This window comes from Pyrus communis, chromosome 1 (genome assembly GCF_963583255.1).
Source record: "Pyrus communis chromosome 1, drPyrComm1.1, whole genome shotgun sequence".
NCBI lineage: Eukaryota > Viridiplantae > Streptophyta > Magnoliopsida > Rosales > Rosaceae > Pyrus > Pyrus communis.
The window spans coordinates 14,705,428-14,839,639 of NC_084803.1; the positions used below are offsets into that span (position 1 = coordinate 14,705,428).

Sequence of the window (134,212 nt, forward strand, 5' to 3'; positions counted from 1 at the left end):
TGGCCAATTTCCTAGAGTTTGAACCGGGCGCGTCTCTGCTTGCACCCTTTACACCCAGCAGGTTCAAGCAGGCTGCTTGGGATGCAAGCTGGGTTCCTCCTCCAACTGTTCCCACCTGAAGAAGTTAAAGTAAAATAAATTAAATTGGGATAAGTTAGGTGTCAACTCAGTTGAAGATCTCAAAGAGACTCGGAAATATATTTTCTCAAAGCCATAAAATAAAAAAAAAACAAAAATGTCTGCAAATTCTGCATTGGTGTTACGTTCTTCTATATATGTTGGAACTCACAACAATGGTTTCTGTTCCACATTAACCCTTCAAACCCGGGAGTTTTTAAACACTAGGAGGTTGATATAAGACAAATTGTCTGGAAATAGCAGCATATGACACTAGGCGTTTTATATCTAATAATTTTTTCTACGGAAGCAGCACTGTTTAATACTTGTGCAGAAACATTTAGTATTACTTTGGAATTTGCAGTTAAAAGAATATCATTACGAACACCAAGTTGTGATGTGAGGAGCCATTTTACAAACAAATCACAGTTTAACACTTGCGCCGAAAAATTTTATGATGTTGTTTTTATAAGTCAATATACTTGTCGGTTTGTGATTTGTAGTTAAAGAAAGAATTACTCCATAAAGTATGGAGCCAAGCAGTACTTGTGGATCTAACATTGCCTTTTAAACTCATTTTAAAATTGAGCATGAATCGGGGATTGATTACCGTAAATCAAGCACTAATTATAGTTGTACTGTACCTCAATGGAAGGCATGGTGACTGAGACATGAAGATCCTTGCCGTCGTTTATGGCTTCCATCATGGTGATGCAGTGAGAGCTCTCTACATTCTGAGCCGGATCCTGACCGGTGGCGATGTAGATCGCAGAAACAATGTTGCTGGCGTGGGCGTTGAACCCGCCAAGAGCACCAGCCATGGCAGAACCAGTAAGGTTTTTGAGCATGTTGAGCTCCACCAAGGCAGCCACATTGGTCTTCAGTACCTTCCTCACCACCTCTTCCTTGATCACTGCTTCACACACTACTGACTTGCCTCTCCCTTCTATCCAATTCACCGCGGCCGGTTTCTTGTCGGAGCAAAAGTTTCCTGCACATTCCGGAGTAAGGAAAAACTAAATCAACCCAATCAATTACAGTAAATATTCTGTTTTTCTTATGCTATCACTTGTCAGACATCTAATCACAAGTTCAGATCTGACAATGTAACATACAATGCTTTTGTCATATACGTTAAAGTTGGGAGTGCAAAATACATATTCCAACGTGACTAACAATGAATTTTGTATCCTTGGTATTTTTAAACTAACACTATCTTGTGAGTATATAACACTCGTCACGTAAAACTTCGTCATCACCGTTGTATATCCGCTACGAGTACAACAGTCATCACGAAATACCCTCTCAGTTGCACGCAATTTCCGACGACATGTGAGAATCTCCCGAAATTAACACTCACATGCAAATTATGGACAAAAAGAAGAGGAAGAAAGAGATTAATTAAGTTACCAGAGATGCCAATAACATCCATGTCAGGGAAGTCGATTTGGAGGAAATCTAGAACGTTTTGGACGCCTTTGGAGACCATGTTCATCCCCATGGCATCTCCAGTGCTGCAAGTAAACCTCGTGTACAAATTCTTCCCTGCTATCGAGCATTGAATCCTCTGAAGCTTTGCAAATCTACTGGATCTGAACGTGCATATGCAGTCAAGTCAACAAACGAAATTCCAAATTATTAATTCTTATTGTGTCATAAACTAATAGATAAATAATAATTAACTCTTCAACTTAAAAACAAAACGGTATTTGTGTGATCACTTAAAACAGGGATTTATACCACCCTCCTCTTGTTTATGTCATTTAATTCTTCTTCACTTTATTCATCCTAAGATTGGAAAAATGCAAGAGCGTGAAAATCATTTTCCTTAATTTAAACGATTCACGCAGAAAAAGAAGGAAATGAACACAATCCCATCAACATCATCGAGATATAGCAGATCAAAGATAAAGTTAACCAATTGATTAGTAATAAAATAATTTTTTAATCATTTCTCCTCTTCCTCGCCAGAAAATAATACCAACTCACACTACATGCAGATGAAACTCCCGAAATAAAAGGTATTCACTTTAGCCCCGCAAATAAACAAAAAAACATCAAAAATAAAAAATAAAAAACAAAAAAATTACAAGTTAGGTGAGGTTGGTGAGGGCATGCGTGAACCCGTTCTTTGTAATCAAGTTTGAATATTTTTTTCGTAGGTGAGACTAATTTATAATATCATTTTTCAACACAACACAAAACAAAAATAAAAGGAAAATAAGACTCACCAACGTGAGTTAAAGTGAGAAAATTAGGGGTAGTCACATAAAGATTTTAAAGGATTTTAAAAGTGATAGATTTGATAGGATTTAAAAGGATCAAAGACTCTTACAAAATTTATATGAATTTTAAAGAATTTGAATGAATTGTGGTGGAAAGATTTGAAATCCTAGGAGGTGGGGTTGGATCCTTTTTACTCTTGGTTATATATATTTTTTACTCTCAAATCCTACAAAACCCACAATTTATTAAATCCTTCAAAATTTTAATTTTTTTTAATACATTTAGATTTGGATCAATTTTAAAATACTTTAAAATCTTTTAATTGATTACACTTAGATGGATTTTAAAGTCTTTTCTCAAATTCGAGTTTGACTACACCCCTATATTGTTAAAATTAAAATGCAAAATATTGCAGGTGAAATTCGAACTATTTTTTGAGAAAACTAAAAGAACAAAACAAAAGAAATAGGGTTGAAGTTGAACGGTCCGAACCTGTTGAACACGACGGCGAGGGAATCGAAGTTGAGCGGGTCCTCGACGAAGAACTTGAGTTTGGCAGCTCTGGCGGCTGAGCTGAACCGGACAACGGGAGCTCGGGTCATCCCGTCCTTGAGAACCACGCTGCCGGCCCCGCCTGACATGTGGATGGCCTTGCAGCCCCTATTGGTGCTGGCCACCAAGCATCCCTCCGTCGTCGCCATTGGCACCGTGTACTCCTCGCCGTCGATCAGCAGCGGCCCCGCCACTCCCACCGGGATCTGGACGTACCCGACCGGCATCTCGCAGCACTGCCCCAGTATCGCCTCGTAGTCGAAGCCTTCCAGCGGGAGCCCCATCAGCGAACTACCGGTTGTCCGCTGCAGAGCCTCGCGCCGTATCGCAGCCGCTCGCCGGCAGTCCCCGAGAGTGGACTCGAGAGAGTATGACGGCGTGGTTCCGACGACGACAGACTTGATAATTTCCTCGTCATCGGTCGACAACGCCGTCGAATTGTCGTCGATGGCGGTTGCGGTGGTTGTGGCGGCGGAGATGGAGGAGGGGAGTGCGGTGGCATTGACTGAATTTTTTCGTTGGACGACAACGTCGTCTTTCCAGGGGTCGTGGGCGGCGCGGGAGCTGGGGGAGACGAAGGACTGGACGAACTCAATGCCGAAGAAGCCGAGTAGGTAGATGACGGAGGCGAAGAGGGAGAAGAGGGCGGCTAGCTCGGAGAGCGTGACGACGTGAAGCGGCGTGGAGCTGCGGATCTTCTCTCGCCAGCGGTGGAGGAGGAAGTAGGCGACGGTGAAGAAGAGCGTGAAGAAGAGGCCATTGGTGAGGTAGAGCGGGAGGGGAAGGGCGTCGGAGGCCTTGAGCAGCTGCTTGTCGGATTTAATGGGTTCGCCGGCGGCGGAGGCGGTTGAGGGTCGCCGGCGAACAGCCATTATTAGAGAGAGAGAAAAAGCGGGGAATTAGGTAATTAAGGAACTAATAAGGCAAATAAAACAAAAGGAAGGGATACATTAGTGGTGGGGGTTTATTTAATTAATTTGGGGTTTTGTTAGGGAGTTTGTTGTAAAAATGAGCTGGAATGGGGAAAAGGCGGAGGATTTGGACCGTTTTTTATAGAAAGAGGGGAGGGAGGGAGGGAGGGAGGGAGGGAGTGAAGTGGGAGTGCGGGCTGAGTTGGTTGGCGCGCTGGCTGCCTGGACCAGGAGTCCCACTCCCACACGTACAGTGTGCTTACGCGTGTGTGGTTTTATCTCTCGGATCGGATCTGTGGATCCAGTGGATCCCTTCGCGAACTTTTGGAGTGTTGACCGTCCTTTGCGAGAGATTTTTCAATGATGAAATTGTACACCATATGTCACTATATAAATGATGGGATATTTGTATGAAAAAATTAATAAATTAAAAAATAAAATTTTCTACCACTTATATAGAAACACGCAGTGTACCACCCATGCTCTAGTCATAATGAAAAATTTCTCCAAATTTGGAGGAACTGTTGTTATAATCACGTAGATACAAATTCCACCAATAACATCAAGAGAAAATTATAGCAATAGTCTCGCAACTTTAATCTAATTGGAGCAATGATCCCTTAACTAAAAATTCATGATCATTTGTCTCTTAACTTATCAAAACATGCAGCTATAATCTTTTTCCGTCAACTCCGTCAGAATTTTGCAAAATGAGTCATATTTGAAGGACTATTGCTACAATCGGGTTAAAATTGGTGGGCCATTGCTCCAATTGAGTAAAGTTGAGAAACCATGTCTCTATTTGAGTTAAAATTAAGAGACCATTGCTATAACTTGTTTCATTTGGTTTTTTATATTTGCTTCTTAATTCAGCCTCACATGCGTGACATGTGACATATTTTAACAGAAGTTGTAACGAAGTTAACTAAAATGATCATAATTATGTATTTTGATGACTTATGGGATCAATGATCATGTAATTTAAGTGCTTTTCAAAAAAATAAAAATAAATAAATACTATTACGTTTATTTTATTTAGAATTTCTTTTTCAATGCAAACGCTTAATAGCACTTTTAATTGTCATAAAACACGTTTATTATTATTTGTTAAAAAAATACACTTTTAATATCTAAAAAGAGTCCCAAACAAATGATAAAACAAATTAGTAACTTCATTAACAGTGTATATATATGCGACTCCCAAAAATTACTACAAATCCATTGATCATCATCATCATCATCATCGTCATCGTAGTCGTGCGCTCATGACGGGCTTGTTTTATTTAATTTTTGAATTTTGGAAGTCTCTCGCCATGGACTTCAGTTCCTTCTTCTCTCATTTCCTATTAATTTACTTGCCATTTTTGTTTCCATTTTACTCATCTCTGCCTCTCGTCTGCCTTTTTCACGTGTCGTCTTTTTTGTTAAATTTTCGTACAAGACTTCGACAAGTGAACAAAATAATTACGTTCCAAATCGTATTATCATATTATATTTACAAGAAACTTTGTTTTTTATTCTGAAAGATTGATCTGTACAAGCAATTGAATATAAGATGTTTGTGTAATTGTTCGGGCAAAGATTTCTCTGGAAAAGATCTCTGAACTTCAGCACAGCTCTCCAATGGATTGAGACTTTGATGTTTGGTAGTCGGGCTCTTACTTGTTGGTGTGCTGCAATAAGAGCTTGAAGTTAGTTCTGAAAGGTGTTTTTGTGGGGCCTTAGGTGTAGGCCTTAAGGCTCACAATCAAAACTAACTAAATGCTTAGGCATGCCACTGTTATCTCAATATAGCAGATGTAGAACAAGTGTGTTTTAAGTCGATTACTTGTGCCCCAAGTTACTCGAACTTCTTGTTTATCAAAGGATTGTCACAGATGAGTTAAGTTTGCAATAAGTTCTTTTTCTTGCCTTGTAAACAAGGACTTTTAGTTCATGATATTGTATGTTCGAATGGAGGGAGTCTAGAGCTTTTTAAATCATTTGCTTGATTCCATGTTGTTCTTAATGAAAACAGGTTCATTATGTTAACCAGATTCGGAAGCACATAGGACTCTTAGGTAGGTAATAACTGGAAATAACTTGAATACATGCTGAAAAGTACATTTAGATGACAAATCTACTAATTTAAAAGATGAACAAAGAGATTCGAGCAAGATTTCACCTTGTCTGGCAAGGTTGAACTTCTTGCAGCCACTTATCTTTGAGTTGACAAGGGTTGTATGCTAAAAGGGATGGATGGTAAACAGGTTTTACACGAGGGAATCAATACGACAACACTAGGGAAGGTAACATAACTTGTACACTAGACAAAAGATAGCTTTTCTAAGGAAACTATTGCTAAAATGATTGAATCTGAGTTGATTTTAGCTTTCTGGATGCAAATCTGGATTGAGAGCAGAGTTTGTATGCTTGTTTGTTTGATTGGTTGAGTGTCCTTGTCTCAGATGCTTGCTTCCCCTTTTATAGGCAATTTTGGCTCGACTGCTTTAGCTCTACTCTTGCCCGAAAGCTTTTAGAGGGTAGTGAATCATCATCTTTTTACTTGTAGTGCCACTAGAAAGTGTTTTTTGGCTGATAATAGGTTGGTTTCCATCGCTTGTCACTTCAGTTATAGACATGTGACTTATGTCTTGGTTGAGAAGGCTTTTAATCTGCATTAGGCTTCAAGGTTAGGCTTCGGGCAAATGCAACCTGCTTTAGCGCCTTTGAGCTTCCTTTCTCCTAAACCCAATATTCAAATATTAACCCAAACAGTAATATTGTATTTAATCCACATGACCAACACTTACACAATCTGATTTGTTCAATACAATTCAATATTTGTACTCTACTTAATTTAATCATGTAAATTTAACTTTACACATCAATACATGCCTATTGCAGGTATTGATATATGAGATTTTATTCCAAAAGATCTCGGTGCTAATATGATAAACACTAACTTTTAGCTTGTAGATTATTGTTGTACTTACTTAGTATTCGAGGCAAGTAGAAACTCTCATTCATATCATTGACTATATTGAGTCATACATAAACTCAACAAAAACATATCCAAAACAAAGTCACACCACAATGGAGGAGTCAAAAGTTTGAGAGTGTGAACAAATGTCTTACGTGAGAAAGTTAACTAAACTTTGCATGCGGGTTCTTTATAAGAAGTTGGGTTAGTCCCTTAACATCAATTGGTTTTATAGTATAACTCGACTTTCTTCAAAAATTTAGTCAAACATTAAACATTGACTAACCAAAGATACGTATTGATAATCTTGTATTCAGTGAGTTGAATCTAAAACATTCTCAATTAAATGGAGAACTATGTATCACTAAACTTCATATATTTTGGTATCTACCGCATAGAATGAGTTCTAGAATGCTGATTTTGGGTCTTTATTTACTAAATGGGTGTAAAGATAAATTTATAGAAAACTATATTTTAATCCCTAAATAAGATGAAGTTTAAAAAAATGTCTTATGCAAAATTAAAAATTGATTTTAGTCCTTAAATTTTATTTAATGTCAGCATATGTATTCAATGTCTCTTTTTTAATTTATATTTTTGTGAATTTTTTATGAAAATATTATAAATTTAATTCTCGTTATGGTAAGCATCTTATACAAGAAAATATTTTCGTAGAGATTTTTCGGTATACTTATATTTTTGCATATTTTCTTATCTGCCACTAATTAATTACAATATTTTTAGGTATGAACATTTTGGTACACTGGGTTAATATAATATGTTTAGGTACGAACATTTCGGTACACTAGTTTAATATAATATATTTAGGTACCGATATTTCGGTACACTAGTTTAGTATAATATAGTTAGGTACGGAATTTTTGGTACACTTATGTTTCTACATATTTTCTTATATGTCACTAATTCACTAAAATATATTTAGGTATGGGTAATTCGGTACATTAATTTTGTAAAATATATTATGATACAGACGTTTATGTACACTAATTAGAGAAAATTAAATACAATTAATGAATTAAAATGTGTATAATTATAAATTATAAATTTAATGTAATAACATTAAATAAGTTTTCTATTAAATATAAAAACTAAAATATAATAGGAATTTGAATTAAGTACACATTTAGGGACTAAAATCAATATTCAATCTAACACCAGGTTTTTATTAAATTTAAATTTTATTGAAGGATTAAAGTTCAAAAACCCCATAAATTTATATATTGAATTTGGTTTGTGATAGGGGTGCAACTTAACCCAAACCCAGCTCGACTTTAAACCCGAACAAGCGGGTTTTTTTTTTAGTTATAACCCCCCTGAACCCAAGCCGATTTCAACCCGTTCATTGATTGGGTTGGGTTAGGTTGATCATTTGCCCGCTCGAATAAACCCGAACCCATTCATTGATGTTGCACATAGAGCTGTTAGGATCACCCATAACTCTTACTGCTTCCAAGTTGATATGGAATTATATGGACCATAAGGATGTACCAAAGATCTAAATTGTGCCCGAAATCTGCCAACAATTTGACTTTGAATTCATAAATGTTTAGTGGCACAATCATCCATTTGATCGAAATTTAACCCTGGTTCATACCAGTGGGATTATTATTTTAATTACCTGACTATTGTACGTCTGATCCAGGAGGATGAATGTGGTAGTTTGGTGGACTTCGGTGCTCCAACCGTTGACGTGCAATACACTTTTAGTAATTTTTCATTCAAGGCAAGGCATATAAACCCTAAGCTGTTATTTTTCTTCCTGGATGAAAATGAGTGATGGTGGTTTTCTCTACATAGCTTTTTTGGCATTGGGGTCTCATGCTCTACAAAGACTTGATTCTAGTTTTGGACAATGAAGTGTTCCTCTCTTTCTTTCTTTTTTTTCTTTTCTTTTGGTACTAGTTTTGGTATTTCTTGTATTTTAATTCAAAGTTTGCATGGTTGAACATTCATATTTAGTTCAACTTTATAATGGATACAATTTGCGGGATTGAATTTTAATTTTGAAAAAGTTGAGCAACCCGAACCCGTTCATGTCCAACCCGAACCCGATTAAAACCCAACCCTTGGATTAGATCAACATGTCATAAAAACTTGGTATAAGATTAAAAATTTAAATTAATCCTTTGACTGGCTGTCCACCTCAGAATTAACATTAAAACTCATATTTTATTTGTTTTAAAGTTTTTATGTGAATTTTAGTTCCTAAAATACCCCACAATTAAATATTTGACTTTCTTGCCAATTTTTAGGGGTTGATTTGAATGCCTCATTTCCTCCAATGAAGATAATTACACCTAAAAATAACAGAGATACCACCAAATAAGAAATTCAGTTACATATCAAATAAATAAAAAACGAATGTAATTATCGATTAGAATTATAAAAAAAAAATCATATCACCATGAAACAAAACTCAAGGAAATCATTTTAATGAATACATAATACCAAATAAATAATCTAATGTACCTAAACCATGGTACCTATATCACAATATCTATATCATGGTACGTACCGAATACATAGTACCTCCAAATTAAAAGGACCTAATTAGAATTTTAATGCACCTAGAACATGGTACCTATGTTGGATTAGTGTACATCACTTTTATAGTGTGCCAAAATATGGATTAGTGTACCAAGTGCAATACAAATATGCAGATCATATACAAATATCAAACTAATATATAAAGTATTCAACATAATAAAAAAAACTCCATTGCAACACCCACCACAAAGCTAAACCCTAAAAAACACCCACACGATTTTAGTGGAAATGCCACATAAAGGGGCAATGAAAGATTCATACAACTGAATCTTCGGGTTTAAAATGGAAAATGCAGCACTCATAAATCGGCATTTAAAAGTGGTGATTTCCTTCCCAACGTGACATATGGGCAATGTAGGAAAAATAGAATCAATGAAACCACCCAAACAATTAAAAGCTGATGTGGATAATGTATGTTGACATGGATGTACAGTCAAATGACTATAATCAATATTTAATCTTGCATAGGACATTTTTCTAACTATAAACTTATTCAAGGATTAAAATCACATTTTCTAAGTAATTAATGTGGGTGCAGAAAATACGTTGGGTGTAGAAAAAAATTATATGAGTTCACATAAAATTTCCCTTTCATAATTCTGATTCAAACTGCATATGTTTCTCTGCTGCCGACAAACGTATGGAGACAATAACCTACTTATATATATATATAACTTGTAACAGAGAGTATTTGAATTCAAATATCTATTCACGTGAACTCAAGAAATTTAAATGGGTAGGCGCTTGACCGACCAAGTCATTTTCGGGTGTATGTTCAATCTTTTAGGAAACAAAAAATAGATCGATCGATCGATCTAGCTTATGGATCACTAGCTTATTTCAAGATACAACGTCGATTGTGGTGGTGATCAATTTCTGTAACTCAGGTTCATTTACAAGCTGTTGCCTCGATTTTATGATTCATATACTGTAATTTGTAAAATTTTAAAGATCGTTTTATTTATTACTATCGTTGCCATTTAGTATGCCTGAGCAAATATTATATAATTATTATTGTCGCCACTGCATATGTTTAGGGAAAATGTTCTGTTTATTATTACTGCAGCCATGAGTATGTATGGAGCATATACATTAGTTTTTACAAATGTATTGACCATTCAAAACCCTATTTCAAGTTTTTAATTAAAGTCCAGTCAAGCTTAGTTACATTAAGTCAATCTTGCACTTGAATAAGATATGGCGAATTCTTAGTTAATAATTAAAAAAACACACAAAGTCAAGCTTAATTACCTAACTAGCTACTTAATTGCCTGCTTCAGAAACATATATATTATATACGTATAATTCGCCATATTTTCTTTTTGTTTATAATATATGAATGAATTAATCCAACTGAAAATTCAAACCCTAGTATGCAGGGAGACGGCCTGGGGATCACAGAAGGGACAACAAGTTTAAGAACAAATCAACAAAAATTGAAAAATAATAAAATAATAAGATGACTGATGTCGTCTTACTCTTTCAAATGTGGCCAGCAACACGATTTCACTTTGGTTTCATGCTGGACAATATTGACTAATGGTTTTGTTAGTATTTTTCTTGTTGCTTAAATTTGTTTTTTTTCTTTTTGCCTTTAACTCTTTTGTAGCTGATTCCAAATAAAGAAACGATGCACTTTCTTCGGTTAACAGTTTTGCATATTATTTTTGTTAAAAATTCTTGAAATTCTGTGAAGTATACATCATATAACTATGTATGAGCTGTATCCAAAGATTATATCCATGCATATGTGAAGTAATTTTTTTTAAATAAACAATATTATCTACGTTAAAAGGCTGGGGGAGTGAGCTAAGCAGCTAAATCTCACAATAGGCTAGTAATAATGTGATGTAAATATTAGAAACGGGTAAAAATATCAAGAGAGCAAGAGCTTAAGTAAAGTGAATTTAATATATATGCATTTTTAAAAAAAAAATTATTTATTATTATGGTGGAGGGGAGGGTTTGAAACTATTATTTATGAGAGGGAGAAATTTTGAATCAGAGACGCATAAGTGAAAATTCAACACCCTATCCACTAAAATATTCGACCACATGTGAATTCTTTATTGTCTTAGCGCATAAAAAAAATATAATCGAATACTACAATTTTATATGTATACTCCCAAAAATACTAGTATGATCTAAATTAATTTTATAACAGTTGTTTTTTCTTTTGTTGTGAATAATGTTTTCTTACATCTCTTGGCGCAAAATAGAGTAAAAAAAACCTTTTTTATATACAAGAGTCAAGCCAACCATTGGTAAAAGAATTTAATGGTTGTTGGGGGATCATAGATACAAGAGTTAAGCCGCTACCGACCCATGTCCAAACAAACAGTTAAATAAAATGCAATTTCCTTCTAGGAAAACAAAAGTAATCTTTCTAATACAAACGATGTTACCATTTTAATTCACACTAAAGTGAGATGTATATTTTGAACTCGGAGCAATAAATTGAAAATAATAACACAAACTATCAGGGTAATCTACCACTTGTACTAATTAGGCTTTTTAGCTAAAATGGTCATTGAGATTTTCATAACACATAACTTTGGTCCCTAAAATTTAAAATCAATAGAAGTGGTCCCTGAGATTGTCCACCATCTATTATTTTGGTCATTTTATTAAAAAACTCCGTTAAGTGGTCCCTGAGCTTTTTAATATAAAGATCAAAATGATGGATGATGGACAATCTCAGAGACCAAAGTTATGTGTTATGCAAATCTCAATGACCAAAATTATGTGTTATGCAAATCTCAGGGACCAAAGTTTTGTGTTATGCAAATCTCAGGGACCAAAATTATGTGTTATGTAAATCTCAAGGACCAAAGTTTTGTGTTATACCCTCAACTTAACGGAGTTTTTTAACGGAATGACCAAAATAATTGATGGTGGACAATCTCAGGAACCACTTTTATTGATTTTAAATCTCAAAGATCAAAGTTATATGTTATGTAAATCTCAGAAACCATTTTAATTAAAAAACCTACTAATTAAGCTGAATACCATTTGCGTTAGATGGTAATGTACACTACTCTACTCTTGTAGATTGAACTTAATACCTTTTGCTTAGGAGGAATGGTTGGGTTTAATAACTATGATTGAAATAGTTATTGGGAACGGTCAATTAAAGATGGATCGGGTAGTTAGTTGAACTTGAAAAGCGACAAAATTAACTTTTATTCATAGGTCGAATTGGTTGTAAGGAATGCTCTAATGTATTCGTACTGACGATCTAGGGTTAAGCGTGAATTGGACCACCCGTGACCATGCTTGGTATTCTTTGGCAAAGAAAATGAACAATACTTAGCTATTCAAAGATGAATAAAAATTCCTAATTAAAATTCTTAGTGTTTTAATACATATGGTCGCGAGTTTGCTCCCAATTCAATGTTTCTTTACTGTCTCTAACTTTTTGCAAATGTCCATGAACTTAACTTTTAATTTAAAGGTGTAATCTTTTTTAAAAACTAATACAACAAATGAAAAGAAATTAAAAACTGTTGCAATTCTATTAGATTAGGAATATGATTGTGTAAATTCTATCATATCTAGGATATTCTTATGAGATTCTACCATATCACTTAGACTAGATATTATCCTATTAGAGTCGTAATCATATTGGGTAAGGAATTTACTTTCCCTACTACTATAAATAAAGACACAATGGGGTGAGATAACACACACCTCACAATTACATATCTCTCTCTTCTCTCTCTATGTGCCGCACCCCCTTTCTCTGGCCTCCTTTATACGATTCAGTAAATTATGCCTACAACACGTTATCAGCACACTCTTGATGCTACGCTAAAGATAGTTTATTCTTCAATCAGTGGAGTATTACATTTTAATAATTCTTTTTATGATTAATTTATTATTTTATTGGATTGATTTATATGCTATTGATTCAATTTCATTTTTCTTTGTTGAACATGATACAATGCATTAGAGATGCAATTCCGACTTTCAGAGAATAATCTTCTACAAATTCAAAGGCTCAGTTGTTTTCTGCCAATTAGGTATTTTTAAAAATAAATTAAGATATTTGAAACAACCATGAAGCATGAAAACATTCATCATGATGCATGAACCCCCTAATTTATATTTTCCTTTTGTTATATATATTGCATATGTTTTCATATAATTGTCAACATACATATATATATATATGTGTGTGTGTGTGTGTGTGTTCAAGCATTATGCAACTATTAATCGCTATGTGGAATTTGTGAGTCAAATAATCAAAAGAAATTAGAAGCAATTTAGAGTTTTTCCAAACCCTAGATTTTGAGAAAAAAAAAATATTCCCCGGCCTAAAAACTCGAACTATTGCTTGGTTCCCTCCACAGATGGTCCACCTGCAGTAAGTCCATGCTGATGGGCTTTTGTTTTTCTCCCACCTTGGCCCGTATTGCAGCAGCAAGCCTGCTACTTTTGAAACTTTTTTTCTTTCTCTCGGCCTATGAGTGTAGCAAGCTTGTAAGCTTGCTTTTGCGGGTTGATGAACTGCCTGCATTAGCCTTACACGACCCAACCCGCAGCTTGCAGCTGCTGAGCTATACAAATTGGACAGCAGCTAGCAATCTAATGCTAGGTTGCCTCTTTTTCTCAGTCCAAAGCCATTTTTGGTTTTTTTTTTCTATCCCATGCCCATATTTCTTTTGTGGTGCCCGATTTCACGGCCTTAACCTATTTTTAGGTATTTTCTTTTGCATGGCCTGCAACCGTCTAACCCAAAAATATGGCTTGAAACTTTGTATTATTTTTCTTCTACGATCGACCTCGAATGGTCTCGATCTATTGAATTAATTAGAGTGACCAACAGTCCATTAATCTGACATGATATCCAAAATTGTTGGCCTGAAGCCTACTTTTGGACATTAACGATTCAATATTTTATTTCATTTCTTTGAACCACTAACTCCCTTTCGTAGTCCCGAAGCACTTACACTTACACTTGAGTTCTTGAAGCAACCTAAATCCACTACTGTGATAACCCATCCCTAATCTTACGATTTTATAGATTTTAAAAGAGTGATTTGACGAAAATGCCCTAGAGGTAAGATTGTTGACTTTCGTTGACTGTCTTTTCGTGATGGTACAAGCTACTATTTTACCGTATTCTCGAAGTACTAGACGATACGAACGCGTAAGCGTAAGCGGAATAAAATTCGGAGCTACGGTTAAAATTTTATGGAACTACGAGTGTAAAGGACGTTTTAGTAATTTCACATTTATGGGAGATAATTTGATTTTGTTTTGGCCTTAGGTTGTGTACCACGTGGGGCCTATACCTCATTCTTCTCCCTCACTTTTTTTTTTTTTTTTTTTTTTTTAAATCTCCCCCACCTCAATTCACCACTCTTTGGCTACCACCTCACCTCTTTCCCTCTAACCCTCTCAGCTCTCTTATTCTCATATCTCATCTCTCTCGTCTCTCTGTAAAAAGAAAAAACTCTGGAGCCTAGCAGCACAACCATCACCTGCCACCTCTCCGGGAATTACACCTGAACCACCATGCCATATCCCTTTGTCTCTCTCCTGTTATGCATCCATCTTTTTCAACCTCCATGTCGTTTCTCTCATCTTTACAAACACGAAACAGCCATGAGGCTAAGGCCATCACCATCGCCGTCTTCCATGGCAGATGACCGTTGAACCAACGCTCCCACAATATCCTATCATTTGAAACCTAGCCCTAGAGTTAGTTCCAAACATCCCAACGAGAATGGCTCTCGGATCATGAAGCTTTAACACTGTGGAGACTTACCAGCGTGGATTTCACCATTTTCTGTGAAGGTGAGTGTTGATTATGCTTTGTGTGATATCCCCTCGTGGTTTAAAATGACTTTTAGGCTTAATGGTGAAGTTTGGACTGGATTCATGGCAGAAATGGCAAGAAAGGAAGTTTTCCAGATTTCTGGAAAACTAGGAAGCATGGCCATCCGACCACTTTCAGACCAAATTCCTGGCCAACTCGACCATGATGGGGCTTCTAGTGGGTATAGACCTATTTCCTACACTTCTAGCTTCACTTAGGTTTTTGTATCATGGATTTTGTTGGAGAATCGAGCTCGATAAGAGCTCTGGAAGTTGGACCAAAAACGTGCAAAACGTAGGCCTTCGCGAGGAAGACGAGTACGATGGTACTCGCAAGCGCGTAGGTGCGCATAGACTCTTGTTTGTCATTGGCGCGTGTGGCGCGTGGCTGCCAGTGCACCCACTTGTGGAAGCGCGTGCGGCGGTGTGTGGAGAAACCCAAGGTCCCTTATTAGGTTTCTCGATGTGCCGAATTCAAATTCGCCGTCCGTTTTTCGACATTCGACCATTTTAAAATGGTTCCTTTATTAGCCATACCTTGTACAAAAATGCATAATTACGTTAGTACGTTATATTTACGTTAAAGGTTTCGTTTCTAGGTGAAACGCATCACGAGGATCTTCGAAACTCACTAGGCGAGTTCGACATGACGACATGATCTATGAGTGGGTCTTTTCTTTTATATAGTATATATAATTGTTAGTTTCCATTTATACATATCAAAAATAGTTTTCTACAATACGCCTAGATTAGCGTGATGTTTATAAGATTTTGGCATAATGATAGAAATTATGAAGTTATGCTACGTCATACGGGATGCATAGGTATGTGTATTATTATTGATGCCATAATTACATTTACGGCTACGAATATTATTATGTGGACTAGAGTTATCAAATCATTGCAGTATGACCATATTTATGTTATCTGCTCATCGTTTGCTGCACCGATGTTGGTACTCACCCAGGCCAGGGTCAGTCTTTCACGTGCATATGCACATCACACCGTACACTCACTTTGGATCCATTGTAGGTGCTAATCTTGTCCTAGATTGCCAAAGGCAATTAGGACTCTTATGTGCTGCGCATAATGCCAGTCTTCATGTGATTGCAATACTAGAGCATATATCATTGTTACACCTAATCATGTTCATGTTAGAATATCTCTGCATAAACTCATGTGTCAGCATGTGTCGATGAGCACTCGATATGGTATGTTTACTTGTGCGAGATTATGTGATTACGGACGTCATGTAGTTAATTACGAATTTTGTGACGTATTGTATTCTTGCGATATTGCAGGCTATGGTAAGTATTTTCATACTATACGTAGTATGTAAATTTTAGAAATTATACTTATTTTACGGCGTAGGGTTTTTAAGTTTTCAAAAAAAAAATTACGAAGCTTTATTTTTTGGCCCACTCACCCTTGTTTTTCGTCTCTCCAGGTTTTAATAGCTAAGCTTTTGTATCGACGAAGATTCTTGGCAAATCTTGGTATTGGACATTACCCTCGATGGTATAATTCTCAATCTACTCCACTGTACTTTACTTATGCTCTGACGTCACGTGTGAAATGGATTCATTCCCGCTCACATGTGCACTCTTATATTTAGGCACTTTTAGGTTTAAATTTATTCACATTTTCCACATCACTTCATTTATGGCTTCGTCACCCTCCTGGTGTCAACCAGCACAACTCGATTTGGAGTCTAGATGGACTTTACGGGTCGGGGTGTGTCAACTACACTTAGTTGTATATTATATTCTGTGTTCTTATAGGTACCTCATTTTTATGAACTACAAGTTCATAACTAAACTCGAACATGTAGTTTCGAATTTAATGCCATTGAAACCTGAAGTTTTCATAAAACAATACACCCATGAAAACCCGACGTTTTCATGTAAACTATGTCTTAGATACTGAATGTTCTAACTTTGATGTTTATGGAGATCTTATTTCCATAGCACCAATCACAATCTTGTTTCATCCATTTAATGGATTGTCGAACCGTAACAAGTTTGATTTCACTGATTTGGACGTTTCTTGATATAAACCACTCTATGTGGGTACAAGACGTGAATCTTTATTTGAATATCAAGAAGTTAAGAAACCATTGAAGCCAACAATGGCATGGAAGATCTGAGTAAGCCTCTGCCATTCTCTTCATTCGAAGACTTAGGCCCGAAGCATTACAAAACAAAAGCACATCCCGGATGAGGATTTCATGGCTCTTTGGCTAGCTCATACAGACCGTCTGATCATGCAAGATATTGGTTGAAGCACACCATGATTACATCCATAAATGAGTACGATTCTGAATCTTATAAATCTGATCGAATTTTGACTGGAGAATACTTGCTCGTCCTTCCTTATTTTTAACTCACTTCTGAAGTAGCAGCGTGGAGAGCAGAAGTTTACCAAATTCTTGGATCTTATTACTACCACACTTGTGAGAGAAAGGTACCCCAACAATTTAGCTGAGAGGTACCGAACGGTATACACCTAGTTTCGGATAGAGTCTACCAAATGGTGGTGCTCTGCTTTGGCAAGGATGCACCAAAGGGCATGCTTTGCTTCGGCAGAGGTGCACCGAAGGTATTCCTCTGCTTCGGCAGATGCCTCATAAACAAACCCCTCTAGCTTCAGTTGGAGCCTATCGAACCCAAGTCTGGGTCTGTCTCTTTCATGATCCAATTTTGAGTTTGTTTTTACAACCTATGGTAGAATCAAGGCTTGTCAAGGCATAACACACGCTTGAAGCTTGATCCTTGGCACTTAAGACCTAAAACTTCAAGAATTAAAGATATTGTTCCCAAACCTCAACCTTGTAGAATCTACTTCCATTTTGATGGAAGAGATCATTAGTTATGCACCAGTTTGTGCCCCTACCAATGTCATTGAGAACTATCATTCTCGTAGTCAATATGTGAGACTAATTTTGCTTAACCGAACAACGTTGGAAGAGCAGAATTTTGACATAAAGGCCTTGTTGGCCGAATCCCCTTAGTAAACCATTTACTTTGTGAACATTTTTCTATATTCTTGGATTCAAGTTTGGTGTTTGTTTTAGTTATGGATAATCTTATCAATATTGTCCTCAAATATGAGTTAATTGAATCATGTTTCTTGTATACATGTGACCAAATTTAATTAAACAAGGGATTAGGTACGAATGTGGGAAAGTTAGTTGTCTGGTTGAATGCGATACTACGTACACTAATTTTATACCTAAATCACATCTTTAACAATGACTTCAAGTCTATCAAACCTGATTAAGAGCATTCGCACGCTCCTCGTTGTATGAATAGTACTAAATTACAGTTTAAAAGACCTTATATTATTCTCGTTCTGGAAGAACGTCGTTAAGTTTTAAGGATATTTGAGAGAACAATAATCATGAATGAAACCACTGAAGAGAATAGAGTGTAATATCTTTGTACCACCTTCAAAATACTAAGCCTAAAGCTATATTTTGGGGCCAATAGGCTGTCTCCCAAACTGGGAACATGCCATATGTGGTCGGCTTGCAACCGGGTGATTCAAGTAGTTTACTTGCTTTGGCACGACTGTTTGGAACACTTAGGTAGAACAATGATGCCACGGCGCATCTCCTTACCCGAACTAAGGATCTTGTGCTTACAAGCACACTTTGGTAAGCCCACTCATTTGGGAAATTTGATTTTCTATATCATCTCTTGCAAAGATACGAAACAACCCTCTTTTCACAGTGAATTCAAGGGAATATATGTGGACTAATCCAACCAAAATACGGACCATATAAATACTTATGGTTTTGGTTGATGACTGGACAAACTAGTCATATGGCTGTCCACATATATTTATGATTTTAAGGGGTTCACCACCCTAATTATCACATAAAGTCTGGAAGACTAGATAATGCCAAAGAGTTTATATTGAAGATGCTTCGATAATTATTGCATTTCTTTTAGGTTTGTAATTCACCCAAAATAACCTCGCAGAGTGATCATAAAGCGCAATTTCAATGATTGCCCGGACCTTGGTGAATGCACCAACTTTCGATTTTTGCCTAGGGCTATGCAATCTTGTACTTAGTTATGTTGGTCCACCTTGAGGCCTATTACCACCGAACCATTTTCAACATTACAGTTGGTTACTGGGTATAAACCTGACATTTCATATTTACGCATTTGGGTGTGCATTCCATGTGCCAAGTTGCACCCCGCAACGTACCAATATGGGTCCTCAAAAGAAGGATGTGAATCTTTGTCGATTACGATTCTCCTTCACACTAGCTCTCTTAAAGCCCTTACATGTGATCTCTTTACAGCTCATCTACGGATTGTCACTTCAATGAAACAATATTCCCGCCGTTGGGGAGAGATAAGAAAGTCAACGTTCCTGTAGAACGACACGAATTTACGTGGACGTTGCCCACTATGTCTCATCTCGATCCCGATACCGCACAAGTGTGATAGGCAAGTGCGATGTATTATAGCTTTTAAAGTGACGATATTATATACTAGCTGCAAATAAGCCTGCAATGATAAATGTACTTAACGGATATAGAGTCAAAATCCCTGAATGATGTGCCGCTCTTGTTAGATAGTTTGGCCACCTCTGTTGGATGGTCCAGCACACTAGCAGATAGCCAATGAATCTGTCTTAGCCTGAAGCACGACAGATTACTCAGTTCATAAGATTCACTCCCTAGAAGAGGAAGGTCACGGCACAATAATGAATCTATACTCGATCGTTGTCTCAAATCATTTCTATCTTACAAGATTCATTTGGATTACTCCCGATGAGATAATGGAATTAGAGTAAGATTATCATTGATGATGTTTTCACTTATATGATAGCTACCGACATAAATGAAAAACGACGATATTGAACTGTGTTCCTTTGATTAATGACAACGTAGAACTGATTGGACAACCGAAATTACAATCTAGGTTAAATTCCTTACCAAAGTGTGTTTTGGACCTATCATTCCTGCACTGCCCAAAGTAACCTTGTTGTGTTACAAGTGGGAAATGAAGTATAATGAGATGAATGAAACAGTGCGATATGATGCACACCTTATGGTGTAAGGTTTCTCTCAAACGCCCTGCGATTGATAGCAACATTATGAATGTGGTTAGTGTTTCTCCATAAGGATATTGATATGGAGATTACATGTAAGTTCCCGAAGAATTAAATGGACTGGTTCAAATAGTTCCAAACCACGAAACACCCTCTCAACTCTTTTGAGCCGTTCACTTACAAATTGAAACAATATGACGGATGTGGTATACCCGTCAAAGTGATTATTTGATCAGTCAAGCATATGAAGTATGCCCTTGCATGTTAAACTATAAAGTCTTATTTCGAATTGCAAGAGTTGCAGTTTATGTTGATGATATGCATCTGACTAAGACTTTAGAAGAGCTTGAAAAAACTGCCTCACATCTAAAGACGGAATTTGAGATGAAAAATCTTAGGAAAACTCGTTTATGCCTTGACCTGAAGTTAAAGCATTGTTTTAATGGTACTTTAGTCTACCAATCAAACTATACCCCGAAGGTCTTACCTTTTTAGTATACTTTAGTTTACCAGTCGAACTATATCCCGAAGGTGTTACCAAATAAGACCCTTGAAGAGGTTATGGAATTCAAAATTTCATATCTAAGTTCAACTTTGCGCTTTCTCATTGTGTTAGATAGGACATCTCATTCGATGTTGATATATTGGTAAAGTTACAGCACCACGCTTACACGCAACCATTGAATTGGTATTAAAGACGTTTTCCGCCACCCTGAAGGTACTACGAATTTGGGCAAATCCCAACGCATCCTGAGCAGATCCAACCCCTTTGATCCTCGGAATGATGTTTGCCTTGTTTGTTATGCTAATGCTGGTTACTTATCAAACCCACACAAGGCAAATCCCCGAATGGTTATGTCTTTACTGTTAGGGATATCACAAAATCTTGGAGGTCCACGATATGACCTTAGTTGTGAAACCTTCAAATCGTTCCAAGACTCACCTTACTTCACTACGCCACACATGAGACATGGTTGAGAGTTTTTGTTGAGCATATTCGAAGTACTTATTGTTTTTATCCATCGTTGAATCCCAACAACGATCCATGAAGACTATGCTGTATGTATCAACCCAACCAAGACATGATACATCAACGAAGTCAACGCCAAGACATATTGCGTCTACATCTACATCAGCAAAGTATCAAGAGATTGAAGTCATGCAAGCTGATCCTAGACAACCTTGCTGACCTTTACACGACGACACTGCCAAAGTTAACCTTCCAGAAGCATGTCTGAGGAATTGGTATGCCTAACTATTCATATGCAATGTTTATAGTTCTCATTTGGAAAATCTGTCAAACTAAGGGGGAGTATCCAGAAATATACTCACTTGATCTTACTATACTCTTTTTCCCTACGATTAGGAGCATTTTTCCTATTGGGTTTTGGCTACCTAACTAGGTTTTGACGAGGCACCCATCCTGGACTGGTCATACCCTTGTGAACTTTTCTACTTGTATCTAGAAGACGTATATTTTTTACTTAATGCAACTTCTCACTTTTCTCCTTAGCCTATGAGTTTTTATCCCACCTTGGGTTTTACCATAGTGAGGTTTTGTGAGTTTTACCTTTTATGCATTCTTCCGTTGTTTTGAGACTCGTATTCGCTCATTGTGCTAACGACTTCATCAATTGAACTTACTTCATCGCTGAAGACCTGATGTGCCATTTGTTTGAGTATTTACACACTCAATGGGGAATGCTGCAGTCTTATTAGATTAGGAATGTGATTGTGTAAATCTTATCATATCTAGGATATCCTTATGGGATTCAACCATATGTCTTAGACTAGATATCATCATATTAGAGTTATACTCTTATTGGGGTAAGAAATTTACCTTCCCTACTACTATAAATAAAGGCACAATGGGGTGAGATAACACACACCTCACAATTACGCATCTCTCTCTTCTCTTTCTATGTGTCATACCTCATTTCTCTCTCTGGCCTCCTTTATACGATTCAATAAATTATGCCTACAACAAAAACTAATATAATGGTGTTATCTTTTTAAAAACTAATATAACAAATGAAAAGAAATTAAAGAAAAACAAAAGGAGCCAAACTCTCCACCTACTCGATAACCACCCACCAAACAACACACAACCTAGTCGGCGCCGACACTCCACATCGCCAACGGTAGCTCATTTCCTCTCTTTCAATTTTACTTTCTTCCCTTCTCTCACTGGCAAACCCACCAATAAAATTCTTTTTCTTCTTGGGTTTAACCGCAACCGCAAAACATCCCCGTCTTTCTTTTCAAGACTTTATGATATACATAAGATTTTCACTAGATTTTTTGTATTAAAAAAGCTCTGATTCTATCCCTAATTTGAGGATGATAGTCTAAATCTTGGGCTAAAAGAGAGAGAGGGGAAGACGAAGGGAAGTTTTGGCGGAAGGGAAAATGAGTTACCGCCGATGACGCAGGGGTGGCCCATTTGGGTGGCCGTCAGGGTCTGGGTTGTGTGTAAAGTGTAAACCTAACAGCCGTTAGGTTGTGGCTATCTTGGGCTTTTGTTTCTTTAGTTTTTTAAGGAAAGAGATCCTTTCTGGATCCTTCCCTCTTAATCCACCAAATCAGGGGATCAGTACCGTTGAAATTTGATCCAATGACTACAAATTGGGGCCCACTTTAAAGTTATAATAACTTCAGCCATTAGGTCAAATCTCAACGGCACAGATCTCCTGATTTGGTGGATTAAGATGAAGGGATCCGGAGAGGATCCCTTTCTGTTTTTTAGGATCTATTTTGGGAATTGTTATTGACACTCCCAAAATCTCATTTTGCACTCCAAACTTTCTATAATTAGAAAGAAAATTATACTTGTAAGAAGTGTAGAATGAGATTTTAGATGCTAATAACAATTTCCTTTATTTTTTAATTTATTAATGATGTTAAATTAGAGTTATTTGTTATACACATGTCAATATTAGAGAGAGGAGACAAAAAAGACACTGAATCAGAGATAACAAACCCACTACCATATATATTGTATTCTTTAATATCTTTTGCTCTAACGATTGGTTTGATAATCGTTTTAATATTAGTTTTCAATTTTTATTCTACAATATAGAAGAGGTATGTGTGACAGAGGAATGAAGGTAGAAAGTACTGCAATATAAATATCAACGACACACGAAATGTTGAAAATACAAAAATTCTACATCCAAAAACTGCTAAATTATTTCGCTTCCAATGACACCTATGAATTGCGTAAGTGACAATATATATGCAAGTTAGGGACTAAATTATTGTGTTTGTAGATCACCGTCTCATCTCTCTGAAATCTTAAAACAAAATACAAACCAAAAACTAAAAAATAAAAATAATTTTATTTACATGTAACACAAAATGAAATGGTATAGCTCCCTAAGATCAATATGAAAATAAAGAAATAAATAAAATAGAAACCCAAGAGGGACGACTTACGGGCTCATAGATGCATGCATGCAATACGTATTATTTTATGAAGCCAAACTCACACCTACGAACATTGATAATTATATACCGATTAAAACCACCACATTCCAACCATATTCCAACTCCTCCTCCCATACTCCCCGTAGCCTCTGCCCATTCTTTATCATGCATGCATGCATGCATGCCTGTCTCCTTTGTTTTATATATACATATGATAGCTGGCGTACGTGCATGCATGTTTGTCATGTCATGTGTCCCCCACAAATCATGTTCTACGTGTTTGAGTGGATATTTAATGTTAGGATTAGTGCGATTGAAGGCTCACTAACACAAAAAGTAGAAGGATGATTGGGCTTGGACAGTTAGCAGCCTAGGAAGAATTGAAAATCATTTTTGCCAAGAAATAGGCAACAAGCCTATGTGAGAAGTAACAAGTGACAGAGGGCAGCTCCCCCCCCAGCAAAAAGTATTTTTTCGGGGCATGAATAGGTAAATAACAAAAATAGATGGTGACTCATCATACTCTGGAGGCCATCACCAAAAAGGGAGGCTTGGACAGTCGGGCTAGAGAGTCTATAAAAGCAATGAAGGACACAAGGAAGAAAGACATTCAACCAATCAATCAAAAGACATTCAACTCTGCACTAAGCAAGAAACCAAAAAGTTTTTGTTTGTTCACACTTTACCCTTTTAGTTGTAGGTCCACCATAGAAAGCCATCTTTTGTCAAGTTTTAGACACTACTACGAAACCATTTATTAGTGTCGCTATGATAACCGACAAGAAACGTATATTACTATTGGATTTTAAGCAAAATCCGACAGAAAATAGATGCAGTGGCGGATATAATAAGCGACATAATTGCTAGCGTCAGGAAATGAATTTTCCGACAGAAAATACTCTAAAATCGACAAAAATTGTGTCGGACATAACCAACAGAGAATATATTAATAATGAATAAATAAGAGCATTCTTTGTCGGCTAAAATCGACAGAACTTGTATCGGCTATAACCAATAGAAAATTTATTAATAATGAATAAATAAAAGCATTATTGTCTGATAAAACCGACAAAAAATATATATTAACCACTTTCTGAATCATTTATTTCCCTTTCAAGTTGGCCTCCCTTGCATTCACTGCATTTTCCATATTCAACCTATGTTTCAAATCCTTTCTCTCTGATGACAACATGTTTGACAGGGGAAGAATTTGTATGGGCACACCAAAACTGTCATGGTTACTAGAATTCAAACTAATAGATTTCCTCATCGGAGCACTTGAATCCTCCAAGCCAGTAACTTCTGCGTTGATTCTTCCTGACATATCGGAGCATTCACCAGCCTGCCCAAAAGCACTGCCATAGCACCCTCCCCTGACCGGGTCTTGTTCTTCTTGGCCATGACCAAATATCTCAAAGAATTTCCTTGCACTATTCTTTATACCATATTTATTATACCAAATTCCTCTGTGCAAGAAGAAACCAACAGGCTTATTGAAGTTTTTTATAGGTGATACAAACAAGTGACGCAAAACTATACATAATTAAAGCAAATAGCTTTGCTGCGTGATAAGAAAGAATCAATGGCTAACAAACTAAGATCATTGCCAGAGCATCACTAAACATTGTAGATTCACTTGATTAGAGCACCGTAAAATCTCGCTTCTCAAGCAACCTGTCGGTCCAAAGCTTTGTCAGACTGCTTAAAATACTTTCCAAGATGCTGAAATAGTAATCAATAACACATAAACAGATATCCACGAACAATCAAAACAAAAAGTTATCGAATTTAAAAAATTTACAAAATTTACCCTGAAGCATTGAAGCTTGGTTGCTGCAGACACAACAAGATCAGACATAGCTTCATTAGGAAGCGGCTTAGGACGCGTCATGCTAGCCACTGTTACAGCATTGTTTATTTCTACCTGCACATATTCACATTTCATTAAAATCATTCAATCACAACAAGTATTGCTCCTTCAAATGAATCTCCCCCTGAAATCGAATGAAAATCGAAATACTTACAGTGTTGATGAGATCTATGATAATGGAAAGCTCATGGTGCGCCAGCTGCAAGTTCTCCACCATGCTCTGCCATTGCCACTGCGTCGCCATGCTCTCTTTTGAGCTCTTCTTCTGCTTCTTGTTCTCGTCCTTTTCCACAGCCCAAGTGAAATCAATTCTCCGAATCAAATTCTGTCGTTTCTCATCATAGCCTACATCACTTTAATCGAAGAAATGGATAATTAGGGTTTTCGAGAAATCAAAAGGTGATGCCTGTTTCGTTGCCAAGAAAATAAAATCAAACAAAAAGAGGATAAATCGAGGTAGTGCAAGAGCTTCAGCCTCCCAATTGAATCTAGCAGTGTGACAACTGTGCTTGAACTCATGTCTAGCAGACGTATATACATAAGTGAATGAATTATTTCATCTTGTCCTTTCCCAAAGGCTCTCAGTTGCAAGTGTTGAACCCAACAGAAGGAAGGGAGGGGAGAAAAGGGGGAAGGAAAGGGGAAGGGAGAAGGAAATGAGGAGAGAAGAGAAGAGAAGGAAATGCGGATCGGCGAAAAGGGGGAAGAGAGAAGGCACCGATGCAAGGAAGAGATTGAGGGGTTTTATTTTGGAAAATTTTCATTATTATCAGTTAAAACTGACAGAAACATTTTTTAAAATATAAATCGACAGACAATTTTCATTACTGTCAGTTATAACCGACAGAAAATAAATGGCGGCAAAAATCCCCCCAAAATTCCCTCCCAAAATTTTAAATTCCCTTCCAAAATTTTAAATTCCTCCCCCCCCCGGGCGCCCAAAATTTTGTTACTATTTTAAAAAATAAAATAATAATTGTTTGGTTTAATAAATAAATATATAAAATGTATTTAAATAGAATACGCTTTTAAAAATTAAATAAATAATTGTTTGGTTTAATATATAATAATCCATGTAAAATATGCAATAAAGAAACAAAAAGATAATTGTACAATGAACATGTCATCACACAAACTAAATATTGTCTAATCGATACTTGAAAAACATAAATAAAAATTTAGCACAAATTACATTTCCCACTTCAAAATTTAGGCAAATTTAACAGAGATATAAATTCTACGAAACTAGTTTCAATGATCTAACCGTCAAACTTGTTTGTAGATGCTACAAGATCGCATACATAAAAAATTGCAAAAAAAAAAAAACAAAAAAACATTCAGAGATTAGGTAATGGAACAAAAGTTTTCGACGGTTATAAACGAAAAATCACAATTTAACGGTTATTTTAGCTCCGATTTTGATATTTCTTTACAGCTACGCTCTTCGACCCTATATGTAACATCCCACATCGCCCAGGGGAGTGGATCATGTAAGCCTTATATGTATATTCACATCTCTACCTAGCACGAGGCTTTTTAGGAACTCACTGGTTTCGAGTTTCGTAGGAATTTCGAAGTTAAGCGAGTAGCGCAAGAGCAATCCCATGATGGGTGACCCACTGGGAAATTCTCGTGTGAGTTCCCATAAACAAAACCGTGAGGATGTGGTCGGGGCCCAAAACGAACAATATCATGCTACGAAGGAGTCGAGTCCGGCATGTGGTAGGTGCCCGGGTCGGGATGTGACACTATAAGAATGCAATGAACGAATTCAATCTTCAATTTAAAATATTTACACTAGTGGATACCACAAAATCTTACTTTATACTTAATGGAAGTATAACGTTAACTCTAAGTGTTTATTTAGTCTATCGTTTTACCGCAATATGCATTCTACGAAACTTTTTCAACGATCTAACCGTCAAACTTATTTGTAAACACTCCGAGATTGCATACGTAAAAAATCGTAAAAAAACAAACATTCAGAGATTACGTAATGGAACAAAAGTTTTCAACGGTTATAAACGAAAAATCATAATTTAACAGTTATTTTAGCTCCGATTTTAATGATTTTTTACAGCTACACTCCTCGACCCTATAAGAATGCAATGAATAAATTTGATCTTCAATTTAAAATATTTACACTAGTATCTTATTTTATACTTAATGGAAGTATAACATTAACTCTTAAGTGTTTATTTAATCTACCGTTTTGACGCATTTTAAGAAACTTTTTTCAATGATCTAAACATCAAACTTGTTTGTACACACTCCGAGATCGCATACGTAAAAAATCACAAAAAACAAACGTTCAGAGACTAGGTAACAAAACAAAAATTTTCAACGGTTATAAACGAAAAATCACAATTTAATGGTTATTTTAGCTCTGATTTTGATGATTTTTTACAGTTACAATCCTCGACCCTATCCAAATGCGTTGAATAAATTCAATATTCAATTTAAAATATTTACACTAGTGGATACCACAAAATCTTGTTTTATACTTAATGGGAAAGTTTAACATTAACTCTAAGTGTTTGTTTAATCTACCGTTTTGATGCGATACGCATTCTACAAAACATTCTTCAATGATCCAACCGTCAAATTTGTTTGTACACACTCCGAGATCGCATATGTAAAAAATCGCAAATAACAAACATTCAGAGATTAGGTAACAGAACAAAAGTTTTCGATGGATATAAACAAAAAATCACAATTTAGCGGTTATTTTAGCTCCGATTTTGATGATTTTTTACAGCTACACTCCTCGATCCTATAAGAATGCAATGAATGAATTCGATCTTCAATTTAAAATATTTACACTAGTGGATAAATCTTATTTTATACTTAATGGAAGTATAACATTAATTCTTAAGTTTTTGTTAAATCTATCAATTTGATAGGATATGCATTCTACGAAACTAGTTTCAACGATCCAACCGTCAAATATGTTTGTATATACTCCGAGATAGCATGTGTAAAAAATCGCAAAAAAAAATTCTGAGATTAGGTAACGGGATCATGAGTGAAAAAAAAAAAAAAACATTCAGAGATTATTCTAGCGCCTGCCCAAAATTTTGTTTTGTTTGTGTCGGTTATATTCGATAGGGCCATGAGTGAAAAAATATATATATTTAAACCATATGTTTATTTATTTATTTTTAATCAATATAACATTTTAAAATAATAAAATAGTCAATTTCTGTCGGTTATAACTGCCAGAATACTAAAATAATAACCGTCAGAAACTAAAATAATAAAATAGTCAATTTATGTCAGTTATAACTGCCACCATTAACTTAAAAACCGTCAGAATATGTTAAAAATATTTATAAAAAAAAAATTCAAAAATACTGGCGGTTATAATAATTTTATGGCGGTTGCATCCAACACTAAATATCCACAAGGAATTTATATCGGATATAACTGACAGGATTTCGTTGTTATCTGACATTAACTGAATGATATGTCGGATATCTTTTATTCGACATAATGGCTTATTAAACTGCCACCATCATTCGACACCTAAAACTAATATTGTAGTAGTGAGAAATCTGCTACCTTTCCCCTGTGTTGTAGTATCGAATCTCTTTAGTAAACCGGATTTATATTTCGTTCTCCAAAGATTACCACCCCTGTAAAACACAAAGAGAAGTGGTTGCAAGAAGACGAACTTTGCCTAACAAGGTCATAATCTTGCCCAATTCTCCTTTTGTTTGTACTTACATAAAGTAAATCTGTTGTTTATGCATCTTTCATTGGATCCTATATCATTTTCGAATGCTTTTCATTCAAAGTTTCATCTATGATTAATTTTGCTAAGCTAATTAACCTTGCTTCTTTATTGTTAACCTAAAACTGTAACCAGAGAAATAATTTGAAGGGTCCTGAACTCCCTTTAATTGGACATATGATATTATGAGTAAAAGTACTTGTTTACAAGGCAAGAAAAAGAACTTTATATAGACTTAACCCATTTGTAAACAATCCAACTAAGAAGTCTAAAAAACCTGTGCCGCAAGTAATCAATCCATTTAATAACCAAAAAAGAACAATCTGTTATACAAAGATAACGGTGGCATGCTCATACCCATATTAGTTTTGATTGAGAGCCTCAATGCCTAACAAAGGCCCTACAAAGGCACCATTCAAACTAATAATAAACTCATATTGCAGTACATCAAGCAGCAAACCTTGCCCGACAGGCAAGACCCAAGAGAGTTGTGCAAGGGACAGATCTAACTTGAACACCAACAATTTTCTTAAACATCGATATAAACATAATGTGCTAGGTAAGATATAATTAAGGCGAAAGGCCCTACGTACTTGATATTTGGTATATCTTGTTAAGATTTTAGAGTGGAATCAGTGGTTCACTATTAATTATATCGATAATGTCTCAATCTAATCACATGCACAGTTCTAGCATTCTTCAACATACTGTTCTGCCTAAATTTATTAATTTTTACAGTATCATCTTCGATCCTTTTTAACTTTTTCAATCTACAATAGATGGAGGGGATTCAAAGTTGTGATTTATTATAATATTTGAGACGATTAGGTAAGTATTAAACGAAGAGCTAGTCAGTACGAGTCATATAATTAAAAAGTCACAAAGAAGAAAAGCCATCATCGAGCGATATTATAATCAAGACCTAATTTTTAACTCGTGCCTGTGAATTAATGGCATGCAAACTAATTAGTACGTACGTGTTGTTAATTTCTATTGCTTATGTAAATTAGTTCATTAATTAATTAAGAATAAATTACATTTTACCCCCTTATATTTGAGGTCGATTTCAATTTCTTACAACATCTTTAAAACATTGCAATTTCATACATTTACTTATCATTTTATTTCAATTTCATACATCTGTTAGAAAATTTGTTAAGTAAACCGTTAAGTAATGACGTGGTAAATATGGGGTCCCCATTTGTGCTGACGTTGCCGCCACATTTGTGTCACGTGGCTAAACACTTAATAAATTCCCCCATCACTTCTGCAGCCCTACCCTTCAATGTTCAGGCATTCGCGCACCTCCGCCTCTTCAGCTCAACGGAATTTGCCACAATTCGAAGCTGCAACACCAACCGTAGCCGCCACTCGGAACTGGGAGCACGCCCTCCAATTCTTTAGGTGGGTCAAGCGGTTTGGCGTCTTAAAGGGTGGGTGATGGGGGATGGGAGATGGTTAGGGATTATGGATGAACAAGTGTGGCTGTGAGGATGAAGGAGATGGAGATGGTTGCTCCGGTGGGAGGGGGATTGACATTGTGGTTGCATGAGATGGGTGGTGGTGATGGAGAAAGACGAACATGAAGTTGGGAGGCTCGGGAGGGAGAAGAGGGGTGGGTTGCGGGGGAGGTAGGGGTGGGGTGGGTTTTTGGATGGGAGGGGAGGTGAAGAGAGTGGAGGAGATGGAGGTGGATGGGTTTTTGGGTTTTTTTTTTTTTTTTTTAATAGGATAAATTATTATAATATTTAAATGCATAAAAATTTATTTTGTTTGCCACATGGTACAAATTTGGCAACCATGTCACAACAAATGTGAATCCCATATTTGTTATGTCATCACGTAACGGTTTACTTAACAGATTTTCGAACGAATGTATGAAATTGAAATAAAATAATAAGTAAATGTATGAAATTGAAATGTTTTAAAGATGTTGTAAGAAATTAAAATTGATCCTAAACTTAAGAGGGTAAAATGTAATTTACCCATTAATTAATTATAATGTGATTTTGATGGCTTGAAGTGAACGTACATGTATAAATCTGAATCTGTTCGTCACTACTGCTAGGAGCATAAAGTATTTTTCCTTCAATTTTTGGATGGATTGCGCTTACCCATGGTCGTGCATGGCATTCAAAACGTGTTTAATAATAAGCAAGCACACATGATGATCGGGAAAACGTTTTATGAACATAGATGAATATTAAACGTTAATAAAATGTTTTTCATTTTTTCTTATCTCTTTTTAAAGGGGGAGAAGTAGTGGCAAATCACGGTTATCCATTCTTTCCAGGCCTGGAGAGGCTATAGGTAATTTCATCATACCTGTGACCACAACCAAGCAGACTCAATGACTCGGAGCATCGAACCTGGGATCTCCCACGTTTTTTTGTTTATTGGAGAGCAACAGTCCATGCCCTTAGCACTTAGCCAATTGCTAGGGTTACGTTTTTCTTTTTTCTTATTTTTTATTTTTTAGAACAAATTTTCTCTTTTTTCTTATTAGATTTACATGTCTACAATATAGGTTGATAACATGTTTGCTTACATGAATTAGAATTAAAATCATTTTGATTATTGAGTTATATGCGTTTACTTTCTTACTTTTTTAGTTTTTAACAATACATTTAGAGTATAAAAATGTGAATTTTTTGTTAAAATTTGTAATAAAATAAATACCTGAAAATTAGTAATTGAATCAACTAGTCTCCGTAGTTAATCGATTCCTTTTCCTTACTTCCTCTGTTTCAAAGTTCTCCGATTTAATATTTTTCTCTTTCCTATAAAGTAAATGTGCCATATAAATAACTAACTGCACTTGGGTTATCCACCCAATACGTTCAAAATCCTCCGAGTTTCCTGGGACAAGATGATAATGGGTTTAATATAATCTGATTGGGCCTCGTTAGTTTGGTTGAAGTCGTAACATATCCCAAGCCCACGTATGAGTCCAAGTTGGAGAAGTGATATCCAAGCCCATGTACACTTATAGGCTTAATCTTTAATTGGATCAGGTTTGAAAATCAAGATAGTTGATGAAGATTGAAGACTTTATCATGATTTTCGAAACAAGATGAAAAAAGATTGGAGACTCGATGTGCGATAATTCATCTTCCAAACACATGATGGTGATGTCTTCCAAGTTCCACCCAAACGTGTTTTGTTCTAAGTTCCATCTAAAGTAGACTAAATGTGGTAACTACGTTTTTCCTATCACGTATTACAAGATTCAAGATGTCAACAATATGATGGATCAGCGCATAACTTGCGAGTATTTGTGTTAGATTTTTATTTATTTCAAGAACAATATAATTATTAAGCAAACGCTAAATGAGTATTATGATTTGATACCGCTTACGCTTTCTTTAAGAACGTCAAACGATGGATGCATGTGTTTTTCGGTACTGTTTCCTCACGGGCAGCGTCACCTAGGGGAAGGAAGTTTCTTAACTTCCGCTGTCCTTGTTTTCAACCCTTGTTGGGATCCCCTCCGAAATCCCTATACATCCAAACCACACTGAGGTCGATGTTGATGCTGTTTGGCAAAGTCTGCAATCCATATAATAAATAAATAAACTAATGAAAAAGATTAGAAAACTTTAAGTTTTAACGATAAGGATAAATAAATGGTAAAATGAATAGTACCATGATTGACCTTTTAATGTAAAAATATAATTTTTCATTAAAATGAACAGTATCGGAAGTTTTTCGGTAAAATTTCCTAATAATAAATGGAAACATATAAATAGCAATCTGTACGGCAGTGTTGTAATGGATGTGAGTGACTGTTCTGGATGTGTTCTTCGACAATAAGTCACGGTTAAACAATTGAACCGTGCACAGTAAGCAAGCCTCCATGTATTCCATCATCTTTTTTGTTTTTGTGAGTGTCTCTGTCACCAAAGTAGAGATAGAGAGAGAGAGAGAGAGAGAGCTCTTAATTGTTAATTCTTAATTCCCCGACGGACACGTAGCATGTTTATCCACTACAGAAAACTAAGCCTAATTAATTCAGAGCATATTCACCTGAAGTTTTGACATTTTATATGCTCGACCGGTACCACCCTTGCAAGCTGCTATAACCGAATGAATTTTCCATAGAGGGAATAGTTATTTTCTACTGTTATAGTTGCATTTATAGGCATAATAGCATCAATTCACTCGTGTTTTAACACATGTGTTTTTTTATTAAATATTATATTTTAGGTCAATAAATATTAGTTATGTTGTTTCTCGAATGTCCAAAATAGCAAAAAGCTTTTCTCATGTAATCTATCAATATCATCATTAATTCACGTATATTATAACTTGTGTGTGTTTGTTTATTAATTGTATATTTTTAAAATATTTCGTGCAATAAACACATACTTGATTCTTCTTAAAAGATACACTTAAATTGTTTTTGAAACAAAAAAATACTTTTGCCAAAAATATTTTTAATCATTCTAAAAACATATTCATATATGTCTACAACGGTTTGTTCTCCGCATTAAGAAACTTTTCGAAACGAAAATCTTATTTCATTTTATTGATTGAGCACTTGTTTTTTGGGGTGGGTTCCCCTTCTAAAAGAGGAAAATAAAATAGTATTTGATGAGAATAATAACAATGAGTGATGAAAATGTCGGGAAGATTATTAAAAAAAGAAAAGAAAAAGGAAGTAGATGGAAATTAAAAATAACAGCTAAGCAGCCATATTTCTCAGGGCCTGAGCGCGATCGAATGATTTGCAACAACCTTTGGGTGTCAGTCGTATGCCCGGCAATTCACTGCAGCTATTTACCCTCCAAAAAATCCCAAAATTCCAAATCACCGGCGCCTTTTTTTATGAATCCCCTTCTGGGTCTTGCTTTACAGTCCTCGAATCGAATTGGGTTAATTTCAATTTCAAAATTCTGATTTGATCCGATCTCAATTCTTCATAAACTCTGTCTCTTTCTGTTTACGACTTTTCAGACTTACTTGTGTTTCTGTAGAGTCCACTACTAGGTCAGTAAGTAGGGGTAGGGTTTCTGAAAGCAAAAGGTAGAGAGCAGAAGATCATGGAGCTCAGCGCCTTCCGGGTCCACGTGTCTGTCACGTGACTCTGAAGATTTTCCTTTTGTTTCAGTCGTCGTCTTCCCTGATCCTCTCTCTCTCTCTCTCTTCCCCCCCTTCTCTATGTTAGTGTGTATATGGCTTACCACCAGCAGCAGCAGCAGCAACAGCAAGGAGGTGGGCAGCTGTTCAATTCCCCGTTCGGGGACACGACGTTGACGAAGGTGTTCGTGGGGGGGCTGGCCTGGGAGACCCAGAGCGACACTCTACGACGTCACTTCGAGCAGTTCGGCGACATCCTCGAGGCCGTCGTCATCACCGATAAGAACACCGCCCGATCCAAAGGCTATGGCTTTGTCAGTACCCACTAACCCTTCTCCTTAATTTCCCCAAAAATATCAACATTTGATCAAATTTTGATAAATTTGAAATTAATCAGCTTTTTTGTTTCTGGGTTGTTTTTGTTTGGAGGGTTTAGGTCACATTTCGTGAACCTGAATCTGCAAGAAGGGCTTGTATGGATCCCAATCCTGTGATCGATGGCCGCAGAGCCAACTGCAATCTTGCCTCTCTGGGTCGTCCCCGCCAACCTTTCCCTTTTCATGGTATATTTTTAATCTAATTCTCGTTTTGTATTTGTTTTCCTTGCATTTTTGCTCTATTGGGTGCTTAGGAACTGCTTTTCTAATGCTTGATTTGCTACGAAATTGTTGGTTTGGTTGATTTGATTGCAGGGCAATTGAGATCACCAGCTCCAATCCTCGGTCGTGTGCAACCGCCTCGAGCTGCTTACATGGGAAGCCCCAACCCTGCTTACCACCACCCTATTCCTCATGGTTACCAGCCCGGGTTCGTGTACCCATCTTATGGGTGAGTTCTAATTTAGAAAGCTCTTGACTTTAGATTATCTTCTCAAGCTTACCGGTTGAGGCCAATTGGGTGTTGGAGCTTATGCAATTTGGCTCCTTTTGTCTTGACTGCAAGAGGCAACATTTCATTCCTGAACACACGACAATTATTTGATCGAGTGTTTTTCTCGCCAACCATTTCCTGAGCATTCCCGTTTCTGAATTTGAGCTATCAAGTAATTGTTTTAGGTACCTAAGACTGAAACGTTAGTGAATGTCATCGTTTACCGTATGTTGAATGCTGGGTGGGATATGCTTAACTAGCATTAAGCTGTGCAAATGCATAAAATCACATTATAATGAAAATCTTATGTTGTTTAATTTGCTTTGTAGCTTTTATGCTTGTGCTATAGTATTCATCTCTTCTGCTAAAGGATCTAAGAGTTTTGAGTTGTAGTAGTTACTTGTTGTACTCCAATTGTTTTTCTGACACTTAACCAGTGCCCATCTTGGAAAAGCGTGAGATGAAGCTTGAATTCCATACAATGTGGAAACTCCATTTGGCTATATGATTTCAAGAGATTCATCAATTTCTGTTTTGCAGGTACACAGGATATGGACCTGAATTTGTCTATCCACAGGTCATTATTTTAATATGTTGTTACAAAGCTTTTATTTGCTATTGAAGAGTATAAGAACAATGCTTGATTATTGGAAAGCTAACTTGTCCTGTTACCGTTTTTTGTTCATCAACTTTGGCCAGGGTGCCTACAGTCCTTACATGACTCAGCAGCAGTACCTTCAGATATATGGGGTACCAGGCACTGTTAACCCTGGCGTATATTCATATGGACAATTGAGTCATTCACTCCCCGGGAGTCATGGGTATGCAACGGTTCAAAACTATGGAGTTCCAGGTCATCATGTAATGCAATTTGGCGGCTCCAATGTTGGTGCTGCATCCCCGGCTGCCATTCCAACGATTCAAACACCATATCCTGCAGGCAACATTCTCTTCCCAAAGCCCTTCTTCCCATTTACAAAAGATGATAACACACCTTCATTGCAATTTATAAACTTTATCAGTATTTTCTCTTGAAAATCTTAAATTTTTCCTGATTTATGGTAACTCATATTGTACGCTGTGCCTGCTAACCCTATTTCATTTTTCTGCAAAACATGTATATGATCATACAACATTGCCGCACTGATGGAAATTGGCAGGAAGTGGTATGCAGTTTAAATAGTTCGAGTGTAAAATCAGTGATTCTGGTTTGCTGGTTTTCTCAGGTATAATTGCACCAGCTCCAGGACACACGCAGATTATGCTTCCTACCAATTCTCCTCAATTCACCAGTGGTTCCGATCAAACTGCAGGTTGAGTGGTAAATCAGAAAGGTCACATCTTGAGGTAGAGATTGTCACATTGACAACCTTTTTATTAATCATATCTGTGTAATTATACTGGACATCTGTCTTTGTCGGGGATGCAGGTAATCCTTAGATTGCAGCAGGACTAAGAGAAGTTACTGCTACCTAAGTGGCAGGCTCTAAATCTAGCCTTGCAAGTTATTATCTTTGCTTTCTAGAGGTGACACCTGCTTTTCCCTTATAAAATAAGATTTTACTCTTAGCACAGAATAGTAGCTTATGAACTTATGACAAATTGCAATTTAACATTCTGCAATGCAACAAGGGTTTAGCAGTGTTTGGAATGGATAATGATGCTTTATCATCTTTGACCTGAAATTAGTTTGCTTTTAGCTCTATTATTTGGAGAGGTTCCGTCATAGTGCGTTGGCACCATGTTCGTGATGAGAAAGAGTGACACACATGTGTATGCACCCGTTGACACCCCAGATTTTTTCCTATTAATTCTGACTGAAGCCAGCAAGTTCCCAACTTTGGGGATTTTTAGCCACATCTGAAACAGGGCTTTTTTCTATAACCAGGAAATCAGGGATCAAAGCACATGGGACCTAATATTATATACATACATGAATACATACATATATATGTATATACACACATTTGTCATTGTATCAAGTAATACCCTCATTGTTTTTTTCTTTAAATTTTTTTTCTGGTTTATAAAATCTTCTAAATATATATGATATGTGTAACCATTGCAGGTCATTCATGGTGGTCATCAGAGATACTGCAAAGTCAGCTGTTAGATGTTAGGAGGGTGGAAGAGCATCATGGGTTGTTGCTTTTTCACCTGGTGGTGTCTGTAAAATATGCCGTTGCTGTGCCACGTGGCTGAAAGCCGCTTGGCGCGATATTATGGGTCATTGCTGTTTGCCGGAAATATGGTTTTCCGGCTGCAACAGCGTAATAAGAATGTAAATGTGTAAATAACCCTAAACCCTCCCCTGTATCAAAGAAAGAATCAAATACGATTCGTTTCAGGGACTGGGGACCCAACATATGGGTTCACAGTCAATTGTCTAGTCTCTCTCACACATTGTATTCAGCAGAAAAAGTCATTGTTCAATTTGAATTTGTCTATTCAATCCGCATTTCGTCATTTTCCTTTGGCTAATATTGAAGCTTCAGCTTCTTCTTCCTCTTTATACTATTTGGTTTGATTATTTATTGGTGTGAGATTAATATAAATGACATCCGTGTTTGCGGGAGAAAATCCGTCATCTAAACGATTTTGAGTGCAATTGTCACACCTTTATGTTATATGGCTTGATGGTAGTACTGCGTGGTTTCTTCATGTAAGGTTCTAAAAGGGCTAGTTGGGCGGCCGGCTGAGGCTAGGCTTCTAGGCAGGAGCCTTGGTAAACTAGGCGGATTTAAGTAAATTTATCATATATTGTTTAACTAAGTGCATAAAAAAATACACAATGCATTGAGATACATAAATTGCAATATAAAATGACATATAGGTCTAAAGTATTAGAGCTCGTTTTGATGTGTTTTTAAAATAACTGAAAACGCTTGTGGTAAAAATGTTTTTGGAACCAATCCTTAGTAAAAATGCAAGTAAATCCTGAAAAAACACTTAAAGTGCTTCCTAGAAGAAGCACATAGAAAGCACTTAATGTGCTTTTGGTACAGAAAAATATTTTCTCTAAAAGCGCTTTCAGCCATTTTAAAAGAACATCCAAACGAGCCCTTAGAATATAATAAAAATACGGAGAAAAAACATATAACGTATGATCATCTAAGTATTCAATAAGTCTCTAAGTATAACGTATGATCATCTAAGTATTCAATAAGTCTCTAAGTATATTAAAAAAAAAATATAAAATGAAGGTTATCTATTTTCTACTTAATGAGAATCGTGAACTACACGATGAGTTTTTAGAACAGTGCTCTTATGCAACACATGTTGGCCACCAGATCTCATTTTTGAAAAGAAAAAAAAAAAAAGTTTAGAACATTTCGAAAAACTATAGATTAGAACTCCGAATTTTGAGAATCTCTATATGCTTATCAAAATCTTGGGTGTGAGTGGGTAGAAGCCCAAAACTAAAAGGTAATTGTTGTAAGGCCCAATAACCTCAAATCTCATATGCTTCAACCCCAAGCATCGTCGTCCTCGTTATTCCATTTCTCAGATTTGCATCTGTAAAAACCAACTGAAGAGGAAGCAGAAGAGAAAATCGGAGAAAATGGAAGACTACCCAGAAGAAATGAGGAGTCCGCCGGTGAGCCTGGTGTCAGTGGTGGGATGCCCGGAGCTCCACACCTCAATCTCCGCCCACCTCCACTCTCTCTCCCCACCAATCAACACCCTCGCCTTGCCCGACCTCTCCAAGGCCTCACTCATCCTACCCCCAAAGCCCAACCCTACTTCCACTCCCGCCTCCGATTCCTCCGCCCCTCCACCCGCCGGAATAATAAAGCGAGATTGGCTCCTCAAGCACCGCACCAAAATCCCCGCCGTCGTCGCCGCCCTCCTCTCATCGGATCGGGTCACTGGCGACCCTGCTCAGTGGCTCCAACTCTGCTCCGACCTCGACGGCCTCAAAGCCCTCCTCCGCGGCAGAAACATCAAGCTGGTCGTCGTCGTCGTCTACTCCAATCCCAGCGGTCGGAAACTCCGAGACTCGAAATTTGTAAGGTGGATTTAATTGGGCCTTGAAAAGATTGGATTTTGAATTTTGTTGGGTTCGATTTGGTGCAGATGAAATCTCGGAGGATCAGATGGTGGCTGTGCGGAAGCGCGCGGAGGTGGATGCCAAGTATCTTCTCACGTTTTACCGCAACCCAGATGGCGGCAGCGATGGTTCTCAGTTCAAAGAGTCTCTCCATAGACTGGGAAGCGTGTTTGCAGAGCTGGCCGGATTGTATTACAGAGACGAAGGACGAAGGGTTAGAGCTCGCATTGAGAGGAAGTCTTCCAATCCGGCTGACCTCAACATTCGCTATTCCTTCAAAGTAAGTTCAAGCTGGAAAATTTGTCTTTTGATCACTAGCTGAATCTGTATCGGTTTTCGACTTTCTGATGATAATGTATGTATCAATTCAATTTCATGAATTTTGTAGGTTGCTGTGTATGCTGAGTTCAGAAGAGATTGGGTTGAAGCTTTGAGGTTTTATGAGGATGCTTATCACACCCTTCGGGAGGTATCCTTTATTGTGCTTTTCCACATTTTTTATGCCTTTCGAGTTAGTTAGTAGGTTCCCAAGAATCCAAACCCAGTAGTACAATGCCAATAGTATGGATTTCATCAAAGATATGTCATGGGTGGTAACTTTCGACCTGTTCAATGTTGTTGAGATTATGTTTGAATTTGCTTGCAGTTAATTGCTGGGGCATCAAGTAGTGTGTCGGCGATTCAACGGTTAGTTGAGATAAAAACTATTGCGGAGCAATTGCATTTTAAAATTTCAACCTTGTTATTGCATGGTGGGAAGATTGTCGAAGCAGTTGTGTGGTTCCGCCAGCACAATGCTTCATACAGAAAGCTCATAGGAGCACCAGAAGCTATATTTCTTCACTGGGAGTGGATGGGTAGACAGTTCTTGGTGTTTGCTGAATTGTTGGAGACGAGTTCAACAGCCATTCAAAGCATTTCACCTCTTCCTGTAGGCACAGCAGACAGACCTTTGACTGAGTGGGAACTTCAGCCGGCTCATTACTGTCAGGTGAGCTTACAATCCTAATATTTTACCAAATCAAGGAATGGCGTGATATATCACCTTAAAGTTCCATAATCAGTTTTTTAAGTTCCATCCATACTGTTTCATTTTCATTCTACTCAAAGCAGCTGCTGCCCGGACAGTATTCTTACAGTGTCTACCAAATTAGATTGTCTAATTAACCCATACTATACCAACATTTTATGTAGAATGATTGATTAAAAGTTTGATTAGCTTTAATTAGACAGATTATACTTTCTGCTCTGTTGATTCAAAGAACTTTATTCTTAAAACAGTTAGCTGCTCATTACTTGAAGGAGAAGAGATCTTCTTTGGAATTTGCAGTTTCAATGTCAGAAGGTGATATCGATTGCAGTGCTGAATCTGTGGTACCTTCGTCTTATTTGGGTCAGTTTGCTCGCTTAATTGAGCAAGGAGATACATTTGTCATGCAACCGTAAGTGTTGATCAATGCTGTGAATTTTTTTTTCTTGACTTGTTTGATTCTCTTACTAAAGCTAACAAAGTTTAATTCAACTTGCAGCCTTACTGATGAAGAGTACATGCGTTATGCTATTTCTGAAGGAAAAAGGTTCCAAGATTCCTTTGAAATTATTGCTTTACTAAAAAAATCTTGTGAATCATACAATAATCGCAAAGTCAGGAGAATGGGCTCATTTTGTGGATTCCAGATGGCTAGAGAATATTATGCTCTAGGTGATTTTAGCAATGCGAAACAGCTTTTTGATGACATTGCAAGTCTATACAGACAAGAGGGTTGGGTCATTTTGTTGTGGGAGGTATTGGGTTATCTGCGTGAATGTTCAAAGACAGAGAGTAAAGTTAAAGATTTTATGGAGTACTCCCTTGAAATGGCTGCGCTCCCTATATCAGCTGATACTGGTATCCAGTCTTTCCGATTTGAAGAATCTGGTCCTGCTGGGCCTGCGACTCTCCAACAAAGAGAAACAATACACAAAGAAGTTTTTGGTCTTGTTAGTGGAGAACTGAGATTGGCATCAACTGAAAATGGTAATGATCTGAAAGTATCTGGTGAAAGTCCACTTCACCTTGAAGTTGATCTTGTCAGTCCCCTCAGATTGGTACTTCTAGCTTCAGTTGCTTTTCATGAACAAATAATTAAGCCTGGCTCATCCACATTGGTTACGCTGTCGCTTCTGTCACAGTTACCCCTTAATTTCGAGATTGATCAGTTAGAAGTCCAGTTCAATCAGTCTGACTGTAACTTCATCATCATGAATGGCAAAAGGCCTCATGTAGTTGACGTGAGTGATGGCCAACCGGGTCGCCGGGTAGAGACTGCTCCTTCTTTGGCACTTTCTACAAATAAGTGGCTGCGATTGACATATAACATCAAATCTGGTAAACAAAGTTTCTTTTCTGCACTTGTCAATGTTCAGATTATGCATGTAGTAGAAATAGCCTTATGCATCATTGAATTAGCATATAACATGAGTTTGATGTACTCTATTGTAAGTGATTGAAGCTCAACTCATAAGTTGTGGATGCCCCATCTGGTTCATCCAGCAATTTAACTGGGTTGAGTTAAGCCAGCTTAGAAAACTTAAAAGTTTCCGTCATTGCTTTATGCTTGATTATTAAATTATTGCATTCCTCCTTTGAGTACCAGGAATTCATTTTGTTGATAGTCTTGATAGATCTATCATGCCCTCCTATTATTATCTGATTGTAACACAATTCTCTGACTACTCAGATCAAAGCGGAAAGCTTGAATGCATATCTGTTATTGCAAAAATAGGACCCCACTTCACAATCTGTTGCAGAGCTGAAAGTCCTGCTTCAATGGATGAATTGCCTCTTTGGAAATTTGAAGATCGCGTGGTCACCTATCCAACCAAGGACCCTGCTCTGGCATTCTCTGGTCAGAAGGCTACTCAGGTTGAAGAGTCAGACCCAGAAGTGGATCTTAGTTTAGGGTCTGCCGGCCCTGCACTTACTGGAGAGAGCTTCATAGTACCTGTTACTGTTACATCCAAGGGCCATGATGTTAATTCTGGTGAGTTGAAAATCAATCTGGTGGATGTAAGGGGAGGTGGTTTGTTTAGTCCAAGGGACACGGATCTATCTACTGATAGTCATCATGTTGAACTTCTTGGTATTGCTGGACCAGACGGAGGAGATGAATCCCAACTGAACACTGATGAAATCAAGAAAATTCAACAGTCTTTTGGATTGGTTTCCGTTCCTGCTCTCAAAAGTGGAGACTCGTGGTCTTGCAAATTGGAAATCAAGTGGCACAGACCGAAACCAATTATGCTCTATGTATCTTTGGGTTATTCTCCAGATAACAATGAAAACACTCAAAAGGTAAATGTCCACAAGAGCTTGCAGATTGAAGGAAAGAATGCAATTACAATTAGCCATCGCTTTATGCTTCCCTTCCGGAGGTATCCATTGTTACTTTCTAGGATAAAGCCAGGTCCTGATTCTGACCTGTCAGCATCAATGCCTTTAAACGAAACAAGTGTACTAGTTGTTAGTGCTAAGAACTGCTCCGATGTGCCGCTTCAGTTGCTATCCTTATCTCTTGAAGCAGATGATAATGATGGCACCGAAAGGTCATGTTCTGTGAAACATGGAGGTCAGGACCTCTTAGACCCTGCCCTTCTAGTTCCAGGAGAAGAGTTCAAGAAGGTTTACACTGTCACTTCTGAGATGAATTCTTCAAAGCTCAGGTTAGGTAATGTGTGCCTTAGATGGAGAAGGGATTCCGGGACTGCAGTGGAACATGGTTCTACGGCTTCAGTTTTAACTACACACAGACTTCCAGATGTTAATCTAGAGTTGTCGCCTCTTGTTGTGAGTTTGGAATGTCCTCCTTATGCGATCCTCGGAGATCCTTTCACGTATTTTGTTAAAATACAGAACCAGACTGAATTGCTTCAGGAGGCCAAAATTTCATTAGCAGATGCACAAAGTTTTGTGTTAGCTGGGTCTCACAATGACAGCATCTTTATTCTTCCAAAATCTGAGCACATCGTCCGATACAAGCTTGTTCCACTTGCCTCAGGCGCACAACAGCTACCGAGATTCACGTTAACATCAGTTAGATATTCAACGGGGTTTCAGCCCTCAATTGCTGCATCGACAATTTTTGTATTTCCTTCTAAGCCTCATTTCAAGATGGCTGCTGTGGGAGATGATAGGATGGAATCAGTGGTGGCTGAATGAATCCTGCCTCTCTTGAATAATTTTTTGCAGATACAAAGCGTGTGATGACAGGCTTGCTAGATGCTTGTTGGATTGATTTGCGCTGTATTTTGCTAATGTCGGGCAATGACGAGGTGGTTTGCTCGGAAACATCAAGTTCAGGATCGTAATATTTCGTGGATCAATTGCATTGACACATTTTGATTAGGAAATGGTTTGCACCTTTTCGAAGTACGGTTTTAACAACGGGAGGGGCTGAACTTGGAGAATCCTGACAAGAACGTATGATTACCGGGGTGAAATATTGAGTAAAAATGGCTTGGAAGCCTCAAGTCTGGATGTGAAGAGCACACTGGTTCAACTACTTTCACTGATGGTTGCAGCTGGTGTCGGCGGGGTGACACTGATCGGAATTGACCAACGGTAACTCGTGTTTCAGATTTATGACAGTGGTGTGGGTTGGAAATACTAATAGTGGTGACATTTCTTTGTATCTTTAATGTTAATGATTTGATAAAAAGTTAACAATCAAGGACAAGATGATTTTACAGTTTGCAGTTTGCACCCGTCAATACTTGCAACCAAATGGAATTTTGAATAAGGTTGTGCCCTTTGGAAAACTGATAAACTTAGGCGGGGGTTTTGTAATTAATTATAAAAGTACTCTTCTAAATATGGAGATGATAACAAGATATGTTGTTCAAATTCAAAATTCATGCTGACAGTGGAAACTGTAAACTAATCTGATCTATATAGGAGGAATTCGAACTTGGCGCGGTAAGAAAAGTACACTGTCATGACCAATTGGCCTTAAATCGACATGTACGTAAATTTAAAATTTAAAGTTTCATCAAAAGCCAGATTGCTTGCTTCAAGGGTCATATCATAGGTTCAGAAGCATTTTTCAAAATGATTTAAAATGGACAAACTCAGATCATTCCTATCTTTTATCATTGTTAGTAATAAAACTGAGGAGTTATCCTAATCTCAGAGATCATTTTGGCTGATAAGTCTGGTTTAACAGGGATTTCCACTCAACTGTAAGGGGGGATAGCATGTTGTCCAAATTCAAAATTGTAAATTTGATTAAATTCATGGAGTGCAGGAGAGAACAAGGCTCCTTAAGTATAAACCTTACATAAAACAACCAAAAAATAGCTAGAAGCTGAACTCTACCACTACACATCTCACTCATCATCAGCTCACCACATTCCCCCGGCGACGGGTCACTCTGGCCAGCACAATATCTGTTTGTACAACCAATACAGTTTTCACGCTTCTTTCAGAAAAGAACGCGTTTCGCGCTTTAATTTACAGAGACTCCGGACTTGTGGACGGCCTAATTCTTGAAGGCATTCGCATGGGTTTCTTTACTGCACCACCAAATGTACCATGTAGGGAATTCTTTGGTGTGATGGACATTTTGTTCAACGCAGAGTCAAATTCATCGAGATCATAATGCTGTTCCTCCAAGCTGTGCAAAATCGCATAATCCATTCCGTCCACATTTTCATTCGCAACAGATTCACCTATGTCTTCGTCACAGGAATCTTCGTCAATATCATATGTAGGATGAACCATAGACCAGAAAATGAACTTCGGCCGGATGTATCTTTAGATAAAGGAAAAACCAGTGTCAGACAAGCTTTGAAAAGAATTTTTAAGCATTGGATTCTTACAGCTAACAAAACTTTCCTTTTTGACCTTGAAAGTTCAAAGTTAATACAAACCTGTCACTTTTCTTCAGCAAGCACGGGTCAAATGGGAAGAACATATCGAGCCTTTCCCTCCCACCAAATTCCTTTGAAAGTTCTGATTCCAGAAAGTCATCGAATTCGAATTTCTCAAGTGTCATGAAGGCAGACACACCTTTCAAAATAAAAGAACAAAATTAGGCCAATGATTCGATAGTTTTAAACATAAAAGCATCCTTCTCTAATGGTATAAAAGAGAATCAAAGACCGAGGGAATAGAAGGATAAACGGTATAATTTAATGTAGCCTCTTTTTGTCAGGGTCCTTCTACAATTATATGATTGTGCCCAGAAACAGTCCTCACCTCCAGCGGGCTCAATTTATTATTCAAAACTGACTCTAAAGGCAGACGAAGAAGCCATGACTTCAGCAGAGGAACATCCATCATTGATCTCATTCGAAAGCACAGCAAATACATGATGGCCTGTTGGACCAGTAAATCGGCCATATAAGTATAAATATTTGATATTGCAAAAATTTGATATAACATTTAAGTAACTTAAGCATAGAAGCACATGAATCAAATGATGCAACTAAATCACATAGGGAAAAATTGCAGTGTGAATGTCAAAAAGTTGCACACTTAGTTCCAGAACTAGATATGGAATCTTCCCTTAGATAGTATAGAGATACGATTGAATGTCAACAAAAGTCAAAATTGGCAATTCAATATTCAATAAACCAAAAAACCAAATTTCAAACCACCGTTGTTAAATATTCTAAACTTTTCAAATAACAAACAAAACAAACAAAACAAAACAAAACAAAACTTTTCAAATATTCCAAATTCAAACAAAACAAACCTGACATCCAGAATAAAACACTCGATGAGCTTCCGGATTCACTTTGTCATTCTGCATTTTGACATATTTACAGCCCCAATCCACCAACCTGAAACCAGAGTAACATATGACAACGGCATTAGACAAATTCCTTCTGTCTTTCCCTTCTTATGTCTCATTATTGACTGTAATAACAGAGATTGCATGGGGCTATTGGTTTGTACACAACCTTTCCAGTGTGCTAGCAATCACAGAAACTGGCTGAAACTTTGCACGAGACAAATAACTAGCAAGATAAGAAACGGCACTCATTCTGCACAAACCCAAAACAGAAATCAGTACCATAAAGAATGTGTCAAACATCTAAAACCCGAAATTCTGATCTTCAGAATGTCCTATTTCGTGACCGTTAAACCACATAATAGCCTCCCAGGTTTTCCATCATTTCTCTTAACATGGGCAGTGATTACATGTGGGTTAACTGACACGCCTCATATATATCTAACCTATGTTGTATCATAATGGTCAGTTAATGCAAGTCCAGATATTCATTAGAAAAGTGTCAAATCCTAAAAGCTGCACCCAAAGGTACAAGAGTACAAATGTGATAGAATAGCAATTAGAGAATCACTAACAGAAATGATATAGATGATAAAAAGGATGAAATGTTTATGTCCACTTTAAGTGCTTTAAGGATCACAAACGTAAAAGCAACTCGTGCTACGAATACAATACCCCAGTTTAAGAACTAAGAAGTAAAAACAAAGAATACCTGACCATACACAAGTAATAGCAAGCATATTACCTGAGAAGTGGGGGGTCGGTACTGCAGAAAAAAGTATTTTCAAGCATCAAAGCAAATGTCACCCCACAATTTCCAGGATCTAGAGAACATGCATAGAAGATCACAAACTGCAATAAGAAAGAAGCAATTTAATAAGGGGATAAAATAAACCAGTAGATATACAACAAGGAATAAGGGGGAAAAACAAAATAATGAATTTAAAAAACAGATACGGAAACTTTGTATAAATTACCTGGGCAAACTTGGACTTGTATGCAGTCAAAACAGTCCTCTTAAATGATTCCAGCAGAGTTTCAAAGACCTAAACACACCATATACATGGGAATTAAAATGTAAAGAATGGAGACAATCATATTGAACATGCCAAGCCTCAAAATCAGAGAGTTCAAAGATACCTCGATCAAACGGCCACCAACTTCACAAGACTCAAGATGCTCAAAAGTTAACACCAACAAGCTATCTAATTTTTCGGCAAATGAATTACTTCCTGAAATCTTCGTACTTAATTTTCTTGTAATCTGTATAAATAATTTGCAATCGCTAACAATGAAGGTTCAAAATAATCATAAACAATAGAAAAGAACAAAAATGGTGTGAGAACCAAAATAAACATCAATAAACTCATGGAAAACTGCAAAGTAGCAACTATGCTATCATATTCTGCTTCACTTTCTTCTCTCCCCATCGTCTCTTTATCCTTGAATTTTGAACACCTCTTTCCCCCTTGCATGCCAAGTTCTAGCAACTCGTTGTCAACATTACATAATTAATACTACAATCAAGGGGTTTTAACTCATTGTCTTAAATATACCTGGCTCCTCACAAAACAAGCTTAACTCGTAAAGAAACTCAATGCATGGGATATTAATTTAGATAGAGTAATTAAACTCAATCATACCTCACTACCATCATTCAGATCATCATCCGTAGACTAGTCTACAGCTTCTAGCTCCATGTCAAATATTCCTTTACTTGAGTCATCTTCTATGTCATCCCATCCAATCTCCACCTGTAGGAAGCCAGTTCATAATGTTTGTTACAACAAAAAGCAATTATTCCGTTCAACTATTAATATCAATTTTCAATTGAATATACATACATCCAAATCTAGCAGCAATTCCACCACGCCAGCTAGCATTGGGATCCGAACTACTTCACCAAGAGCGCCACTCTCCAACTTTAACATGTTCTCTACGTACATCAAAACACTAAGAGTCTACAAGAGCAATATGGCATATCATGTAATTATCAATTTAGAGAACACTGGGATGTTAAGTAATGCAGACATTCAAAAGGGAAAAAGACAGAAACGTGTTCAATAATGAATCGCAGTTGGAGGGAAAAGCCATTATTACGAAGTCAAATCGATATTATACAATGCTATAAACAATGAAACATTGGCCTAAACAATCATGGCCACTTTGAAAACCATATGTCGCCTGTATACCATACGAAAGCTAACAAAGATTGCAGATGATATCTTTTTGAGTTAACAACACTATTAATAGATGGGTACGGACGTGCCATGCAGAATTAACTTACATTTATATCATGAAAACGATATTGTGGCGTTGCAGCTAAAACAATTGGCACAAGTCTCACAGGGGAGAGTGGTAGCACATCAGCAATATCATTCAGAGCTGAATGCACGCGAGATAAAACTTGGTCCTTTCTTGTAAGACCACGTGGCAGCTGGAAAATTTTAGGTGGAAAGAATTGTTTTGTGAGCATTGCCAAACATTCATCAACAAACATCCCATTCGAAGAAGCCTGCGGCATTACGAAGCGAAAACAATCTAAAATTTCTGTCAACTCATTCAAGAAGCTTTGGAATTTGACAAATGTAGAAACATATAAAACCCACGTACCAACGAAACAATGAAATGAATCACTGCATCCATCACCTGAGGCCTGTACGTCCACAAGTTCATCCTAAAAATCTGAAACATTTTCGCAATTCATAATTAATAAAAAAAAAAAAAAAAAAGACCAAGGATTGGACACATGCAGGGAGATACAAAAACAAAAATGTATCCTTACAACTTACTGCAGAGAGAAGTAGATTGTGTAGATCATGATCTATGCAAGAAACTGCTCTAGATGGTGCCTCCAAAGTCGTCTGCCAAGAATTAAACATTAAAAAAAAAAAAAAAAAAAAAAAAAAAAATCAAAACTTAATCAAAACCAATTCAATTGAAACCCAATTAATTGAGTATAATGTACTAAGCACGTACCTCAGAGCAATAAACCGAAAAAAAACACTAAACTTCGATGAAACCAATTCAAATAAACCTTGATTGTAATACAACAACATACCACAAGAAAAGCCTCCTCGTCGGCGCCGTGCCCTTCTTCGTGGCTCACAACCGAAATGAGCCGTTCATAGTCCTTGTTTTCAGCCAGAGCCTAAACAATTCAAATCAAACTTGTCAAAATTAACATCCACACCAAAACAACCAAGGGCAAGCTCACTAAAACCCTAATCTGGTGTAAGAAATGCACAGTTCGGGAATCGGAATCCTTACCGATGGTGAACCTGAAGTCACTGAGCAAAGAATATCCCTGACGTGATACACGAGGTCGGAATCGGTGAAATCACCGTCCTCCGCCGTCTCATCGAAAGTCGCCTCGTTGTTCCTGAACTCGACGCCCATGGTTGTCTCGCCCTAAGCCCGCCCTACGGATCCTCCTGCAAAGAATTTCAGTGAGGATGCCCTAGGCGTCGGGGATTTCGGTTCAGCTGGGATAGCAGGCGGAGGACGCTCGGAAAAGAGAGCGGCCAGCCGTCTTCTTTGCTGCGGCTATGGAGTCCTTGCTTCTTCAGTGTTGTGTGCGGCCACCGAGTGAGAGAGAGAGTTTGGAACAATGAGATTCCCCAAAAAACCAGGGTTTCCAAGAAGCAGCCGCTTCATTTTTGCATGTATATCTTTGTACCTAATGCCTTGGTCAGAATCCCTCTCCTTTTTAAACGCGGGAGACTCTTCCATTTGCTGGTCTTTTTCTTCCATGACACTGATACGGAAACTTAACGGTTATATTTTGTATACAAATATTTAAATTTGTAATGATTAGAAGTTTAAATTTGTAGCATTTTTTTACCAATTATATTTTAATTATTTTACTTATTGTTTAGCAGGTGCATCGACGAACATTTGACTGTTAAATTTGTTTTATTTTTGTCAGAAGATAATTTTTTATTGGAATCAAAGTCTAACACTTACGTAACAAAAATATTACTCTTAGTACAAATATATACTATCACTTATGTTATCTCTCTAATAGAGAGGGGACACACATGTGCCCTACTTTTATTAGAGAGATAATATAAATATGACGCAACACGAAGTTAATACGGATTACAAGCGTAAATCCTTGAAGAATAAAATTATAGAATCCACCTGTTTGATAGAAATTGCAAAAGATAAATTTGTTTAATTGATAATTAATTGAAAGATCTTTTTCTCGTAAAAATTCATCCCGCTCTTGTCTTAACATCAAAATATGTGGTAAGTAGAGCATTACTTCTTAGATAACTGCATTAGCATCAGCAGCTAGAATGTCAAAGAGCCAAATTGGTAGTAAGTGGATCCCAGAAGAAGCTGCCTTGTCTGGAAACACAAAAGCGGCCACGGTGTGCGGTGCTTTGTTACAAGATCGTGAACAATAGCGAAACGAAATCGACTGAAACTGAGAAGCTAGCACCATTTATATCCATCACTGTGTTCTTCATTCCTCCTCAACGTAGGCACTAATAACTCAGCTCTCTCATCCTTATTCACCTCCACGTACTCCCCCCAACCCAATGCCCCAAGCAACGATCCATCCGGGGCAGCGCCATTAAACACCCACTCGTTCCGGCATTTCCATATATGCCACAACCCAAACACCACCTGCTGCATCAGTCCCGCGTCCTTCCTTTTGTTGGAGTTTTATCTTATTTTGTTTATTTTATTTTAAAAATTGTTGTAACAAAATTGTGATATACTAATATTAATTTTATGTGATTTGTTACAAGAGAAGTAGCATCCGTATCGCCGAATATTTCCAACACTTTTTCTGTTGATTTCTCTTCTGCAAATTCTTTCAGCAATCTTGGAAATCACCCCCCTCCACTTACATGATATCTAGTCGCAACTGACTACCAAACAAAAAACCTGAGCAAACAGACAACGAAAAAAATAAGTGATTGATGATCGTTAATCAAATGCAATGTATCAATAATAAATACATGTAAAGTAATTTAAAATATAGAGTTTTAACATAACACTTCAAGGTATTGTTCACTTTGAACGAAAAACCACATTTTTACCTTTCCCTAGTACTATTCACTACACCTTTATTTGTCATTTTTCATTAAAACAAAAAAAATTTTGAACTTTTCGTTAGTTTTCGTTTAAAATATGATTACATTTGAATTTCAAGCCCAAGGCAAAATTATTTGGTAAAACTTTAGTAATGCCTCTGTTGGTATTGAACCTCGTTCCACTTTGCATTCTAATTTCAGTTTTGCCCTCACTAAAGACCTATTCATGAGACGTTGCTAAATATTTACCTGAAATTACTATTCCATTTTAGGACAAAAGTGGAATTACATTTAATTTCAAAAAATAATAATAAAATAGTTCTAGCCCATGGGCCACAAGAATCTATTTCCGGGCCGAGGCTGGGTCCGTGACTAAAGAGTAGCGTGGGCTCGAGTGGCCCAAACTTGTCAAGAGTACCCCAAGAATCTTTAAGTTGTAGGCAAGACCCAAGTCCAATCATTTTAGCCCAAGTTAACAATTACAGTTTGGTTCATGGTTATGACTATTTAAAGTTCAAACAACTCTCAAATTAGTTATTAAAGTAACTCCAGCCTAGTACCGTTTTGGAATCCCTAAATTCTTCATAGTGTACTAGCCAACCGCGCACCCCGTCGTGGTCATTGATATGAGACAGTAGTTGTAACATGCACACCAAGTTGTTGGGGAAGATTTCCTTGCTACAAACACTTAGTACTACGGTGTAGTGATATTTTTCTTCATTTGTAAGTGAGAGGTTTTAGGTTCGATTCTCGCCAAATGCGAATTTAAACCACATTATTGCTAGTTCATTGTGACGCTTAGCCCACTTCCCCACCCATTAGAGTATATAATATGTTTGTTAGAAAAGAAAGAAAGAAAAAAAAAAAGAACACTAAAGAAGAGTGTCAAGGCTAAGAAACTTACGTACACTATGTATTATCACAGTAACAATTTTTAAAACTTATCATAAATAATATCATATAATTTAACATTCTCGCACAACAATACATAATTTATTTGAAATACCATTATCGCAACATCTCAGTTCAGAAACTCAAAGTGCATATTGCATGAGGGAGAAATCATAGGGTCATAGTCAACGAGTGAAAAATGTGAAGTACACATTGGACAAGAGAAATGCAGATCATGTGATGAGTGATAGGAGATGAGTCCTCACTCCCCACACACACACTATGATAGTGGCAGTTACTAGAAAACCGACCCAACCGCCCATCCATCCATCCATCCATCCGCCCATCATCTATCATCCCATACATCCTCCATGAAACACCAAAAAACCATCACCATAAAAGATAGCCCCCAGAAGGCTTAGCTGGTAGGAGTAGATGCAAAAACGGTTATGCCGTGACCAGCTGCTTTGCAATGCCAGCTGGATGCTGTTGGACGATCAAATTCCAACCCACAGCCCATAAAGCAGCAACACGTGTCATGCACCACACGTGGACACCTCGGCACTGCATTTACTGCGCCTCCAACCCAATGGACCCAATCCTCTACACCGCGTGTTATTATAGATCGAAGGAAATTTTATTTTTTAAGTTGTTAATCATTTAACAAGGAAATTATTATTAGCACTCTAAAAATCTCATTCTATACTTCAAACTTTCTATATTAAGAAAGAAAAAAATACATTTATGAGGAGTGTAGAATGAGATTGTAGAGTGTCAATAACACTTCCCTTTAACAAAAACATTTTATCATTTGTTAACGATATATAATGTACCATTTCATTCCAAGTAAATTGAAAAATCTCTCCAGCTCCACAAGTTATAACCCACCAAGGACTCCCATATGACCACCCATACCACCCTCCCCCACGAAATCCAAATGAAAAAAAAAAAAACAGATACTTTTCTTCTTTTTCTTGCTCTATGGTGTTTTATTTATGCATTAAAAAGGCCACTTTTTAGTCAATTTATGGACCGACTTGTAATACATTTACGATTTAAATCTCTAAAGGCTGTACTTCTGATAAAATGGAATCAACTTTTTCTTCTAAAAATTATTTCCTACAATTCCAAGAGTTTGGTTCAATAGAGCAAATGTTTAGAATTCTTATTTCAAATTTGAACTCATACAGAATCACGAATACATATTTTGAAGTCACCGACCTGTTTTAACGTACTGTTTAAATATAGAGCTAGTATATTTTGTCGTCTCATGTCATACTGAAACTGTTTGAGCGGAAATAAGTCAACATGTCCTGCAATATTTTGTGTAAGATAAAAAAAGTAATCTTATAAAATGCCTTTTTAATTTAACTAGAAAGTACAAAATTAATGGGTCAAATTCACCCACGAGGGCGGCGCAGTCGTCGGAGCTTCCAATTGACGCGTATGCCGCTCGTTTCCGTCTTGTTTTGGACAAGGTGTGGGGACTAGGGAGAGAATTGAATTAGGTGGGTCCCATGGAAACTATGTGCAATAAATGATTGCGGTTTAATTGATTCATTAAGGCCTAAACAACGGCGTTTAGCAGTTTTGCACAAAACTAATAACCCAGGTTTAATTGTTAATTCATTTATTACATGCAAGGAGGAAACTACAGTTCACATGAATAACGTTACACTTATCATATATTTGTATATTTTTTTTATTAAAAATATAACCCATCAACATACATGAGTCTAATCTCTATTAAAAAAATAGTACAAATGATTATACAAATATATAGTAAAAATAGTGTTTTTGTTTACACATATATATATATATATATATATATATATATTTGGAGTTAATTACTCTGCCCCGTTGTGATTTGGAACAAGTGGTATTGTGATTTGGAGAGTTAAGGTTTCGTCATGTCATTTAAAAATTAGCCGACATTTACAAAATGCGACACTTTTGATCCATGTCCGTTAAACTATCAACTTAACTATTATTTTATGTGACGTGACATTTATTAGACTCATTTTGCTCTTACTTGAAAACTAAATTGGTGCCACATAAAATCATCGATACCTTAAGAAATGAGTCTAATAAATGTCACAATGGTTAATTATCCCAAAATTTTCATTTTTCTTGGGCAGTGATATTCACATGTGCATTTTTATTTCTTATACACTACTTTAGTTTTTGTTAATTGATTTTCTTGATTTCATTCGATCTACAACAACAACAAAACATTTTCTCACTAAGTGGGGTCTGCTATATGAATCATAAAATGCCATTGCACTCGATTTTGTGTCACGTCTTTCGTTAAATCCAAGTACTCTAAGAGCTCATTTGGATGTGCTTTTAAAATAACTGAAAACGCTTTTAGTGAAAATGTTTTTGGAACCAATCCTTAGTAAAAATGCAAGTAAATCTTGAAAAATCACTTAAAGTGTTTCCTGTAAGAAGCACATAATTATTGCTTATTGCAGAAAGCACTTAAAGTGTTTTTGGTACCCAAAAACATTTTCTCTAAAAGCCTTTTTAGCTATTTTAAAAGCACATACAAACAAGCCCTAAGTCTTTTCTTAGAGTCTCTTTCACAGTATTCATAGGTCTTCATCTACTCCTTCAGCCCTGAACCTCTGTCCCGTAGTCGTTTCATTTCATTCGATTTGATGATATAAAATTAAAAATGTGTATGTGAGGTAAAATGAGTATGGCGGTAGCACCACCATTTTTCCTTTCCCCTTTTATTACATCTCTTATATATAAAGGCAGAGCCCCAATTTGTGGTCACGACTTCGACAAAAAACATTAGGATAAAATTGCCCCTCAACCAAAAAAAAATCTAAAAGCAACTCAATATAATATATCAAATAATGCAATGGTAATTTGATAATTTGGTCATCATAAAATATAATATAATATAAGTGGCAAAAGAGAAAAGAATAAAAAAAATGGAATGATGAGTGAAAGTTTATGGTGCCCACGTGAAGGGGAAATAAAAATATAATAAAAAATAATGAATATTTTGTTCAAAACATTTGTAGTGGTGCATAGTGCCGGTGATAAATTAGTAAAGTTCATTTTATAAAAAAAAAAAAATTAGTACCTTACAATATGCTAACAATAATGTGATTCAATCAATTGTTTATTAAATATATTTTTTTTATAAAAAATGTCTTTCGCACACGGATAATAATGTGATTAAATTAATTATTAAATGATTTTTTTTAGGGGTGATCTTAGCTTCACAATAGGCTAGCAATAATATGATTCAATCAATTGTTTATTAAATATTATTTATTATTCATTTACTTTAAATATTCGACTTTCTTTTTGTCAATTTATGCATATAAATACATTTAAAATGTGTAAGTCACGTGTAACGTACCGTCATTTAAAAAATGTGTTATGCACACGTGAGCGCGTACATGATGGCTAGTATAAAGTTAAAATAAATAAAAATTCAGCCACAAAAAGATTGAGAGAGAGAAAGAAGAGAGTGCGCATGGAAATAGCTGGATTTGTGAGAGGACGACGCAAGAGTGTCTTGATTTCTTGCGTCCAAATTCCATAACGACCCCCACCTCTCTACTCTCCACACCCACCACTCTCCTCCTCCACTCACACTTTCACACCCAAAAATCAAAATTTGATTTTGTTTTTGTGTGCAGCGGAGGAAAATGGAAACGACGGCGTTTGAGTCAGTGGACCAAGTGGTGCAAGAGATCATGAGAATTCACAGATCTTTGCCGCCGAGGCCGGCCGTCGATGAGGTGGAAGCGGCGGTGACGCTGGTTCGGAATGTGGAGATGGCGGAGCAGGCCAGGCTCGACGCCATTGCCAGGCAGACCAAGAGCTTGCAAGTTCCGGAGGAGCTGTTCATGGTGCTGCAGGAGATGCAGAGGAATTTGGTCTACTTCAACGGCAAGGAGGAGATGCGGGAGGCCCATAAGTTGCTCGATCTTGAGAACCTACATAATCTGTTCGACGATTTGATTCAGAGAGCCTCCACTTGCGTCTCCTCTCCCAATTCCACTTCTTCCTCTTCGGCGGCGGCGGTGAATTTGAGTTCGAAGTCGAATTCCGTTTCTGGGGTTCTTCCTCACAGGCCCTCTCCTTCTTCTTCTGGTTCTGCTGCTGCGTATGTGTTCAACACTGACAGGGGAGGTGTTGCTAAAACTGCTTCAGCCAGAGTCAGCAGAGATGACAGTTTCGTGGTCAGCAAGCCCAAGAAAGCATTCTACTTGGATGGAATTGGGGCTGGACCTGCTGTTTCTGCAACTCCCCAGATAGTGGATTCGTCTCTGAGGTCGGTTTCCGCTCTCAATTCAACCGGAGGAGGTGGAGTTGGAGGTGGGTTTTCGATACACTATAAATTTATCGTATTTTTATTGATTTATAGGTTTGAATCGTTTATTGATTTATTGGTTTGAATTGTTTCTCGGGCTCTTTGCGTTATTGGGTAATGTGGGTTTCGTTTGTTTGATTGATCGTTTGTGTGTTGGGTTCTATAGGTCAAGAGGGTGAAAAATTGAGTCTAATAAAGTTGGCGAGTTTAATTGAAGTGTTCGCAAATAAAGGCACTAAGGATGTTAATCTTCGGAACAAGTTGATGGATCAAATCGAATGGCTGCCTGACTCGATAGGAAAGCTTTCTAGATTGGTCTCCCTTGATTTGTCCGAAAACCGGATTCTGGTCCTCCCAACCACCATTGGAGGTCTTTCCTCCTTGACCAAATTGGATTTGCACTCAAACAGGATTGCTCAGCTGCCCGACACTATCGGAGATCTTCTTAGCCTTGTCTCACTAGACCTTAGAGCAAACGACTTGACTGCTCTGCCGGCTACCTTTGGCCGATTGGTGCTTCTTGAAGAGCTCGATTTGAGCTCAAACAGGCTCGCTGTGCTTCCTGACACAATTGGATCCCTTGCTAGCCTCAAGACATTGAATGTTGAGACCAATGATATTGACGAAATTCCTCATACTATTGGTCATTGTACCTCACTCAAAGAGCTGCGTGCAGATTATAACCGGCTTAAAGCACTTCCTGAAGCTGTGGGAAAGATTGAGAGCTTGGAGGTTTTGTCCGTGCGTTACAATAACATCAAACAGTTGCCCACAACCGTGTCGTCTCTATTGAGTCTGAGGGAGCTGGATGTGAGTTTCAATGAGCTTGAGTCTGTGCCTGAGAACTTGTGTTTTGCCACCTCACTTGTTAAGATGAACATTGGAAACAATTTTGCTGATCTGCGATCCCTGCCAAGGTCTATTGGGAACCTCGAGATGCTTGAAGAGTTGGATATCAGCAACAACCAGATACGGGTTCTCCCAGACTCTTTCAGGATGCTCACTCGACTACGTGTTCTACGTGTTGAAGAAAACCCTCTTGAAGTCCCACCAAGACACATAGCTGAAAAGGGGGCGCAAGTAAGTTTCTTCTGTTGTTTTGACTTCTTTATCCAATAGGTTTGTAACTTCTATCTCAAGGCTAACTGTGCTCCCATGATGCATCTTAGGCTGTTGTTCAATACATGGCTGAGCTGGTCGTAAAAAGAGATGTTAAAGCACAACCTGTTAAGCAGAAAAAGACTTGGGCTCAAATCTGCTGCTTCTCGAGGTCAAACAAAAGGAAGCGCAATGGTGAAGATTATGTAAAAGCCTGATTAATCACTGAATCCCTGACTAGAGATGTGAAAATTTCTATCGAGTAAGTTACCAAAACAATATCTTGGCGAATTTACTTATGAGCCGGAAAAGTAGAATTCATGCATTTTACCTCCACATATATGTAACGAGTACTACTAGGGATGATTTGATTAGGTTTTCTGTCACATTTTTGTGCCACTCACATACCTTTCTTATTTCTTTCAAACAGGAATACCAGCTGTTAGCAGGCTAGATGAGAAAAGAGACTACGAATCAACATCAACTAAGATGGTGGGTTTCCAAATCGTTCCATTGACTCTTCAATACCAAAATTGTATATCTGTTTTTTATTTGTTTTTGTTACAATTTTATCTTTTGATCCATCTGTATTTCTGTTATCTTTGAGTCAAAATGAGGTGTACAATTCAGCCGGCATATAGGAGAAACGAAAAAACTTTTACTCTGTAAATCACCTCCAATCCATTGTTCATGATGTCTCCGTATGTGTATCCTTTCTACCACTTGTAATTGAATTTGTTTCCACTCAAATAGAATCTAGCATCTTATGTTTACTCCATTGTTGCTGATTTAGTAAAAATATTCAGATTCTGACTTTCGACGTGATCTGGGTACCGAAAGTCTTGATCTTATCTGTAGGATGGAGGATCTTGACCCAAATCCGGATAGATGCCTGATTGTTGCTTAATACTTAATAGCTTGTTGACTTTGCTCCCAATTGCTCTCCACAGATTATATCTGAGCAGAAGACTCTTCTTTATGATTGCAACTCAGATTATATCTGACTTTGCTCCCAATAGCTTGTTGGTTATTTTCAAAACTTACTGTAGTGTATTGCATACTGTTGAGAGTCGCATGGTTAGAAAATCTTGAGATTTTAGGGTAATTATGAGATCAGCAACTCCCTTAACCTTCCAGTCATCAGATCTGCAACTTCCTTAACCTTCCGGTCAGCCCCTTCCATGGTCAACTTTGGGGAGACCTGTATTTTTTTTTTTTTTTTCTTTCTAGAAATTGTTTGGTGTGGCAGTCAACGCCTTACGGTTATAGTTATGAGAAGAGTGGACGACTTGACACGTGCTATAACATGAGTGATTGGTAATACCAGGGCTGTGTGACGGTTACACCAGAAATTTTCTATTGTTAATCTTCCCGTTCCAGCTATGATCATATCACCACCAGCTGATTCAGCTCCATCACATGCCCCCCTCACTCCTTTACAGCGCATCTTTCATGGGTTGAATTGAAAAATACAGACCCTAGCTTCCAGGAAGGTACATTCAAGACCTCCCCATTCCTGGGACCCTGACTTCCTTGAGACCGGCCCTACCAGCGATGAAAAAGACCGGTGGGTGTAGCGGCGGTGGTGGCCCAGTAGATTTCAGGTGGTTGGCATTTCGGACAAAAAATATATATCAATCTGGCATTTGTCAAATTTACAGGACCCCTGGATGAGGTGGCGAGGCATGCATGTTGGGGGGGGTTGAGAAATAGGGAACAAGAGCATCCTGCGCCCAAACCTAAGCATATGTGAAGGGCAGTATTAAATTCGACTGAGTTTTTTGGCCAGCATTGGGCTCTCTGCCCATGTGAAATCAAACTATATGATTATATCAATTGAATTATACAAGATATATTGTTTGATGTGATTAATGATGTGTAATTTATAAGGTGATATTGATTATGCTAGGAATAATCGTCCACGCACTACGAAATTTGAAAGATCATTTACCGATTTGATTGGGTTTAAATTTACAATCAGGTCCATACTTGGCCGCTAAATTTGATGTGGGTCGAGCCATCTAGGTAGGAGGACAGTGGTTTAGAAGTAGGCTAGATCTGAGAAATTTAGTATGGACTTTTGGTAATTTGGAGTAGGTTGTATCATACCGTGCGCTCTACGACTCTTCTTACCAACCCATTATAGCCAATCCCTGAGTGTATATACGTCTACAATGGAGTCTATGCCTACCAGTCACTTATGAGTAGCGTATGCTAAAATAGCTCATTGTGTGAAGGTGCAGAACGTAGAAGGAGCATTCGTTACTCCGAATGCATAACCAAGTGAAACGAAACGCCCCTTCATTAGTGAAACTGTTTGCTTGTCACACATACAGATCTTCTCCAGATCCCCTTCCACCTAATTCACCTAGTTCGGAATCCGGGCTGTTGAAATTTGATTTAACGGCTACAAATAAGAGGCCCCTTTAAAAGTGATAATAACTGTAGCCGTTGGATCAAATTTTAACGGTTCGGATTTCGAACTAGATGGATTAACTAATCTTAGGAGCTCGTGTTTTGATATGTCTTTGCCTCTCTTGAATCATACACAAAACAAAAGTCAAAAAAGAAATGCTAAAGGGAGTCTTTTAAAATGAGACTCTTCATGGAGTATCTGTTACCTCACATATTTTGTACAATATTTTTTAATATTAGCATAAAAATTAATTTTAAATTGTGAAGTATTATGTATCAGAAAGTCCCTGAAAATTCATTTTTGCGGAGTCCCTTGGCATTTATCGAAGTCAAAAGGAAATGGATGTGGCTCCAAATACAATTGACTGGAAAATATTAAAACATTATTTGGGTGGGTTTTTCTTCACGTGAGAAATTGTAAACTTTTCTTGCATTGCGTTCGTGGCTAACTCTCTATATTTGTTTGGTGACTGTCAAATGTCAATGCCGTTGTAACACGAGAATCATGATAAATAAATAAATAAATAAAGAATCTTGATCTTGGATTTTCTTTGTGATGATTTCAAGAATACGTGAATTATATCCGTTCATCGTATATCATGCGATCAGAAATTATTTTAAATAATTTTATTTAAAATTAAATGCAAACAGAAAATGACAAAAAATGACTGTACGATGTACGATGAACGAACACGATTTACGAATCCCAAAGATCCTCATCAAAAAGATCTGAAGAGGATCCTGTTGAATAAATAAATATGTAAAGCACTACAAATCCCAATCTTCTTTCATATAATACTTGTCATTGCCTACGTGTATTTATCTTGATACGACAGAGCACTAATGAGTTATAATCTCAAATAACAAGTTAATTTCAATGTCAATCGTTTCAAATATAAAGTCATAATTTTGCCATGTTTCGTGCGGGATTTAGAGTAAATTAATTAGAAATTGACAACTAAAAATTAAATAAAGAGATTTAAAATGAGCAGATGAAATGCAGTAGAGAGATTTGCTAATGACTACGTGAAAAAAGTTTTTCTCAAATTTTGTTTTGGATCGTATGGTGTATCTCCAAACTCTTAACCTAATAATATTATGTAGTTTATTTCTAACTGTTTGGACCCAAATTTACACCATCGGCCCGTGCAATCAAGGTCATTGAGTGAGCATAGCTCTCAACCGTCGGATGAAAAGTGAAGATAATTTTGTTATTATTGAAAGATAATATTATGATTTTGTTTGGACCCAAAATTACATCATCGGCCTGTGCAATCAAGGCCATTGAGTGAACATAGCTCCCAACCGTTGGATGGAAAAGTGAAGATAATTTCGTTATTGTTAAAGGATAATACTATGGTTTTTATCATAATATTTATCTTTTAATATGAATTATCTTCAAATTTTCTTATACGGGATAAATAGGATGCAAATTTTATCTCCAACTTGGAAGTGAGCATGCAGTTCAATTTGATTTGGGATTCTCGGCATTTTGACGTATGCTTGGAGTCGGTTAACCGTGCATGAAGGTTATCTTTTGGTTAATGGTGATATCTGATGATCACAAAAAGATAATGATGCGGCATATTCCGAGTTGGAATGATTAGTAGCACATAAATTTATGCTAATAATTAGCATATTCTTCAGGGGCAGGGGCTAAAGTGTTTCAATTTTGGCAATGCATGCACTTGGACGCAAACATGGGCCCTAACATTGCATGGTTCCTTAGGATGCTATAGAAAGAGTTTCATGTGCATGCAAATTGGTCTGATTCCATCAAATCCAATAGCAAATAGCCAATGAGGATGGGTCACTGTTAAACGGCTAAATGGGATGGTTATCAAGAGTTTTTATGAAGTGCTTATCTTCGAGAGATTCAAATTGTGGCCAGCTACGGATGTTTTGCGAGAAACACATATAGAACCAAATACTCGTCCTTATAAATACAGATGCAGTGGCAACGGGGAAAAGGACCTCCAATTCAACACACAACTGCCATGCGTAAAACCTCTCAAACATTTTGAGATTTTTTTATTTTCTTTTTCCCGCCGACACATCTTCAGTATGAATAAACAGCACTGTGAAGGCAACCGGCGAACACCTTCAGTTTAGATAAACAGCACTGTTGCCGCAAAATCAACTGACCAAGGAGCACCTTCAGTTTGGATAAACAGCACTGCATCGAGGCCGATTGGTTACCTATCCAAGTCTCGGTCGAGAAGGGTTTTCGAATCCTTATTGGCAGAGGTCATCTTATTAGCCTTCTCGGTGAAATAAGGTGTTACGAATTACGACATTCGGCGTACTGAACACCGAGTGATTTTATGATTGGATACTCACAAGTGAGTTTCAGAGTTCGGCATTCTGACGGCCGAACCACATTCACCATCAAGACATACATCACCTTTGAATACTTGTGTCCGTATAGTCTGGTGTCGATTCGACGTGCTTATACTCTTACGAATATAATCACTGTGACCGAATCCAGCGCCGACGATTTGTGAACTTCGTAGAATTAGCAGCCTTGTCTTCATGCTCTAGAATCCAAAAGCTGAGATTTGTTCCTTCCTCGGCCGCAGTCGCAAGATTAAGAAGTCAGCAACACGCTTAACGCAACATCAACAAATTTTACTCCTCGGCCGACGAGTTGGCACGCCCCGCATTCAACCGAATGACGTAGTTAGCTTATTAGTTACTCGGCCTGCGTGCCACGTAGGTTTGGTAGTTTTTTAGGGTCAACAGATTTTTATCATAATAATTATCGTTTAACAAATTATCTTGATATTTTCTTATACGAGATAATAAGATGCAAAGTAAGTTTCCGAGCAAGCAGTATAATTCAAATGGAATTGGGACTCCTATTATCAAATTGAGCAGCAACATGGTGATGGTGCATTAAGATGAGGTTTGAATAGTCAAGATGCATGGTTTTGGGATAACAGTGCAGTCAGGATAATGATGCAAATTGGAATGTCATTGGTACATGGAATTTGGATGACAGAGATCCACGACATTTAAATATTATAACCAATCTTTGGATTAGATTGGTGTTCTGCAAAGATGAAAGGAGCACACGACATTGACCCGAGGAATCTTGACTTTGAGGGATATTATAAAAAATGTTCTTTATCACAATATATAGACGTTGAGAGTTATAATGCAACTGGAATACTTTATTTCAGTGGCTGAGCATTACAAAATCTATAAATAGAGGCAGTGGTAACAACAAAAAGGACCTCCAATTCAACACACAATTGCCCTGCGCAAAACCTCTCAAACATCTTGAGATTTTTTATTTTCTTTTTCTCGCCGACACATCTTCAGTTTGGATAACCATCACTGTGAAGGCAACCGGCAAACACCTTCAGTTTGGATAAACAGCACTATTGCCGTAGAATCAACCGACCGAAGAGCACCTTCAGTGTGGATAAACAGCATTGCGTCAAGGCCGACTGGTTACTTATCCAAGTCTCGGTCGAGAAGGATTTTTGAATCCTTATTGGCAGAGGTCATCTTATTAACCTTCTCGGCGAAGTAAGGTGTTACGAGTTACAACATTCGGCGTATTGAACACCGAATGATTTTATGATTGGATACTCACAAGTGAGTTTCAGAGTTCGGCATTCTGACAGCCAAACCACATTCACCATCAAGACATACATCACCTTTGAATACTTATGTCCGTACAGTCTGGTGTTGATTTAACATGCTTATACTCTTACGAATATAATCACTGTGATCGAATCCGGCACCGACGATTTGTGAACTTCGCAGAACTAGCAGCCTTGTCTTTAGGCTCGAGAATCCAAAGGCCGAGATTTGTTCCTTCCTCGGCCGCAGTCGCAAGATAAAGAAGTCAGCAACGCGCTCAACGCAACATCAACAAATTTTACTCCTCGGCTGAGCTCAGCCGACGAGTTGACACGCCCTGCATTTAACTGAAAGACGTAGTTAGCTTATTAGTTACTCAGCCTGCGCGCCAAGTAGGCTTGGTAGTTTTTAGGGTCAACACTAACTAAGTACATTGGTATTTGTAAATATGCGATCCAAACATAGCTTCTCGGAAATATGACAAGTAATAGGTGAAATGGAAATTGGTTTGCCACTAGATTATTTTTTCTTATCACTTAAATATACATCAATTTCACACCAGTGACATTTGATATGAATAGCCAAATCAATTAAAATTTAGAGACAAATAACTCGCCTACTAAAAAAAAAGAAAAAAAATATTTTTTTTTACAAGACAAATAAAACAATTTTAATTTACAAATAAGAAAATTCAGACTCGATTGCAGTAAGACCATCTTACATGTTTAACATTATTGTCGCGGACAAGAATTGTGCCACATGGTGTGCCATTAGTACACATGATAAATATAAGGGTAAACTGCTATTTGACCCCTTGAATTATTACCCCAGTTGAAATTGACCTCCTGAACTATTTTCGTCAAATTCACCTTGAATTATTACCATTTAACCCCTTGTCTGTAGATTCTATCCATTATTTCGTCAAATTCAAGAATAAATTAGTCTTTCTATCATCAATTCTTACTTATCAACTATAACCACCAATAAATTTATGGCATATGAACACAAGATAATGTGTAATGACAATGTGAAATTGTCCTATATGTAAACGTTCGGTTTTTATTTATTTTTAATGTTTTCTTATTATGTTATATGTTTTACACATTATTTTGTGTTTATGTGTCATAATTTTATTGGTAGTTATCATTGACTAGTATGAATTGATGATGAAATGACTAATTTGCCTTTGAATTTGACGGAATGATGGACGGAATCTAGTGGCAATGAGTTAATTGACTGATTTTAAATATTTCAGAGGGTTAATTTATCAAAAAAATAATTCAGGGTGTCAATTTCAACTGGAGTAATAATTTAGAGGATTAAACCGCATTTTACCCTAAATATAATTAGCAAGGTGAACAAAACGACAACGCTTGAGGAGTATGGCCCCGATTGGGCTCGTAACGCTGATGTGCGGAAGTATAGAGTGACCTACTTGATTGTACTCTCTTCATTACGAATGTAACAGTTTGAAGATCCATGACCAGGAGAAATTTTGAGCTCAACGAACACACGTCAAGCAGTATTATTAATCAACGCGTTATAATATGGATAAATAATTACGTTGATATGTCATGAAACTAACATTTAATATTAAAAAAAAATTTATGCACGTGTCAAATTGGGTGAATTTGTAACACCAATAGCGGTGTAATTGTCTCGTTGTAAAATTAGGACTAGAAGGTCATCTAGCTAATTTGTTGATGGACAAAAGAGGAATTAACTAAAGAAAAAATTAGATAAAAACATACTGCAAGAAATTTATTTCTTCAATCTTTAGTGACAGTCAAATGTTATTAAAACTGCTGAGAGTTTTTTAGTGACAGAATGGCTATTAGCCAATGCTGTCAATAATTCGACATTGGAGGTGGAATGATGATCATCAGTCACCGTAAGCATTTTGATGGGATATTCTGCAGAACTGTGATTATGGCGGAGGAAGTACTTTTGAGCATGGCAATGTGTTATGCAATGTGTTTTCGTCCTATATCTCCCAAATTAAAATATATATTAACAGACTGTCAACCTATTCTTTCTCGGTCCATTTACTACCTTTCCTTCTAAATATTGGTTTCTCTCTAACTTTTCTTTTGATGCTAGCCTCGTACTCAGGTACCGTACGTTATAAGACCCGATTCGATCATCAAAATGTCCTGAAGCAATGCTTCCAAGTGTTTCTCATCTTGCTCATCAGTACTCACCAGCAACTCTTGAGCGTAGTTCTTCAAAGAAGTCCGGGGTATCGTCGTCAATGATCAGATCTATAAGAACAGCTCCAAACCTCTTGTTCTCATCAAAGGTCCACTCATGATCCTTTGAGTTCTACAGAAATAGAGAGCAAAAAAGCCTAGTTCTTCCTTATCTTATGGCGGGCACAGATTCATGCATATACTTGGTTCCCTTAAGAGTTTTTTTTAGTATAACAGCTACACGTACCGGCACGTTACTTGGTGCACCAGTCCACACATTATTAAATGGCCGACATAGTTGTTATGTCATGAACGCAGAAGTTATATATACATCAATAGAAATGGGAATGGCATGCACAGCCTCCACCTCCCAACATAGAGCGACAATGGATGTTGTTGTATCGTCTCAGCTCAAACATTGCTTGGATATAGAGTTGTCTGGCCGTCGAAAAAGAACTCTGGGATCAACAGAAGAACTTCGAGTCGTGTCTGGACCGTATAATCATACTTCATCTGAAGTTATCTCCATGTATACAGATTCCACAAATGCTAATTCCATGATTGGACCATTTGCTAGAAATTATAATATACAGTATATACTGACATTTCTAGCTGCTGAAAGAAGAGATATATACAAGAAAACAAATTCCACAAAGTTTTATCTTTTTTTTTTTTAATTTTTTGAATTTTATCTTTTGCACATTCACTATACTATAATTTCTTTTATGTACGTATATACTTGTTTAGAAGTAGGCATAGGCTCAATTTTGTACGGATTGGTACAGGGCTGCTACCAAAACCGAAAACGAATTAACTCGGTACGGTTCGGTTCGGCACGAGAGTATGCTGAATTAATACCAAACCTGACGGGTTTGGGTCGGTTTGCTATGAAAAATGCCCAATTCGGTTCTGGTCTTCATTTACAGGCCCTTTTTATTTTTATGAAAATTGGCCCAAATCTGTTCTGGGCTTCAGTTACAAACTTTTTATTTTATGAAAATAGGTACAAATCCAAATTTTGTTGTACATTATGCCCATTTGTGTCATAAATCTAAATTTTTTTTTTTTAACTTGGGCTCGCTCAAAATAGGCCATTGAACCCCAAAACTTATATAATATGCCCAATTGGTTTTGGGCTTCAGTTACAGCCATATTTTATGAAATAGGTCAAAATCCAAATTTTGTTGTACATTATGCCCATTTGTGTCACAAATCCTTTTCTTGTTTTCAATCTTATTTCGATTAAGGCATTCACTCTACCGATTGAAGCAATTCGGGCAGATATGGTATAGAGGAATTTATAACATTTCAGATGTATTAAATTATAAATTACTTTTAAAGAGTTTTAAAAATTTAAGGAAATTCTAGAGAATTTGAGATATTTCATAGTGTATCTAATCATTCTCAAATCATATCCATTTGAGAATTTGAGATATTCACTCAAAAGTTATATAAAATCTCTAGAAATCAATAAGTCCATCAAAATCCATAAATATATTAATTCATTAAAGTATTTCAAAATCTCAATTGAACAGACACCTTAAGCCAATTTATTGGGCTCTTAGGTTCGAGAAAAACTTGTGTGGGGCTTGGCGTGCCATTGGATTTTATTGAGTGGCATTACAATCCAATCAAAATTCACCACATGGTAAGTCTAAATATAATCTTTTATTTTTAAATTTAAAGCTCTTATAAAAAAATTTCTTACTAATTAATATACACCATAAGAATAATTTATTGGTTTTTTTTTTTTCTCTTCTCCTCTCTCTCTGTTTTCTTCCCAAATTTTCTCTACTGTCTTCTTCCCCACTCTATCTTTCCTTTCTTCATATGAATATGGGAAAAAAACAATTAAGTCATCTTCTCCCACTATCATGAAATGGGAAAAAAAAAATCCAACACATATTTCATATTTTACAAAAGCTGTATTTTTACAAGAGTTGTTCGTTCATTTAAAATTTAATTATATATTTTTAACAATATTATAAATAATAATGAACGTTTTGATATTTTAAACACAAAACTTACTACAGTAATTAAGATTGCAAATGTTGGAAACCCAGTGACCAAAACCGGCTGTTGATACAAGGTGAGTTCACGTACCTGAAGAAAACTATATTTTTATATATACATTGAGGAAGGTGAAAAGTAAAAAAGGAAAAATAGATTTTGAAAAATATTACACAACAAAGGAAAAAGGAACAAACTTCCATCTCCATTTTCCTTTTTCCCAGCAATAGAAAGGACTTGGGAAGAAAATTTGAATGGCTTAATTTTTTTTTATCATATTCTTATGAAGAAAGGAAAGGAAGACACGAGTAGGGAAAAAAAAACATTAGATTAATCTCATAGAAAAAATAATTATGAGAGCTTTAAATATAAAAAAGTAATAAAAGTTTTATATTGTAGAATTGTCATGCGGTGAGTTTTGATTGGATTGTAGTGCCACACAGCAAAATTCAGTGGCAAGACAAGCCCCACACAAGTTTTTCTCCTTAGGTTCATATCTCTTTACATTTTCTGAAGTTTATGTTGAAAAAAAAAAAAAAAAAATTACATACGTACAACCAACTTTAGACCCCTTTTATGGCAAGCTATCCATACCACTTCGACCACAATTCCAAGCATGTCCGCCTAAGAGCAACTTCATCCCTTCCACTTGCTCTTGCAATGGATGATTCAATCCCCTTACTCCAACAAAAACAGCTCCAGCCCACCCAAATCAGTGGGTCTTACTCCCCCAGACTCAGCAATCAGGCTATTCTCGCCTGCCTTTGCGCTTGAGGCTATATGACGTCATGCTAATGTTTCATGACAAAAAAAAATTTGCAAGTCAGGATTCAACAGCAGGAGACGGTGGTCGGGGGATGAGGCGGTCTTCTCGAAGACGATCCACTTGGTCTCGGGAGTGTTGCAGCCGACATGGAGGTAAACCTTGACGGCGTTCTGGCCTTGCGCAGTCGAGGCAGTGGAAGAGGTGGAGTCTTGGGTTTTGATTTGGCTCTAAAGCAGCGGCTTATAATTTTGGAGGAAATCAAATAGGCTGAGAATTTTGAGAAATGCGGAGGAAGAAGGTCGAAGGAAACGAGGGTTCAATTGACAAAAAAAAAATAAAACGAAAATTTCTACTGGGAAGGGATATGGAGGGGACGGATACTGAACTTAGACCATCTCCAATGGTGATCTATAACCTAAAAATATTTAGCCCAAAAAATTTAGGTTTTAGCCCAGAAACAGTTTTTCTACTCCAACCATTCTGGCCTAAAATTTTAGTCCCAGATTATCAAAAAAATGAATTAAGGCTATTTTTTTTTTAAATTAACTTTAAAAGACTATCTTAAATTAATTTTATGAACATTTAAACCTAAAAATATTTAAATTCCGATAAATTTTGAAAGATCACTAAATCAATACATGAAAATCATGATAAACCACATAAACTAAAAAAAAGAAAAAAAGACAATTAATAAACCACATAAACTTAATACAATCGAAAACTCATAGACTATATAAATTTAATAATGATATCCATCATCTTGACTTGGTGATGGACTTGGGTGATAGTCTTGAGATGAATCATCATCTTGAAATATACTCCTTGTGGCATTTCTTCGTAAAATTTCCTTTTGTTTACCACGTAAGTATTTCTTCCTCTCTGGAGTGTATTTATCGAGGTCCTCCATTATCAAATTAGTTTCGTACCTTTCTTGCTCCTTATCCCTTTCTTCCTTCATGGCCAAAAACATTTGGGCCGATTCTTCTTGCCGATGGCACTGGTTTCCGTTCATTCTTGCCATTTCGCTAGCAAATTGTGCACGTATCGAATCTTGGGACTTCCCTTTTCTCTTTGCTTCCTTTTGCTTATCTCTACCTGGGGGTCTTGGAAAAGAAGAAGTTGGGCTCATTTGGTCGACACCTTCATTGTCGGCAAAATTCACACCTTCATTGACATCATTTGGGGGTGGGGCTTCATTATGAAATAATCTTCCACATTGTTGATTCGCATCGGTTCCCCACCTCGGACAATCCTTGAGGATATTCCAAGCATGATGCAACTTAAAAGCTTGATTTTTTGGTGTAGTTCTTATCTTGTAAATTGCCATTGCTTTGTCACTCTATGCAACAAATACATAAAAACAATTAGTTGCAAAATACTATTATGTACATGACAACTAAAATATCAACAAAAAAACTCACAATTTCTGAGGTGCCCCTTCTACTAGGCATGTCAACCATGGCTCTCTCCAAGCTTCCCTTCCACAAAGTGCACGCTTTGTTGATAATCTTCCACCGATCATAAACACCACCAACTTCCCTTCGACCGGCGTTGGAGTTTTCATGGAACTTATCAATGATTTCACCCCACAAAACCTTTCTATTTTGATTGGTGCCGACGACACCATCTTCGCTAACAGAAATCCATGCCAAACATAAAGCAATATCTTCGTCAAAGGTCTAATTACGACCTCTAATATGCTCTTTTGCCATCTCAAAAATTTTGGAAATGAGAAGAAATGGTAGAAAGAAAAATTGGAAGAATTGTAGGAGAAAAGTGAGTTTTGTGTGGATGTTTGAACAAATACATAGGTATTTATAGAGTTTTTGGTTGAATTTTAAGTTAAATAATTTTTTAAATAATTTTAGCTGTTGGATTTAAATTTGGACCGTTAGATCTTTTTTTTTTTACCGTTACATTTGATTATATTCGATCTAAGCCGTTGGATTCAATAAATATATAAATATAAAACTTAAAAAAAATAATTTGAACCTAGACCGTTGGATTAACCAACAGCCCATTTAAATGGAGCCGTTGTATGAAGAAAAGTAGTCGCTGGGCTACAGTAAAACTGATAGCAGATGGGACAAACCATGTGGGTGGGCTTCAGCTGCACTGTTCATGCGCGTGAGGAAGATTGGGTTTTGGGGTGTGGGCTTCACAGCCCACTTTTCACTCTCATCCGTGGGTCCCACTTCAATTTGTGGGCTAAATTTGTGACTAGTATTTGGGTTCATTTTAAGTTTTAGGTTTTAGGTTTGGTTTAGGTTTTGGGTTGGAGTGGATTTTTGGGGGGGGGGGGGGGGAAGGGAAAATTTAGGTTATAAGCCACCATTGGAGATGGTTTTACTGGGTTTCTAGGAAGAGCGAAGAAAGAATAATGGAAAAAAAAAAAAAAAGGAAAAAGCAAAATGAAATTACTGCACGGGCAATTTTTTTTACTGAGTGACGATGTACTCAAGTCATTAATGTTTACTAAGACAATAATTGCCAATTGCCCAATAGCTTGAGCTATTATCGTTCTCAGATCAAACACAATCTTGGACTAAATGTTATTTTTTAGGTTTTATTCCTCCCTTCCCAAATCTAACCTAATCTATGCTAAATATGTGGGCTAAAAGCTAAAAGTCAAACAAAAGCCAAATTTCCCCCGGAATTTAGCCCAGAAAATGGTGTGAGCACCACCAACGGGACCCCACCCACATGGGCATGTCTTCCAGGATTTATTGAATCCAACGGTTGAAATCAAATATAATCAAATATAACGGTAAAAAAAAAATCTAACGGCCCAAATTTAAATCTAACAGTTAAAATAATTTCAAAAATTATTTAACTCAAAATTCACCCAAATTTAGTAATTTTTTTTAATATTTATCGAAATTTAAATATTTTTAGGTTAAAATGTTCATAAAATTAAATTATGATAGTGTACATAATTTTTTTTAAATTACTTTAAAAGAAAAAAATTAGTCTAAATTTATTCTTTAATAACTCAGGCTAAAAAATTTAGGCCAGAAGAGTTTGAGCAGAAAAACAGTTTCTAGGCTAAAAATTTTAGGTTTTAGTCCAAGAGTTGGAGATGGTTGGGGTGGAGTTGCTTTAAGAATAGTAGAAGCCCAGTAGGTTGCTAAAACCTGTTTATGTGCACATTAACAGAAGATTTGATAAAATTAGACGGCATGGATTACATTGATGTGCTAGATCAAATCTCATGGACAATATTTATTCATTTTGAAATTAAATGACCAAAATAAAGAGGTGAATCAATCTTAGAACCATTTATAATAGAAACTAAAGATATGAGATGGTAAATTTCTTCAACGTTGAAATTCATAAACAGTATTTGAAGTTTTTAAAACAATAAAGGTTAACTATTTTCAAGTATAATTGATTTACATAAAAAAAAAAAAAAACAAATGTCATTACTTAGTACTACGGTCTAGTGATATTTTTTTTCCATTATGAGGTTTAGCTCACTCCCTCAGTGTAAATACTATCGTTTATTAAAAAATGTCACTTATAATAAAAGAACATAAAACCAAGGATAATAAAGAATGTTGGTTTATAAAAAAAATGAAAGATTGGATAGATGAAATGTTAGGAATGTATACCTCTGGTAAATCATCGATTCGATTTGGTTTCACATCATGTATGACTCTATAAAATTAACATCTTTGTTCTCATCTCGGCCTTCAAATGCCTCATAGATCTCCTCGATCATTTTCAAAATAAGAATCAACACTTAAAGGAATTATAAAAGGAAAGTTAATAAAAGAGACTTGAAAATTTTGAGTTTTAATGATAAAGATAAAATAAAGGGTAAAGTGAATAGTATCAGGATTGAATTTTTAGTATAAAAATGTGGTTTTTCGTTAAAGTGAATTATACCGGAAACTTTTCGTTAAAACTCCCAATTATAAAATGATATATGACTGGATTGCAATTGTGTGCATACCAACTCAGTCGTGAGTTATTTTATAGGTGAGGACGGTGGTTTTACAGATAACAGTATTGGAAAAAACAATGTGCCCAAAATCAGGGATGGATTATGTTTTAATGCACTGTATTTGGTTTAAGATTTGTTTTAGATTTGTTCAATACGTGCTTATTTTTAATATTTGGAACGTTTTATTCGAACCAGTACAACCTCATTATACACCTAACTTAAATTTTACATGTGAATTGTCTTTTTTACCTATTGCATAAATACCATTAACTACAAGATAAAATTAACAATAAAACTAAAATTTATTAGTAAACTCCAAATTCAATTATCAACCTCTCATCATAATGCAATATTAATCTATGTCATTATATAAATGGAGGGACATTTGAAAAAAAAAAAAACATTCCTCCACTTTTATGATAGCATATAACGTACCGTCCCCGTATTTCAAGCAAATTGAAAATTCTGTCCAATACTGGCCCGTCCTTGCCAAGGAGACTAAACACATACCTGAACAACTATACAAACCATTCTCAGTAGTAAATCTTAACGCCAATTTTGAACCACCACACAAAACACTTTCTTTATTTAGTTTTTTAATATTTGAGTTTTGCTCTCATTGATTGTTTCACTCTTTACATCACCGGTATTAGAGGAGAAATTTGAAAAAAAAAAGAAAAAAAAAAGGTAGTTAACAGTTGCCCACTATCCAAGCGCAAGAAGAGGGCTACATGTTGTGTGTGGTTCAAAAGAGGCAAACATGTTGGAAACTGTTAAAACCCAAAAGCACTTACTTAGATCACTTCTCTCCCTCTCTCTCTCTCTCTCTCTCTCTCTCTCTTCATTTCACCACTGTAAAATTTTCCCCAACTTATTACATTGGTTTGAGATCAGAAGATATGTACTTTAATTTCATGGTTTCTCTCTCTTCTTGAAAGGTAAATTCTTTCTTTCTTTCCAAGAAAGCAAATATATATTCAAGTTTGGCATTCATTTCTAATAAAATTATATTTAAAGGTTGATGCTACGAAGTCCAAGAGTTTCTCTCTCTCAGCTGATTTCCCTTCTGGATTTCAAAGGTCCTCCTATTTGTTTGTGGCAGCAGAAAGAATGCGGGGAGCTGTTTTTGTAGCCATTGCTGCTGCTATAGGAAACTTGTTGCAAGGATGGGACAATGCAACCATTGCAGGTACAGTTTAAATAATATATATTTTATTTGAGCGACATTTTAATCTAATATATATTTTAGAAAAGCGTATTTGAACTTGGGTGTATGCTAATCTAAATAACAAATCTTTAAGATCTCATTTGAGGCACGATTAATAATTTCTTTTGCAAACGATTGCACGTATCTGGATTTACTGTGAGTCGTGTGAGGCATAGGTTTTCTTTGTTACCGGAAAATGTATCACACACTAGGCGCATTATGTTGTGTGATTTATAGTTTATGATGGAAGCTGTGACATTACAAATCAAATTTGCAGGGGCTGTGCTTTACATCAAAAGGGAATTTAAGTTGGAAAGCCAACCGACGATCGAAGGGCTAATAGTAGCCATGTCTTTGATCGGTGCCACTGTCATCACAACATTCTCAGGGCCAGTTTCAGACTCGCTCGGAAGACGTCCAATGCTGATAATTTCATCAGTTTTATATTTTCTCAGTGGTTTGGTAATGCTATGGGCTCCAAATGTCTATGTTCTTCTATTGGCAAGGCTACTAGATGGGTTTGGGATTGGACTAGCCGTTACTCTTGTCCCTGTCTACATTTCCGAAACTGCCCCACCCGAAATCAGAGGGCTACTTAATACTCTCCCACAGTTTACTGGTTCTGGAGGGATGTTTTTTTCATACTGCATGGTGTTTGGTATGTCACTGATGGATGCCCCTAGTTGGAGATTGATGCTTGGGGTTCTTTCTATTCCCTCCTTGCTGTATTTTGGATTGACTGTGTTTTACTTGCCTGAGTCTCCACGGTGGCTCGTTAGTAAAGGAAGAATGGCTGAGGCTAAGAAAGTTCTGCAGAGACTACGCGGACGGGAAGATGTTGCAGGTGCATAATGTGGTGCATTTGAATTTATGAATGCTTATGTTTTTGGAGAAGATATTGTGCGTATGTCTAAAAATATAGCGGGGTTTTCCCTTTTCGATTTTTTGAATGCTTAATTTTCTTTAGGATTGATTGATATGCAGGTGAGATGGCTTTGCTGTTTGAGGGACTTGGAGTTGGAGGGGAAGCATCATTGGAAGAGTACATAATTGGCCCGGCCAATGAGGGCGGTGAGGGCCAGGAAATGGCTTCAGATAAAGATCAAATAAGGCTGTATGGACCGGAGGATGGGAGGGCTTCAATGCTTGGAGGGAGGGCTTCAATGATTGCAAAATCTGTCACAGGACAAGCCAATCTTGGCCTGATGTCGCGACAAGGAAGCTTGTTGAATCCGAATGTGCCTTATGTGGATCCACTTGTTACTCTATTTGGCAGTGTCCATGAGAAGCTGCTTCCCGAAAACACAGGAAGTATGCGCAGCCTTCTTAATTTGCCTAACATGGGCAGCATTCTCAACATGGGCAGCGTGCTAAATGTGGTGCCGCCTGAAAGCCAAGACAAGACGGAGAATTGGGATTTGGAGGGGGATGGAAATGCAGCTGATTTCGATGACAATGTTCGAAGGCCATTGCTCTCAGGTCAAAAATCAGCGAGTATGGTAAATGACATGATGCCTAGAAAGTCCAGTAGCTTCTTTGGCATGAGGCGCAATAGCAGCCTCATGCCGGGGACTAGTGGTGAAGCTGTGAGTAGTATGGACATTGGCGGTGGCTGGGCATTGGCTTACAAATACTCTGAGAAGGTTGGCAAAGATGGAAAAAAGACAGAAGAGTACCAAAGAGTCTATCTGCACCAGGAGGGTGCACTTGAGTCTCGACGAGGCTCAATGCTTTCAGTTGCTGGCGTTCCTGAAATGGCTCAAGAAGGCGAATATTTTCAAGCTTCTGCTCTGGTTAGCCAACCTTCTCTAATTTCCAAGAGGAACCAACTGAGCCAGCATCGCGGAGAAGGAAAGACTGAGACCCAGGACACTGTTGAAGGATCCGTTTGGAAGGATCTCTTAGAACCAGGAGTTAAGCGTGCATTGTTCGTCGGGGTGGCAATTCAAATTCTTCAGCAGGTACTAATTCATGCTTTTGAGTAAATGTGGTAGAAATAGTTATGTTGTAATATGTACTAGGCACTCCTAATTAATCCGTCTGAGAGTTTTGAATATTGTTTGATTGTTTTCTCATCTTTGCAGTTCTCCGGCATAAATGGGGTTCTTTATTACACTCCCCAAATTCTTGAGCAAGCAGGGGTGGCAATTCTCCTATCGGATTTAGGCCTTAGTTCCACCTCTTCATCTATTCTCATAAGTGCTCTCACAACCCTATTGATGCTTCCGTCTATCGGCATTGCCATGAGATTAATGGATACTTCTGGCAGAAGGTATAGTAGTTCCCTTGCTCCACAAGTAAACCATTAACTGTTATCTTCATCTCTTACTCGTCTGTCTTCGCTGCAGGTCGCTGTTGCTGACTACATTACCGGTACTAACTGGCACCCTCCTAGTACTAATTTTCGGACAACTTGTCCATTTGGGTTCAGTTGTCAATGCAACAATTTCTACCATCAGCGTTGTGGTCTACTTCTGCACCTTTGTCATGGGGTTCGGACCAATCCCTAACATCCTTTGCTCGGAGATCTTCCCGACTCGGGTTCGTGGCATGTGCATTGCCATATGTGCCCTGACATTTTGGATTGGAGATATCATTGTGACTTACACACTGCCTATCATGCTCACGTCGATTGGCCTTGCCGGTGTTTTTGCTATATATGCTGTTGTGTGCACCATTTCTTGGGTGTTTGTTTTCTTAAAGGTGCCAGAAACAAAAGGAATGCCCTTAGAAGTTATCTCTGAGTTCTTTTCTGTGGGTGCAAAGCAGGCAGAAATTGATGAAAAGTTGACTTGATAGTCAAGGAATTGATGATCATGTTGTTTTGAGTTTTGTTCTTTGTTATATTCACATTTGATTTGTCCTGTTGTATATATAATCTTTGGATATGTGAGATTCTAGCTGGTCATCTCTTGAAACGAACTATGGATTTAGGTCTATATTTGGTTTTATTTCTAATATAAACTCTAAACGCTTAATCAAGATGTCGTTTTATAACTAGTTGTTGGTTTCTTTTCCCAATTTAAAAAAAAAAGTCTCAAGTCCGAGTCTCCCAATTTGAACATGTTGGGTTGAGATGAACTAGGTCCATTTCTTTTCAAATTTGTTCTTATGTAGATCTTCGGTCCTCCCCACTGCCCAAAAAAAAATCATAACATTTTAATACAAACAATATTGGATAAGGAGAATCGAAATAGAGGACCTCAAGTGCAAAGGGTTTATACATCTTCTATAATTGCACCATTCACTAATGGTCCAATTTGTTTATATAAATGGAAGCTAGAGTAAATTTCCAATATTAAATTCATGCATATATTCATCCGTTCATATCTGTTGACTGTCTCACTTACCTATTTAGTAAATTAATTAACAAAATTGTTTCTTACAGAATTAATTAGTAAAAATTGTTACAATTACATTTCCTACGTAATTTTCTCTTGCCAAACTGTTGAACATAAATTTTTTTACCAATTATGTTATAATTGTAGAACCATTAGCTTATGTAAATCATTGTCACTCTCATATTCCCTGTCTTCTTCCTTCAAAATTCAAATTCCAAGTTTAAATATTGCAAAAAGATCTGCAAAATCAAGTTCCTCGGTCACAAGTGGCTAAAACTTCACGTTTCAACAGGTACTGCTTTTTGGAGTTTCAAAAACCCACCAATTAACATCTTAGAAAAATTTTAAACGTACAGTTTTTGACTTATTCTATTCAAAATTCAAATTTCATTACAGTTTTTTTGGTGAAAAAAATTGCATTACATTGGTTTAAACATGTCTGAAATCTGTTCATTTCAATCATAATTTTCGACATCTTTACGCAGGTTTGATGACTACCATTGGAGAACACAACCCTACTAATCTTTGTTCATTCTAATAGTGAATCTGAAAAAAAATTTAGTCAGCAATTTTGCATCTGTTATCTGAATTTCTTTTGCGTTTCGAAAGTTGTACTTGGTCACTCAAGAAAAAAATGAGGGGAGCTGTTTTCGTAGCGGTTGCTGCAGCTATTGGGAACCTGTTGCAAGGATGGGATAATTCAGTCATTGCAGGCATGTACCATAAATCTTATGTGTTTTATGTGTTTAATCACTTATTTCTAGTGTTAATAATTCTATTAATTCTCTATTTGTCCCACAAAATGTTGCAGGATCTGTTCTTTATATCAAAAAGGAATTTGAATTGGAAAGTGAACCAACATTTGAAGGGCTAATCGCAGCCTCATCGCTCATTGGAGCCACATTCATAACAACATTCTCTGGACCGGCATCAGACTGGCTAGGGCGGCGTACAATGCTAATCATTTCATCGGTTCTTTTCTTCATTAGTGGTCTGGTAATGTTATTGTCCCCCAATGTTTACGTCTTACTTTTTGCGAGGCTACTAGGCGGATTTGGAACTGGTCTGGCTGTTACACTTGTGCCTGCCTATATATCTGAGATAGCACCCCCTGATATAAGAGGACGGTTGAATACCCTTCCACAGTTCACAGGCTCTGGTGGGATGTTCCTGTCCTATTGCATGGTGTTTGGAATGTCACTGATGGATTTGCCGAACTGGAGATTAATGGTAGGAGTTGTTTCCATTCCATCTCTACTTTATTTCGCTTTGACGGTGTTTTACCTGCCCGAATCCCCTAGATGGCTTGTGAGCAAGGGTCGAATCCTCGAGGCCAAACAAGTTCTGCAAAGACTTAATGGCAGGGAAGATGTTTCAGGTGCCTATATCCGTCCTTGTTTTGTTCTCCCTTTTTAAGGGAAGCGATTTTAGCACTCATCTTCTAGTATCTGCACTCCAAATCTAATTTTTATAACTATTTTCTTTGTGCTCACAAGCGGAGTGCAGAGGCTAGAAAAGGAGGGTCGAGATTTATAGGGCCCATTTATCTCATGCCATTGACATTTTCGAGCTAACCTTTTGGCTTCTATGATACACAGGTGAGTTAGCTTTGCTAGTTGAGGGTCTTAACACTGGCAAAGAGACATCATTGGAAGAGTTCATCATTAGTCCAGCCAATGTGCTTACTGAAAATCAGGCAAATCAAATACGGCTCTATGGTCCTCAAGAGGGCTTATCATATATCGCCAAGCCTGCAACTGGACAGAGTTTAATATCTCACCATGGGAGTGCGTTGAACCAAAGCATCCCTCTCGTGGATCCTCTGGTCACTCTCTTTAGCAGTGTCCACGAGAAGATTTCTGAAAAAGGAAGTAAAGGCAGCATGCTTTATCCGAATCTAGGTAGCAATTTGAATGTCGGGGAGTATCATAATAAAAATGCACACTGGGACATGGAGAGCCAGACGGATGATGAGGATCACGAATCTGAAGCCTCTGGGGCTTATTGCGATGAAAGCTTGAGAAGTCCATTGATTTCACGCCAAACAACGAGCATGGGAACGCCTAGGTCTGGCGGTAGTGCTTTAGGTGTGAGATGCTATGCAATCTTGATGCAAGGAAATGTAGAAGCTAGTGAGGCAGCTGTCAGTAGTAGTATGGACATAGGTGGAGGCTGGCAGCTAGCTTATAAATATTCTGACCGAGTAGGTGAAGACGGGAAGAAGGAAGGAGGATTGCAAAGAGTGTATCTGCACCAGGATAGTGCACTTGAGTCTCGGCCTGTGTCGGTTGTTTCAGTTTCTGGTGTAAGGCAAGAAAGTGAACTCATTCATGCTGCTGCTCTGGTTAGCCAACCTGCTGTTTCTGCCAAGGAACTAACAAGTCTGCGTTCTCTTCGAGCAGAAGTGGCTCCTCCATCAGAAGCTGTTGTTAAAGGGCCGACATGGGGAGATCTTCTTGAACCGGGAGTAAAGCGTGCATTAGTTGTAGGGATTGGACTTCAAATTCTTCAGCAGGTTTATCACGAAAAAACTTTGAAGTGCTTACGGGTTATAAAACAATTGGATTTTTATTAAAAAAATCCACAAATATTTTGAAAAACTGTTTTCTTTGTCAGCCGTCTTATGTCTTTTCTTTTCAACTGTGCAGATTTCTGGCATAAATGGTGTTCTCTACTACACTCCTCAGTTCTATCAGCAAGCCGGGGTCTCCGTTATTCTATCTAATATAGGGCTGAATCCGACATCTGCATCTCTCTTCTTATGTGCCATCACAACATTCTTAATGCTTCCTTGCATTGCTACTTCCATGTGGCTAATGGATATAGCCGGCAGAAGGTAATTCTCTCTTTTAACACTTTTGATTTCATAGAGCCGGTTACTAACTTTTAATCAAAATCATTAATAGGGGACACTATCCAAACGTATATAAAACACGGTTTAGTGTCCTTTATGGTTTGTTAAGTGTCCCCTCCAGTTCTATTTTTAGACTAAAAATTTGTAACCAGTTTTATCTGTGTATATTTGAGGAAAATAAGCTTTCCTTTTTGCCTTTCTTGGTATGCAGGTCATTAATGCTCTCCACATTACCAATCCTGATATTGTCCCTCACTCTACTAGTACTTGTCAACATTGTCAACTTGGGAACTGTTGTGAATGCAACAATCTCCGCAGCAAGTGTTGTGGTCTATCTCTGCTGCTTCGTCATGGCGTTTGGAGTAATCCCGAACATTCTATGCGCGGAGATCTTCCCTACGCGTGTCCGTGGCCTCTGCATTGCCATTTGTGCCCTTGCACTCTGGATTGGAGACATCATCATCACTTACTCATTTCCTGTCCTGCTCTCTTCTGTTGGATTCGCCGGTGTCTTCGGCATCTATGTTGTCGGGTGCATCGTTTCCTGGATATTTGTTTACTTGAAGGTGCCTGAGACGAAGGGCATGCCTTTAGAAGTTATATCCGAGTTCTTTGCTGCAGGTGTAAAACCAGCTACTGCTGATACATCTGCGGATTCCAATGATAAGTGATTTGATTGTTTAGAGAGTTTGAAAGTTTGGTTTGGTTTTAGACTGGGATTATGACTACAGGTGAAAGTTTGGTTTGGTTTTAGACTGGGATTATGACTACAGAATTTGAGTTGGAGAAAGTGCTTATGAGCGGATTGCTTTTTTTGAAAGTGATTTTGTAATCATCACTATCCCTCCCTTAATGCCGCACAAGTATCTTTGATGCCAAAGTATCAATTCTCTTGGGTCATAGACTCTAAGGTGACATGTTTTGTTCGACTAGTTGCACTTCTTATAAGCTTCAGAAATCCCTTCAAGCATATTCCAAAGTACTAATTGAAGTTTAAAACAGCCTACTTAACCAAACGTGCATCTCACCATTTAGTACTACGATATAGTAGTATTCTTTTTCACTTGTAAATGAGAGGTTTTAGATTCGATTCTCGCCAAAGGCAAATTTGAACCACATTATTGCTAGCTCATTGTGAGGCTAGGCCCACCCACTCCCCTTTAGTGTAGATAATATCGTTTGTTAAAAAAAAAAAAAAAAAAAAAAAAAAACCAAACTTGTATCCCATTAGACGGATATTATTGCAAACACTCTTGTTAATTATAATAATCATATACCAAATAACTGAATACGGCTCACCAAAATTCTTACCAAAGTATTTATTGTTAATCATGAAACTAATCAAAATCAAGTTACTCGTGAGTAACAATTTTTCTTTTTACAAAACTCGTGTCTAATATTAATTCGACCTACATACTAGCCTATCGATATTATTTAACTCGTAATAATTTATTTTACAAAGGATAAATCACTAATTTTATATATTCAAAACGTACATTATATACAACTAAGTTTGAACTAGATTATTTAAGTTTGTATCAAATGAATTTACAATGTCACTTAAAATTTGAAGGAAAAAGGAAGAAAAGAAAAGAAACCCCACCCTAAGAGCGAGTCGTCACTTATTCAATTGAAGGTGTGCAAAACCAAGCACTTGGTTTCAATGTCGAGCTTTGCCCCACCTCCTTCTTTGGTTCTGAATTCATATCCTACTTCTCTGACATTTGAACTTTGTTCTTGCTGGTCATCGAGTGGTGGTTATGCAATGAGGTTTGGCTTCTCCTTTCGGTTTGCAGGTTTATTGGTGATAATTTTCAGTTTTGTTTTGGTTTTTATGATGTTGTTGTTATGTGTTTTAGTATTGTTATTTATTTGGGGCTTGTAAAGGTCTGTGTATGGCCTGAAGTAAGGGTGAATAATTGTTATTTTGTTGTGCAAATCTGGTTATGTGGATTGTTGCCTGTTTCTGGTTTTCGAGCGACTGCGGAGGATGATTCCTCACCTAGGCTTTTAGGGGGCGTTTGTTTGCCTTCACTAAGTCGGACTGGATTGGACTGGACTAGCTATTAGTCCAATACCGTGTTTGTTCCATGCTGGGACTAACATTAATGAGACTAAAGGGGACTAGCATGGACAAAACCTTTCACTAAGAGGTCTTAGCGAGACCCCTCAATAACCATGGGACTAGCTAAGACTATCCTCTCTTTCTCGTCCTCGTCATGCTTAACGACCACTCCCGACAGACTCCTCGTCATCTCCGGTCACCTAGATCAATCATTAACTTTCCGACTCTCTTTTAGATTCATTTCACAACTAACTTTCACATAAAATATACCAAATTGAAGCTGGGAGTGACAAGATTACGATTTTACCTGAATCGAGGCCAAAATGTGGTCGGAAAATGGCCTGGAAGTCTCGGCTTGTTTGGGCTTCTTCAAATCCATGACAGATTCGAGCATGTAAAGCTAAGATCTCGGTCCAGGGATGGTGATGAATTTTTTGGCGGTGCTAACTTCATCCAATTTAACGAGGGTTAGCTGAAAAATACATCGGGAAACCTGCAACTCGTCGGGAAAATTGGAGCCGTGAGGTTCTGTTCGAACAACGCATAGCTAGAGAGGGAGGGAGGACAGAGAAATAGAGACTGAAATCAATAAGGAGTTTGACCAGGAATGAGAAAAAGACATGAATTGAGAGGTCTGAGAGGAAAAAAAGAGGGAGAGGGAGGGACGATGAGAGAAGAGGAAGAGAGTGGGATGGAAATGGTAGGAAAAGATGGAGAAAAAGATAAGATCATAATAAAATATTAATAATTTAATATTAAATAATATAATATTAGAATTTGTTATTATCCAGCTTCTTAGTCCAATATTGCACCAAACGCTTCATTAAGTTAGTACAATTTAGTCTAGTCTAAGCCAGTCCAGCTTAGTCATTGAAGCTAATCCAGTCCGAGATAGTCCGATGCAACAAACGCCCCCTTAGGGTGTGTTTGTTTCACCTTCTTAAGTGGGACTGGACTAGCTAGGATTATTGTCCCATATTTGGTATGCTTGGGGACTAACTTAAGTGGGACTAATCCGGACTCGTGTGGACTATCTCCTTCGCTAGGTCGTCTTAGCGAAGCCCCCCGAAAACCACAGGATTGCTAAGACCTACTTCGTCTCCTTTGCGCCGCTTGGCGTCCTCCTTATGCGAAGACCTTGCTTCGTCTGCATTGCGTCCTCTCTCCAACGAGATCACAACACCACACCAAGACCATTCCCTATGTTCGAATCCGAGAGAACTACGGCGATATTCTCGGCGACCCGACCAAATTGCAACTGCATAAAGCTCTAACAATGACTTCTGTGCTGCAAACCTCCGAGGAAGGTCCCGCTCTTGCCGTTGTCCGATTCCTCTGAGCTCGCCTAGGCCCTCGCCGTTAGACAAAGAAAGAGAGCTTGACATATTCAAATTTACCCAGTACTCAAATCCCCAAATTCAATTCAAACATGCAAATTTGCAGAAGAATCTTGAATTCTTTGATGAAAATAAAAAGGTGAGAAAAACTCGGAAGAATCACCTGAAATTCTATTAGTTCGTTTCTCTTGATTCTAAGTTGTGAATATTGATTTGGGATTGTTAATGGTGTTGCTTGAGATTATAATATATATATATATATATATGTATATATGTTTGAGAATTGGGATAGCAATTTTAATTCGTCGTATTCTATATATGTGTTTGAATGAATTATATATTACTGTATATCAAATCGTTGCTCAAAGGCCGTGGTTGCCATTGAGGTTGCAGACTTAGATGGGTTTGCTTCGATTCTATATCCGTGAGATGACCAAATGCTCAAAGTTCATGTAACGTAATGCATCAATGGATATCTTCTCGATTTGGAAATATTTGATTGTGGTTTGCTTGCTGCTGACTACATTTTGTTTCTGCTGGGTTGAATTTTCTGTTCTATGGGGTATTTGGGTTCTCTTGATTCATTGGAAATATTCAATTATGGGTTGTAAAATGTAATTTGAGGTTTTCAAATTGATTTTTTTGGTCATGCACATACAAGTGAAAGATTTGAATTTTCCGGAGTGGTGATCATCTAGTTATGATTTTTCTAGAATTTGGATGTTAGGATTTGGACTTTGCAGAAAATGTTGACGTTGGGGTTCAATTTTTTTGTATTTGCATAAAATTTTGTTATTATAATTCTTCTTAGTCTGACATTGCACAAAACGTTACTAGTCCATCTTAGTCTAGCATAAGCCAGTCCAATTTAGTCTCTGAAGTGAGTCCAGTCCGAGACAGTCCGGTACAACAAACGCACCCTTAGGGTTTTCTCTATTAGTCACCTTGGAGCCCTTTTGGAGGATCTGTTTTGAGTTGAAACAGTTTCATGTTTATTTCCCTTATGTACTATTTGTAACTTGCTACAACAAAGAACCTTTACTCATGCTCTATTTGCATAAGAAGCGTCTTCTTTTTGTACGCCGATATTTGATGTAATATGTTCATTTGACTTTATTTTAGGAAATTTCTCAAGTCTGAAAAATAAAAAATAAAAAAAGAAAGCCGAGCCCTGTTGCCGTGTAGCACTTGCAATAGGAAAGTCTGATGAGAAAGTCAGTCATTGTCTACATCAAATTGAGGTCGAAGAATTAGGGTTTTAGATCTGCGAAGATCTAACTTAATCACTCTCCGAAATTAATCCGAGAAATGGAAGCTCAAGCAAAAGAAGGAGACTCTCTGGAGAAGCGGCCCGGCATCTTCTTCCTTGGTTCCCCCGGCGTCGGCAAACGCTCTCTTATTTCTCGTAATCCCTCTCTCTCTCTCTCTCTCTCTCTCTCTCTCTCTCCTTTGACCGCTATTAGATTCGTGATCTGTTGATTCCAGGATTACTGGGTTTGGATTTTGACGACGCTTCTGATTCGTCATCGTCGTCATCTCAGCTGGTGGTTAATGGGTATGTAAATTTTTTAATTTTGCGATCAAAGAATTCAATTTTTAGGAATTTTGGGAACAAGAATACAATTTTTAGGAATTTTGAGAACAAAGAACTCGTTTGTAATTATTTTTAAATGTGAATTTTGATGAGTTTTGTGTTGGAAAAATTAGATGGAATATCTCTACAAAGTACTATACTGCTGATGTTTCGGTATGGATGGCTCATCTCCATGACGAATTTTCGATTGAGACCCTCCCAATGTATGACCAGTTGGCTGCCTTGATCTTGGTTTTCGACACAACTGAGGTTTCTGTCTCTTGCCGTTGCCCCTCACTCGTTGTCACTTTGTTTAGCATGATTTATTGATTCGTTTTATATCAATTTGCTTACACTATGCTGCAGTTGGCGTCTTTGTCTGCACTTCAGAAATGGGTGTCCCGAACTGATCTTCAAAAGTTCGATATACTAGTATGTGTAGGGAATAAGGTTGATCTTGTTCCGGGTCACCCAGTTCATGCTGTATATAGAAGACAATTGCAGAAGCTTGGAGACCCGTTTGCTGATGACGGTCCGGCTTTCACTGTGTATGGAATCTCCGAGGCTGAAGGAAGCAGTTTATTGGGGGATGACGAGCCACCTTGGGAGGCTAGGCACACGTGTTTGGAATGGTGCACTGAGCATAACATTGAGTTCGTCGAAGCTTGTGCTTCAAATGCTGATTTTGACAAATGTAAGGCAACTCTTCTTTCTGACATATTTATGGCAAGATTTATGCAAAAGTGGGGAATAAAAGTACCCTGCTCAAAAGTGAAACATTCATGGTACAATTATGACGATCGAAGTATATTGTCACTCGGTGTTTGATAAAATTTTAAGGGTTGGGTTTAGAAGTTGTAGCAGACTCAATTTCAGGGTCCATTCACAACTTCATAATCGCTGTAGTGGATGACCATGATAATCAAATTTTAAGGGCATACGGTTGTGACATAAGTCTTTGTATGCTGAAGCGATTTAGGAGAGTAAGACTTTTACATCATATATACCCGAGTAAGAAAGAGAGTACATCTTGAGTTCACGTGTCATTTTCAATATTAAAAAGAATTGATTCGCCTGTGAAAATTAAAAAAACGTTATATCATGGTGAATGAACATGTCGATTGCACAGTACACCCAATGTCTGTTTTGGAAGATATTTTTAGTTAAAGGTTTTTTTTATTTTTATTTTTATTTTTTACAGGTTTGTCAGTTGATGGCGATTCACAAGGTATTGAACGGCTTTTTGGTGCTCTTTCTGCACACATGTGGCCTGGAATGATTTTGAAATCAGGCGATAAGATTGCTGAACCATCACTACCTGAAAGAGGAGAAGGTTATATATTCTATACCGCTTACATCTGGTTTATATACTATATTTTATATTAAGTAGAATTTTAAATGTTTGAAATTTGAATCCTCTCTGCTAGACTTGTCAGACGAAGAATCTGATTATGAATTTGAGTATGAAGTCCTCTCTGCGGGTTCAGCTGACCCATTTGATGACACGGAAGAATGGGTTTCTGCAAATGGTTTTGCTGGACCTTCAGATATGCGAGGACTGGCTGCTCAAAGTAATCTTGTCCTAAAATGCAAAGAAGAGAATGGAACCAGCTGTGGTAAGCAGGAGTCCCATGCCTCAACCTCGACAGCTGCGTTGGATGATGGTATCAACAAAGGAGGGGTATCCAATGCAGAAAAACCTGACCAAGACACAGAACTTGACCAAGCCCAAGAACCAGATGAGGGTTCGAATGTTGAATTTGAGGATTTGGAACAGTTGATGTCTGAGATTGGGAACATGCGTGACAGTTTGAGATTGATGCCCGATTTTCAGAGACGAGATATGGCTGCAAAGCTGGCCATGAAAATGGCTACGATGTTCGGGGGCGGCAGTGATGATGAAGTGGAAAGTATCGGCGAGTAAAGTCCATCAGCGTTTAAGAGGTGTAAGTAATTACACATCCCTGAATCTCCTCCTTATACTTTTGTCCACAAGCTGTTAAGGAAAGGGGAATCGGGAGTCTTCTTTACGAAAAGAACGAGATAGGTTGAGCTTTGTGGAAATATTTTGTGCTTCATTTGCCTGCTCTCTTGTACTGCATAAGGAGGTTCAGAATAGTCAATACCTATTACCCGTGCCCGAACCGAGCTGCTAGAAACTTATGTGTTTAATGAAACAGTGGAAATGTTAGGATTGTATTCGAAATTGGAGGGAAGAATCAATTAGATATCTTCTTGTAAACGTTTTTGTATAAGCACAAGTACCTGTGGTGTGATGATGTTGCAAAACTTTGATATGTGAACCAACATACAAATTAGAACTTTCCTCCAATGATTGCTGCAATTCTTACTTAGAGATCACCCCAAAAATAGAGAATAGAGTGGCTTCAGTGCTAAGTAGCAGCCGTTAGATTTCATTTTCACATATGTCAAAAATATTTTATTCTCAATTTGAGTCATTTATTTTTCGTTTCACTTGGTGCTGCGTACTTCTACGAAGTTGAAAACCACCAATCGCAACGCAAAAGAGGGGTAGGAGTGCTGGTATTATTATTTCTTATGATGGTAGGAGGCGTAAACATAGAGAGTTGCCAAATTTGACTGCCGCATTTGGCAGCTCTTGACAACCCGAAAGGTGGTGTGAACAATGCGCGGATAAAATCTTCCCCATCATATGTATGCAATCATAAGAGAGAGGACACAGTTGTATGCAACTGACAACATCCGAGAACTTTCTCTAGTGAATATGAATGTTAAGCCGGAGAAAATTTATTTATCACTAATTTTATGAAACCACTAGACAGATGACACATTGTATATGATCGATACATTTGAGAATCTTCTCTAATCTGTGTGAGTTTTTGTCAAAGAAAGTTTACTCTATCACCGAACGTATATGATCATGAAAAAGATATCATACGTATTGTATGTCATTAGTAAAATTCGAGAATTTCTCCAATACATGAGCGAGAGATCTTGACCAAGACACAGAACTTGACATCTCCGTTATATAATAAGAAGTATCGGCAGTGGTGATGAAGTGGAAAGCATTGGCAAGTAAGTACTGGTTTCGTACTGAGGTACTTTTATAAAAAGTGGTTATAAAAAAAACTGAGCTAAAAAAAATGTTTGGCAAACACTTAAAAACAGCTTATTTTCACAGTTTTGGATGAAAAAAAAGCTGAAAACGTGAAGCAGCAAAAATGAGCTTATTCTCACAGCATAGTAGAAGCAGTTTTTTTTCAAAGCACAACAATAACAAACCAGCAGCTTTTAAAAAGTGCAAGTAATTGCACATCCCTGAGTCTCCTTGTACTTTTGTCCACAAGCTGTTAAGGAAAGGGGAGTCTTCTTTACGAAAAGGAAAGATAGGATGAGCTTTTTGGATATATTTTGTGCTTCATATACTCTGATCTCTTGTACTGCATAAGGAGGTTCAGAAGTCAATACTAATTACCCGTGCCCGAACTGAGTTGCGTGCTCGAACTGAGTTGCTAGAAACTTATTTGTTCAATGAAACAGTGGAAATGTTAGGATTGTATTCGAATATCGGAGGGAAGAATCAATTAGATATCTTCTTGTAAACATTTTTGTATGATCACGAGTAGCTGTGGTCTCATACGTTGCATGATGATGTTCCTAAACTTTGCTATGGAATCAACATACAAATTAGAAATTTCCTCCAGTGTGTAGCTTCAACGTTACGTAGCACTTAGTTTATGGGTGTTTTAGCCATTAGATTTTAGTTTTAATCTCAGTCATTTATTTCTCGTATCACTTAGTATTACGTATTATTAAAAAAAAGAAATTGGTTTCTTTGTGCAAATTATTTTACTTGAAAAAAATTACTCAGATGGAACTTTTACCAAGTTGAAAATCACCAATCACAGCTCACAAGAGTGGTAGGAGTGCTGGTTTACTATTTCTTATGATGGTAGAAGCCGTAAACTTAGAGAGTTGCCAAATTGGACTGCCTCATTTGGTAGTTCTTGACAACCCGAAAGGTGGCGTGAACAACGCGTGGAGAAAATCTTCCCTATCACATGTATGCAATCATAGGAGAGAGCACATAGTTGTGTGCAACAAACAACATTCGAGAATCTTCTGAATGTGAATGTTATGCCGAAGAAAATTTATTTATTACTGATTTCATGAATCATTAGAAAGATGACACAATCGATATATTTGAGAGTTTTTGACAAAGAAAATTTATTCTATCATCGATTGTGTATGATTATAAAATATCATACGTGTTATCTACCATCAATAGAATTTTAGAATTTCTCCAATAAATACTAGCGAGAGACCACATACAGTTTTATTCAACCGAGGACATTCGGGAATATATGAGTTTCATGCCGGATGAGATGTCAAGTTCTCATTAGGCAGGAGTTTAGGAGTGATTAGTGGAAAGTAGGGAGAATAATGGGGTTGGCCAAATTAGGCTTTTGACTGACAAGTGTACCGGAGTGACTGGAACGGCGGATCAACATTAAACTATTGACATAGCCACTTAGGCAGCACACAGGATAAACTCGTTTGAACAAGTTGGGGCTCGGTGCTCTTTTGTTCATGAATACCAGGAATATAAGCTGCTTTTAAGGTTTTTTATTTGACCAGAGAGATATTTTGGTTAGGTAAGTGATTGTGAACAATCTACGGCACCAAGTTTCAAATCCAAATTCACTTATAAGTAATGGAAAAGAACGTTCTTTGTTATCTGAAAAACGCTTTTACTGATATTTTCATAAGCACTTTTGGATTATTAGAAGGTTCTCTAGTTGGTTGATGAGATATTTAGATATGTAGGTAAGTGATTATATACGAACACAAGTAACATTTTTTTTTATATTTATTTTAAATTTAAAGCAATTATAAATTGTTAAGAAAGAACGGTCTTGATCATCGAATTAATTAGAGATATATTCAAGTAGGTAAGCGAGTATGTACAATTTTCAATAAGATTTTCGATACAAAACACTTGTAAATTTAAGAAAGAAACGTTCTTAATAATTAGAAAACGCATTTCTCAATGATTTATTCATCGTTTATAAGAAGACATCTAATAATGATCAATAACCTAGGATTATAGTTGGGGGGCCCAAGGCATTTCTTTTCTTAGGAAAGGGATTCTCTTCAGATCCCTTCTTCCTAATTCAGCAAATCAGAGGATCCGTGTTGTTGAAATTTGATCAAACGGCTAAAGTTATTATAACTTTTAAAATGGGTCTCTGTTCGTAGCCGTTGAATCAAATTTCAATGGTATAAATTCCTTAATTTGATGATTAGGAGGAAGAAATCCGGAGATGCCTCCTTCTCTTTTCTTAATACTTATGAGATTTATTCATCACTTTTCTCTTTCTATATATATATATATATATATATATATATATTTTTTTTTTTTTTTTTTTTTTTTTGTGGTAAACTGGAATTTATAGCCAGGACAAAGATGCCAAAGATTACAATGAAAGCCCACAACAAGGCAAACAAGCAAAAAACAAAGCTGGAAGTGCAAGGGGAAGAAAGCCGACACTACCAAGAAGCAACTAGCGCCACCCCTTGCACAACCAAAGAAAATTAATATGAGTAAGGCAGTTCATCTTTATTAAGTACATGAACAAGTGAAGATGGAGGTCTGTCAACCCAAGTAAAGTCACACATCTCCACACAACTGTGCGACGTCAACCAGTCCGCCACCATATTGGCTGATCTTGGAGCCCAAGACCAACGACATTCATGGAAGGAATTGCCGACTTTCTTACACCTTGTTAAGATTGGAAACGCCTCCCACCTGCCATTTGTTATGCTACCCTATAAACATGAAATAAAATTCGAGGAATCAGATTCAACAACCACATAACTACGACCCAAAGAATGTCCCAACTCACAGCCTCGCAGAATGGCTAAAGCCTCAGCAACCGGAACACTAGGGGCCTGGAAAACGAGATCGCCGAGCAGCAATAAAAGAACCCACCGAGTCCCTCACCATCTCTTTCAATTTTCAATAAGTTACTTGAAGACTAACAGAAAGTAGAAATTGATGCGCTTTTTCTGTAGGATGAATATCAGCACCACTCTCAAAAGCTCATCATGTTCAGAGGATGAGATAAACCCAAAGTCTTGTCACTTGTTCTTTTAATACATATATACAAAGTGAGCACCCTAAAATGATGAAACATTCAAAATACCATAAATTGTCCTTTAAGAATTTCATAAATTACAATTGAACAAAAAGAAGCTAAAGTATTTAACCATATTTTTATTTTGAATGCATTTAATATTTAAAATTATAGAAAGAAAAAAAAAAAAAAAAAAAAAAAAAACCTCCCACGTTAGTGGGTGGTTTCATGTCTTTAATTCATTTCTTTTTTTTTAAATATTTTTTAAAAAAATATGTAAATTAATTATTTAAATAAAAAATATATAAAAAGGCCAATTGCCACACGCGTGTGGCTAAAGGCTAGTATAAAATAAAAGATGAACTGTCAATTTAGATTTGAATCATCACCTAAGTAAAAATTAAGTTTTTAAACTATTTTTTTGATAAAATAATTCCGCGAGTTTACTAAAATTACTAATTTCTTTTCTACAATTATATTCAAAACTACTCTAACCAATTTTCTGTCAACCTAAGGCCTGGTTTGGTACTGAGGTGATTCTGAAAAAAAACTGGTATAAAAAAAGCTGGCAGCTGTTTTTATGTTTTGTAAACATTCAGCTTCAACTTTTTTTCACAGTTTTGGGTTAAAAAAAGCCAAAAACAAGAAGCTGCAAAACCCAGCTTTGAGAAACCGGCTTTCTTTCACATCTATTTTACATAAAAGTTTACCAAACACTATAATATTGCTTTTGTTTTTTTTTTTTTTTTTCAAAAGCACTTTTACAAAAAAGTTTACCAAACACTTTGCTGCTTTATTTCACAGCTGCTTATTCTCACAGTACAGCAGAAGTAGTTTTTTTTTCAAAGCACAGCAATACCAAACCAATCCTAAATCACATGACTTGCACATGACACATTTTAGAGGATAACCTTGTCATTTTCTCGCTTATAAGTCTTTAACGTTGTATATTCTTTGTGAATCTCATTTTTAATTCACCCTCTAAAGTTAACTCTAGACAATCTTTTTTTTTTTTTTTTTAGTAAGTCCTTAAACTCAAAGTTTGTCACATGCAAGTCACTTGACTTAAATTAACGAAAAATTAAATATAATAGCTTCAAATCTAATATTAGGAATATAATTGGCAGATTTAATTAGTTGAATGATTGATTTTTTTGAAAAAAAATAGTTTAAGGACCTAATTTTCCCTTGCTAATAATCAAAGACTAAATCATTACTCTAAAATGAATGAATGAATGAATGAATAAGGAAAGGAAAAGAGTGAGTAAAGTCATTGCTGATTGTAAATGCTACTCTTTGCTTGCAGAGATCGAGAACGACTTAGTTTTTTTATATTTTATAATTAGGTGTAAAATTTAATTTACATTTTGGATTGAGTTTGTAAGTGTAATTTAGGTAGTAAACTTAAGTTTAAAGAGATACTTATAGTTTTATTAACTGTATATTTTTGTAATTAGAGGAGATAACCAGGTAGGATAGTGAAATTACAGCTCATAGGTTTTGTAGCACAAAAAGAATTCAAGTTTTTTGGCTCCTTCAAATGCAAGAAAATTTTCTTTTATTAACAAATCATCATTTGATACATGAGTCATAATTTTTTTTAATATTTTATAGTACTAAATGTTAATTGTAAAGAGTCGGCGGTTTTGGAAGGACAAAATTTACGTTCCCTCTTTGAGTGCACATCTTTATCCATCCAACTGTGATTTGTGTATCTTCATTGGGCAAACTGCCGTAATAAAGTTTATTATATCTCTAGCAAAAACTCAATCAAGTTAGAGATCGTTTAGTTATTCATACATTAACAAATTAACGTTCAACCTGAAAAGTTACTTGTATTGTCTTGCATCAACAAATTGACAATCAAGTTACATATTTATACCCTAATGATTAGATGAACACCAATTTGATTAATTATTCGCAAAACGATTCCGTCGTATGCTGAACACAAGTATTGTCGTGTTAAAGATGAAATGCAACCTAAAGTTTACATAAAAAAACCAAAAGGGGGTTTGAACTTTGAAGGGGATCCCTTCTCCATTCAGTGACCATGCTTGTGCTTGAAGAAATTCTAGCAATCACTAACACCCTGTCATTATTCTGTTGGACCTGCTTTTAGATTTGGATGGTACAAAATTGAGCATATTTTGAAGCTTTGAGAAGTTAGCGTCAATGGCACTCCAACTTGCAAAGAGTGCTCCACAAAGTTCAACAAAAATGGAAACAAAAATCAATAAAAAATCCCAACTCACAAGTAAGAGCAATGGTTGTGCTTCTAAGTCCAACCATCTGACCTCTCTAAGTTAGGCCTCAATTTTATTTCATTTTCCACTCTCCGAGTCTCCAAGCATCTATGACCCCATTGACCCTTTGCCCACTTTAAGCGACATGCAACAATCATTTATAAAATAGCCACATACAGAATTGGGTGTTGCTTTAGAACCATGGAACCTCTCTTTTTGTAATTTATTAACTTTAGGTTGGGACTGGCAATTTTTTGCAAAACCCTTTACTTTATGTGAAATGATGAAAATAACAAGTTTTGGGTCAATTCGTTAACGACTCGGGTCGTTATCGGCTCATCTGTTAAGAACTAATTAACGAATTTGATCGTTATCGTGTCACACTTTAAGAACCCATTAAAATAACAGGTATACTTAAACGACACAAACACGCCCATTTTCAAGGTCTAGACACTAAGCATGTAATTTCTTGCAGGACCTATTAACCTGACATGAAAATACACGACCCATTAACGAGTCAGATCATTATCGGGTCATCTATTAAGAACTCGTTAACATAACGTGTTTGACACGATACAATCCGTTAAAATAACAAGTATAATACGGAAACGATATAAACACAACAAACACAACCCATTAACCAAATCTACTTGAGGAGAACATGATAAGTATGATTTAGAAGAGGGAAATTTCAGAGCATTTGAAATATTAATTAACTAAATAATTAAGTATAACAACGTTGTTTGTCTTATTACATGAAAAAAAGATTTTGAAATTCACCAACCATGTGTCGTATTTGAATAATTTTACACAAAATATGAAATTTCTAGTATTTTAAGAATTTGTCTACGATAATACGTGTCAATAAGTAATACGAATTTTATACAAGTTATGAGCAAATATTCATTAGCTCTCCCATCTACTGCATCTACCTTAGTAAGAGTTTCTCTCTCACGTGATTACTCAAACAAAAATGTGTGCACATTTGTCAAATCCAAAGTAGTTTCTTGGTTACAAATACAATCACCCTCTCTATTTCCCTAGTTATATAATTTTAACCTTTTTGATAAAAATGGGGAAGAAAATAACACACAACCACTGCATTGCATTGGCGTCAATTGGGGAAAAAAATTTCAGAAGCATAAACATGATGATCCATTGATTCTCTCTGTACACAAAAGAGTGGCAGGAAATACAAATTGATGAGAAAAAGAAAAATAAAAGGCTAGTTCAATAAAGAAAAATTAAAAAAGTGGGTTTGCTAATTAGCAAACTTCAAGGCAGAAAATTGGTAGTTGTAGCCGTATTAGAACTAATACTAACGGCAGTACTGGGTGCAGCTGCAGCCGCCGCTGCCGGAGGAGGAGCTGAATGGTTGTTGTGGTCCTGGTGAGCCTTGAGCTCCGCCTCTGATACTGGAGCCGGAAACCCACCGCACTTGTGACACCGAGCAACCACCAAGATCTGCCGGCACGACGGGCACGAGGAGTGGGATCCAAGCCACGTGTCAATGCACCCGACATGGAACACGTGCCCGCACTGCGGCAGAACCCTGATCTCGTGCCCCTCCGCGAACTCCCCTAAGCAGATGGCGCACTCCGAACCCAGCTTAGGCGGCGGCTCGGCGCCGCCGGTTCCGTACGTGAACTTCGGAAGGGATTGGAGGACCTTCTTCTTGAGGCCCTTGTTGGCGGATGAAGAAGCCGATCCGATAGCGGCTCTGCCGCCGGATACGCGGCGGAGCCAGGCGCAGCGTGCGACGGCGAGTAGACCCACCACGCATATGACGGCGCAGAGCAGCGCTGCCAGTATGACGACGAAGTCCGACTCGAGAGCCACGGCCTCAGGAGGCGGAGCCGCCGTTATGTTTGAGAAGTTGGCGGGGTGGGTGCTGCTGCCTAGAAATCTTTGAGAGCGAGGCATGACTGATCATACGGCGGTATATCTATAATCTAATGTCGTTTTCAGAAAGCAGAGGTGGAAAGATTCAATGGAAAGAAATAAAGGATTGATTTTTTTGGGAAGGGTTTGAAGGGTTTTTATAGTCTGAGCTTGAGAGCCGAGAGAGCGAGAGCAGTTTGGTCTGAAACTTCTAAAGGGAAAGTGTTTGGAGTTGGGAGAAGATAAGTGTTTAGAGAGAGAAAGAGGTAGGCAGGGAGGGTTGGCCCAGGTTGGCCCAGGTGGCGGTGGATTTTCTATGTTTAGCCGGGCTTATCTTCATTATCTTTTTCTGCATTAACCAATAACCAATTGACAGACCATGCTTTTCCTCTCAATTAATCCAATTCTAATCTCACTTTACTGTACTTTCACTCTTTCAACAATTATTAACCTTTTGAAAAAAAAAAACAATTATTAACCTTTTGTACAAAAAAAACAATTATTAACCTTTTGTTCGAGAAAAAAACAATTATTAACCCCCTTAATCAAATGGGTTTTGTTTTGTCTTTGTTTCAATTTTTTTAACAGAATATAGCGTTACTAGTTAAATTGTTAAATATTAGAGGAAGAGAGATGGAGAATAAATGGGCATCATAGTACATATACATTATTACTTTTCTTTATTAAGATATGTTTTTCTTCTAATTAATCCAATTTTAATCTCACTCTACTACTTCACTTCAATGTTCTTTCACTCTTCTAGCAATTATTAACCTTTTTAATCAACTGGGTTATGTTTTTATTTTTTTTAGTACATCGATATTTTTATATCAAGAAAAGGAGAATTCTGCTAAATTACACAATGGGCAACCTAATTTGGTATTGAATTCGCCATCCACAAGATTCGAATTAAGACCTCTCACTTTTAAGTGAAGAGGAATATCATCAGAGCGTAGTACTGAGTGACTTGTTTTTGTTTTAGATTCTTATCTAACTACGATTTTGCGGTCACATGGCAAGAAAAACAAATTCGCCACCACAGAGATAGGACCGTACAAAGAGATGTTTTTATTATTTTTATTTTATTTTATTTTTTGAAAGAGGTACAAGATGTGGTAAGATATAGTTATCCATCCCTTTCGGGCCCGGAGAGGCAATGGGGAATTTCAACCTACCTATGGCCACAATCAAGCAGACTCACCAACTTGGAGCATCGAACCTGAGACCTCCCACATTTAAGTTGTTGAATTTAAGAGCATCTTTAATGGAGTCCCTAAATAGGGATAACCACCATATAAAATAAGTATAAAACAAACATCAAGACAAAATGAATCTCCAACAGATCGGAAAGTGAGTCCCAAAAGTATAAGGACTCATCGGATGCATAGTGTATTTCCTCACATATAGGGACTGTATAGGGACAACCTTGAGTGAAAAACAGGGTCCACAATCTTGACTATAGCTTTTAATGCTTTTAATTATTTATAAATGGTTAACATAAATAAAAAATGTGCACCTTGAGTGAAAAACGGTACCCATAATCTTGATTGAATATTTTTCTTTTAATGCTTTTAATTAATTAAAAAAAGGTTAACATAAGCAAAAAATATGCACCTAATCAAATTATCACGTAAAACAATAAAAACTTCAAATTTAGAGATTCTATTATAAGGACTCTATAATTAGAGGCAATATTCTTTTAGAGACACAAAGATTCACTTTAAATCTTTAAATGAGTATTCAAAAGGAGTGTTGGGAGTCCCTAAATAGGGACTTCCATTGGATGCTCTAAGTAATCTGCTTTTTTGTGTTAAAGTGTGAACAAGGCTGTGTATTAAGATACACTCTTTTGTACTAAAGGAAAATTAAAGTGTCAAAAGTATAACTTTGTTCATGGCCTTTTCCTGGTCACGAATCACCCTTTAAAGTTTGAACCAATTTACCTTTAAAATGTTTAACTTGCAACCCAAATATATCTTTAAGAATTTACCAAAAAGGGAGGTAAATTCCATTGGTTTTTGGTCATCGGAAAAAAGAAAGTGGTAAGTAGATGAATGAATGAATGAGTGAAATGTGTTCTTGATTACAGAAAACATTTTTCCATTTTGGTTACAGTTGTCCATTTTCGCTATCATTATTTGACGTTACCAAGCACGTAAGAAAGTAGATGAAAAGAAAATGACTTTGCAACTTGAATTAAGAAGTTTCTATACTAATAGTTGGGAATGGATCATGATCCTCTTTTAATCTAAGGATGAGGATCCTTATGACCAAGGGATATGGGTTGTTGGATGAAAATCCAACAGTTATAATTATTATAACTTTAAAAGGACCCCCTGTTTGTAGCCGTTGGATTTTCATCCAACGGCCCACATCCCTTGATCATGGGGATCTTCATCCTTAGATTAGGAGATGATCCTGTTCCGTTGGGAATGACTTTTAAAAATGGCACTTGTCAATTAGATTTCCCATGGGAAAGGCTATGGCCTGTTGAAGGGTAATTAAGACTACCAAACTTATATTGGTACAAGTCAAGTCACCTTTCCGTAACGATCCTTCAAACCTACTAAACTAAACTAAACCAACTTGGAAATTGCAAACAAAACCCCACTACTTGTGTTAGCACAAAAGTTGCAATCTCTATATAACAAGTTACAACAAGTGTCTCTCTTCTTCAAAATACTAGACTCCTATAATAGAATCAAGTAGAAAATTGTGATTAAGACTAATCATCATTTTAAGCAACACTTTCATAGAGCACAAGAATGCACCAACCGCAGATTTTCGCTTGTTTTTTCCTCTTGGGTGCCATGTGACCACATTTTCTATTATTTTAAGAAGCACCATGGTTTAAAATAATGGGATGTATTGCAAGTGATGGATTGCCTTAATAGTAGGGTATTCTTCTCCAACTCAATGTACCATGGATTCAATTCCTCTCCTTGTTTTTAGTATAAATTAGTGTAGAATTGCTTGTATAAAAAAAAACTTAATAATGGTAGTTTTTTTTTTTTTGAGTAATACTAGGGAGACCAAATTTTTTAAATGAAATGATGTGTCACCAATAAGAAACAAATATGTTAATCCACATTTAATTAATAATCCAATCATCTACAACCACATCATTTAGTTTGCAAATTTGGTCTCCCTAGCATTACTTTTTTTTTTTGAACAAACGATATTATCTACATTAGAGATAGGAGAGTGGGCTAAGCTAGTGATTAATGTAGTTCAAATTCATATTTGGCAAAAATCGAATATAAGACCTCTCACTTACAAGTGAAGAGAAATATCACTAGACTGTAATACTAAATGATTAATGAAAGATATTAACCCAACAAGTAAAATGATGGGATGTCACATTGAGAAAAACCTACCGACGATTATTCATTATTTCACTCTTTTTAACTATTAATGGGATGAAAGAATTTCAAGTTTGAAATATTTTTCTACATTAAAAAGAAAAGGTGTTTTTAGCCAAAATGATCCATGAGATTTGTATAACTCATCACTTTGGTCTCTGAGATTTGAAATCAATATAAGTGGTCCTTGAGTTTGTACACCATCAATCATTTTGGTTATTCCATAAAAAAATTATATTAAATAAGGACCAAAATGATAAAAACACCCTGAATTTAATAAACAACAGGCCAAATGATTTAACAAAAAATTGAGGGTATTTTTGTTATTTTAGCCTTATTTAATGGAGATTTTTCATGGAATGACCAAAATGATTAATGGTGGATAAACTCAGGAACTACTTCTATTTATTTCAAATATCAGGGACCAAAGTGAGGAGTTATGCAAATCTCAGGAATCATTTTAGCTAAAAAGCCAAAAGAAGATAACACTGAATTAAGAGCTATGAGACGTCTAATTGTATGTGTAGAGAAATTTTTCAACGTGCTGAAAACATGAGTTAGTACATCAAATGTCATAATACAATTACTTAGATTTTTTTTCTTCAAGTTTTCAATCAATTATATTATTACACTTGATATACCGAATCGTATTCCTATATACTAAAAAAATCTCTGACACAATATTTTGACTGTGGTCAACTGCATTAAATATTTCCAAATCATAAAAATGTTGACTTTTTGTAAACTGCAAAAGAGAGGAAAATCATGAACATTAGAGCTCGATGCATGCATTTTATTTTAGTCAAGAAATCTTTTGACATGCTAATTAGTATGAATTTAGCCACTTAATTAGGCTGAATTTAGTCCTTTATTTGGTTAAATGCATCTTCTTTTTTTTTGTTTGTTAAATAATGCTATTCAGATCATAGTTCATAACTTCATGTAAATTATAAATGATCTAGGGGCTAGTGACAAAAGTGGATACGTATTTTTCCGAAGAGATAAGTTCCACTGTGGATAAGTGAACTCATATAATCAACATATGCAACCGTCTGCCAAGTTGGGCCATCTCTCACTCCTTTTTGGCAGTGAAATGACATTATTTTCTTTTCTTTTTGAAGTTCAGTTTGGGGGTCTTATCTTCAATGACAATCTCACTTTCAGCAGCATTTGCACATGGGAGGCACATTGTCTGTCATCCTGTTTAGTTGCCTTTTTTATCCTATTTTATTTGTGTAGTCACAATTAAGATACATTAATATTTTATATTCTTATTATTTTTTGTCTTATTATCTTTATAAAAAAATCAATATAAAATGTTGACGTGGCTTAACCGTGACCACACAAAATAGAAGGAATGTGAAGGGTACCCAAACAAGAGGGTAGACAATCAGCCTCCTTTGCACATGTGTTGCACCCATCACTAATTTTCTAGGGGTGTGATATCCACACATCCCATTTTACTTCTCACACACCTTTTTAATTTTCGGCCTTCAAATCGGATGAATTAAAAAAGATCAACGAACATAAATTATTAAGGGGTGTGTGAGAAGTAAAATAGGGTTTGTTGATAGCACATCCCATTTTCTAATGCCAATAGGCAATAGCATCAGAAAAAGATATTAGAACACACGAAGATGATTTCCGCTCATCCATGTTTATTTTTATATTTTGATATCCTTTGATTTCTTTAATTCGAAGATAAAAAAAATGAATGGGATATATAATGTAGAGGAAGAAAATGCAAAAGTATTTAAATTTAGTAGTTGACATAGTTATGTAAGTTAATTGTATGATGAGTAACCTATCCTGTCTTTAAATTTGGTAGTTGATATAGTTATGTAAGTTAATTGCAAGGGGTGTGATATCCACACACCCATTTTTACTTCTCCCACACATTTTTGGTTTTCGGTCATTGGATCAAATGAATTGAAGAATATCAACGGACATAAATTAAAAAGGGGTGTGTGAGAAGTAAAAAGAGATGTGTGGATAGCACACCCCTAATTGCAAAGTGTTTCTTTAGAAAAAGAATAGACTCTTCAAGCTTTTCACTTGACTGGTAACGTGAGAAAGATAGGTTCGTAATAGGGCAGGTTTCATGGTAGAAATGAGATATTAATCGAGGACAAAATGTAGGTTTGGATCATAAATGGCACGAAATGGTTGATACGAACCCAACACATTCATGTCATCGATGTAACTAAAAACCAAAATGCAATCAAAACGAACTAAAATCAATTTGATGTGTTGGGTGAAAAAGGGGAAGTCGGTTAACGCAAGGGCAGTTTTTGAGTTGGGTTTAGAGTTTAGACATTGCACTGCAAACATTACCCATTTGAACAATTTTATGTGTTGGGTGTAAAAGGGAAGGTGGGTAAGGCAACGCCCGACTCAAATCTTGCCTTGCGTACAAAGGTAATGCAGTTACACGCAACGTGTCTAACTGCTTGCATAAAACACCATCTGACTCCCCGACCTCTACTGCTCTTTTTATGGTTGGAGTTGGGACTTGGTGGCACTCGAGTGGTTCGCAATCAATTATAAGAGGAGAGGGAGGTCGGGAAATCAAATCCAAATTACTATACTTGCGCTTCCATCAAGGGCATGCATGCCATACAACAAGAGACAATTTTACCACAATAGGCAATTAAAATGCAAGGCCTGATTGACCAACTCATGGCTTACATGCATGCTGCTTGTTGATTTTGTACTCTCTTTCGATCAACCTTACCGATCGGTAATTATCGTGTTTCATGGAAAACTTGAAGGTGAATTAGTGAAGTCCTAAATTTCAGCTCTATTTTAATTACTATCAAATTAATCTATCTTTGTGGGTTGTTTGTATCTCTCTTTCACTACTTTTTCTGTTGTCCAAATCATATCCATATATATATATGTTTTCTTTTTTGTCTTAGAAATTGAGTCGTGATCTAAAAGTTTTCTTCAGCTAGAAGGTTCCATGCGTGCCTTTTATTTGGATCGAACATGCCTAATTATTAAGGAAAGATAAATATGAAACTAACAAGGCGCCTGTAATTCATGCCGTTTCTTTGTTTTATGACACTCAATATTCTTGTGTTATGTGTAAGTTTGGTTCATTTATGGAACGACAGGGTAGATACGAGCTCGACACGGTCATCATGTCATTGATGTAATTGAAAACCAGATGCCAAACGGAGCTAACTAAACAATTTGATATGTTGGGTGAAAAGGGGAAGTTGAGTAAAAGGGCAGTTTAAGAGTTGGGTTTAGGGAATAGTGTGACATAGCAATGCAATCCAAACCAATTGTTCTGTTGGGTGCAAAAGGGAGGATGCCAAACTTCGAATCTATACAGTAAGCGTTTTACACCTTTTAGTATGTTTTGGTACATCTTATAAACCGGAGTGTACTAGAATTTTCGCATGACCAAAAGATAGTTTTGAACTTGATCAAGTAATCTTTTTCTTCATGTGGTCCACTCCACCTAGAGTCGTTATCTCAATACTCCAAGGTTTTCCACAACACATACAAAGAATAAGGGCCACAACCCCAAAAGAGACTTATGACAATCTCAACACTTTACTGAAATGATTGAGAGCATTTAGGAGCACAATAGATATGAGGACAGCTACTCTTCTTATGTAAAGGTTATTTAGACTACTCGAAGAAAATCCTGGGATGGAATGCGCCCCTGGTATGCTATGTATGGATTATATTATGGCCTGTGTGGGTTTTGAACATAAAAGATGATGGAGTTGACAAACATCTTTATAGGGTAGGTATTATAACTGTGTCAAAGTAACCTGTAAATTGCAGTGAAGAGAGAGAGAGAGAGAGAGAGAGAGAGAGAGAGACTAATATATTGTGTTTGTATTGAGAAAATCATAGATGTAATCGATCGTAGACAGTTTTCCGTAATTTCTTGGAACTTAAAACATTCCCACTATTTATTGAGACACATACTAGTTATTGTCGAGTGAGGTTTCACTTTCAATTGTTGAATAAGGTTTGAAGTTCGAATTCTCCATCGTATTAATACTAATATTATAAATAAATAAATAAAGCAAGCGTAATTAGGTTAAATTCCCATTCTTAATATTTTTTGAGTTCACTGAGAAGGCGGTTAATTATAGTCCATTACAGTACAGAACACCATTAAAGCATGCATGCCTAAAGGACTGAACGGATTTTTACAAGAACATACTTGGCAAATTTCCAACATGAATACACTGTATGTAAGTTACTCTCACATAATACATGTATTCAACTCTAATATTCATAAACTTGTTAATTTCAAGAAGTATAATTGGGTATATAATTAGGGGTTTTAGTGATTATTTTTTTCAATATGTCCAGTCTACGATATATCGTGGCAAGGACCATAGCCATAATGGCAGGTATGCTGTCTTATTTTTGTATGTCTCCTTTCTAAATATTTTGATTTGATACGTCTTCTAACTTAACTTGAAGATAATTCTGTCAACTTTTTTATTTGAGATTTAAAAGTAAAAAAAAAAAAAAAAAAAAAAAGGAAATCCAAAATACTAATTAGGACCGACTATTGGGTTGACAAGGTGAGCAAATCCAAAATACGAATCTTCACATTTTTTTTCCTTGGTTGTTGGATTTACAGGGTGAGCAAATTCAAAATGGATCTTCACTTTTTTTCTGTGGCTGTTGGGTTAACAAGGTGAACTCTTCCCAATCTTTTTCTCCATGGTTGTCCTGCTATTTTCTCTGTAGTTTATTCTTGAGAAGTTGAGCAACGAAATACGAATCAGGTATGATATATATGTGTGTGTTTATTGAATTATTTAGAATTTTTGGCTTCTTGTTTATATATAAAGTTGATTCTTATTTATTATATTTTTCATTTTTCCTTAAGGACATAGACGGAGAAAATAATCCCGGTCAAGTCAATGGAACAAAAGCATATGGAAAAGGCAAATATGAATTATGAAATGTGTATTGACTTAAATCCTGTGATAGACTTTGGAAATAATGAAACATTAGATATGGAAAAAACTGATGTCCGAAAAGAATTAGTTCAAGTAATAGGCATGGATTTTGAGTCAGAGAATATGCCCTTGAATTTTACAATGCATATGATTATACCATTAGCTTTAGTGTTCGAAAAAAGTAAAGCTCGTAAAAATAAGCGTGGCAAGAGAGAGACTTTTTGTTTGCTCTTTTGAAGGGCATTGTCAAAAGAATAAACGTGATCCCAATGTTGAATCTCTTTAAGCTGAAATAAAATTTGGATGTCTAGGAATGATGCAAATCAGTTGTAGTCAATCGGGAGAGAACTATAAAGTTTTTCAGTTTATTTCTGAGCATACCCGTCAAACATCAAGTCCTAGTAAGACCCCTTTTTTAAGTCGCATAGCAACACGTCTTTTGTACAAAAAGGGGGACCTGGAGCCGTCGATATTACCTTTTCACTCTAATATCAAGGGTTAATATCCTGATATTTGCATGAAAATATAAGCGTATTTACAGATAATTAATCACCTTTAGGTCGAATAAAAGGAAGGGGATCCTTTCCGAATTCACTTTGTGGGGGATCCCTAGCCGTTAATTGTACATTATAGGGCCAGTTTTCGTCAGATACTATTTATATTTAATTTTAAATAAAAAAAAATCAAATGATTTCTAACCGCATAATGAATGATGAATAATTAAAATGCAGAGATTCCTAGGATCCCCACAAAGTGGATCCGGATGGGATCCAGTTCCCAAATAAAAAAGTGTTGTCAGTAACTTTTGAGTAAAACTCTCCAATTAAAATCGGAGTAGGATTTTCTCCCCTCTTTTTTTCCCTACCCTTCCCTCCCTTCCTATTTGAACAGTCATGGTTAAGCCACGTTAACATCTTATATTAATTTTTTGGGTAAAGTATAAAAAACTACCTTAACTATTGGGGTCACGACAGTTTCATACCTCATCTTTTAAAATTGACAATGTCATACCGCATCTTACGAATTTGTGACAATGTCATACCTCCGTCAATTTTTCTGTTAGTTTTTCTGTTAAATGTTGACGTGGCAAAAGACGGGGACCACTTTCTATTAAAAAATTAATAAAATATTATCAAAAACAAAAAAAAAATTTAATATTTTTTAAATATTAAAATAATAAATAAAAGTAAAATTAAAAAAAAAAGAAAAAAAAAAGGGTAAAGTACAAAAAACTACCTCAATTATTGGGGTCACGACAATTTCATACCTCATCTTTTAAAATTGAAAATGTCATACCGCATCTTATGAATTTACGACAATGTCATACCTCCGTCAATTTTTCTGTTAAGTGCTGACGTGGCTTGATTCGTGACCTAATTTCTATTAAAAAATTATTAAAAACTAAAAAACAATTATTTAATATTTTTTAAATATTAAAATAATAATAATAAAAAGCAGAAAAAAATAAAAAATAAAAACCCCTCATTTCGTCCCTCCCCTCCCCCTCCTCCCTCCTCTCTCCTCTCCCCATCTTCATCTTCTTCCCCCACCTGCAAATCCCAAAAAAAAAAAAAAAAATCCAATTTGTCTTCCCCCCACACCCACACTCTTCTCCCTCGTGCAACCCAGAAAAAAAAAAAAAACCTAGATCCCGTCGGTGGGAAGATGGGTGCGCAGAGAAGGTAGAGGATGGGTGCGGAAGAGGATGTGGAAAATTGATGAAAGTGGTGAATTTAGGATTTGATGGGTTTTCAAATTTTTATTTTTTTTTCCTTCTTTTTTTCCTCTTCTTCTTCTTCCTCCTTCTTTTTCCGCAGGGGAGTTGATGGTTCTTTTTTTAAAAAAAAAAAAAATTCCTTCCTCCTTTTTTTCCTCTTCTTCTTCTTCCTCCTTTTTCCGCAGGGGAGTTGATGGTTTTTTTTTTAAAAAAAAAAATTTCCTTCCTCCTTTTTTTCCTCTTCTTCTTCTTCCTCCTTCTCCTTCTTCTTCTCCTTCTTCTTCTTCTTCTTCTTCCTCCTTCTCCTTCTCCTTCTTCTTCTTCTTCTTCCGCAGAGGGGATGTTGATGGGTTTTCAATTTTTTTTTATTTTTTCTTCCTCTTCTTCTTCCTCCTCCTTTTCTTCCTCTTCTTTTTCTTCCTCCTTCTCCTTCTCCCTTTTTCTTCTTCCGCGCCGACAGGGGGGATTTTTTTTTTTTCCTTCCTCCTTTTTTTCCTCTTCTTCTTCTTCTTCCTCCTCCTCCTCCTCCTTCTCCTTCTTGTTCTTCTGCAGGGGGTTGTTGGGTTTTCAAATTTTTTTTATTTTTTTGGGTTTGCAGGTGGGGGGAAGAAAATGAAGATGGGGAGAAGAGAGAGGAGGGGGAGGGGGAGGGGAGGGACAAACTGATGGTTTTTTTTTTCTCTGCTTTTTATTATTATTTTAATATTTAAAAAATATTAAATAATTGTTTTTTAGTATGTCCCGAATCAAGTCACGTCAGCACTTAACAGAAAAATTGACAGATGTATGACATTGTCACAAATTTGTAAGATGCGGTATGACATTGTCAATTTTAAAAGATGAGGTATGAAACTGTTGTGACCCCAATAGTTGAGGTAGTTTTTTGTACTTTACCCTTTATTTTTAATTTTACTTTTATTTATTATTTTAATATTTAAAAAATATTAAATATTTTTTTTAGTTTTTAATAATATTTTATTAATTTTTTAATAGAAAGTGGTCCCTGTCTCTTGCCACGTCAGCATTTAACAGAATCCTAGTCGGTTAAAATCACACTCTAATTCAATTGACAAGCACATCTACAACTAGGGGTGGTTCGGTATGGGATACCATACCGAAACTAGTATCCTGAATCCTAAACCAAAATTTTTTGGGACGGGAATTTGAAGACCAATCCCAAACCAAATTTTCGGGAATCTCAAATTTCGGGAATCCCGAAATATTTTCGGGATTTTGGGACAAATCGGGAATCCCAAATTGAAATATGAAATTATGAATTGTTCTTCAAATATATAATTCAAGAACACATTCATGAACTACGAATTTCATTTCATTCACACTACCATTTAATTGAACACTGGCATGCCTGACTGTTTTTATCATAGTCAAAACTCAAATTAATTAAACTCTTTTTGCAATCTGTTGAGAGACAAAAGAATAAAGTCTTCTGAAATCATCAGTCATGGCAACAGCAATAATAAAATCCACATGAATATCAAACAAAACATGAAAAATATGCAAGGTGTAGGGCATTCCAAGTTGCAGAGCATGAATTAGAAACTACTAGCATCAATTATAAAAGAATAATATATATATGTATAAATATATATATGTATAAATATATATATAATAATTAACATTATATATTTTCGGTTCGGTATGGGATTCCCGAAATATTGAGAAGCCAATCCCGAATCCCATACCGAAATTTTGGGATTGGTTTGGGATAGCATCCCGAAAATTTCGGGAATTTCGGTTTGGGAAATTTTTGGTTTGGGATCGGGATTTTTTCGGTTCGGTTCGGGATTTTTGGGAATTTTTTCCACCCCTATCTACAACAACTCAAACATGGAAAACAAGTACATGATATTATTATAGCCTCATTATCAAAACATTTGAAAAGTCGAAAGTAAACTCAGAAATCACATCTTTGCCAATTCAAATGAAGGGGCAAATCTTGACTAAGAGATGAAGAAAAAAATGTAAACAAAAATAGGCATATATAATATAGTTAATACCTCATGCTTGTCTCATGGAAAATACTTATCTTCTTATATGTAAGGAGTTATTATTTTTTATTTGCTGACGACAATGTGACATCATTTTATCGTACAAATGTCATAACGGAAATTGTTTCTTGTCCCATTACCATTTGGTAGTGGAGGAGATAGATCAACTATTTCTAATAAATCTTTGGTTTCGACCACGGTATCGGCACAATGAACTTCATATAGCGTGCCATAGAGCAGTGGTACAAAGAACAATCATGATTCCTCGTAGAAAGTTTCAATCTCTCGAGTGTTCGAGTATTCATATTTAGGAGCTCCAAAATCACAGTCAACGTCGAATGCAATTTATACATATGGTCCGTAGGAGCTCATGAATTGTTTTGATTAATTGTACACATTTTTTCTGTCGCCAATGGTTGTTGGCCAACAACTTACATAGTCTCCCTCCCACATGATTCTCAGGATTTCTAAGAATCATAACCTAAGTTGGTCATGCACATTCTTCCCTAGAAGAGCTACACGTTCCTTCGCCTCGATCAACTAGTCCTCCAAGGGTAGGCCTGTCGAGAGACTGGAAGTTCAAAACGATTCGGGGAGTAGGATTGCACTGTATCTCTCATCTCCAACCTAAACACCAAAATACAATTAGCATTACTCTTGAAACTCAACCAATATATATTCCCATTAAGAAATTAACCTGCATTATGAAATAACCAGTTATGCAAACTAAATCCTAGACATTAATATTTAGCAGAAATATAGAGTGTAAGCACGGTGTGGATTTAATGAGGCAAAACCCACCACTGAAAAAAATCATCTGGTTACCAAGCCAGAAAATACTAAGAGATGAACGAATACAAAAAAACTTACAAAACTCATCAACCAAACACATATACTAGCTGGTATTGTTACTCGATCTCTCTTCAGCTTTCGATAGAAAGTGACACGACATTAATGCGACCGTCAATCACCTTCATCTCGAACTTTGAAGAATACTAACGCAATCATGCACAATGTGTGTGTGTATATATATATATATAATGAAATGATTATTAAAAAACAAATCAATTACATAAACCACAAGACACATTTTCATAATTGATTTTTAGTTAAAGCACAATGAAAAATCAGTGATCAAAAATTTTTTTTTTTTTTTTTTAAGAAACTCACAGATAACAAATTGATTTTTTCTTTGGGAATTGTTATTGGCACTTTTAAAAATCTCATTTTACACTTCAAATTTTCTATATAAAGAAAAATACAAAGAGTGTAAAATAAAAAATTTTACATGCTAATAACAATTTTTTTTTTTAAATACTTTTAAAACTATTATGTGCTCACGGGCTCCTATCAAACTTCCTTTAAAAAATAACACTAGTCAATGAAAAAGCAAATTGACATTCTTTCGCAAAAAGAAGCAGGGGATGCTCGATTCTCTTTGTGATAATCTTAGGGATTATTTAATCATTATGTTTATCATATATTGTGCAATCAGAAATTATTGTAATTTTTTTATTTAAAATTGAATATAAATAGTATTTAATAAAAACTAATCACACAATATACGATGAACGAATGTAATTAAAAAATCTATAAAATCCTCAAACAATTCTTTGGAGAAAACTCACTGTACAAGACGTTTGTTGAAAAGCCGGTGAATAAAGCTGCACACCTTTTTGTTGTCTTTCAAAAACACGCAGCAACCCAAAAGAAAGCCTCTGAAAAAAGCTGCACACCTTTTTTGTTGTCATGATGAACTTGCTCAAATAAATGTCTTTGAAACGTTTGACATTAAATATGACAGATAAATTTAAACTAAAATAATTAAAAACACAATCGACAGAAGTCTAAATATTACAGACGGGCATATTCCTGGGAATACCAATGTGACACTAAAAATCTTCCCTTTTGACTTTGCTAGGCTAAACCCTCTCTAGCAAAAGTTATAACAATAAATCATCATCATTGAACACAAAAACCCAAAAATACCAGAGAGTCGCATCAAAGCAAAATAGCTGTCGCGTACAAAAGATAGAAGTTGCAATAATAAAAATAAAAAAAGGTAAACCAGCGATTTGGTTCTTGAATTATCACTTAATTTTTTATTTTTCTCTAAATTTTTTAATTGGAAAATTAAGAATTTAAACTAATTTTTTTGACCGATTTACCCCCTGCTGTTAATTTTTCATTCATTTCATCTAAATTTCTGTTAAATGGAAGTATATTCATAATATGTGTGAGTAATTCAGTCGCTTCATTCTTTAAAATAATTAAAAACCTTAGATTTATGAAATATAAACCTATGCAAATATGTGTGATTCTATAGCTTTTGTATCTGAAGGTCTAGTGAAGTGATGTTTTTGTCTACAAATGAGAGTTATGTGGTTTGCACATAATAAGAGTTATCGTTAATTTGGATGAAATCTATGAAAAACTAACGGTAGGGGGAAATCGGCCAAAAAAATTAGTTTAAGTCCTTAATTTTCCAATTAAAAAGTTTAGGGAGGAAACTGAAAGTTGGGTGATAGTTTAGGGAGCAAATCGTCAGTTTACTCAAATAAAAATACTCTTTATTCAGAAATCAAGACAACCAAACAAACATCTTTTCACGTCCAAACATAAGCAAATCTCTCTAGCTTAGGGATGAAGAGAGAAGGGAACAAGGAACTCGCAAAGACCGTATGGGTCAGGGGTTATGCTCTGCTATTAAAAGAGAGTCAAGGTGTTAAGAGACAACGTTCTTTTAGCTTTTTAGGGTTTCCTAATTTCTTCTATTTTGCAAAATGTGGGCTTCCTTCATGTGTCGGTACAATAGACCCAATGTGCAAGCATTATAACAAACAAAAAGAAAATAAGAAAAATAAAAGCCTTCTTCTAGATAAGGTTAGGGTTTAGAGATTAAAAGGTTTGGTTAGGGTTTAGAACTTTAGAGATTAGAATGTTTAGACTTTAGAGCTCGGGTTTATGATTGACCCATTGGGGCTTTAGGGTTAGACATTAGTCATATATATTTCGTCCCGAGGTTAACCATAGGCCATGATCAGTGTAGGTTTTAGTTAATAAGGTTAGCGCTTGGTGAAAGGTGACCCAAAGAAATGTGATAGACATGAACAAAATTATTCACCAAAATCAGACGGAAAAACTGAGAGGGTTAGAAAATACGGACAACGGTACAACATGGGATTAAGTTGGAGGACTATATCACCTAATATAGGAGTTTAAAGAATAAAATTAAACTCGAGGTGAAGTTCAGCAGCTATTACTACAATTAAGTCTTGAGTAAATTGTAAAAATGATCCCTTAACTTTAACTCAACTGGAGCAATGGTCTCTCAACTCATCAAAACATGCAGCTATGATCCCTCAACTAAAAATTCATTACCATTAGTCCCCCAACTTTAATCCAACTGAAGAAAATGTCCCTCAATTTTAACCCAATTGGAGCAATGATCCCTCAACTTTAACCCAATTGTAGCAATGGTCATTCCAACATAACTCATTTTGAAAAGAGTAAATTGTAGTAATGGTCCCTTAACTTTAACTTAATTGGAGAATGATCCCTCAACTAAAAATTCATTACCATTGGTCCATCAACTCATCAAAATGTGCAACTATGGTCCCTCAACTAAAAATTCATTACCATTGGTCCCTCAACTTTAAGCTAACTGGAGAAATGGTCCCTCAACTTTAACCCAATTGAATCAATGGTCCCTCATCTTTAACCCAATTGTAGCAATAGTCATTCCAACATAACTCATTTTGACAAAATGCTGACGAAGTTGACGAAAATGATCATAGCTATACGTTTTGATGACTTCCAATATAACTTATTTTGACAAAATTCTAACGAAGTTGATGAAAATGACCATAGCTACATATTTTGATGAGTTGATGGACCAATGGTAATGGATTTTTAGTTGAAAGATCATTGCTACAATTTACTCTTTTGACAAAATTCTAACAAAGTTGACGAAAATGACCATAGCTACACGTTTTGATGAGTTGAGGGATCCCAATTGTAGCAATGATCCTTCTAACATAACTTATTTTGACAAAATTCTAACGAAGTTGACGAAAATGACCATCACTACACATTTTGATGAGTAGAGGAACCAATGTTAATGAATTTTTAGTTGAGGGACCATTGCTCCAATTTGATTAAAGTTGAGGGACAATTGCTACAATTTACTCATTAAATCTTTTATATATTCTACTATTCCCACCATTATGCTGCAATCCACTCGTACTACAAAATCCCTCATAAGTTACACAATCAATACGTATGACAGCTGAGATGAGTTTTGAAAATCGGTATAACAAAATCATTGAGCAAAACCAGGCCAGTACAAAGAAGATGAATTGTTGGCTAACATATCTAGTAAAGTATAACCAAGAACTTTAATGTACAAGATATGCAACCACGTGTAGCTGCATTTCAAATAATCCTACTAATATTTCTCCCTGGTATTATGTTCTTTATCCGGGGCAGGTTTGTCGAACGAGAAATCATTTGGAATAGTGGTCTGTTCCCCATCGTGGGGTTCATTTATCTCGGTCTGTTGCTCAAATGGATCCACTCTTACAATCAAGTTAGTTGATGAAGGTGACAGGGGATCAGTTTCGAGATCAGATGTCTCATGGTCCTCAAAGGCGGCTGAGCGAGTTGAGTGACCAGTAGTTTTGAAGCGATGCAGTGTTGGTCCTCCCGAGGATGAGGAGTCCTTCGTTGAAATGGTGGAGCTTCCACCACCCAGGGTTCGAGCAGTAGACTTGCTTCCGTGCGTCTTCTTTTTCACCGCCATATGCCACTTTTTGAGGGCCTTGGATGTTTGTTCATCGAAGATGGATTTTTTCATGTGTGAGCCCATCTGCAACGTCCACCACAACAAATGTGCATCCAGTTTAATCATATAAAGAAAGAGATTGGAGGGAAATTCTAATGCATAACACTAATATTTCTAGTGCTTGACAACATCTTGACACCGGGGGTTGGTGAGAGCTCAATACCATGCCTCCACCTCCGCATAAAATTTCTAGTGAACTTCACTACATGAAGAAACGCGGGATTGAGAAAATAAACGAAAATAATACCTGAGTTACAAGGGCATATAGAGGAAGTGTAATGTAGCTGCACAAACAGAGAACCCCAACCCTGCAAAATATTTTCCAAATAATTTTACATACCAATCTAATGAAATATAAATACTTATCAATTTGACCTCACCAATCCCATTAGAGCCAAGCAAGAACATAATAAATCAAGGGAGAAAATGCTTACCCGAGAATTACTTTAGCGATTGCGAGCTTGAAATTGGCATGGAAGCAAGAATTCAACCCAAATGAATACTGCAGCAAAGTTTCATTCGAGATTTGAGTATTAGACGTGAAATGCACTTCAAAGTTCAAAGAGTGATAGAAATATTAAGTGAGAACAGAGCATTTACCCATATCCAGAAAAAGTATATAATTTGGAATGCGTTCTGCATGTACCAGAAAACTGATTAGACGACCAGTAAAATAAAATAGGAGAGAAATCCACACACAACGCTCGAGAAATTGATACAAATTCAGAAGTTGGTTGATATGCAGGACGGATACAAGATCTAGAGACCGGTCAGCAGTAAAATTAGAGACTGATTAGCCATTAACATGAAAGTACGGTTCAAGGATCATCTCCTGGCCTAAAATAACATAGATATCTGGTAGCAACAATTTAGGATGAATACTTTTGTGTTCTTCCTTTGAACTTTCTCTTCTTGGAATGGAATTTAACGGAATCCCCATGAATAGGGTCAACCCTTATTCCATGGTATTTACATGATATTTCTCTTTCTTATTCTTAAACAAGTCCCTGAGAGGTTTTAGTTGATCCACAATTTAGGATGAAATTAACCAGCCACAAACATGTGGGATCTTTATTTAACACGAACATTTCAATCTCTCAACCAATAAAAAACCAGGACTTGTTTGAAAATTTAACATAGAATCAACACCAAATCAACAACTCTTAAGGTCGAATGCTCCTTACTATAGTTTCCAGCAAACAATAACACCATTATCTACCTTCGTTCGTGATTTTTGACTTTTCTAATGTAGGAAAGTATTTAAGATGATAAAGAGCAAATCCTGGATCTAGAGTCTGCAAAAGAGAAGGCAATCCAATACCTGAAACAGTGCGAAATGGATAAGATTAAGAATCAAATGAGGCCGACCAAACCAAAAGTATTTGTCGGAGCCTTGTACTAGAGGAATCCCTTGAACCACTGCATGCCTTTCGGTAATTTCAAGAGCCATTTTTGTCAGGATGGCTTGAAGTTTTGTTCCAACAAGTAAGATTATCTGAAATTATGTAAATGGTCAGAAACTTCAGTTTTTTCAACTAATTGCGATTAATCTTTCACAGGAATACAATTTCTTACCATGAGAGGGATCAAGGATGCCCAAAATAGTAACTGCCATCCTGAAAGAACATTATTATACAGGAAAGTCAATCAACTACACTGAACTTTAAAGTCGGAATAATATTTCGCAAAGGATTTTTTTTGGAAAGTAGCTTACCATTGACATTAAGGAGCAAAAAGATCACAAATGATGTCCACAATACAGGACTGCCAACGAAATGAACAAATAATTCAGAACGAACTAAACGAGGCAAGATTGGCTTGTGAAATCTACACTTGTGAAAGAATAAGAAGCAGATAATAAATATTGCTATTACCTAACTCCAACGACAACCTTGAAGTCATCCTCTAACGATCTCTTGATATATTTTTGGAAGTTAAATTTACTTCCTGCGCCTAAATGAACCTGTAAATATGGCATTTCTATAATATGAAATGACACATTCAATATGGAATTCTGATATTTGTGAAATTGATGAAACTTACAGTGATGAATCCATTGCGCACTGTTAAGTAGTCAGACTTACTAACTGACTTAAAAAATTGTCGAAAGAAACATCCCTGCAAAACATAAATTTTCCAGAAGCTCAGGTTTAACATATACTATGAGAACAAATCCAGAACCTTGAGATTACCAACATGAAGAACAACAACGAAAAAAAAATGTTGGAGACTTACAACATAAAAGAAGAATGGAATCCTAGTCCAGAAACTGGTGTGTGCTCTAACAAATGATGTCTCATGAGTAAGTCTGAATCTCGAAGGATCTGGCATGAACACATTGTCAAATTTAGCTTCCAACATAGATCTTTGCTGTCAAGGCATAAGATTCGAATATTTGTATTGACAACTGAGGGATGAATGCGTCAAAGGATTATATACCGTTGGAGAACTCATAGTTATGAGTTGAAGTCTCTGCCTCCCAATGCTTCCAGCCTCGAATCTGTATAAAAGAAGCATTCAGCAAATATGGAACATATCACTGAAGGCAAATTTAATAAACTTTTAGCAAAATAAGGTAGATTGATTAACAACTAACATGGTCTGATTCAAGTTCCTTAGTTTCAAAAAGGCACAAGAGACTTCATATGTCGATATCCAGCCAATTTCCCTACCTTTAGCCTCCCGAGCAGCATTGTGATAAGACTGTATATCACGTGAAAGACTGCCAAGAAGAATATGAGGATGTGCAGTTGGTGCAATCCATTAACTGATATAAGTGGCTCGTATCCCTGTTAACAAGAATCTGATCATGACCAGTTCTCAATTGTTAATAAAACTGCTTAAGTTCAGTGGTGAGGAGGAGCATGAACTTACAGTCTTGCATTTATAACCAGAGGCAGTAGCTAAAGATCTGCGTTCGTACCATAAGAGTCTCCGGCGACTAGCTGTTGAGTCCTCCTCCTCATCAGCCACGCTACATGGCAGCATTGTGTCTCCAACCTTTAGTGGAATACAAATTTTGGCAATGTAACTCTGCCCGAAAGTCAGGATCAGCGAAATAAAACCTAGAATCATCAACTCTGCAACAATTTCACAAAGTCAAATGTCCATCCATAACTTGATATTTCTTGCAAAGTTTCAAATCAGAAACCATTGAATCAGTTTCATGGACAAACAGGATTATTACCAGCTTTAACCTTCTCAAGAGCTTCAAACAGCGCTTTCTTGTGCCTATCCGTAAGCCACTGAATCGAAAGTTTTTTTTTTTTTTTTTTTTTTTGAGTAAGAAGAAAGTTAATAAAAAAGCACATAAAGCCATATTGTCAAATTAGCAAATTGTTCTTAACACAACACATTTACTTACTGGTTTCAAGTAAGCATTTGTACCGAAACAATACCGAAAATGAAAGAATACGAAAAGTAAATGTAAAATTGTAAATTCATAAGCACCATGAAGGAGATAAATATGTAAGATTGAACATATTTAAGAATTATTGACATGAACCCTTTTCCCTTTCACTAAAATTCAAGCATTTCACACTTTCTTGTCCACTAAACAACTTAATAAATCATTAATTAACACAACGATCAGAATAAAAAAATTTTAACCCAAAAGAAAAGGATTTTATAAACAAAACGGACCCCAGAAAACTAATATGTTTCATTTCATTTTCCGAGAAAAAGAAAAACAGAAAACTTGTAGCAGAAAGTGAAACTATGCTAGTACGCAGAAAACTTGAGCTGCGATCTAAAATTTTGCAGCAAATTAACCATGGCAGCTATGTGAACAAAACCAGTTACTCAGTAAAACTGTAAAAAACGGACCACAATTGAAAAAGGGTAGATTGTTTAACTGCAGTTGCAGAGAAATTAAATTTACCGTTCCAGCTTTGTGAAGGACCTTCTCCAAACCAAATGAGATGATGATGATAACAGCACAGACACCAGCAACAGCCCAGGTGGGTGTACGGTCGAGCTCCCTCGCGTGCGAGGTGGTCTCTTCTGCTCCCATGGCCGTACCCAGCAACCCAGCAACAATGCAGAAGCTCACACCTAGCAGAGAGAGAGGCGCCATCTTTTCGGTTCTTGAGCTTCAGAGAGAGAGAGAGAACAGAGGCGGCTGTGCTGCAATTGAACAATCTGGGCCACCTTAATTTTTGGAAAGATGCTGACTTTACTGAATTTCCTTCCTGGGTAATCTGCGTGATCTGCGGAGAAAGAAATTCGAAGACTGAGGCTTTAAGAACAACGGAGAATGCTGAGTTGGTGATTTGGTAATTAGGACAGGACACGGTTTCTTAACCCCAGTTTCCAAGTTAATTCCTTCTTTTTTTTTTCAAAAAGCAGCAGTTTTGGTTTGGTGAAAAGGGTGAGAGTAAATAATCTGAATGTCTTAAATACGCGGTTAAATAAAACACTAAACAGATTAATTAAAAAAGTTGGCAGTGTTTTAGTGGATTAAGACAGATTTGCTTGCATTGTGGCACTCTTTAAGGGAAAGAGATTATCTTCATATCTTTTCCACCAAGAATATCGGATGTAATTCGAATTCTTGAAATTTGATTAAACCATTAAAATTATTATACATTTTAAAGAAGATTATCATTTTTAACCGTTAAATTAAATTTCAAAGATTCAGATCATTTGATCCGATGATGTTGATGGAAGAAATCCGTAGAGATCTCTTTCCAGGAGGACAATTTTATTGTCTGAATCGACCTCATCCAGGTGAGTTGCTTATGTCAGACACTTTATGGGGGCTTTTACTTCTTCAGTTTGGTACTGTTGTCGGTTGGCTGAACAAACAGGTCTTGTCCTCTCTCACTCATTAAAAAATAAAATAAAAAACAAACAAAACAAAACAAAACATAAAAAGGACATGGGAACGCGTGGATGAATTGTGATTTATATTGTTTTTTTAACTCATTAAATAAGTTTATTACACACCAATTCAGTCTATTCAGACCAGAAAATAAGACAACTGGTGATTAAATTAATGGAAAAGGATCTCATGGGATCATGAGGATTCTAAGGATCTCGTGATCGAAATTATTTATTGTATATCATATGGTTAGTTTTCATTAAATATTATTTATATTTAATTTAATAATAATTTATAACCGTACGATATACAATGAACAGTCTCAATCATAAAATCTATAAGATCCCAAGGAAAAAGATCCGGCAAGATCCTTTTCCTAAACTAATGGCATAAATGATCAGTTCTCTATTGCTTTTTAGAGAAAGAGGTCGTGTCCGGCAAGGAATTGAGATTCATTCTAAATCTCAATGTTCAGAGTCCAAGATCTTGAAATTGGACCATTTTATTTTAATTTTACCTTCTTCATTGTCCCATTTCGTTAATCCATCTCATAAAATACTAAAAACTTAAATAATTCGAATGTATTTCTCTCTTTTTAATGATCGGGATTTTAGAGTCTATCAATTATGGGTATTGAAATCTAAAGAGAATCTCTTTTTCCCGTAAGCAAGTGGGAGTTTAAAAAAAAAACAGACATTTTCATTCCTTCAATATGATATGAGAAAGTGCTGCTGTTGCATGCATGAATCCATGATGTAAAGTTTTTTTAGTCCATTGATGGGTGTCACAAAGAACATGTAAAGAGATGGGAGTTGTTGACATTGTATAGTGGCATCTATTGTGCTTGGAATGGTGACTACAATTATTATTTTCATGATATTATTGACACTTTGGCAATTGAAGAGTACGTGAGTTTCATATTACACTTTGTAATTTCATTCATCGAAAATTAGAATTTAGATTGATTAAGCGAGAGAATTGATCATGTGCCTAAATATTAGAGGGGGCGTTGAGGGGAAGCGAAATGTGTAGGACCTCAAATTTGAAGGGGCCTCCAAATTTTTTGTCATCTAATATTTATATGTAATAATGTTCTATATTTAAAAATTGCTTTTGTTATGTAATAATGTTTTATATTTAAAAATTAGGAATTGTTATTTGCACTCCAAAATTCTCATTCTACACTCCAAACTTTCTATATTTAGAATGAAAAATACACTTGTGAAGAGTGTAGAATGAGATTTTTGGAGTGCTATTAACACTTCTCTAAAAATTATTTTTGTTAGCACTTTAAATTTCATTGTGCACTCATTATAATCGTAATTTTTTCATTTAAATATAAAATTTTGAAGTATAATGAGATATTTTGAGTGTAAATAATAACACCTTAAAAAAGATGTTTTTTTTTCAATTTTATTATATAATAATGTTATATATTCAAGTGAAACTTCAAAGTTAGAGCTTTTGAAGATTTTTTTTTTTTATTTTTTTTTTATAAGATCGAATTGCTTTTGATACTATTAGGAAAACTAATAAAAATGGCTTGAAAATTTTGAGTTTTAACGAAAAGGACAAAAATGTGTTGTAAGTGAATAGTACCATGATTGATTTTTTAGAGCAAAAATGTGATTTTTCGTTAAAGTGAACAGTACTTGAAGTGTTTTGTTAAAGTTCCCTTGATTATTTAGTGAACGTTATGTTTGTAGTTCTTTATACTTATTATTAATGACATTTTTAAACTTGCAATAAAAGAGTGCTAAACTTTGTTTTGATTTAAGTGATTGTTTTCTAGCGTTAATACATTGTTCTACCTTTTTTAAAACTATTCTATGGAAGGGCCCCTTTATAAATTTCGAACAGGGCCCTCAAAATCTCAGAGACGCCCTTGCTAAACATTTGTCTTTCATGTTCACAACAGCTTGCTCATTCGATGCAAATGTGGATATCATTAAAATTTAACTTCCTACATCGAGTTTTGGGTTTAGACCAGACTAATTCTTGCATGGATAATTAATTTTGTACAACATTATGTCAATTTTCCTCACCAATTGACTGTTGGTGGAAAAGTTGGCTCGATACAAGTCAAAATGAATGTGAAGAGAATCTCACATTAGAAAAATACAACATCATATGCCATTCTTAGAAACATGGGAGTGTTGTAAGGACGTGTTATGTTGGCTTGCTTTGCTAAGGTGAAGATTGTTTTCGTAACAGATTTGCCCGAAAACAAGCAAAGATAGATGTGAAAGAGAATCTTACTCTTCTAAGGTTTAAATTGAATTGGTTCGTATCTAATTGCACCGTCCATTTCCTAATTCTCTAAATAAATTTGTGACCATTTTCTAATCTGTCAATCTGTGAATGAATTCGTCGACGGGAAAAGGAAAGGTTGTAAGAAACTGACCAAACAAGAAGAACCCATGCCCATACAACCAACTTTTAGGGTATTTTTTCCTGTACTTAGAATTAGAAGAGCAACTAGTAAGTCATGATATTCCGCTACAATTATATTTTGTGTTGATAATACAATATCACATAGATAATTAACAAATTTTTTTATTTTATTAGAACGAAAAATCTCTATAACAGTGTACTTGTATCATATAAATCATTGCCGTACTTTAGGCTTGTAGCACATAGCTCTTAACTACGTCCTTGTCGTTTCCATTTGTAGACGTTATAAACGACCGAAACGCATGTGCGTTAATAATGGCCATTGCTTACTTTCGGAAATGAAGCATCGTGCATGGATTGTCGCTCTAGGGTATATAAGAGTCGTGTAAAAAAATGATACAGCAACAATTCACATTAATAGAATAATGCTAGCCTACGCGTGTCGCAAGGGGTTCTTTTTTATTTTTTATTTTTTATTTGAAAAATCAAAAACAGAAAACAAAATAATATATATTAAAGGAAAAAGTTAGTTAGTGGGTTTTTTTTTGTATGAATTTCTTATTTTATTTGAGAATTTAATGGGAGAGGCAATTTTGGAATTATGAATGTTTCACCTTTTTTGCCTTCTCCTTTTATATGTATAGATGATATGACGAGTGTACATTACTAAATTAATCACATGCTTAATTAATTGATAAACTTTTCTTGCCAAAAATTAATTGGACCAAATAAATTACGTTAACTCCAATTTTGAAAATCAATAGTGGAGTTAAGCATAATTTGGTCCAGTATTTGGAGTTAGCATATATATTTTTTTTTTTTGGAACAAACAATATTATTTACATTAAGAAGTTGAGGGAATGTAGTAGTAATAATGTGGTTCAAATTTACTTTTGAGAAGAAACGAATCTAAGACCTCTCTTACAAGTGAATCGGTATTGGAGTTGGGCATAATTGGGATCATCAACTTAGAATTAGGCATGACTGGGATCAGTTAATTACGTGGACCACATAAATACTGGACATAAAGTTGAGAGGATCCCAATTTAACACGACCAAATTATGCCTAACTTCAATTTTTAATTGTTATATTAATATTATATCACAACACGAAGTTGATTATCCTGCCACAAAAAAGACTTCCTTCTTAATTGCTTTTTCGTCAACCGTATAGTTTATATATGTATACTGATTAAAATTTGCAAATTGATGACAAAACAAAATAATGTCGTGTGGCCCCGATGCTAATTCAAGAATTACATGGAAAATTAAGGTATTTATTGACTTGATCAAGGATTAGTCAGCTCACTAGTCAGTAGTCATTCCAAATCCAATATTCTATATAAAAAAAAAAATTAAAGTTTTCTTTTTTGGAAAAATTAATGTGACATCATGTCAATCTGCCAATAAAACACAGCTTGATGATTTACCCAAAAATAAATAAATAACTAGCACAACTTGATGATTTATCCAAAAAAAAAAAGAAAAAAAAAAGCATAACTTGATGCTATTCTAGTGAATAATCCAACCAAAACTATATCTAATCAACAACCGAACGAGAATGAATCCAAACGAGCGAATGAACGGAGTTTGTAAAAAGCAAAGGACTATAAAATATACTACCCGAAATAGGAATCTTGGCTAGTTTAAGCTGGAAGACGAGTCAAAAAAGTCAAAAGAGCAAAAATAGGCACAGTAGCCATCAACAGGAAGCAGTGCAGGAATGGGAGGACAGTTTGTCGGAGCAAGTGATAGGGATGCGTTCGCATTGTTCCGCGGTATGGAACCGAGTGCGGAAGATTGTTTCTTGTTTCGAAAATGTGGGTCATATGTGAATGGAGGGAGGATGCCGTGTAAAATACGGTCAGTGCCCTACATGTTTATATACACATCAAATTAGTTCGTGTATATATTGTGTTAACACGATCACCTTCAATTGTTTTCTAGTGCGATCACTGGTAGCATTCACATTGACAGCAGTTGATTAGTTGGTATGAATAAAAGAAGTATTTTCGTGGGCTACCCTACAAAGCGACTTGAAATCCATGGAGCCACGATAGGGACAAGTATTCGATTGTTGTTGATTCAAGTTGATTTGTAACGAGTTTCTTTTATTATTTCCTTTTTTTTTTTTTAAAATTTTTTTTTTAAAACACGACATCCATCAGATTTAAAAGAAAGACTTCACATTTATAAGTAATTAAATATATCTAAATATATATAAAGATATATTTAAACTAAGGGCGGAAGAATAAATTGGTTGTAAACTTGTCATTCTCAATATTCAAACTTAAGACTTTTCACTTACAACTGAAGAAAAATAATAATAGACTGTAGCACTAAGTAGTAGAACATCTACTGATATAATTGAAGTTTTAAATTCAATTTTCGCTCCACATAATATAGTTTGTATAAAAATAAAAGTTAATTTGATGACACATTGTTTGTTTTGTCAAAGTTTGAAAGAGACAAGTCATATGGTCTAACATAGATTAGTAAGAGTGGAGTTTTATCCTAAAATGTCCTTGATATAATTATGAATAAAATCACATAATTATAAGTTGTAAATACATGTTTTATCAAACTCTGGACTTGAAACTTTCAGCATGTTAAAAGTCACTTAACGAGCGCGAGGACAAGGAATTTGCTAACTCAGCTCTCATCTAAGAGAAATTCTAAGAAGACTCTCAAAGTGAGATTTCCATGGACGTTCTTTGTCATCTCACATATTGACATCAATTTTCATACCAACATTATAAAACATTATACTAAAAAAAGAGGTGCCAAAAAATTCATAGAGAATGCCGTTTTTGAAAAAAACTCTTTAGCATTTCTCCTAATTTAAAACCAGAATAGGGTGAGGACTGACTGTGGAGGGTGGAAGCTGAGAGAATGGGACAGTGTCTATTGGATTGGACAGTTTCTTCTAGCTTTCGATTTGGAATGGACTTGGTTGACTGTGAAACCATGTAATGCATTTAATATTTAAATAATGATGTTAACAAAAGTTAAAGTATCTTGATAAATAAAAAATAAAAAATAAAAAAGAAACAAGGTTTTAATTAATAAGAATATAAAATAAAGGATGAAAACCTAATTTATCATTTATTTTTTACATGAATAATTAATTTATAATTTATGAATGATGATTTTGATACAAAATTGTTTTAGACTCATTGTGGGCGTGCCCCATGAACCTCGTCATGTAGGACCCCAATTGGAACTCCAGTGCTCGACCTCTTGAACCTCATGACTGTGACCAAGGAACACTAGCAACCGTGACACGGATCTGAAACTTGGACTGAAGACCTCGATACTTGAAGTTGGGCTTGAGGCTGCAAAACCTCAAATCCGAAACCCTAGTTACAATCATTTTATTATTTTAGGTCTCGGATTTGAAACCCTATGTGTGTTATTTTACTTTTCAAATTTTTATTTTTTTCAAGGAATAACATGCAATTTGATTCAGTCACTTCGGAAATCAAACTCAAACTAGTATATTTATTCATTTAATCCAACCTCTCCAATCCAATGCGATCCATCGGGATATAACCCTAGTTCCTAATCCTGTCCAATCCCAATTTACCAAAAAACGACATGTACGATTTGATGCTTCGGCCATTGAGATTTTCTTTTGGGTCAGCCCAAGAGTGGACTTGGGCCCTTCAGCCACACCAACCCAAAATTTAAAGCCCAAATTACAAGACGCTCGTTATCTTGTTTTTTTTTTTTTTTTTTTTTTTTTAATTAAAAAAGGTTTTGAAATGTTGTTATTTTCTGGTCGTTGAAGGTTTGAAACAAGGCGATAACTCGATTACATCGACACCCAGAATTTGTTTTCTTTTCTTTCTCTCTCTCCGATTCGCTCTGTTTCTGTGAATTGTGGAAGTTGAAAATCATGAGTGCTCTCCCGAGTTCGTTCGTTTCAGTTCAGAATCACAAAACCCGCTTCTTAACTGGTAACAATTCTTCTTCCTTTTTCTTTTATTTTTTTCAATTTAGTTTCTTATGGATTTTATTTTATTTAACAAACATATTAGTCTCCGGGCTCTTTAATGCAAGCCGAGGCTCCATTTCTGAAGGGATAAATAAAATTGAATGTAAGAGATGCCCATTTTATAATTCTCTGATTTTTGCGGGTTTCTATGATTATATTATATAGCATTCTGTTATTGGTGCAATCCATAATCTAATTGTCTACGAAATTGATATTTTACTTAAAGCATTTGAAAATTCATTTAAAGGGTATGATCAGACGATTTCTCAGGCATTTTACGCTTGAAAGTTGTTAACTTTGAATTCAAAGTGCATTGGGAAATTTAATTGTCCCAGCCGGTGTTTCTTGAGGCCGTTTTTCTAACCATTTCGTTTCTAGTTTTCATTGTTTTGCGCTATAGATAGATAAAGGAAAACTATATTTATATGGGAGAATGGAGGAATGGAGAAGGTGATGGTGGAAGACAATGTGACAGGATTCAAGTTCTCGTTTTCATATTATCTCCTTCATTTCAGCCTCCTCCCTCCCACCACCTTCATCCTTCTCCTTTGTCATTTCTCCCCTACACTTTTCTTGTATCTCTACCACAGAAAATGAAAACTAAAAATGTAATGGCTGTCGAACGGGCCCTCAGCTTCTCAATTCATCTTTCTGTTCTATGTGATTTTCCTTGTTCCTTGGCCTCTTCAACTTCTTTTCTTCGGCATGAATTTATTTTCTTCGGCTTGAGATTCTGCCTACCATGTCCCAATTTCACGGTGCAAAACTTTTGGATTTGAATTTCACATTTAATTTTGTTGTTGATCATTGCCAAATGTTTGATGCTAGGTTCTCCAAAGCCAACCTACCATTGTCTTTTGAACGTTAGTCCCAGTAATTTAAATGCCGCATTTCAGGACAAAGCAAAGCTTACTTCTCATAGAAGGTCATTTGTTGTCCGAGCAGGGTATGCATACTTTTGTGCTGTCTAAAATTTTCAGCGTTTCATTATTATTTTTATCTCTAAAGTCTTAAATGTCTTTTAGCCGGCCAGTTCTTGTGTAATACTTCTCTTCTTTTCCTTTTGTTTTTGCTACTACAGAGCGGATAAACCAAGTTCTGCAAGTATCTTCGTTGGTGGTTTTGTATTGGGAGGGATAGTTGTTGGAGCATTAGGTTGTGTATATGCACCTCAGGTATGGTTGAAGTACTCACCTTATGTATCTATCATTGTTTGACCTGTTACCGTTGCATTGGGTCTGTATTCTGTGTGCTTATTTAATGGTGGATATCTTTGGTGCCTCGATCTGATGTTGTGATTCCTATTGCTGTTGCTGCTCAATCTCTGCGTGTCAATGTACTTGCATGCCCTCACTTGTACGAGCCTTTATTTGTGAATTGATGATTCCTTTTGAATATTTATTCATCGTATGTCACATGATCTTAAGAATGTTACTGCAGTACTGCTGTCTGATTATAAACGCCCTTAAGGCGTGGGTTCTACCCCGTCTCCCGTGGGTTCTACCCTGTCTCCCCTGTCCAAAGAACTACCTTCTAGAAGATACATAAGGTTATGCTTGTTAAATGATATACAGTGTATGAATTGGTTTTGAGAGATGAGACATGGATGTGGTTTGTATGCGATATATAGCTGATCAAAAGGAGCCAACTTCTTTACAGTAACGCGAAAGCATGTATTTGATTGACATATCATATCCTATTCCCAGATAAGCAAGGCACTAGCTGGAGCCGATAGAAAAGACTTGATGAGGAAGTTACCAAAATTTATTTATGATGAAGAGAAAGCTCTTGAGGTGAGAATTTTTTTTTTCCTGCAGTTAATATCAATGAGAAAGGAGGTCCTCTTTATGATAGTTTCTAGATTTGTAGAATGGGAATTGAATCGCTAAGCGAAAAAGGGGAATTTAATATGTTTTAAGTGGAAACTTTGATTGGTCAATCCCGTATAACTTTTGGATCATGTCATTTGGGATGTTCAATATCATGTTTGAACTTGTGTGTTTTCTGTTATGTATTTTGTGACAACAGAAAACCCGCAAAATACTGGCGGAGAAGATTGCGCAGCTAAATTCCGCCATAGATGACGTTTCTGCTCAGCTGCATGGAGATGATGTCCCGAATGGAGCCGCAGTGGCTTCGGACGAAATTGAAGCTTCCATATAATAATAGTTTGCAGAAGTTTTGTTTAACTTGTTACATGTGTCACACTGGGAAAATAATGTTGTTAATGTTCTTCTTCTCGTGTGTTTTACTTGTTTATAAATTCAAGCACTTTATTTTTACTTTTATTATTATTGGATATCATCTCTTCCTATATAATGGTTCATGCAAAATCAATGTATACTTTTTTCTTCTGCACATTCTAAATTGTTTATTGATTTTTCTTTGATTTATCTAATCCAAACGTCAGAAATAATCAAGAATGTGTACTGTGACAAAGAGGGTAATGATGAGTCCATATTATACCGTATATTTTACCCTAATCTTAGTATTAATTTATTGGTTATTTTGGTAAAACTTTGATACTTTGTTATGTATTTTTAATATAGGATATTCGACTTCCTCTGGAGCAAAAAAGTAATCAAACGGATGAATTTTGGAGTGATTCCAATTAAAGGATGTTCGTGTGCCTTTCAAGATGATTGTATCAAAATTTCAGATTTTTCTACAAAGTCGTTTGACCGTGGCAATGAAATAAAAAGGCCCAGCGTGCAGCTTTCCCAGATTGATGTTTTTGGACGTTTTGGGTATTTTGAAGGTCAAAATGGCATTTTTTGAGGAAGATTCATTCTGAGGATTTGTAGGGGACGTCTCAAGCTTTCAAAAGAGACCTTTTGGGACCAAATCGGAGTTGATTTGGTTGGTCAAAAGTATGATTTTATTGTAAGTCCGAATTTCAGTTCAAATAGGAAACCTTTTATTTTATGTTTTATTATTTTATTATATTTCCTAGTTTTATTCTAAGATCTTTTAGGGTTTTATTTTTATTAGTATAAATAAGATATTTAGCTACTAGGAAGGAAAAAAAAAGGAGGAGAATGCACACACTACTTTAGAAGTTTCAAGTTTATTTTTAAGGTGTTTTCTATCCATATTTTTAATAATATTTTGTTTTATGGTTGTTTGTAACTAGTTTCGTTTGCTAGGACGAGGCCATGAGCCTTAGCAAGAATATGTAGTTTCTTTGCAATTTACTTATGATATTATGCATGCAGGTTTTGAATCGTTAATTATTGTGCTTTAAACTATCTATTTGTCTTGATGATTGGCCACCATTAGGATATTTAGAAAAGTAATTTGATGCAATTTTGGCGGAGGGGTGTCCCTGAAATTGGCGTTGGCTTCTTATGGTTAATATGTGTAACTCCTTAGGATGGACGACACGTCTTAAGGGTTTTATGGTTTTTCAGAAGGTTTTCACAAAACTTAATGAGTCTTACATGTTCACATTCGGTCTGGACGCCATGGATGAGTTGCATGTTAGATATACGTTTTATGTTGAAGGTTCCATGTAACATCCCACATCGCCTAGGGGAGTGGATCCTGTAAGCCTTATATGTATATTCCTATCTCTACCTAGTACGAGGCCTTTTGGGAGCTCAATGGCTTCGGGTTCCATCGGAACTCCGAAGTTAAGCGAGTTTGAGTGAGAGCATTCCCAGGATGGGTGATCCATTGAGAAGTTCTTGTGTGAGTTCCCAGAAACAAAACTGTGAGGGCATGGTCGGGGCCTAAAGTGGACAATATCGTGCTACAGTGGAGTGGAGCCCGGGATGTGGTGGGGGCCTGGGCTTGGATGTGACAATTTGGTATCAGAGCCAATCCCTGGCCGGATGTGTGCCGACGAGAATGTCGGGCCTCTAAGGGGGATGGATTGTAACATCCCACATCGCCCAGGAAAATGGATCTTGTAAGCCTTATATGTATATTCTCAGCTCTACCTAGCATGAGGCCTTTTGGGAACTCAATGATTTCCTAGTTCATTGGAACTCCGAAATTAAGCGAGTTCGGGCGAGAGCATTCCCAGGATGGGTGATCCACTGGGAAGTTCTCGTGTGAGTTCCTAGAAACAAAACTGTGAGGGCGTGGTCGGGGCCCAAAACGGACAATATTGTGCTACAGTAGAGTCGAGCCCAGGATGTGGTGGGGCCCGGGCTGGGATGTGACATTCCAAGTAGGGCATACTTTAGGAAAACCTAACCTTCAAAATATGCATGTGTAATTCATAAGTAATTGAAAGAATTACATAGGATTGTTAAGGTGACAGCGGAACCCTAGTGCTCAAATTTATTTTCAAAACTATTTTCTTTTATTTTCTTTACTTTCCCAAATTATTTAATTGTTTTTAATTAAATTCGTTTTAAATATTTTAGGTCATAAAATCACATCTTCCAAACTTTGTTTTCAAATAATTAATTAAGATTTGGTTTTAACATAAATTATTCATTCAATCCCTGTGAAAAACGACCTTGCTTGAGCCGATATACTACGACAACCTTATACTCTTGCAAGTATTTTTAAGTGTTTTTATTCATACTTTGCAAGAGGTAAAATCCCTATCAAGTAATTACTTTGCTTATATCACTCTGCTTAATTTTACGTTTGCAAATTATAATCAACTTAATACATGAAAGTAACCCCTTGTAGGATGATGGAGTTTGTAGCTCAAATAACTCAAATCGTCGGTCACTTTCATGCCAAATCATGTGATTGACTCTTTCTCTCTTCTTAATATCCTTATTAAGGGAGGAAGGGTCCATGGAATAGAATGGGAAACGTAACTAGGGACGGAACTAGTTTCCATAACGTGTTTAGCAAGGGACGGAACTGTTTAGCAAGGGTTACCTTTTTTTTTCTCTCTTTCACGTGCTCTGGTTCGTTCTTTTTCCCTAAGATTGTTTCATCCCTCCTGTTTTTTCTCTCGTGTTCCACCCCAAATGTGAAAGACGATGCAGGAATATATTATAATATAAGGAAGTACTAGATTTTAGACCCAAAAAAACAAGAGGAGGGTAACGGTAAGAAAGTGAACAAGGAAACTATGAACTCATGTGCTCTAGTGCGATGGTGGTTTTACTTGACGATCGAAAATGCAGAGAGTTGCCTACTCATGTGTTGAAGTATGGGCTTGATTCTAATATTTTTGTTCACCTAATTTACAAGGTGATTGAAAAAGCTCTCAATAAATTACCCTTTCCATTTCAAATATCCTACCATTTGCTTTCTTGTCTTCAACGGACAATCCAACCCGCGTATAGACTTTCATTCCTCCCCAAAGTCTTCTATCCAAATAGAGGAAGTGTCGGTGCTAAGAACATATGGGATTGGAATCGTCAATGTTCAGTTTCAGAAATAATTAGTGTTCAGTTTTCAAAAATGATCAATGTTCAGTTTAAGAAATTGTGTAGTATTCATGTTCAGTTACATAAATATTTAGAAAGGGAGAGAGAGTAACGGATGCGCAGACCCACACGTCAGTTTTTTTATTACTTTTTAATTTTTTTATTATATTGAACTTTTGTCATTTTCATTGAAGTTTAAACCATTTTCATTAAATAATAGTTTATAGTGGTTTTTGGTTAAATTAAAGTTAGTCCAAGCCCTTTTAATTAAGGGAACTTTAATGAAAAGCTCCCGGTACTGTTCATTTTAACGAAAAACCACATTTTTACACTAAAAAGTCAATCCTGGTACTATTCACTTTACCCTTTATTTTGTCCTTATCGTTAAAATAAAAAAAAATTCAAGTTATTTTCATTAGTTTCCTTTTAATTAAAGCTTCCAAATTTAATTGCCGAACCGATGTTTCTTAGGGTCGGGTTTATAACCATTTCGTTTATATTTTTCATTGTTTTGTGTCATAGATAGAGGAAAACTATATGGGAGGAGGAATGGAGAAGGTGATGGTGGAGGACAATGCGAAAGGATTCAAGTTTTCATTTCGTATTATTTCCTTCATTTCAACCTCCTCTCTCCCACCACCTTCTCCTTTGTCATTTCTCTCCTATGCTTTCCTTGTATCTCTAGTTCTCTACCATAAAAAATGAAAAATCTCTGTTAAGTAGGCATTCTTCCACAATGGTTCTTAAGATTGGCACAACTTCTCATTTTACTCTCTGAGATTTGAAATCGATAGAAGTGGTCCATGAGTTTGTCCACCATTAATCATTTTGGTCATTCCGTTAAAAGTCTCTATTAAATAAGGACCAAAATGACAAAAAATACCCTCACTTTTATAAACAATGGGTCAAAATGATTTGACAAAATTTGAGAGCATTTTTGTCATTTTGGTCTTATTTAACGGAGATTTTCACGGAAAGACCAAAATGATCAACTATGGACAAACTCATAGACCATTTGTATCAATTTTAAATCTAGCTAAGAATCATACGAAGTATTATATCCATGAAACGCCTTGACTTTGTCTTCCTCTTTTAAAACATTTACCTTATTGATATTTATTCATTGTATATTGCATGGCCTTTAGAATGTTACTGCAGTACTGCTGTCTGATTATTAATGCCTTTAAGGGGGAGCATAATATGCTTTTTATGTGGAAACTTTGATTGGTCAATCCCGTAACTTATGGATCATGTTATTTGGGATGTTCATTATCATATTTGAGAAGATTGCGCAGCTAAATTCCGCCATAGATGACGATTCTTCCCCTTTTGGGCACATATTATCGACGACATTCGAAGGATCCTTGAGTCATTCAATCACTGCAAGACGTCTTTTGGACGAAGTACTGATTTGGTATTGAGGTGTTTTTATAAAAAGTAGGTATTAGAAAAAAACTTAGCTTAAAAATGTGTTTGGTATACACTTAAAACAATTTATTTTCACAATTTTGGGTGAAAAAAAAAAAAACTGAAAACGTGAAGCAGCAAAAATGAGCTTATTCTCACAGCACATCAGAAGCAGTTTTTTTTTCAAAGCACAACAATACCAAATCAGTCCGAAGAACGGTAAACAAGGTCGCACATAGATTGGCTAGGGTTGGGGTAACGGTGGAAAACCCATTATTTTGGTTTGAAGAACCACCCGATGTAATCTCTGGCCTTCTCATTGAGGATAGCCCTTCATAGTAAGCTCTTTGGTGCGGGTCACTCTTTTCCTTCGTTCGGGTTGAAATTTCCGGCAAAGTTTTTATCTAGACCCATTACTTGCACCCTATCCTCAATGTTGTATTTATTCAATTTCATAATCAATGAATATCGTACTTTGCTAAAAAAATAAAATAAAATAAAACTTGTTACATGTTGTTAATCTTCTTGTTCTCGTGTGTTTTACTATTTTATACATACAAGCACTTTATTTCATTTTTATTATTATTGGAAGTCATCTCTTCCTATATAATGGGGCAAATGATTTTTGTATACTTTTGTCTTCTGCACATTATAAATTATTGAGTATTTATCAAATATAGTTAAAAATTAATTCTTGATTTTAAAAAATGTCATTTTTTTTTATAAAAAATTTCAAATATATCCAAAATTTCACTTAAATAGACACAAATACCCTCAAATTTAACAATTAAATAAATTACAGGCTTTTTAGCTACTGTCACCTCAAGCTCTGGTCCAACTTCACCTTCGCTTCTAAACTCCACCACCACAACCCTATCCCCTTCGACCCCGCTCATCACTAACATTGAGCGTCGCCGCGGTTACCGCAAGTGGGAGCAGTAGAATTTCAATCATGCCTTCAACGCCTTTTTTATTACTAATATCATTTTTAGTTTTAAATATAAAAATAGTTTTCAAAGTTAATCCACATGTCGTTATATGATTGTGTTTGTGAGACCCATGTGGCACCACATCATCACACTAACAGAATAATTGACATATTTTTCACGGAAAAACTAAAATGATCACGATAGACAAATTCAAAGAAAGATTAAATTGATTCACGATAGACAAATTCAAGAACATTACTATTGATTATCATTAATTGTTAAGGACCATATTAAGGAGTTATGTCAATATCACGAATCATTTTGGCTAAAAGGCCTCTAATTAATTTGAGGGTATTTGTATCTATTTAGGTGGAATTTTGGATATATTTGAAAGATTTTATAAAAAGTGATATCTTTGAAATTAAGGGTTAATCTTTTACCATATTTGATAAATACTATAAATTATTTACTGATTTTTCTTTCATGTATACCTAATACAAGGTCAGAAAAAATGGGAATGTGCATGGTGACATAAAGGGTAATTAATTCGATTAGAAATCGACAAAAGAAAAAGCAAGTGGACCTTGGGCATAAATCACTTTGCTTAACCTAATACGATGATAGAGTTTGTAGCTCAAATGATTCAAATAGTTTGATCATTTCATGCCAAATCATGTGATTGACTCTTTCCTCCTTTAGTATTATTGTCAAGGGACCATATATGGAATAGAAAGGAATCATATTAAGGGACGGAACTGGTTTCAATAATGTGTTTATCAAGGGACGGAACTGATCGACTCTTCCTCCCTTAAATCAAGAGACGGAATTCCCAACAAATATTTAAGTGATAAGAAAGACTGACAAGTGATTCTATACAATTAGTGACATGGCAAATTTGCTCACATAGATAATCTTTTCTCTCATATAAAAACCGATAAAATAAACATTTATAATTTGCCTGATTAGACAAAATAGACACAAAGTTATATACAACTATTGATAGAGCCATTTTCTTCCATGACTACCCCTTCACACTTGCAAAACAATATAAACACGTTTTAACTATAAATAATAATAATAATAATAATAATAATAATAATAATGACACCACACTTGGCATGCAGTAGAACATTCCATGGCCATGCATAAAAAATAGTATGTGGGATTATGCATGAGACAAATCAAGGCTGCATACTCGTTTCAGGACCCTATTGTATTGTATGGATCTCAACATGTCATTGTCAAGCAAGAGAAAGAGGAAACACATTTTTTCCAAAAAAAAATAAAAAGAGGAAACACATATGGTCACAACGCTCAGAACCCCACGTAATAATTATTAATCGTCCACGTTTGTTTAAACAAAGTAAAATGAAATTATGGAGTAATTAAGAACTACAATATTATGGAAGAGTTTAAGCACGCCAGTTAGAACTAATTAATTAGTTTCCAAACTTTCCAGAGTCAATTGTCAGCATGCAGTTTAAATTGCACAATCACTTCAGTCTTTCGTTTAGTGATAGTTCGCTTTTTTTGTTGATGATATTTTTTATTAGACTAAATTAGACGTAATGACGATGGACATACTAAGGTTTAAGAGTTGAATTTTAGGATAAGTTTGATATCAAGTTGCATCTAATCACACTGACACATCTCTATTATGATTCTCAAAAGAGAAATTTGACACATAAGTTGAGAAGTTTAGGATTTAGAAGGGTTCAAAGTTTCGTTTGGTCAATGATTATTCTTTTACACTTCTTGTAATTAACCATACACGCATGCTTTGCCCCATTGAAAATTGTTTCTCTTCAATCATTTTTTTTTTTTTTTTTTTTGGGTGGCAGAGGACTTTTTTCTTGGAAATTAAGATTCCTAAACACAAAGGCAATTAGGGAGTGAAATGTGACTAAAGAAGTATGCGTGATTCACATGCATTTGGGTCCTATCGCTACACATTATGTGATGAAATTATTGGCATTGGCATTTTTTTTTTTTTTTTTGTGTGGCAGAGGACTTTTTTCTTGGAAATTAAGATTCCTAAACACAAAGGCAATTAGGGAGTGAAATGTGACTAAAGAAGTATGCGTGATTCACATGCATTTGGGTCCTATCGCTACACATTATGTGATGAAATTATTGGCATTTGGAGGTCCACAGCTTTTGACGTTCGATCGACACCTTCTTGTTCGATATATATTATATATGGCTCTCAACGACAAAATCCCCACTGCTTGGAACACGTGAAACAACCGCGATCACTATGCTACCAAAATAGTGAACTTCATTGATGGAATGATTAATTGACCTTGTGGTGGCAGCTCGCCTAGACATTGATTGGTCTGCAATATATTGCTTGTGTTATACATGATTAAAGATTTAATGCTCTTTTGAAAGTACTTTTAAAATGATTTAAAACGTTTTTCAAGAAAATTCTTTTGGATTCCAAAAGCACTTGAAGTGCTGGCTACAATAAACACCAATTTGAGCATCTTCAAAGAAGATGCCAAATTTTAAACATCAAAATGATATTTGATGGTTTATGTAGTAATTTGATATTTTGCTCTACCTGATATGTTAAATAATAATGTCATATAATTTTTTTTTCCTTTTTGTGAAGTCCACTTAAGGCTACCAATCAAGTATTTGAAAACATAACAACATTTATTAGATATTATATTAATCTATTAAAAATCATTTAAATTTGAAAGCAAAAAGCTTTGCCTTCAAATAACTTAGCACCATGTAAGAAGTTGAAGGCTGGGTTAGAAAGGGTTTGCTGTCATTTTTTATTGTTGTATGTCTACGTGGTAGTTTTGACATTTCCTTTGGAGATGCTCCTATGAGCTTATTCCAAGAAACATTTCAAGTGATTTTTTAGGAATCATTTACATATTTACTAAGAAGTGGTCCTAAAAACCTTTTTCACCAAAAGAGTTTTCAACTATTTTAAAAGTACTTCCAAACGAGCTTATACTTTTAAATTCCTATTATAAAAAGCGAATTATTATTAGAACTCCAAAAATCTCATGTTGCACTCCAAACTTTCTATAATGAGAAAGAAAATACATTTGTGAGGAGTGTAGAATGAGATATTTGGAGTGTTAATAACTGTTCTCTATAAGAATAAATATGTTTTCAGTATGCTGTCCATATTCGATGACTTTATCGTCAATATTTGATCGGTATATTGTTGATATTGATCAATTTAACAAATGAGATTTGATTTCTAATTGTTTAATCAAGAGAATTGTTATTGGTACTCCAAAAATCTTGTTTTGCACTCCAAACTTTCTATAATTATAAAAAAATATATATATACTTGTGTGAAATGTATAATGAAATTTTTGGAATGTTAATAACAGTTCATTTAATCAATTTCCTAAAAAATTGTACCTAAAATTGTGGAAAATGATTTTTTTTGACGTGCAATAATTTTTTTTGGCAAAGAATCTAAATGTATAATTGTATGTATCAAATCAATCAGCTTTAGTGTACATATTGTCCAAATT

The 134,212-nt window shown here is 36.2% G+C and overlaps 10 protein-coding genes and 1 pseudogene across 12 annotated transcripts in view; 7 read left to right on the forward strand and 4 right to left on the reverse strand.

Annotated features, from left to right (window-relative positions):
- LOC137742197 (3-hydroxy-3-methylglutaryl coenzyme A reductase 2-B-like) overlaps positions 1–3,900 on the reverse strand; it is a 4,547-nt gene extending 647 nt beyond the window's left edge. The window contains exons 1-4 of the mRNA XM_068481992.1: positions 2,836–3,900; positions 1,528–1,709; positions 762–1,108; positions 1–115 (exon numbers count right to left, since the gene is read on the reverse strand). The exon at positions 1–115 is cut by the window's left edge and continues 647 nt beyond it. Coding sequence (XP_068338093.1) covers positions 1–115; positions 762–1,108; positions 1,528–1,709; positions 2,836–3,767 — 1,576 coding nt within the window. The 5' untranslated portion in view covers positions 3,768–3,900. The remainder of the gene's footprint in view (positions 116–761; positions 1,109–1,527; positions 1,710–2,835) is intronic.
- Positions 3,901–33,882: 29,982 nt separating this feature from the next.
- On the forward strand, positions 33,883–37,670 carry LOC137736695 (uncharacterized). 2 transcript variants are annotated; one of them, XR_011068790.1, is made up of 8 exons: positions 33,883–34,648; positions 34,771–34,897; positions 35,027–35,162; positions 35,745–35,781; positions 35,904–36,144; positions 36,431–36,551; positions 36,634–36,731; positions 37,273–37,670. XR_011068790.1 is itself a non-coding variant. In XM_068475934.1 (7 exons), exons 1-6 carry the CDS (start codon positions 34,430–34,432, stop codon positions 36,520–36,522), a joined length of 852 nt encoding a protein of 283 aa, XP_068332035.1. In that variant the 5' UTR covers positions 33,883–34,429; the 3' UTR covers positions 36,523–36,551; positions 37,273–37,670. The 2 variants fall into 2 exon arrangements, 1 of the variants encoding a protein (XP_068332035.1); XM_068475934.1 differs by lacking the exon at positions 36,634–36,731.
- Positions 37,671–38,637: 967 nt separating this feature from the next.
- LOC137735221 (uncharacterized) lies at positions 38,638–44,001 on the forward strand. Its single transcript, XM_068474634.1, has 7 exons — positions 38,638–39,187; positions 39,282–39,535; positions 39,644–39,724; positions 39,902–40,246; positions 40,537–40,697; positions 40,785–41,623; positions 41,976–44,001. The coding sequence occupies exons 1-7, from the start codon at positions 38,767–38,769 to the stop codon at positions 43,451–43,453; spliced, it is 3,579 nt and encodes a 1,192-aa protein (XP_068330735.1). The 5' UTR covers positions 38,638–38,766; the 3' UTR covers positions 43,454–44,001.
- A 516-nt stretch (positions 44,002–44,517) lies between these two features.
- Positions 44,518–49,698, reverse strand: LOC137716251 (uncharacterized; annotated as a pseudogene).
- A 5,738-nt stretch (positions 49,699–55,436) lies between these two features.
- LOC137746844 (plant intracellular Ras-group-related LRR protein 4-like) lies at positions 55,437–58,177 on the forward strand. Its single transcript, XM_068486856.1, has 4 exons — positions 55,437–56,311; positions 56,473–57,386; positions 57,476–57,666; positions 57,835–58,177. Exons 1-3 carry the CDS (start codon positions 55,639–55,641, stop codon positions 57,620–57,622), a joined length of 1,734 nt encoding a protein of 577 aa, XP_068342957.1. The 5' UTR covers positions 55,437–55,638; the 3' UTR covers positions 57,623–57,666; positions 57,835–58,177.
- A 15,254-nt stretch (positions 58,178–73,431) lies between these two features.
- Positions 73,432–76,505, forward strand: LOC137718183 (monosaccharide-sensing protein 2-like). Of its 2 annotated transcripts, XM_068457688.1 has the most exons (6): positions 73,432–73,510; positions 73,806–74,372; positions 74,513–75,210; positions 75,241–75,489; positions 75,613–75,800; positions 75,877–76,505. In XM_068457688.1, exons 1-6 carry the CDS (start codon positions 73,432–73,434, stop codon positions 76,322–76,324), a joined length of 2,229 nt encoding a protein of 742 aa, XP_068313789.1. In that variant the 3' UTR covers positions 76,325–76,505. The 2 variants fall into 2 exon arrangements, with proteins under 2 accessions (XP_068313789.1, XP_068313786.1); XM_068457685.1 differs by having other exon boundaries at positions 74,513–75,489.
- A 998-nt stretch (positions 76,506–77,503) lies between these two features.
- Positions 77,504–80,394, forward strand: LOC137709291 (monosaccharide-sensing protein 2-like). Its single transcript, XM_068448405.1, has 5 exons — positions 77,504–77,582; positions 77,681–78,247; positions 78,468–79,384; positions 79,518–79,705; positions 79,935–80,394. The coding sequence occupies exons 1-5, from the start codon at positions 77,504–77,506 to the stop codon at positions 80,392–80,394; spliced, it is 2,211 nt and encodes a 736-aa protein (XP_068304506.1).
- Positions 80,395–84,256: 3,862 nt separating this feature from the next.
- Positions 84,257–86,974, forward strand: LOC137740125 (uncharacterized). The gene is made up of 6 exons (XM_068479939.1): positions 84,257–84,530; positions 84,611–84,680; positions 84,833–84,968; positions 85,065–85,392; positions 85,900–86,031; positions 86,126–86,974. Exons 1-6 carry the CDS (start codon positions 84,434–84,436, stop codon positions 86,620–86,622), a joined length of 1,260 nt encoding a protein of 419 aa, XP_068336040.1. The 5' UTR covers positions 84,257–84,433; the 3' UTR covers positions 86,623–86,974.
- A 7,217-nt stretch (positions 86,975–94,191) lies between these two features.
- LOC137744455 (RING-H2 finger protein ATL8-like) lies at positions 94,192–95,156 on the reverse strand. The gene has a single exon (XM_068484263.1). The coding sequence runs from the start codon at positions 94,981–94,983 to the stop codon at positions 94,336–94,338; it is 648 nt and encodes a 215-aa protein (XP_068340364.1). The 5' UTR covers positions 94,984–95,156; the 3' UTR covers positions 94,192–94,335.
- A 16,110-nt stretch (positions 95,157–111,266) lies between these two features.
- Positions 111,267–116,104, reverse strand: LOC137732411 (MLO-like protein 8). Its single transcript, XM_068471722.1, has 15 exons — positions 115,696–116,104; positions 115,003–115,060; positions 114,690–114,895; positions 114,488–114,604; positions 114,255–114,315; positions 114,051–114,139; positions 113,859–113,933; positions 113,690–113,778; positions 113,530–113,579; positions 113,391–113,431; positions 113,137–113,310; positions 112,416–112,451; positions 112,250–112,317; positions 112,063–112,123; positions 111,267–111,839 (listed from the first exon to the last, which is right to left on the reverse strand). Exons 1-15 carry the CDS (start codon positions 115,888–115,890, stop codon positions 111,420–111,422), a joined length of 1,740 nt encoding a protein of 579 aa, XP_068327823.1. The 5' UTR covers positions 115,891–116,104; the 3' UTR covers positions 111,267–111,419.
- Positions 116,105–122,823: 6,719 nt separating this feature from the next.
- Positions 122,824–125,316, forward strand: LOC137715493 (uncharacterized). Its single transcript, XM_068454841.1, has 5 exons — positions 122,824–122,990; positions 123,857–123,974; positions 124,110–124,203; positions 124,735–124,821; positions 125,057–125,316. Exons 1-5 carry the CDS (start codon positions 122,930–122,932, stop codon positions 125,189–125,191), a joined length of 495 nt encoding a protein of 164 aa, XP_068310942.1. The 5' UTR covers positions 122,824–122,929; the 3' UTR covers positions 125,192–125,316.
- Positions 125,317–134,212: the final 8,896 nt, after the last annotated feature.

What these genes read in the sequence shown, in the direction of transcription:
- LOC137736695 (XM_068475934.1), top strand. Translation starts at nt 34,430, where the DNA reads ATGGCTTACCACCAGCAGCAGCAGCAGCAACAGCAAGGAGGTGGGCAG. An exon ending in GATCCAAAGGCTATGGCTTT is followed by an intron (nt 34,649 to 34,770) that starts GTCAGTACCCAC and finishes TGGAGGGTTTAG; the next exon opens with GTCACATTTCGTGAACCTGA. An exon ending in CTGAATTTGTCTATCCACAG is followed by an intron (nt 35,782 to 35,903) that starts GTCATTATTTTA and finishes AACTTTGGCCAG; the next exon opens with GGTGCCTACAGTCCTTACAT.
- LOC137735221 (XM_068474634.1), top strand. Translation starts at nt 38,767, where the DNA reads ATGGAAGACTACCCAGAAGAAATGAGGAGTCCGCCGGTGAGCCTGGTG. An exon ending in ACATTCGCTATTCCTTCAAA is followed by an intron (nt 39,536 to 39,643) that starts GTAAGTTCAAGC and finishes TGAATTTTGTAG; the next exon opens with GTTGCTGTGTATGCTGAGTT. An exon ending in CTTATCACACCCTTCGGGAG is followed by an intron (nt 39,725 to 39,901) that starts GTATCCTTTATT and finishes ATTTGCTTGCAG; the next exon opens with TTAATTGCTGGGGCATCAAG.
- LOC137746844 (XM_068486856.1), top strand. Translation starts at nt 55,639, where the DNA reads ATGGAAACGACGGCGTTTGAGTCAGTGGACCAAGTGGTGCAAGAGATC. An exon ending in CGGAGGAGGTGGAGTTGGAG is followed by an intron (nt 56,312 to 56,472) that starts GTGGGTTTTCGA and finishes TGGGTTCTATAG; the next exon opens with GTCAAGAGGGTGAAAAATTG. An exon ending in TAGCTGAAAAGGGGGCGCAA is followed by an intron (nt 57,387 to 57,475) that starts GTAAGTTTCTTC and finishes GATGCATCTTAG; the next exon opens with GCTGTTGTTCAATACATGGC.
- LOC137718183 (XM_068457685.1), top strand. Translation starts at nt 73,432, where the DNA reads ATGCGGGGAGCTGTTTTTGTAGCCATTGCTGCTGCTATAGGAAACTTG. An exon ending in GGACAATGCAACCATTGCAG is followed by an intron (nt 73,511 to 73,805) that starts GTACAGTTTAAA and finishes TCAAATTTGCAG; the next exon opens with GGGCTGTGCTTTACATCAAA. An exon ending in CGGACGGGAAGATGTTGCAG is followed by an intron (nt 74,373 to 74,512) that starts GTGCATAATGTG and finishes ATTGATATGCAG; the next exon opens with GTGAGATGGCTTTGCTGTTT.
- LOC137709291 (XM_068448405.1), top strand. Translation starts at nt 77,504, where the DNA reads ATGAGGGGAGCTGTTTTCGTAGCGGTTGCTGCAGCTATTGGGAACCTG. An exon ending in TGGCAGGGAAGATGTTTCAG is followed by an intron (nt 78,248 to 78,467) that starts GTGCCTATATCC and finishes TATGATACACAG; the next exon opens with GTGAGTTAGCTTTGCTAGTT. An exon ending in GACTTCAAATTCTTCAGCAG is followed by an intron (nt 79,385 to 79,517) that starts GTTTATCACGAA and finishes TCAACTGTGCAG; the next exon opens with ATTTCTGGCATAAATGGTGT.
- LOC137740125 (XM_068479939.1), top strand. Translation starts at nt 84,434, where the DNA reads ATGGAAGCTCAAGCAAAAGAAGGAGACTCTCTGGAGAAGCGGCCCGGC. An exon ending in TCTCAGCTGGTGGTTAATGG is followed by an intron (nt 84,681 to 84,832) that starts GTATGTAAATTT and finishes TGGAAAAATTAG; the next exon opens with ATGGAATATCTCTACAAAGT. An exon ending in ACTACCTGAAAGAGGAGAAG is followed by an intron (nt 86,032 to 86,125) that starts GTTATATATTCT and finishes CCTCTCTGCTAG; the next exon opens with ACTTGTCAGACGAAGAATCT.
- LOC137744455 (XM_068484263.1), bottom strand. Translation starts at nt 94,983, where the DNA reads ATGCCTCGCTCTCAAAGATTTCTAGGCAGCAGCACCCACCCCGCCAAC.
- LOC137732411 (XM_068471722.1), bottom strand. Translation starts at nt 115,890, where the DNA reads ATGGCGCCTCTCTCTCTGCTAGGTGTGAGCTTCTGCATTGTTGCTGGG. An exon ending in TCCTTCACAAAGCTGGAACG is followed by an intron (nt 115,061 to 115,695) that starts GTAAATTTAATT and finishes CTTTCGATTCAG; the next exon opens with TGGCTTACGGATAGGCACAA. An exon ending in TTTGCTCCTTAATGTCAATG is followed by an intron (nt 113,432 to 113,529) that starts GTAAGCTACTTT and finishes ATGTTCTTTCAG; the next exon opens with GATGGCAGTTACTATTTTGG.
- LOC137715493 (XM_068454841.1), top strand. Translation starts at nt 122,930, where the DNA reads ATGAGTGCTCTCCCGAGTTCGTTCGTTTCAGTTCAGAATCACAAAACC. An exon ending in GTTGTGTATATGCACCTCAG is followed by an intron (nt 124,204 to 124,734) that starts GTATGGTTGAAG and finishes TCCTATTCCCAG; the next exon opens with ATAAGCAAGGCACTAGCTGG. An exon ending in ATGAAGAGAAAGCTCTTGAG is followed by an intron (nt 124,822 to 125,056) that starts GTGAGAATTTTT and finishes TTGTGACAACAG; the next exon opens with AAAACCCGCAAAATACTGGC.